The sequence below is a fragment of the Prionailurus bengalensis genome, chromosome D3, assembly GCF_016509475.1.
Source record: "Prionailurus bengalensis isolate Pbe53 chromosome D3, Fcat_Pben_1.1_paternal_pri, whole genome shotgun sequence".
NCBI classification, from domain to species: domain Eukaryota; kingdom Metazoa; phylum Chordata; class Mammalia; order Carnivora; family Felidae; genus Prionailurus; species Prionailurus bengalensis.
Window position 1 is genome coordinate 89,766,313 of NC_057356.1, and position 144,179 is coordinate 89,910,491.

General features: G+C 43.4%; 2 protein-coding genes, 1 long non-coding RNA gene and 1 other non-coding gene across 4 annotated transcripts; 2 read left to right on the forward strand and 2 right to left on the reverse strand.

The window, feature by feature from the left end:
• Positions 1–33,337: 33,337 nt before the first annotated feature.
• LOC122470866 (cytochrome b5) lies at positions 33,338–71,866 on the reverse strand. Its single transcript, XM_043559088.1, has 5 exons — positions 71,589–71,866; positions 42,191–42,319; positions 40,041–40,070; positions 35,441–35,475; positions 33,338–33,711 (listed from the first exon to the last, which is right to left on the reverse strand). The coding sequence occupies exons 1-5, from the start codon at positions 71,715–71,717 to the stop codon at positions 33,630–33,632; spliced, it is 405 nt and encodes a 134-aa protein (XP_043415023.1). The 5' UTR covers positions 71,718–71,866; the 3' UTR covers positions 33,338–33,629.
• Positions 60,290–60,471, forward strand: LOC122471101. Its single transcript, XR_006294113.1, has one exon. It is a non-coding gene; the product is annotated as a U2 spliceosomal RNA (small nuclear RNA).
• An 11,463-nt stretch (positions 71,867–83,329) lies between the features above and the next one.
• Positions 83,330–85,472, reverse strand: LOC122470067. Its single transcript, XR_006293813.1, has 2 exons — positions 85,170–85,472; positions 83,330–83,865 (listed from the first exon to the last, which is right to left on the reverse strand). It is a non-coding gene; the product is annotated as an uncharacterized LOC122470067 (long non-coding RNA).
• Positions 85,473–86,895: 1,423 nt separating this feature from the next.
• On the forward strand, positions 86,896–115,984 carry CD3H18orf63 (chromosome D3 C18orf63 homolog). The gene is made up of 13 exons (XM_043559089.1): positions 86,896–87,567; positions 89,602–89,680; positions 91,463–91,519; positions 93,622–93,733; positions 94,293–94,334; positions 95,897–95,973; positions 101,165–101,274; positions 102,095–102,191; positions 102,304–102,407; positions 103,596–103,767; positions 112,889–113,911; positions 114,099–114,188; positions 115,518–115,984. The coding sequence occupies exons 1-12, from the start codon at positions 87,269–87,271 to the stop codon at positions 114,153–114,155; spliced, it is 2,229 nt and encodes a 742-aa protein (XP_043415024.1). The 5' UTR covers positions 86,896–87,268; the 3' UTR covers positions 114,156–114,188; positions 115,518–115,984.
• Positions 115,985–144,179: the final 28,195 nt, after the last annotated feature.

The window sequence follows — 144,179 nt, forward strand, 5'->3', positions numbered from 1 at the left end:
CTAATTAAATTAGTCAATAGTTTATCAAAAATACCATGCCTCGGGGCACCTGGGTGGCTCAGTCGGTTGAGCATCCGACTTCGACTCAGGTCATGATCTTGCAGTTCAAGGGGTCAAGCCCCATGTTGGGCTCTGTGCTGACAGCTCAGAGCCTGGACCCTGCTTCAGATTCTGTGTCTCCTCTCCCTCTCTCTGCCCCTCCCCAGCTCATGTTCTCTCTCTCTCTCTCTCTCTCTCTCTCTCTCTCTCTCTCTCTCTCAAAAGTAAATAAACATTTAAAAAAAATACCATGCCTCAATCATTTTGAATAATTAGAGACTTCCAGTAAAAATAGCAGGACAAGGAAAAGTAGCCTTTGGAAACGAAGTCTAAGAAAAGAGGGTTTTAAATGAGATTTAAAATCTTTTCCAGTTTTTTTTAATGTGAATAATGTCATTCAAGCATAAGAAACTCCACATGAGGTGCAAAGAGGTAGACTTTGACAAGCTGATATGTTATTTTTTTTAGTCAAAACTTGAGAAGTCATTGGTCACGGTTGTCAGGTTTTAAGAGCATTTTTGAACTTCTGTGAGATGAAAAGCCGACACACTTGTGTGACCTGGAATGAGCAACTCACTTTGTCTCAGAGCCATGAAATTAGTAGGAATTTTGTCTTTCATTGACTATGCCTTAGCAACTCAGGAATCCCTTCTAGAAAATTCGACTGCATATAGGGCAGCAGTGATGGGGGGTGGTGGGAGAGAATGTAGTAGACAGTCGTGTTTCGTGCAGATTTTCCCCCAAGGCATATCAGCAGGGGTCAGGTTGAGACATTCACCTTCTCTTTTCCAAAGAGTAGATGCTAGAAGATCTTGAGTGTTGTCACCCAAAAACAAATCAGTACGAAGAAGGAAAAGTTTTCTACTAGAAAAACTATACTATTTGCGTGATACGGAAATACTATTTCCAAGCCCACGACACATCATCAAAAGAGAGGACCACGTCATTCCAACAGGAGGAATTTAAAACCCTGAAAGAGACGATGCCCATTTGTTTGATTCAGTGACCAGGGGACACTGGAATTGCTCTGTTCATGCCTGCTCAATTCAAGTCAGGGCTTAGACGCCAGAGCAGCTTAGGAAAACAAACACCCACATCTGATAATAAAAATGCTGGATACTTCACAATAATTTTGACTTAGTTCCTTGTAAACACTCATCAGTAAGGTGATAGAATTGTATTAGGCTCAGAATGAAACATCTGCATAGAAGAGACTTGAGTCGAAATAATAGAATTATTACATAATGTTTAATTTGAACTAGTGCTTGCTGTGCAATTCACATTACTTTTGAAAATGCAATTCTAGACATATCTCTAATTCTAGGCATATCTCTAACTGTGGGAAATAATCTATAAAAGAAATCTTATTTTTAGGTTTATGTGTCCAATAATGGTCATATCATTTCAGTTTTGGTCCAAATTCCAAATTTAGAATACTTTCCACTCTCGAAATAGAGCATGTACTGGTATGTGAACTATATCTCAATAAAGCTGTTGAACAACAACATGAGGCGTGACCAATTGCAGATACAGCATGGATACCTTCAAAGAATGTTCCTGAAACTATGGCTCACTCTTTAGGCTTTGCCAGTATAAATATGTTAAAATTCCAGCACAGAACATGTGCCTAAGACAAAAATTACCTTACTACCAAATCCCCGAGAATGGCTAGCATTTATCGAACATTTACTAAGTACCATGAAACGCCCCAAACACTTTTCATAAACTCACTGATTTCTCACAATGATCTTAAAATGTGGGTGCCATTACTTTATTACATGAAGGAGGAAGGTAAGACACAATTTGTGCAAATTGCGGACGTTCGCCCAGGTGGTGGGGGACAGAGCCAGCATCCGAGCTCAAGCAGTATGGTTGCCAAGAGCAGACACCGAACAGTGGTGTAGGCTAGGACAGAACCAGATGCCAGTGCCTGAGTGGGCTCTGTCACCAATCAGAGCCCACATGGAGGCCCCTCAGTGGGCCTCTGGCCACATCTCTCTATCGCCATTCTCCCTTTCAAACCTCCATGAAAATGCCATGGAAAGACATTGAACTGGATGGAAGTCAGAATAAGAGGCCCCGGAATGGAGCAGCTGTGAAATGCTGGGGTCGTCCCACAGGACCACGAGGATACCGCCCAGCATGACCATCACAACATCTATAGCCCCTGGGGACTCCAAGAACTTCCCTCCTTCCAGGGTCGATGTGGGTCAGAGCCATCTGAAGGGGTGAATTCAGACCAGGGATTCTGAAGACAACATGGAAACAAGGCAGGACAGACTGATGGCAGGTGCCAGACTGGCCCCACCACAGGCTGCCTGGATCAGAGGGTCCTCCATTTGTCGCTGTCAACACTCCCCCGGGGCCTGTTCCCCCCCCTTTTCTGGCCCCCAGAGAGTGATTCAAGAGGTTAACTCTCTGCTTTCTTCTCTGTTGGCACTCCTACTATGTTGGGTAATTCACAGGGTCCTGTCATGTGTCTCTGTGATGGGTGAAAACTTTTTCTAGAGAGGTTACTGGGCTGGGCCCCAAAAGATCCACAGATCTTTGCCGGGTAGAGACAGCCCTATCTAGCCCTGAACCTCTTGCAAAATCATAATGTAAAACAACAAAAATCGGGGCGCATGGGTGGCTCAGTCGGTTGAGCGTCCCACTTGGGCTCAGGTCATGATCTCACAGTCTGTGAGTTCGAGCCCCGCATCGGGCTCTGTGCTGATGGCTCAGAGCCTGGAGCCTGCTTCTGATTCTGTGTCTCCCTCTCTCTCTGCTCCTTCCCTGCTCATGCTCTGTCTCTCTCTGTCTCAAAAATAAATAAAAACATTAAGAAAAAAAAATTTTTTTAAAAAACAACAAAAATCAGTTAAAACAAAACAAAACTCCTCCTTCCCCACTTCTGCTCAAGTCCTGCTGCTGCACTGAATTCTCGTTTTCTCCTTTACATTCAAATCTTTTCACACTAAGATTTATTAACAGTTTACCCAATTTCAACATTTCCCCATAAGTGGTCAAAATGTAGCATTACCCCAACTTCAAAGCTTCTAGGTCGCCAAAAACAAAATCTGAAATGCTGCCATATAAAATAAAAGGTTTGTAAAGATAACAGTGAAATGAACTTCTAAGACCTGAATTCTGGAACACATGGGAGGCTTCTGTAATCTTATCCACCCACACAGAAACTATTTCATTGCCAATAAAGAAGGCCGCAAATACCACAAAGACAGAGCACAAAGTCAACTTTCTTGCCAGTAGACTTTAACAAGACACAGGCCTTTTAGCTACATCTATAGACTGTATTTAAAATACATGCATACAGGCACCCACGCACAGAGACACACACATCCCGCACACAACACATACACACACATCAACAAGGAAACATCTTCTTTTCTTCTGGATCTACTCTCCATCTCTTGCTCTGGAACTTTAATTTAGCAAAGCTCTTTTCTCTTGTATAAAGTGATATGATTGTTAATACTTAACCTACAAATACTTTTGGCCATTACATTGATCTCTAGTATCTTAACCAAACGGTGAGCAAAAAGGATTGAAAAACTTAAAAGGAGCATCATGGTTCTCACTAGTGGTATTATTGAAAGTCCTGGTCAGTGAAGAAATGATCATTTTAGAAACCACTGGCCACCCACTGTGGGACAGCCCAGCCCTGGACAGGAAGCTGCCAGGGTAGGGTTGGGGGCAACCATGACCTTGCCCCAGAATGAAGGATGGGACGAGATGAAATGTTCAAAAGTTACACTTCTACGTCAGGAAGTGATTATATCTCACAGCCTGTGTGCATTTCATCATCCCCTGCGACCTTTTCAGAAATATGCTTTCAAAGCTAGCTTTCATTGATAATGAGGGATATGTGTCAAAAATATATCTAAAACAATTTACTTTCTGCATTCCTTTCAACTTGACTTTAAAAAAAATCACTCTATGTGTCTAAACCAATACATCGGTAGTTCTAATATTATGGGACAATGTGAACATTGAATGGTTCCCGTCCAACTTGTAATTCTATTGGGCTTGAGGTGGTCTGGTCTACAGGATATCTCTGACATTGGGGTCTGAAGCCTGGATTTGACTTTCCATGCAACTTAATCAACTATGCGATCCCTGCCTTTGTTTCTTCAGCTGTAGAATAAGGCTGTAATCCTACCCACCCCCGACCCGCCACCCCCCCGACCCCACCATCTTCCTCCTCTCTCCAGCATCAGTCAAGTTCCAGCCAGGAGAGCAGAAACCAGGCAAAATATCTGAGAACAAAATCAGTGCTGGTGAATTTGCTAAGCTGTTGATTAAAGAACCAAAAAGCCATGCAGGGGTGAGGGAGGCAAGACAGAGCACACAAGCTGACAGAGGGAAGAACGGAAGGACACAGGAAAAGGTGGGGGAGGTACAGGCCTAACCGGAACTGGAATCACTATCGGCCTTGCCAGAAGAGTTAGAGCCACCCCAATGCCGCCCCGAGGCAGAGCAAAGATCACAGGTCCTGCCCCTGCCCTGCTCTCCTGCCTGATGCCCCTGCCCCTCCCCTGCTCTCTTGCCTGGTGCCGAGCCAACCGAGCTCAACCGGAGCTGGTGTGTCCAGAACCAGGAAAGCACACGCGGTACGGGTGCTCTTGTCAAACAGGTGATGGGGAGGGCAGGGGACAGGTGAGGAATCGATCCAAGTGTAAAACCTGCCAAGGACCAGCAGCGACCTGCATCGCAGACTTGGAAAAATCAAACAGGCACATACTTCTGTCTGCTAAGGAGTTCGTCATTCCCAACGCAATGTTGTGGGCACAGTGGGTCCCTTTACTACAGAATGGAGACACCGATCACTTACGCTGTGTTGTCGGAATGGGGGCCAGGACAATGGCCCACCCACCCTCACACCCGAGACATCTCCAAGTTCACAGGCATATTCAGAACTATACGAAGGTAAACGCGGGTCACAGATTTAAAACACCTCTTTGGCAACCCTGTACATATCATTTTCAAGACATACCAAGTACCTCAAAAGATGTCAAACTGAACCCTAGCCACTCCATGATAGTGATCGCTAAGCCCGTAAAGCCACGAGAGGTCTTCGAGGCCACCCACGCGAAACACACGATCTAATTTCAGGAGAAAGAAATCACAGATACCAGGCAGACCCAAGACTGCAACTCCTGATTTTGGAAGTTACCACTGCTCTCCTTGTTTAAAATAGAATTGTCAACCATGCTCTTCTTGAGCTGGCTTCTGCGTGACAAAATGCTGCTCACCACTGGCCCATTCTTTCACACTTGAAGAAATCTGGGCTCAAAGAAGCAGCATGACTTGTCGCTCAAGGTCACAGTCAGCCAAAGGCAACACCCAAACTTAAGACCCGCTTCTGCCACGCCCTAACTCAGGGCTCCTTCCATTTCAACCGGTGGCGGCGGCCAAGAACAAGGGATGCGCTCTCAGTGTTGGCCCGGGGAACTGGAGGCAGCAATAGGGCACTGCCTTCCCAAACGGCCCCTGAGGGTCTGCTCCCGCTGTGCCAATCCAGCCTGGGTTGCAACACAGCCTGAAATAACGATCGAAATTGCAACAGGACGTACTGCAAACGAAAATTTTGTTTGAGGGAAAGCCAGACTGCACAGCTCTGATGCTCATTTGGAAAGAAAGCATGTTCTATTGCTAATACTACCCGTCCAGTACACTTTCTTTATGTTTTGTCTGCCTGTCACTCCAGGCTCTCTGAGAAGGTCACAGCGCTTGCCCCACCCCATTGTTTCCTCCTGACGACTGCCGTCCATGTGCTACGTGCTTGCAGCCCTGTATCTCTACTCACTGTTCCAGCACCTGGTAGCACTCGATAAATATTTGCTCAAAAAATGAACGCATAAATGAGTAAGATGCAATGACCAATCATCACACTGTCTGGAAACAGGAGTTCCTATAGCTATAAAGATGATGTACGTATTCTGCGGACGTGTTCCATCAACCAGGCAATCTACGTGAAGCAGTAACACATTAGATCAACAGTCCTCAACAAAGACACCTAGCAAACCAAGAGCTGACGAGTAATTCCTAAAATGCCTGTTGGAAGAATATTTACGGGTAGTTTATTATCATGTAATAATATTATGTACCATTAGTATTATATATTAGTATTATACAAAGTGCTGATATGAACGTTCTTGCGTCTGAGAAATTTTTTGTATGTTAACATGCCCTTTTGATATCTTTTTTAATTTAAGATTTTATTGAAAGATTTATACAAAAAATGGTTTCTTTTTTTTTAATGTTTATTTATTGGGGGCGGGGGGCAGAGAGAGAGAGGGAGAGAGAGATTCCCAAGCAGGCTCCACGATGTCAGCGCAGAGCCCCACGCAGGGCTCGAACTCACAAACCGTGAGATCATGCCCAGAGTTGATGTCAAGAGTCAGGTGACTGAGCCACCCAGGCACCCCTACAGAAAATGATTTCTAAGTAGGAAAGGGAAATATAAACTGTGTGCAATACAGATTTGATGGGACCTAGGCTAGTGAGGTTGAGTTATTATCAGAAAAGTCTGTGTGTCTCAGATGGGGTGTCCCCTGAAAGTCGACCCTGGGACATTACCTCCCTGACACATCACGCCTGCCCACGAGCAGGTCAGCCACGGTCCCAGGCAGAGCCAGAGAGTGCCCCAGGCAGACAGACACAGGAAGGCATTGGCTCCCATGAGAGCTGCCCCACAGCTACTTCCTGGGCAGGCTGGAAGGACACGGGTGGGGCCGTGACAAGGTCCGCTCTGCCTGAGCGACCTATATGAACTTAGGTACCACTGAGCCCTCCCAACAGGTGAATGTCCCCTGCAGCGCTGGGTTCTTCTCTAGAACCTGAAGAAGATAACCTCCCAGGGACGGCTCATCAAGGTGAGGTGTGGTGTGTGACCATAGTCCCATTATGGGACAATGATTTCGAAATACCATGTGTTTACTAGTGTGTTCCAATTATGTATCCTTCTTTATCAGAAATGTCATTGCAGAAATAAATATACGGAGAACCCAAGACACCAAAAGAAGAGGCTCACTCTTAAAAAAAAAAAAAAAGAAGCTATTCCTTAACTATTTGCTAAAATAATGTCAAACATACCGCAAAACAAATAGGTTTTAGATTATGAATTGGTAGCCCACCTACAAAGTTAGAATGAGCTGTTTGCACCTTCTGGCACTTCCGGGAAACCTAGGAGGAGGAGAGAAGGCCTGGCCTGTGCTTGGGTGACAGGAGGAGGGGTCGGGAGCAGCAGGGCAGGAGCGCCCTGGTTCCCGAGGGGCAGCTCCCAGAACCGTGTGCAGCAGACGCGGTGAACTGGGTCCAGCCCACACTGCACTGGCCGGGGCTCCCAGGACACGCCATAGCCATCGGGGGAGCATCCCAGCCACTTCCAGTCATCGTCCCCGGCGAGGGGACCGTCTGTATTCCAGTCCTGCCAACTGCCCCTGATAGTCCTTGTAGCACGTGTTCCTCCAGTACAGGGTCTGACCCTCCGTCCATTTGTCTCATCTCTGTAGTCACCTTCAGTGCAGAATACTCACACAGCTTTTCTTCATCTCCTGTGACATCACATTTCTGAAGAGTAATCTCCTCTCCCCTTCCGTGGAACAGTCCTCAGTGAGGGTTTGACGCGGGCCTGGCCAGTGAACCACGCGAGCGAGGCCGCGTCCCTCTCAGGGCACCCGGCGTGGACGCAGGCAGTTCGTCAGCCCCTCACTGCTAATGCTAATTTTGAGCACCCCATCAAGGCATTACCCGCTTTCCCCACTGCAAAGTTACCGTCGCTTCCCTTGCAATGAGTAAGCAGTCTAAGCAGACAAACACGATGACCAACACATACGTTGATCCTCGTGAAATACCCCACTTACACTCGGCATCCATAGTGATTCTTGCCAGAGCCAGTGTTCGCTTCGAGGACTGCAGATCTTTCGCCCCCAGCACTCAAGAAGTGGATCTTTCTCTACCATTTATTTATCCTTTACTTAGCATTACGGATGCAAGGATTCCTATTTTTTCTAATGGTTTGTAGGTCATTACTGTACTTAGTTGTCTGCCTGCTCAGGGTGGGCTAGATTTGCCCCGCGGGAGCCCAGCCAAGTTGGCTTCAGTTTCCTGACAAGCCCCATCTTTTTTTAATGTTTAAGAGAGAGATAGAGTGTGAGCAGAGGAGGGGCAGAGAGGCAGACACAGAATCGGAAGCGGGCTCCAGGCTCCGAGCTGTGAGCACAGAGCCCGACGCGGGGCTCAAACTCACAGATCGCGAGATGACGACCTGAGCCGAAGTCGGACGCTCAACCGACTGAGCCACCCAGGCGCCCCTTGATGGGTCTAGTTCTTAAGAGTAGTTTAACCAATAATTCCTCCTCCATTTTTTTTTTAATTTTTTTTTTCAACATTTATTTATTTTGGGGACAGAGAGAGACAGAGCATGAACGGGGGAGGGGCAGAGAGAGAGGGAGACACAGAATCGGAAACAGGCTCCAGGCTCCGAACCATCAGCCCAGAGCCCGACGCGGGGCTCGAACTCCCGGACCGCGAGATCGTGACCTGGCTGAAGTCGGACGCTTAACCGACTGCGCCACCCAGGCGCCCCCCTCCTCCATTTTTAATGCCACTTACTTGTTGAAGACCCTGAGTCCTGATAGGATTTCTCATCCTGCATGTGGCTGGTGGTCAAATCAGCCCTTAATATATGAGGAGAAAAATTCCAGACCCAGGGAGACAGAAACCTGGTGGATGACGTGGTGACGAGAATAAGAGAGAAAGGGTACAGGCCCGGGTGCCATCTAGTGGGTGACAAAAATCCAGAGAGACATTTCTGACTAAGGGCACCCCTCAGGAATTATGACACAGCTTGGCCAAAAGAGCTTGGCCCTCAGAGGTAGTTGGTGCTCCGGTAACAACAGGCTGGGACACACTGATCACAGGACAAGCAAAGTCCTCTTTTTCAAAGCTGTGGAAGCAAGCCATCAAGTCTCTCCAAGGCATCCACTGTGTGCAGCCAGCATTGATTTCTGACAAACCACTCTCTCCACAGTGGTTCAGATCCCCAGAAAGCATCACGTTAGCCTCGAAAATTTTAAACACGTCTCAGTTCATCTTACAGCTTTCCAAACAAAACAAAACACTCCTCAAAATCGCTGTCCTTTTATTTTTATTTCACTGACACCTTTACCTTAATCTTTTGTTTGCGTCAATATCTGGCTATGTTATGAGGCCAAGATCCAGGGGTACAGAGAGACCCCTGACTGGTTATCATACAGGAATATGCGGGCTGCTTGGAGCTCCCTGACCCGCTGCCTTGAATAGGACACTTCCCAGTTTCTTCCCGGATTATTTCCTGGGGCTGCCAGAGCAACACCATAGACCAGGCGGCTTAAAACGACAGAAATGTATTCTCGCATAGTTCTGGAGGCCAAAGGTCCAAACTCAAGGTGTGAGACGTGCAGGGGTGGATCCCTCCTGCCTCTTCCAGCTTGTGGTGGCTGCTGGCAGTCCTTGCCGTCCTTGGCTTCTGGCTGGGTCACTTGTACCTCATCCCTCATCAGCACGAGGCATTCTCCACGTGTGTCCCTGTCTTCACACAGCCATCTGCTCATGACGACATGCTGAATTACGGGTCCACCCTTCTCCACTTGACCTCATCGTAACTCATTACATATGCAGCCGCCCTATTTCCAAATAATCCCATCCTCAGGTGCCAGGGGTTTGTATTCCTTCATGTCTCTTGGGGGGAGACGTAATTCAACCCTCAACATCGTCTTCCACGTATGAATTCAGTATAACTGAAGCATACATATGTAGCTCCAAATAAAGTACAGACTATCAACCTCCCCTCAACTTAAGGTAACATGTCTGCCTTGGGGAGCTTGGGTGGGTCAGTCAGTTAAGCATCTGACTCTTGATCATGGCTCAGGTCATGATCTCACATTTCGGTTCCTGAGTTCGAGACCCACGTCCAGCCCTGTGCTGACAGCGCAGAACCTGTTTAGGATTCTCTCTCTCTCTCTCTCTCTCTCTCTCTCTCCCTCTCTCTGCCCCTCCCCCATTCGCTCTAAATAAATAAATAAATAAATAAATAAATAAATAAATAAAATGTCTGCTTTATCCGGACTGATCCAGGAAATTCTACAGGCCATCATTATCTTGAGGTCGTATCCGATGCCACTAATCTAGAAAGTAGCACATTGACTTTCAATTGTCAGATCCCCAGGATCTGTACAATTGTCTGTACAGGATAAACGTATGAGCTCCTCTCAGCTGGGCTGGATTGGCAGTTGTGAGGAAGCATAAGATGCTGGCACTAGATGGGGGAAACAGTTCAAAGAGCAGGGCCAAGACCCCAGGGCACAGACTCGTGGACTCAGAGACTCAGACTTGTGGACCCACTGCGCGGGCCTGCACTGCTGAGCGGTCTTCTCGAGTGTGGCCGGGTTTCTGCCTCCTCTGTGGGTGATGGAGCTCAGCTGCCAGGGCGGTGGAGAGGGTAAGGTTTGATGATGGGGTGCTGCTCAGAGAGTGGTAGGTATTGACGCCCTCCCCCAAATTCTGTAGGTTTGTAAAAAGTTAGGGGTCACATCAGAAACATGAGAAAAGATGCAATCATTCTTTGGAAGAAAGTAACTCATATTCATATTATGAGACATGGCATTTACAGGTTCTTGACCTATCAGAGCCCCCACCAACCCACTTAAAACCAGTATTTTGTAATGCTATCTTTATCTGACGACTCTAGGTGATACAACTTACACATATTTTCAGAAAGAATGATCATAATGACCTAAGTCTAACATAAAGAAAAAAATAAAGTGAAAGCCATTCGTAATGAATAATATTTATTTCAACATGTAAATGCTTGGGTACAGTTACGACAGAAGACAAAGGTTCCCACACATTTACACACTACCCCGAAAGTACCATCCCCACGGAGAAGCACTGGGGCCACGGACTGGACCACAGAGATCCCCAGACCCAAGGGGACGCATCCATGGGGTGCAGAAGGCTTTGGCAAAACTTAGCCGACTCAGAAAGCTAGCTCCTCCCAGCACGTGCACCACGAGATGCAGAGAACACTGGCCAGCTAGAAGAAAAGAAAAGGAAGGGGGAAAGAGCGAACTCACTGGGAAAGTACCGCTACAAGAAAGAGAACATGACAGAGAAACAGGGAGACACGCGTCTCTGGAGGTGGCTCAGACCCTGCTGGTTTCCAGGTTCAGTCTCATCCCTGAGAACCTTATGCCGTCCTACCTTTCCTCTAAGATGTCCTAATCAACTTCCGTGCCTGAAAATCAACACAGTCCTAATACTGCAGTGAAAAGGAAGTTTGGATGAGGTGTATTTTTGTTAAGCTAAAGAAGTCTACTCCTTTGCTGGCATGAGAAGTGATGTTAACGGGAAGGTGAGAACTAGGTGGTGAGGAGGTGTAACTTTTAGTGTTTCCTCACTCACGAACTCAACAAAGAGCTTTAGGCAAAAATAGAGAACACCGCATCATGGCAAATGTCCCTTCCTCCCCAGTTAAGGACTGAAAATCTTAGTCAACCACTAGTGACCTTAGGGATGGAGCCCCTTGACACCCCCCTACGCGTGCACCGGGGAAAAAGCACCCCGGTAAGCCCAGCTTGATTCTGCGCATTAGCCTCGCGTCAACTTTTGGCCAAACTCTGCTCCTGGCAAGGTGCTGAGTCATTGGCATGGGTACTGCCAGTCAGGTCATGTTTTCAACTTAGAAGGAACAGCAGAGCCTGGTAAAACCACCTGTTGCCCAAACCGCCTGTGATGATCAGCTTTGTCAACACAGGCATGTGGAACTCTGTTCTGTGTTCCGCTCCGTCCAGCCCAGCAGCTCTCCGATTTGTAGAGCACGCACGGCAGCTGTGTTCTTCACCACAGCAAGGTCTGTTTTACTTGCTTCTCCTTTCTGCCAGTCTTGCCCTCGCTCACCGAGGTTTGTGAGGACAGACAGAGCCCAAGGAGCTCCACAGATGACGTCCAGGCCAGCCAAGCTTCAGGCAGCACTCCCCGCATGGGCAGCCACCAGATTGTTGTCACGATGCCATTTTTTCATGTCATTCTGGATCCAGTGGTCGTTTCATTGTCGCATTCCTACCCTCCCCCACCCCCAAGATAGTATCACCAATTGCTGGTGCAGTATTTTTCTGCTTTAAAAGATCACGAATCGGGGCGCCTGGGTGGCTCAGTCGGTTAAGCGGCCGACTTCGGCTCAGGTCATGATCTTGCGGTCCGTGGGTTCGAGCCCCGCGTCGGGCTCTGTGCTGACAGCTCAGAGCCTGGAGCCCGTTTCAGATTCTGTGTCTCCCTCTCTCTGACCCTCCCCCGTTCATGCTCTGTCTCTCTCTGTCTCAAAAATAAATAAACATTAAAAAAAAATTAAAAAAAAAAAAAGATCATGAATTAAGGAGTGCCTGGGTGGCTCAGTCGGTTAAGCATCTGACTCCGCCTCAGGTCATGATCTCGTGGTTTATGGGTTCCAGCCCTGCACTGGGCTCTGTGCTGACGGCTTGGAGCCTGGAGCCTGCTTCGGATTCCGTGTCTCCCTCTCTCTCTCTGCCCCTCCCCCCCGCTCCTGCTCTGTCTCTGTCTCTCAAAACTGAATAAATGTTTTAAAAAAAATTTAAGTTAATTAAAAAATGGGTCCTGGGCCACATTCGCCCTAAAACCAGTATGAGGTTTCCTGACTATTAGGGGTTGAATTTTTCCTCCCAAATTCATATGTGGGAAGTCCTGAACCCCAGCGCCTCAGAGCAGAGCCTTATTTGGAAACAGGGTCATTGCAGATGTAATGCGTCAAGAGGAAGTCACACTGGAGTGGGGTGGACCCTAATCCAATATGACCAGGGTCCTTACAAAATGTGAAGACAGAGACACAGAAGGGGAACAAAGGCAAAGATTGGTGGCACAGAGCAGCAGCCAAGGGACACCACAGATGGCCAGCAAAGCACCAGAAGCTAGGAGACAGGCCTGAAGCACATTCTCCCTCCCAGCCTCAGGCGAAGCCAGTCCTGCTGACTCCTTGATCTTGGCCTTCCAGCTCCAGAACGGAGACAAATTCCTATCTAAGCTGCCCACCTGTGGTATTTTGTTAAGGCAGCCCTAGCACACGAACACGTTTATTCACATTGGTTTTTTAATGTAAATACCGGCCATCTAACAAATTAGAACCAATTATTCGTATGTAACATGTAAAATCCATAAGGAGAGTCATTTCTCATCACCATAGTTAACTGTTTTTACTTAAAAGGACTAGAAATGTTGGGGCGCCTGGGTGGCGCAGTCGGTTAAGCGTTCGACTTCAGCCAGGTCACGATCTCGCGGTCTGTGAGTTCGAGCCCCGCGTCAGGCTCTGGGCTGATGGCTCAGAGCCTGGAGCCTGTTTCCGATTCTGTGTCTCCCTCTCTCTCTGCCCCTCCCCCGTTCATGCTCTGTCTCTCTCTGTCCCAAAAATAAATAAACGTTGAAAAAAAAAATTAAAAAAAAAAAAAAAAAAAAAGGACTAGAAATGCTTTGTCTCTCAGAAACTGCACCTATGGGCCCGGCTCATCCAAACTTGACTCTTTCTCAGGAATATCCCTGGCATTCCCAGTGGGCCCATCTGGTGTGTTTTGAGCAGAAATGATGAACACGTGGCCAGTAGAAGTCACACTGGAAGTCACATGGACCTCCAACTCTGAACCGGTCAAACCAATGGAACAGAATATTTGCAACTAACTGGTGTCCAAATCAAACAGGTACAATGTCAGGTGCTTCCCTCCCACTCCTCCTCATTTCTTGGCCTCTTCCATAAAAGTTGACTATAAGGTGGGTCAGCCTTGAATCTGCCCCAGAATAACCTGCCTCTGAACTTCTGGTTTGTAGCAGAGGTTTTGTTATCTACTAGTTGTTGGATTATTGTATGTTTTATTGTACTAGTGACTCATGGTGATTAGGAAATTCGCTTCCACTTTGCCCTTCTCGCTTGCATGATCTTAGAAAAGGTTTCCAGAAAAGACCTTCCTGGCCTGTTTCCTCAAAAGAGAGCGCAATTATTTCCTGGAAAGTAAAAGCTGAAAGGTTTATGTCTCCTGAAATTATATAATTATAATTCAATGGTATCATATGCAAAACTGTAATATAAATCCTATTTATCAATTGTTTGGCTATACTTAAGACCCACTCTTAATGGCAGGCATACATACAAGATATGAAATATCATCTTTGTTCTTTTCTCCTGCCCACACAAGAGTTAAAGGCAGCTAGAACAGTGCAAGGCAGGGCACTGGTTCAGACTTTAGCCTCTAAGGGGAAGTGGTTACAATGAGAATACTTTCCTCATCCAAATATCGAACACTGCCACAATTCTGGGGACTCAAATCCCCATATCAGAAGGGCAAATGACAAGAGATGCTTGGAATCTGATTCTCACTATTCAAATCTCATGCATGGGGCACCTAGGTGGCTCAGTCAGTTGAGCATCTGACTTGATTCAGCTCAGGTCATGATCCCAGGCTCATGGGATCAAGGCCTGCATCAGGCTCCATGCTGAGCATGGAGTCTGCTTCAGATTCTCTCCCTTCCTCCCTCTCTCCCTCTGCCCTTCTCCCCTGCTCATGCTCTCTCTCTAAAATCAAATAAATAAACTACTTAATTAATTAAAATAAAATCTCATGCAATTCTTCATTTCAACCCCTTAGAAAGAAGGTGTATGGATTGTAATAGCTGCTTGAACTTCAGCCCTGGCAGCGGACATGATGACCTCACTGGGTGTACCAACGGTTGAGCTGTCCTGCATACACTTGGGCTCAATAAGGAGCGTGTCCTCCTCTCCCTGGGGACAGGGTTTGAAAATGACAAATCGGGGGGACCGTGTTTCACGAATAAACAAAGCTCAGTTAAATCTCCCTGCCTTAAGAGAAGAACTGGGCCTTTGATTTGACAGGTTTGGGCAATGTGTGCCTCCAGATCGCAGTGCTGAACTTCTCTGATGGCTGGGAAACCAGGACGTGCCGGACGCATTTCCTTTGATGAGCTGGGAAAAGCCAGCTCTGCCTTCTTTGGCTTATGAAGCAAGTATTGTCCCTCCTGGGGACCAGCTCCTATCCTAGTAGGGGCCACCAGGGTGGCGGTGAGATGGGGGGCGGGGGGCAAAGGGCCCCTCCCCAAGCACATCCCCAAATGCCCAGGAGCTCCTGGGGCTCTGTCCCCCATTCCGCACAATAAAGGAGCAGTTAGACACATTTTGTAGAGGACAAGCTCACATACCATCTGACTTAGGGTTTGTCTTCTCCCAAATAAGGAAATGCCCATTAGCTGATGAAACATAATGACTGTATGCCAATTAATTATGGCTTTTCATTAAGCCTGCAGTTCATCAGAGCAACATCAACATTAGCAGGAAACTCTCTGGTCTACAGAGGACACAGTCTAACCTAGAAACTCTTCCTTCTGCTGCCAAAGGGCTTGGGTCTGACTTAACCCCACCTCACACAAATCCCTCCAGCTATTCCCGGATATTCACTCAAAGTTAAAAAACTCAAGCATCTTTGTGCACCTTGAGAACCCCTTGTTTTGGGCCATACTAATGTTTGAGGGACCATCCACGACAGAGACAGCAGATGCCCCCCAAAGAAATGTGTCCACCCCCACCCCCTGAATGTGGATGGTCCCCACATGAAGGGGGATCCTGAGTGCTAACCTGAGCTGCGATTTGCTCCGAATGGTAACTCTTCCAGGCTGGGACTGACAGATGTGAGGTTCAGTGAAGCCAAGAGCGCCTACACCTGTCTCCTGTGGGCTCGCCACCACAGGTGCAAACCTTTGCATCACTGGCACCACCCAGGCACCAGCAGCAGCAGCACAGAGAGGGTTTTGAGCAATCAGCTTAGTGGGGAGCCTCCCCTTCCTTAGGCCACAGTTCTAAGCTCCATACATGTCTTTTGAGTAGCAAGTGATAAAAAACTCAGCTAAAACTAACTTAGAAAATCAAGGGGATTTATGAATTTCAACTCTCAGGTTGACTCGAAAGAAACTGCCATTCTTGTAGGTCAACATTTGTCAAATTACCAGCAGTATTACATGCTTCCAAGCTTTATAAAAAGCCCCATGATCAATCATGGTAGCTTCAGGAAAGGCATGATCCAGCAGCTTAGCAAGAGCCTTCAAGGGCACAGATTTCCCATTCTTTCCAGTCTGCCTTCTACAGGGATAGGCTTGTCTCAGACCTCATGAGTCCTCACCCCAGCAGGACCCAAGGTACCTCACGGTGTCAAAAGGGCTGCAACACTCCAAACACACAACATCTTTACACCCTATCATCCAGGAGGGGACAAATGGTCTCTTTGGAAGCACACACAGAAGGAAGGAGTCCATCTTCCCACAAACACCTTCCCACTTGATTCTCACAAAGTGAAATATTTTTTCGCTACGGCCAGGAGACAGGAATTTTTTTTAGCTCAAGCTAATCAGGGCTCATCCTGGGGTTAGGAGTAAGGTCAATCCACCCATATCACAGAGCTGAGAGTAAGGGAGGCTGGTCTCCTGTCAGTCAAATCTGGGTGCTGTGACCAGATGGGAATGGACATTTGGTGGCAGAGGACATGTCCAGAGCAGGTGGCTAGCACTTTGGTGAGCGTGACCAGAACAGGCCCTTATGCTGAGTAAGCACCCCAGGGCGTCAGCAGCCACCTCAGGGGAGAAAGGCTGTGGGGTCAGACGAACTTCCTTCCTGCCAATGGAGGCATGCGGGGCCTCAAGCAGATGTCTGAGCGGACCCTGGACAGTGGTGTTTGTTCCTCGCTGGGGACACCAAGCCCTCCACATGCACGGTCCAGCAGGCATCTTGCCACTGCCCAGGCACCTCTCCTCCCCTACCTTCCCCTCACACAAGACTTGTGGATTCCACTTTCCCTTTCTCCTCTTTCCGGCTCCTCGGGAACATTCTGGCTTCCTTGGTCCTTTCAGCCCAGGGACCTGTGGTCCCCAGTCAGCCCCTTCTGCCAAGCCCTCCAGCCCCTGCCCACCGCTAACCTAGGGGAAGTTTCCAGTCTCAACCCGAGCACATGAGTTCGGAGCACAGACTTCAGAGCCAGCCCGATGGGAGTCGAGCCCCAGCTGTCATTGTTGGTGACCTTGGATGGGTTCTCTGTGCCGCTCTCTGCGTTTGTTGTTTCATCTTTAACACGGAGATTATAGCACGTTCCCACCTCCTGTCTGTGAGGAGGATTAGATGAGGTCATAAATGTAACACCCATCAAAGCGTGCCTGGTGCCCGCAAACCCCGCCAGTGCTCCTGAGGCAGCACCTGCTGCTATCCGTGACCGCCCCCCACCCACCCAGGAACACTGCTCCCTGTGGCTCCGAGCCCTGCACGCCCCTGGCCTCACCCCTACCTCAATGCTCAGCCTCCCTCCCAGGTTTCCCCGTCCAGGGGGCTGATGCCTCCACGCCTGTGTCTCCAACCCGGATGGCAGGGCATCGCCACTTCCCAGATGCCCAAGCCAGCCTCCCGGAACTTCTCCCACTTGCTCTATGCCTTGACTGGCTTTTCCTCCAGGGCTTTCTACAAAAACTGATCTATGGAAGCTTCTCAGTAGGCTGAATGGATGGATGGAAGGTCTCTGGTTAGGGGAGTCAGAGTCACAAGGTGATGCTTGAGGTCGTAACGACTGACTTTCTCCAAGTGGCATCAGTAGGGGAGAGCAGATGGCACAGGATGGAGCCTGAGGGACAAGCGCGGGAGGGCTGCTCTTCCAAGGGCCCCTGAGGGACACGGCCAAGGCCAGGGCTTCAAAATCTTCGGGGTGGGGCCTGAGACCCTTCACCGTGTAATAAACTCTCGGACACTGCTGGTCTGAGGACACACGTTGAGTAGCCAGGGTGCAGGCCTCGCCAGTTTCCTTTGAAAGTGATTTCACGAATATTTTACTACAATAAAAACCGAAAGAGTTCCTAATGGATTACATTCAGCAGTGACGCAACCGTGTGTTTTTTGATAGAGACAGATCTCTGCTATTTATTGTGACGTGAAACCCAATCTCTCCATGTGATTGCACTTTTCTAAAGGAATACGAGACTTCTGGAAGGATATATATTGAAATGCTAATTGTAGTTATTTTTAAGTGGCCACCACTGTAAATTTTCTTTTCATAGATTACTGATTTTATATGTCTCGTTTCCTTTTTTCTATAAATATGTGTAAAATAAGAACTCTATAGTAATTTAAAAGTTGCCACTTTGAAAAGTCTTAATATAGAAAAACATATTTATAAATACATGTATTATTTCTAGGCCTAGGCACCTGCTCTTGGGCACCCATAGTCTATAATCTGAAAATAGATCCCTCAAAATGCAAATCAGATCACGGCTGTGAGGCCAGGCTGGCCTCCTGGTTCTTCTTCAGATATGCCAGGCACACGGCTGCCGGAGGGCCTTTGCACTTGCTGTCCTGCTCGGAAAATGCTTTCTAACAGACACCTGCATGACTCATTCCCTCACTTCACGCACATCTGCACCCAGATGTCTCCAACTCACAGCAGATTTCCCGATCCCCTTAGAATCACACCCCTCTTCCCTCCACACTGCCTACCCCACTTGATCCTTTTCAGAACACTGTTCATTGACTGGTGCTCCACACAGGTCTCTTATTTACCCATGGGTGCAACTTCCTGAGCGTGGAGACTGTGGCTTCGTGTTCAGGGCTGTGTCTCCAGGCCAAGAGGGCTCCTGGCTCAAAGCAGGCACTCAATGCACAGTTGGAGGATAAATTCTAGGGACAGTTGTGACCTGAAAAGGGATGACTTTTCCTTCATTCTTACACTTAGAGCTACACTTGATCTTCAGGGAAGAACAGGCCCCCTAAGAATTTAAGGACAGTTACTAATACCTTTCTGAGAAAAATATGCATATGAGCCAAACATTTCATGTAATTTCTGGGCTTCTAATGACCTCCTGGAGCTACTTTCTAATCTGGGATCTGCTGCCCAAGCTATAGGTGTCACTCATTTAAGCCCAATTTGCTACTCAGCTGTAGAGAAAGTTACCAGAAAGATCTTTCTTTGGGGTTTCTCCTACTGGGAGAGAGGTCACGACTGCTGTCAGAGAGAGCCCAAACACCAGCATGAATTGTAGGTTTCCATTTACAATCTGAAAAGCTTGAGACGGGTGAGAACACATCAGTCGAGTCAGCAGAATAAATTATAGCAGCTCTACGGTCCATCTCCACCTGGTCTAATCACCGGATTAGCTGTCTCTCTCCATGTCCCCTGAAATATATCACACCCAATGCCCACGACACACTGATATGCTCAATTAAGAGCCGGCCTTCCTGAGTGCCTACACGCCTCCCTCTAACTAGCAGGGTGTTTCTCGGCTGTATCTGTTTCTAGTCTATTTATATTAGTGTATCTGTATCTGCAATCACACTATTTAATTCAATACAAAGTAACTTGAAAAAAAAATACAGTAAAAAAAGAAGAGATGTTCCTATAAAGACTTCAAAGACTAAGTTGAATGCATTGGAAAGCTTTTTTTTTTTAATGTTTATTTATTTTTGAGGGGGGAGGGGCAGAGAGAGAGGGAGACACAGAATCCGAGGCAGGCTCCAGGTTCTGAACTGTCAGCACAGAGCCCTATGAGGGTCTCAAACTCACCAACTGCAAGGTCGTGACCTGAGCCAAAGTCGGAGGCTTAACCAACTCAGCCACCCACGTGCCCCTTTGACTGAGGGATTGTTAAAAGGGCTGGTTAGGGGTGGACAAGACACTATAAAGACCAGGTAGAAAATTCTAAAACTCTAAGGAATGCTATGGTACCACAAGAGTGATGGAAGCTGCCTTGGCAAGGTAAGGGAAATTTAAATGATGCATTGATACAATTAGTAGACCCACACTCAAAGAAAAGCTCTTGACAAATAAATAAACCACTCGAATAAACTTAAAGTAAGTTAAAATAAAATGATTTTCCACTTTACCTGACTTTGAGTAATCAACCACCCAAATGTAGTTAAAGGGGCTTCAACTATGTTCTAACAATAGGGAGGTGGCCAACCTGAAATCCTTCAGAAACCCTATAAGCATAATGGAATTAATTTCTACAAAGATGCAATGCATCGGAACAGTTTTGTTCTTCCCCTGGCCTGACTCCACAAACTGACAAAGAATAGGTCTTCAGGAACATTTGAGGAGAGCGAGTATGACACTGAAGAGGGCCCTAGATGAGAGCCACAGGCTAAGCATTTGCTCTGGTGACAAGAGCTTCCAGAGGACGCGGAGGAAAGGGCTGTGGAATCCAGTTTGAACTTGAAAAATGCAGGAACCAGGCAAGAATGGGCATAGTGCTCAGCAGGGATGATTCTGGAAAATAATTAACAGTGACAAGCAGTGGAGACAAGAGCAAAGATCTAGTCCATGATTTCCCTAAAAGGATTTTGTTTTCTCTAACTTATGAAGACTTCAACCAAAAACAGAGAGTTGTTTTAAATCCTATCCACTGAATTATTCAGTATGTCCTTCGAGTTATTCAGTGTCTGGGGATAAACCAGTGACCAGGCTCACACCCAGAGGAAAGAGAAACAGTAGTAAGTCTTGAATGCTGAAATAATCAGTTCTCCGAGAGGAGAGCGTCACTCAAAGCCCTGCAAACCAACAGGTTTTAATTAAAAGGAAGGCTTTTAGGTACTGGGTTTGCCATCAAGTAAACTTTACCAGCCTGGAAGAGTCCACAGACTCAGGTCTGGGGCAGGTTTGCTGAAGTCATGAGATACTGCAGCTGGCAGCGATAAGTGTACTTTAGCATAAGCTAATCAAATTCAGGTCCAGGAGCACTGAACTTCCCTGACCCTTGGGTACACAGGCAGCCTTGCCCTCGCTCCTGTTTGCGACTGATAACCTTCTGCCCTCCCTCGTCCTCCATCTTTTGGACAGGCTCCAAGATCTAGGCCATCTGTTGGGTTTCACCAGCCAACAGGATCCGTCCAGCAAGTTAAGGATATCAGAGCTTTGTTGGCTGACATCTTTCTCTGCCCCATGCCATGCTGAGAAACTACTGGAGTCTAAATGCACCTGTGCTCCAATAGACAACATTCAGCCTTCTGGCTGCAGTTCTGAAAAATCACTACCTTTAAAGGCTGAGGAGGAGTTGGTCAAGTGCCTTCTGCACTGCCTTGGACTTGGTGACATTGCCAAGGCTTTGGGGCAAGAGTGGTTATCAAAGTAGTGTCTTTGTAAGAACCATCTGATGGGGACGGGGACAAGAGATGAGAAAGAGAGAGGGGGATGGGGTAGCAGCCAAGGGACTTCACTCATTAACTCAGTCATTCAGTCAACACCTCCTTTGTTCCAGGAATTGGAAGAGGCTCTAAGGACACAGCATGGAACAAAATAACAGCATGTGATAGCAAGGTCAGACCCGTGTGGGAGAAGCCAGGGAGCACGTACAGCAACAAATCGGAAGAGCTGAAGGCCGAAACTAAGGTGGTGACATGTGAGGTAGAGAAGGGAAATGCGTTATTCGAACAGATCAATCATGGCAGCTATTTCTTACCATCAATTGCAAAAGTCAAGCATTTTCTTTCTTATTTATTTATTTTGGAAGAGAGAGAGCACATGCACATCAGTGGAGGGGCAGAGAGGCAGAGAGAGAGAATCCTAAGCAGGCTCTGTGCAGAGCCCAACGCAGGGCTTGAACTCAGAAACCGTGAGATCATGACCCGAGCCAAAACCAAGAGTCGGTCGCTTAACTGACTGAGCTACGCAGGTGCCCCCCAAAGTCAAACATTTTCATTCAAACTGTGTAACAGGACAAAATATAATGAGCCCCTCCTGTAGGTTCACATCCCATAGGTCACAGGAGGCCACTTTTAACAGATGGCTGGTTTTAGGAAGCAACACTGAGGGGGAGCAGGATGTGACTTCCCATTTAGGACATGACCTGGATAGATGCTTCTGAGATAACAAACGAGAGGACAACTACTTCTTAAGAGAATGAGTCTACTGGGACCATGGTGAATTTCTTACATAACAGCTTTACTGAAATGTAATTCCCATACCATATAGTTCACCCATTTAAACTGGATTACAACTCCACGGTTTTTTAGGGCATTCATGGATACATACCATCACCGCAATCAACTTTAGGACATTTTCATCGCCCCAAAGAGAAACGCTGCACAAAGTGGCTGCCTCTCCCCATTTCCCCCTAACCCTCTTCCTCAGACCTAGGCAACCACGTTCTGTCTCTATAGATTTGTAACACTGCCTATAAATGGGATTGTACAATATGTGGTCTTTTGTGACTGGCTTCTTTCACTTACCGTCCTGTTTTCAAGGGTCAGCCACGTTGTAATGTATGTCACACTTTTGGTGGTTAAACAATATTCCATCGCATGGATACAACACACCTTGTTTATCCATTCATTTGGTAATGGATGTCTGGGTTGTTTCCACTTTTTGGCTATTATAAATATTGCTATGAACATTCATACACAAGTTTTTGAGCGCCTGTTTTCAATTTTCTTAAGCACGTATCTATCCATGGAATTGTTGGGTCAAGTGTAATTCCATGTTTAACTTTTTAAGGACCCGCCATGCTGTTTTCCATAGTAGCTACACCATCTTGCATTCCCACCAGGAGTGCAGCTTCTCTACGTCTTTGTAAACAATTATCTTCTGACTTTTTGACCACAGCCTTCCTAGTGGATGTGAACTGGTCTCTAATTGTGATTTTGATTTGCATTTCCCTGACCACCAGTGATACTGAACATCAACTCATGTGCTCAATGGACATTTGTATACCTTCTTTGGAGAATGTATATAATCACATCTTTTACCCATTTTTCAATTGAGTTATACTCTATTGAGCTGTAAGAGTTCTTTAAGGATCCCTTATTAAATTTATCATTTGCAAGTATTTTCTCCCATTCTGTGTCACTGTTCACTTACTCAATGGTGTCCTTTGAAGTACTAAAGTGGTTAATTTGGGGAAGATCAATTTACCTATTCTTTTGTAGCTTGGGTTTTGGGAAACCACTGCCTAATCCAAAATGAAACATTTAGGTCTATGTTTTCTTCCATTACGGATCTCTGACTGTGTTCTTGAACCAGTGAACTAAGAAATGAATGGGAAGGTAATGCTACTTTCCTTTGAAACAATATTTATTTTTTCTGACAATTCTCACCTGAGATCTTCCTGAAGAGCTACTGACATGACAAGCACTATCATGAACCGAAATTCGGTTCAGAGAAGTATTAGGATGATGAAACAAGAGCTTTCAAAATTACTGAGTGTTCACCACAGGACAAACATCACTCAAAATTAGGTGAATGTCATATTCTTTCTTCTAGAACTTCTAACTATTCAGTTATTTCCAGAATTCTCCATGGATCCAAGAACATGAAAATAAACCAGATTTCCTCACCTAAAAGCGACAGTATACGATTCGCATGGTTCCTTACGTTACTTGGTCTGGAGGGAAAACGTTTGCAATCACGCACTTTGGTTTCTCTGGGGGGGGCCTCAGCTGTGGGCACAAGCACACTTGTTTCACTTGCTTCTTTAAGGAGAACAGTGCTGATGGGGTGCACAGCACCCTCACCCCAGGATGTACAAGTGCTTCTAGCAAACTTCAGCCTGGTCCTAGAGACTCCCAATACCACCCGATGCAGAGGCCACCCATGGAATTGGGAAGACCAACTGCCCTTGATTGTCAATTCTACTTCTAAACCTCACGTAGACTTGGGTTCATTCCAAATTTCATGACTGAGCAGGTTCTTTGGGTCATCAGCCTCAGCAGGAAAAAGGACGTGGCCAGGAAGACACCTGGCCAAGGCAAGAGTAGAGAGAAGCAGGGAAAGAAGCAGTGCCTGGTTCTCCATTTGTAGACTTTCCTGGACAGATGCATCATCCCCACCCACGAGCAGGGATCTGTTTTTGATCTCGATGGAAATACTCACATTTGACAAACATAAGACTCACTTATGTTTCAGAATTTATGTAATGATTTAATCGCTCTCAAATTCTTAAACATTTGTCCATTGCAGAACATGCCTCCTGATTCCTCTTCATCCATCACGATGGAAATACCTAGTATCCCTGCCTACAGTTCCGGGGACTGACATCCATGTTTCCTGTGTGAAACGCCATCCTCGCTTGTTGCGCCTCCCCCAGGGTGTCCCTGCTAAACACTGAGGGACTGAACACAGCTGATACAGAAGCCTAGCTTTGTCTGCCCCCATGTCTTCACTCCTCCCAGGAAGACCGCAGGGCTTGCTGAGGCCCAAGGACCATCTCGCTGCCCCTTCAGCTTATAGGAAAGCTCGTGTTGCAAATGCTGATGGCACAGGAGTGGACCCAGATCTCTCCAGGGGGGCCCTGTGCTATCCCAAGTCCCAGAGCTCCCCACGCTGATGTGGGGCCAGACCAAACTGTACCTCCAGATAAGGTAACAGTGAACACAGTGTCGTCAGAGAGGAACAGAAAGAGAAGTTTAGAGCCTGGGTCGGTCGGCCCAGCCTCACAGATTCTGTACATGGACACGATGTGGCTGTTGGCCGTGAACATCACAATTACGATTTGTTTTGCTCAGGTTTCATACAGCAAATGCCTCATCCTAATTTAAAGTGATCATTTCTCTAAGAGATCCAGACGGGGAAGTGCAAACATTCACTGCGCGCGTGCACCAGGGAGAGGAGTGCAAACGTGGTCATTTCATCGCGATCCTCACAATATCAGAGGGTCTGCTCACATCCGTGGGGCAGGGGAAGTAGGTCTGAGTGTTTTCATGTTACAAATTCTAACATCTGCCAATGGCCTAAAAGGCTAGGTTTGAATTTAGGATTTTCAGAGTCCTCAAAGTTCTATGGCAGAAGGTGGCAGCCCCAGGAGAACCAGATCCAGCCCTGGTTATGCGCCTGCCACGTCCACATTCACAGGCCCAAGGAGAATGATGGTCACCCCAGAGATAAATCCAGCTGGGGCACAAGCTGTTACCACAAAGGTGGCACCGATAATGGATTCAGTCACAAAGATCGTCACATTTGCCCATTCAAACCAGGGGGCATTTCAGCACAGCTGCAAAGCATATCTCCTAGCCTGAAATGAAGAGTCGTTCTAAATTCCTTGCAAAGATGGACACTGCTGGTGAGATCTTTTCCTGACTGGAGGCAGATCAGATGAGATAATCATAAGAACGTGGGATGCATGGGTATTTGGCGAGTAGAGTTACAACTGGAGAAAGGCAAAAACAAGGCACTGGATGTTCTGGCCATAAAAGTCAGAGTCTGTGACTTCTAAGGCAGCAGGGGTGGGGGGGGGGGGGGGGGGGGGGAGGGCAACTGTAGTTTATGGAGGCATTGGGAACAGAAGAGAGACTGGTCCAGGGAAGACCAGGGGTCTCCAGCATCACGACAGATCAGAGTTTTTGATGACAAAGGTCACCTTCCCCACTCCCACCCCCGCCGTGGCAACGGCCTGAGGGACACAGATGGTGGGTATTACCTTTCCAAGCCAATGCCAGAGTGAAGGAAAGAAAGGGGAGAGGCCTTCATGTTTAGGTGAAGTATGAAGTCTCGATCTGGCATCTGGTGTGGAAGCAGCCCACGTCAATGTCGACTATTTCTTCTGTCAATTTGACTTTGCGGTCTCTGGATTCACATAGGACCAGGGGTCTGGTGGAGCCTTCTTCAGCTGTGACATACTCACCCAAGTATCACACTCGGTCGTTTGGCAGCAGTGACGGTGACCAAAGAGTCCTGAGGGGGTCCTCTCCATCCGTCTCATTTTTGTAAAAGCAACAGAACAAAACAGTAACTGTGCGTACATGACAAGACTGTAAGATCCCCATTGTTAAATCTGATGAGAGTTCACTTAAAAGGGAAATGTAGTTTTTCTGTGATATACAACGTTTTAAGATCATAACTGAAATGATGACTGACAACATAGCAGGACATACCAGATTTCTAGGAATCTTATACAATTTTCTAGAATACGTACAACATACGCCTACAGAACACAAAGAACACCCAGTATTACTTTCTGACAGAACTACTTCCTATGTAACTAACATATCAAATAAGACTAATTCGTGTAACACCTCTCTAAGAATGTATGGAGAAAGAACAAAACTTCGGAGATGCTACAGGGACTCTAGAAAATCCCGAAGTTATCTCCAGGTCAAAAAGACATCAATTACAATTTGGCTTGGGGGAAGGTTGTCGAAAGTATCAAAAGGCCTTAAAACACTTGGTCAAAAAGGTTCACAGGTCACCATGAAACGCTGCTTAGTTACCCATTTAATCATAATGACAAAGACTGCAGGCAAATACGGAAAGTTAAACATTTGTGTACAAAAACCTTAGCTCTTTGAACAGACAAGATTCAGTTCTCTTTAGTAATCAAAGACCTGATAAACACATCAAGAAACACAGGAAATTATTTTGATAAAATATAATCTTTTGTTTTCTAGGCAGATTACTTAAAAAGATAAAAAAAACTCTTTTACACCTCTTATCAAGAGTAGACCAAAAGTCTAAGCAAACTTTGTCCTTTTAACAGAAAGAACACCAAACATTAATTTTGCAGATTAATTTTGATATTAAACCCATTTATTTAAAAACTTAAATCTATTCGAATCTTAGCCAGCTTGACCACACATAAAATTGTTCTGCAAAGATTCCTTTTCCACAAACTTCTACAACTTTTTAAACACCCCTTCAGATGTTGTCCTGTTTTTCCTCTCCCATTCCGAAATAACCAGCCTCACTTTAGGAAAAAATCATGCTCTTTTGCCTCAAAAAAATAATTAACTTCTCTTACCAAAAACACACATCTTACTTTCCTTGCATACAGAAATGTGTCCCTTATTACTTCTAGTACCTTACATATGTTAAAAATTTTAATGCTTAATATATTTTAATTTCTAAATGATTTTTTATAAGTTTATTATTGGAGAGAGTACGTGTGTGAGCACGGGGGAGGGGCAGAAAGAATGTGTGAGAGAGAGAGAGAGAGAGAGAGAGAAATTCCAAGCAGGCTCCACCCTGTCAACGCAGAGCCCGATGAGGGGCTTGATCTCACGAACTGTTGAGATCATGACCTGAGCCAAGATCAAGAGTCAGACGCTTATGCGACTGAGCCACCCAGGCGTCCCTAAAATGCCTTAATTTCTGATGAAAATAAGAAGTTGACAATTGTGAGCTGTTTTTTACTTTAGCATTCTACGGCTTGGCAAATGTATAAATACATTTTATATTTTCTAGAAACACATGCTTTCTCCATGTGGCACAAACACGTTCACTCATAGCCTCAAATAGCTTTAACTGCTCTGTAAAAATAAGTCAGAAAGTAGATAAACCTATCCATCTTCAGTAATTAACGTTTTGGTATTTTAGAGAAGATCTAGACAGTCAAGTACTAATTTAACTTAATAAAACTTTAAGTGTTCAGGTTACCAAAAAGATTTGGGGTAACTATTTAAAAAGCTCACCGAGGGGCACCTGGGTGGCGCAGTCGGTTAAGCGTCCGACTTCAGCCAGGTCACGATCTCGCGGTCCGTGAGTTCGAGCCCCGCGTCGGGCTCTGGGCTGATGGCTCAGAGCCTGGAGCCTGTTTCTGATTCTGTGTCTCCCTCTCTCTCTGCCCCTCCCCCGTTCATGCTCTGTCTCTCTCTGTCCCAAAAATAAATAAACGTTGAAAAAAAAAAAATTTTTAAAAAGCTCACCGAGGGGCGACTGGGTGGCTCAGTCGGTTAAGCATCCGACTTCGGCTGAGGTCATGATATCGCAGTTTGTGGGTTTGAGCCCCGTTGGGCTCTGTGCTGACAGCTCAGAGCCTGGAGCCTGCTTCAGATTTTGTGTCTCCCCCTCTCTCTGCCCCTCCCCTGTTCATGCTCTCTCACTGTCTCTCAATAATAAACATTTTTAAAAAAAATTTTTTTTAAAGTTCACCGAAAAATTTCTGTCCCCACTTACATGTATTCAGTTCACTTGTTCCCAGCATGTGGGATGAAAATTTCATCAAACCAAGTTATTTTCTGTGCTGACAAATTTTGTAACAGTGATAACATGAATTTATTTGATTAATAAATCCAGGTAGAATAAAGGACGTATGTGTGCATTATATTTAATGTTGATAATTCTATAGACATGTCTGTCTTGACTAAACCAACGAACTTTCATCAGCTTTAATATGAATATTTTCCCAGATCACGTGAACCTAAAAAGCATTTAGGTCTCTATTACATTTCTGAGAATTTTATGAACACTTTATTCATATAAGTGCTTTTCCTTAAGCCAAATGAATAGAGCTCTTTAAAAAAATTAATTTTGGCAATACAATCTGGAGGTGGAAAATCCCACACATGTACAATACACATATATAAACATACATATAGACAGAAGTAAACAGAGACCTTACAGCTTTTGTTTCAAAATTTTAGCGATGCGACGGTAGGATAATGCAAAACTCACTGGTTTGTGAAAGATGCTGGATCCAAATCATGTGTCTGGAAGATGAAATAAGTAAAGGTCACCTGCTCAGGTGACTAAAACTTTTTACTAATATTTGTTTATTTGCCTAAGTTTCAAATAACCTTTTCCCCTTTTGTTTTCCTTCTGGTAAGAATTACCTCCCTGAAGTTTTTATTTCAAAGACATGGCCTAGCTAAGTCTTGGGAGACCAGGTAGAACATTTACATGCCAAAGGCACAGGGGAAAAAATGCAAGTTCCTCCCGGAAGAAACTTCATGTTCTAAGGTCAGAAGTTTTACAATACTGGGACATCTGGGTGGCTCAGTTGGTTAAGCATCCAACTTCGGCTCAGGTCATGATCTTGTGGTCCATGAGTTCGAGCCCCGCATCCAGCTCTGTGCTGACAGCTCAGAGCCTGGAGCCTGCTTCGGATTCTGTGTCTCCCTCTCCCTCTTTGCCCCTTTCCGCTCACACTCTGTCTCTCTCTCTCAAAAATAAATAAACATTTAAAAAAGAATAATTTTTACAATACTTACACATCTTTTGAGATAAATAGAGGTGGTTTTAGGATTGCTAACTATAGGTGAACTGTGACTTGTGACTTGTTCCTAGAGCCACATTTCTAGTTTTGCTAAGATGTGTAAGATAAAAACAGTTGTTTTTAATTCCTCAAAGAATTAGATTACAGCCTAATGATACCAAGGGGCTGATCTGTCCATCTAACCAAATTACCTTCAATTTACATCAGGGAGTGGATTTCCAACTAAGATGAAAATCCAAGATTTCTATGTTCTGGATTTAGACCTGTTTGTCTTTGGGATGTTTTACAAAATCCTTTCACAGACATCAGAAGGTTGTTCTTTCCTTCTGGATGTGTGGTTTTATTTTAGCTTAGGGAAAAATGTCTATGTCAAGCACTGAATATCAGCTTCCAGTTTCACCAACTTTTGACCACCGAGCTACTTTACAAAAATCCTTTAAATATTTTGCCCGTTTTCAGCTGAGATGAACAATAAATTATTTTTGGTGGTATTGAACAACCCTTGTTGCGTTTAAGAGGAGGCAAAGAATACTACTTTCTCAAGATTCAGAGTCACTCTGAAATATGGCCAAAAGGAAGAACTGACAACTTTTGTGTTCAAGGCAGGCAGAAAGCCAAGCCAAGTTCTTAGGACACAAAACAAGACAAGCAAGAAGGCAAGAACTCTCCCTGGAGGAGACAGAAAGAGTCGAGAATCAGTGGGTTGGGTTTGGAAAGGAAGAGACAACTCAAGAAATTTTATTTTCTCCTCTTGACTGGGCATGCAGAGATCCAGGAGAGCTGACTCTGGTAGGAACCCTCACCTTTCACCGACTTCTGTCAGTCTTCCCCAAACCCCATCTGTAGGTTCCAAGAGGGCTTAAAGAGTGTAGCTTCAGTATCTACCAGAATCTGGCAAAGTGTTTCATTCATTTGTAGTTTCCCTTGTTTGTTTAAGGGAGTGACAGCCGTTTACCAGAAAATTCCTCAGAGTCTCAACAACTCTGGAAGGGGCCCATATGGGAGCTCTCCTTTAAGGGTAGATATGGAGGCATCTATAAGGCCACTCAGTTGGCAAATTTTGTTTTCAGTCTTATTCCAAAGTCCTTTCAAAGTACTTGGCTGCAGTCATGAGTTCCATCAGACTGATGGGGGCTCAGTTCCAACCTGTTTTTGTGGTTGTTTTTGTTGGTGTTGTTGTTGTTGAATTTTTAATCAGTCTACTAATCTCAGGGACTGATCCATTTACAAACAGCGCAGCTAGAGCAGGTTGGGTGACCTCATTTTTTGCATGGAACCTGAATGCCACAGGAAGAGTGCTTCCACACAGGCTTTAATGTCTGCCACAGATTCATCTTTTTTGTCTGCATGTTTCACTAATAAACCAAATGGTGCGTCAGGGAAAACTCCTCCAAAGGATGGCTTTTAAGAGATCAATCACTATTTTATGAACTTTTTCTGGTCCACGAGGGAAGTGTGTTTAAGATCGAGGATCCTGAGCATCTTTGGGTTTACACTGATCTGTTTCCTGACTCCATGTTTGGGCTTCCTCAGGGCCAACCTGCATGTGCATAAGCTCATAGAGATCTGGAAGCCTGTCCTTGGCCCTGGTAATGATGAAATTCTTCAGGAAACTTCTGGGGATCCTCCCTAGGTTTAGGAAATTCTGTTACTATGGTAGTTCACTCTTTGACCAAGGAGTTTAAGATATCTTTAAAAAATTTTTTTCATGTTTATTTTTGAGAGAGCGAGCGAGCACAAGCAGGGGAGGGGCAGAGAGAGAGAGGGGGACACCGAATCCGAAGCAGGCTCCAGGCTCTGAGCTGTCAGCACAGAACCCGACGCGGGGCTCGAACTCACAAACCATGCGATCATGACGTGAGCCAAAGTTGGACACTTAACTGACCTACCCCGGTGCCTCAGGAGTTTAAGGCATCTGAGGAGGATCTCCTGCAACCTGGGGTGACCCATTCTCTCTGGTTTGGGAGCCCTTGCTTTCAAAATCTTGTCTAACAGGAATGTTTCTCATAATGGCCATTGTAATTCTAGGTTGTTTTTAGTAAGACTTTGTCATTGTAAATATCTACAGCTTCTGGGACCCCAGTTCTTAGACACCAGATAAGTAGTTGTGCCGAAAGGTGGTATGTTCAACTCTCTGAGCTAAGACTTTGGGTCTTTTGGAGCCGAACTAACACCTAAGGGGATGTGTGGCTGGGCTGGGGATCGTGTGACGTTTGGACCTCACCACACGGAGACTTTCTTGAGGTTGGCAGGTGATCTAGCATCGGTGTAACCTGTTCTGTGACCAGCTTATGGATAAAGTTAGGTGGCAAGCATTCTAACAGTTTTTAAGTGCTCAACGCATGCAAGTCAATTATGCAGCTTTGGCTTCCAAGATCTCCACTGCCTTTACCTACACGAAACACACTGGATCCAGGCCAGCTTAAGCCACACCTAGTTTGACTCCAGTTGGCAACTGCCAGCAATGAGACTGGGGACAGGACTAAGCCAGCAGACCCCAAACAAATGGAGAACTCTGGAATGAACCACCACCAACATGGAATCTGAGATTCAAGCAAGAGTAAGGATTCTGACCAGATGGGGAACTGCAGTCCCGACTGCCAGCACTTCTCAACATGGAATCAGGGACCGGAAGCAAGCGACAGCTTAGAGAGCCAACAAGGTCAGGAGCTTGACACAGAGAGAGCAGAGCTCAGAACCAAGAGGAACTTACCCACGGCCCTCTGAAAGGGCTAGAAAGACAGAGGGTTTGTGGGTACCCTGCCTGTGTTTCTCGCCCCCAAAGCCGTGAGAGGCTTCCTTCAGATCCCATCCTTGCCACCAAATCTGTTAAAAGCCAAAATTCATCTGAATAAAATTTAAAGATCTTATTAGTTTTATTCAACAATTCACGAATGGGGTGGTACCCCACCTGGCACATAGAAAGAAGCGCCCAGGAGCTGCAGAAAACGTTAGAGTTACGGGCAGAAAGAGGTGGGACAAGGAAGTTATTTTAGCAGAGCCATCTTCCTTTGAGGGGACCGGGGAGGAGGGATCCATCTCGGATTATCTCACTAGTGCTGGCCAGGTAATTCCAGACTGCCCAGCTTAAGATTCTACTCCTGGGAGAGGGTGAAACTGCAATCCGTTTAGGTATTAAGCCTCTGTTTGGTGATGTGGGCTTAGCACAATTTGGGGCCTGTTGCCTCTTTTTAAATAATACTCTGTAATTTACAAAGTCCTTTCCAATGTGTTTTAGTTATTTCTGAAGAACTCCATTGCTTTTCAGTTGGCCAGCATGCCAATGGAAACTTGCAGTCACACATAACTAAGTCACACTTAGAATCTAATTCGTCCTTCTAGTTTCCACATTCGGGAGAAAAATAGCATGGGGCCGAGGATAATAAACAAAGACGACAGAATTAGTCTCCTGGAACTCCAATGAGAAAATGAACAGAGCCATACCAGAATTCCTCACGGCTCATCAGCACCAGCTAACTTTCTTCAAAACTCAGGTTCCAAATGTCCCGTATCTCTTTCAAATTTTGTTTTTGCAAAGGAGGGAATGAACATTTTCTTACGTGAGCACATTAACATTTTTGGCCTCTGAATGAGTAGTTTTTTTGAACTTTAGAACCTATACGACTGTGAACCTCTTCGGAATATTTTCAGTCTGTGAGAAGGGAGGGCTAAAATGTCCTCTCATGGTTCACAGGTTTTATTCTTTATAGTTCACAGGTTTCTTTCTTTTAATCAAAGACGAGATGGTCTCTTTTTTATAGGTCCTATAGGCTACCTTCTCTTTATCATCTGTTTCAAGTAGAATCATTAGAAATCTTACATTTTGGGAGTGCCTGGGTGGTTCAGTCGCTCAGTCAGTTAGGCGTCTGGCTTCAGCTCAGGTCACGATCTCACAGTCCCTGAGTTCAAGCCCCGCATGGGGCTCTGTGCTGAGAGCTCAGAGGTTAGAGCCTGCTTTGAATTCTATGTCTCCCTCTGTCTGCCCCTCCCCCGCTTGCACTCTCTCCTCTCTCTCTCTCTCTCTCTCACTCTCAAAAATAAACATTAAAAAAATTAAAAAAAAAAGAAATCTTTCATTTTTTAGACCTTCCTAATTCCCTCGAAAGGGAAACTCTGCTGGAAGAGGCAGAACTGGTTGTTCAGTGAGATGAGGAGGAGCACAAGGAGAGATCCAAGGACATTCCCTTCCTCACACCATAGGGACAACTTGGGTCTGAATGACCAGTGCATTAAATGACTCTGCTGAATAATCAGATTCTAAACGTTAAAGACAATTATGTACCAAATAGACAGACAAACGTGGTGGTATATTTTAAAAGCCAGATATATTTTTAAACGATCATGCCTACAATAAGTAAATTATGTAGTGATGGAACATCAAAAAAAAGTTGATGAACAAAAAGACACATTCTAAGAGTTCAAGAGTAGAAAGAACAGAAGAGTTCCTTTTGGTTTGGTTCTAAGGTAAGAGAAAAGAGAAACAGGTGTACTAAAATTATATCTCAGGTGAAGGTTTCTGTCAGCTGAAGCAGTTAACATTGGCGTCTTTCTCCCTGATCCAAAGCAGTCTTTTCTTTCATTGACTTCTGAGAGTGTGTTTAATCTTCCTTTGTGTAGAGATGATACATCAGGGCTACCACCAGGGCTGAGATGGCGGGGATCACCCAGTTGGTCCACCAGCTGGAAAGAAATGGCAATGATGCTTGTATGGTGCTCGATACACAGGACTCAAAACCTCTGCTCTTCTGATTACCATGAAAACCACTGTGGCATGTTTTTATTACCTCTCTAACGTACCTGGATGAAAAGCCAACTAACTCGTTAAAAGTGACATGAGCACATCACATGCCCTAATATACCAGCACCTGCTCGGCTTTATAAGAAAATGAACGGCCCCACCCCTGTGCCACTTAAATCTAGTTCTATAAACTTATACAAAGAGCTATGAACCACTCACTCCCCCAATAGATGCTACCGACAACTAGTGACTTATCTAAGGACACGAACTCTGAGTTACGGATCACAAGTTCATAAAAGCAAATATTCCTTACAGGTTTTATTCTACTCACATACACTAAGAATTTAAAATAGTACTAAACTGAGAACCAGAAAATCAAGTTTCTCATTTTGGCAGAGGCATCAACAGGTCTATAACCAGGAGAACAGCACATCTCCTCGACTGTGAAGTTAAGGACTTTGAAGCACAGGATGATTAAGGTTGCTATGTCCATCACAACTTTCCATTCTCCGACTCTGTTCTGAAAATCTAATCTGTACAAATGCACAATAGATTTAATGCGGGAAGAAACAGCATGCCCAAACGACTTCATCTGTGGTCCACAGGTGTAAACCCAGAAAACTCCCTAACTTACACACTGTTTCAGTCCTGGTGCAAAGAACTTCTGATCTACTATAAATGGCAGATGACAGATCAAATCAGGGACAAAGCTAGGATGATCTTCAATTTAGATAGGAACCTTTAATTACTTAGAAAACAAAATATACAGCTTGTAGAATGTGAATTAAGCCAGACAATCACCCATGAAGACATACATTTTCTGGCATAAACTTTCGACCCTGTAAAACTTCACACATCAACCCATACAAAGATGGAGTTCATTAACAAGATTTAACCTGCACAAGGGTTACAAATGCAATTTTCATCTTGGTGGGCTTTTCAGTTTTCATTTAGAAGGAAACTGACCTGCCCATGAAACATAGGATGAAGTGAGTACTAACCACTGCCTGAAGGCAGGTAATGTACTAGAACACCGACAGAGACTGGGGCAGTTACATTTGACAGGGTGAAAGAATAAATAAGCATAAATGTGTGGCTTTGAGCTTGGGGCCAAATATCTCTAGCTACCAGATACACAGATACATATAGTCCCAATTACACAAGTCAATATGCTAGAACTGCCAAAAATGTCAATACAACGTTGGACTATACCACAGAAATCCAGTCCCTAGAACAAGGGACTCATGTTACACTTAGAAGAACACTGAACCATGCCTAGAGAGACCTATTATGCTAAAACCGGATCATATACTGAATGAGAAAGGAAAGAGATGTTTGCCTGGAGAGTAAAAAACTGTGCTGGCCACAGGACTACCGTGGAGAAAAGGAGACCCATTTGTTCAGTCTGTCCTATAGGGTAGATATGGCCAGAGGGTGAGATTCGGGGTTGTTCTGAAGAGGGTCCCGAGTCTGAGCTGACAGCTGAGGAGAGAGTGTCCTGAGTCATGTGGGTGCCAAGTGGGGACAATCCTGGGATGTCCGCTGACGGGGGGGGGGGGGGCACAGTGGACGCCTGCACCTCAAATGGGGGAGGGTCCCATAATCCCACTCTGACTCTATGAGCCTTCTGATCACAATTACTTTAAAAGAAAACTACCACGTATCACGTACCTGGAATTAGAATCAACAGTAGTAATGAGAGTCTCCTGAAACACGAGAGAAAAAGTAAATGTAAAGGGAACATCTAAACATTTATTCAGTTGACTAAGAACTTCTTTTATAAGTAGGTCACAGTATTTTACTCAGTACATTCTTCCAAACACATTGAAAGGGAAAATTAACATCATAAACTTTTCACTAAAATGCCCAATTTCACCATTTTTTCAGAAGGAAAAAAATTTTAAGAATCATCTGTATGTAAATTACTTACAAACATAACCTAGATAATTTGAAAGAAAATGTTAAAAATAGCCTATATAGAAAATATCCTGTACACAGTACACATCTGAATACTTTAATGGAGAAACTGAAAACAGATTATCATGTACACATACATATAACCCCACCACTACCTTCAGGAAGAACAGTTTAATTTTTTAAAAGCACTGATGAAACATTCCATAAAAAACATTAGTTATTTCATTCAAATTTTATATGAAGTAAAGTCACCCAAACTGTATTAAAAGACATGTCAAGCAAAAAGAGAGAAGTAAAAACAGTCATTTAAATTATAACACTCTGGGGGCACCTGGCTGGCGCAGTTAAGTGTCTGACTTGATTTCAGCTCAAGTCAAGATCTCAGGGTCATGAGATCAAGCCCCCAGTCAGGCTCTGCGCTGACAGTACAGAGCCTGCTTGGGATTTTCTGTCTCTCCCTCTCTCTCTGCCCCTCCCCAACTTGTGTGTGCACACTCTCTCTCAAAATACATAAGTAAACTTCAGAAAATAATTAAATTAATTAATTGTAACACTGTGGACCACCACCTTTCCTGGACTCCAACTCTGACAAGACGGCTCTAAAAAGATACCGGAGGCCTTAGGGACTGGTCTCTCACACCGTCACTAGCCAAGAGCCCTCTGAAAATAAGGACACCCTGTGCGTGTGCTGGGGTCTTTCACAGTTGCAGCCTAATTTACCTTCCAGAACTTTCTGAGAGAAGTTCTTCTTGTCGGTACCATGAAAGTGAACTAATTTTGGCTCTGGAACAATACATACTTCCCCAAACAGCTGAATAACTAAGGCCTAAGAAAAAATAAACTGTTCTGGGCTTGAAAACTTAAGAAGCATTCTTTTGAAATTTCACACCAGCAGAAGTATTAGTGCCTCAAAGGAAGGTAAGTAAGGCAGCTTCCTCAGAGAGTTCATCTCGGCAGTTTCCCCAAGCACAAGACAAGCCAGCAGCAAAACAATCAGCAGTCTGCAGTGAGGCAAAGCGACACACAGCAGGGCGCATTAGAGAAACCCCATGAAAAGGCAGAGAACTTTTAGGGAAGGGCAAGCAAAACAGTTAGGAGACCCACAAACCTGGAAACATGGCCTTTAAGATTCCTGACACAATAGGAGGGAAAAAAATAAGTCATTTAAAAAGGAAACGTCACACATCTATTATCTCTTTAAGCAATGTTAAATCTTAGCGACTACACAAAGTATTCATAACGACGGCAAGGCTTTTCAAATTTGTATCTATGAATAAAATTAACAAGCATTACCAGAAGTCAGTGGACTATGCGAAATTATTATTCAGCGATTAGAAGACACAATGAGTTGTGAAAACCAGAGTGCGACGGTTCATTAAAGGTAAAATATTATTGTCACAATAGAAAGTTAAGCCCGGAAGAGTAAAACAGAACGCGAGCACAGATCTGTTATTTGCTTATACCAAGTACACGCGTTTTACCAAACATGCTGACCACCCTATGGAAACTAGGCTCGCCTGTCCTCACTCTCCGAACACTACCCTGAGCGCTCATGCTAAAACAAAAACTCTTAGGGTGTTTGATCCTCTGAAGAGCTGTACTTTGGGGCGCCTGGGTGGCTCAAGTTGGTTGAGCGTCCGACTTCGGCTCAGGTCATGATCTCACGGTCTGTGGGTTCGAGCCCCGCATCGGGCTCTGTGCTGACAGCTCAGAGCCTGGAGCCTGTTTCAGATTCTGTGTCTCCCTCTTTCTCTGACCCTCCCCGTTGATGCTCTCTCTCTGTCTCAAAAATAAATAAATGTTAAAAAAAAAAATTAAAAAAAAAAAAGAGCTGTACTTTAAGAGATTATATATATTTCCAAGTGTTTATTTTCTGTTAGGCTCTTAACCCAGAGGTGCCTGGGAGTTACAGCAAAAGTCTGAATTATCACTTACCACCGTGCTGGAAAAGGAAACTGAAACAGTCTTGTCGATCCAGTGGTCTGAGGGGCCTAAGCTGGGTTTCTATGTGTAACTAACAAATACATCAAGACCAACAGGCAGAAAAGACTATGGCTTTTATTATAGGCTCTGCCACCTGCTCACTCCATGACCTTGAGGAGTTCAACTTCACATAGAAAGGTCAATAATTCAACCAGTGCAAGAGAAGCTCTATGTAAAATAATGCAAAGCGCCTCGGGTCTTTGTAAATCAAAGTCCTCTCATTTATACATTCATCTTCCTTAGCCTAGTCCCTAACTGGAAGGCTTTCCTAACCCATGCCTTTCCCGTGCAGAGCCCACACAAGAAGCTTCAAGAAACCGCACCTGCCAAGCTGGAGATGGGTGCTAGCCATGGTTCTGCAGCGTGTGACCTTAGACAAGGCCAACGCTCGGAACAAGGTCTGAGCTTCACTGTTCTCACCCTCCCTGGAAGGTCTCTGGGTCCCACAGGGTCATCACAAGAACCAAATAAGGTCATTTAAACAGCAACGATTTGAAAACCACAACCAAGAAAAGGTATTGACACTCCTGACATCCTCCGTGTAAGCAAATGTGATAGGTACAAATTTGTTCAGAAACATGTCATTTCTGTCTACCAATATCTTACTTTGGCAACTAAACACCACGTTTTCCTCTGGGCGGGTTCAAACTAGTCAACTTTGTTGCATCTTATTTTACAATTCAACTAGATATTTTAAACAGGCAACGCTGAAAAAATTCAGAGCACAGCTTACATTGATCAGCCTGCAGAGACAGACAGATGGTTACACAGAGACACAACAACAGAAATATCTAAGGACTCTCGCCTGGCAAACTAGAAGCCCCAGAAAGAAAAATCCAGAAATGTGGTCACAAATTTTCCTTCACTGCATCTGCCTGTGGCCTCTAAGGAAGAGGGCAAGTTCTCGGCCGCTTCCTCCACTCCTGCTGATAGAGGCACTGTCATGTGTGTTCTCAGAGAGGAAAGAGTCTGTCTTCCAGAAATGCGGCAGCGCAGTAGGGGACCCGCTGACCACCTCAGCCCTGATTTCTGTCTCTGGGCGTCATGGTTTGGGATACGGCTGGATCTACATTAAATCTAACTTGATATAATGAGCCTCATCAAACCTTTGTTTTATTATAGCTGAATGATTTGCCCCGAGATTATTAACATACTGAACACCTAACAGGAAAAAAAAAATGTATTTGCTCCCTGAGAGACTGTGGAGAAAAAGCAAAAACCACATGCATCACAGGATTTCACCTGCCCCCAACAAAAGTAGCCCCCCAAAAGCCGCTAATGTCGTATGAATGAACAGCAGGGACCGTTACAGAGGCAGCAACTGTTACAGAGGCAATTCAAATTCTCAAGTCCATTTCTTATCTTCCCAAGGTATTCAGATCACCAACATTGAACTTAAGCCTTTGGAATAGGGAAAGAAGAGAATATAAATGAAGGTGCTGTGTAGGAAACAGCACGATGCAAGACTTTTATTGTACTACCGGGGGTATAAAGGTAAGCATGGCCTTCATGCTCTATTGGATTCACTGCTTGGATTTTGCTATAGATTAAAGACAACATCTTGTCAACAGCAGCTGGTTCTTCACACAAGCCCCATGGAGTCCCACTGTTGTCCTCCAGTAAAAGCAAGAGCAGAAACCAAAATGGAAAAACTATCCTTTGTTTCTGTGGCTTAAGCAAAACTTTCCTCCAGATCCTTGAATTACAGGCCAGCAACCATCCTGTCTGCTCGTACTTGTCAGGGATTCTGGTTGTTGGCATCAGTTCTTACTATGGGTTTACCTTCAGAGGTGTGAGATCATCAGCTCAGAGAGAAGGGCTAGTGAACCAGGACATAAAACTAGTGTCCCTAGAACTGTTTTCCTTTCCTAAGGAAAAATGCCCCCAAAAGTTATTATTTAATTTGACTAACATTAAATCCATGCAACCAATGTTTATTTTACACCTACTATGTGTCCCGGGGACACAGAGATGACGACGACACAGGTAGTGTTCTGCAAGGTTCAAGTACTAAGATCTGTCCTCAATCAGACTTTACGCTCTCTGAAAATCAGGTTTGTGTCAAATCTTTCAGATTAGAAGCACAGTGCTACTTATAAAAGAAGCTCTTGAAGAGGTAGCTACTGACGTTCATGAGGAAAAAATTACATATTGAGGGTCTTACGAGGAGAACACACAAGCTGTTCTAATGAAACACAATGGCCGATCCACACGTGAAGTATTTTCCTGAGCCAACAGGTTACATATTCATCTAACCTAGAGAGACCTATGCTGGCCTCCAATATGTAAAAGACCTCTGTCCTCCAGTTTGACAGACATTAAATACAGTGGAGACACATATGGTCCTGAGACGCTGAGATGATACACTTACCGAAGGTTTGATTATCTTTGATCTGTCATCCTGCAAAGGAGAAAAAAAGCACATGATGGAATGAAAGAAAGTTTACGAAAGCACCATGTCCAAAGCACTCACTTTTACTGAGATGTTTTAAAAAACCTTACTCTTCAGTAATTATTAGCAATTTATGTTCATCTACCTAGGTTGTTATTCACATAGTTTGATCCATCTGAGTTGACTGCTAAAATTAACAACTGATTAAGTGATTAATTTTCAATCTAGAGTTCCAAGGTTTAGAATATCATCCATGATAATCCTATTTCTATGTTGATGCGCATATATATTAGACTTGGATTTTGATCTTCAATTCAGAGAGCAGCTGGGATCTAATTAGATTCTTCTCTTCTATCCTCTGAAATGAGTCTGTGTGTGTGTGTGTGTGTGTGTGTGTGTGTGTGTGTGTGTAATTCTGTGTGATATCCTTAGTGAATTCCTGCAATCTCCCAGTTGCAGGGCCGTAATTTTCTTAAACCTCTGGTTGAGGGAGTCCAAATTAAGGGGCATCTAAAGGTGACCACAGAGGAGCCCAGTAGGCAGGTGAGGCAGAAATGCTGTAGTCACAGCCTGAAAACCCACCTGCTCTAAACCCACAAGTTTCGGAAAGGAAAGAATCAAACATTTTAAGGGAAGTCCTCTCCAGTTACCAGGAAAGTACCGCACTTTGATGAAGTGTGAAGATGAAGATGATAAAAACAGGTGGATGAATAAACTCCCCGGATAAGTGAGGGACACTTTCAGAGCACCACCTCCTGCCACCAAACAGCAAACAAAAAACCCCACCTCTCCCTTCAACTGAAATTGCTCTACAGCACATTTCTGATCTTCAGGCTTTCCATAAAAAGCCTACTTTAAACTTTCCTTCATCCCTGATCGTCGTAAGAAACGTCAATCAACAAAACTTTTTCATATGGGTTTTCATCTGTCGGGGTCTCTCAGAGTGCCTGCTTGGGCTAGGGCCACACGCCCATGCTGCTTCTTGTTAGCCTGCTTCTCACAGCGCCTCAGCCCCCTCTGGATGGCTCCTGGTGAGGCAGCATGAGCTGAGAAGAAGACTGGGGACCGTGCTGAGAGACCCCAGTGCTCTCCAGAGGTGAGAACAGCTGAACGCAGCGTGTAGGATCCGCTGCCTGCTTGGAGAACGACACTGCTTCTTGCCAAGTGTTCAGCCGCATTCAGATTAGCCGAGTTTCACATGCTCATTTGAAACTGCCACAGAAGGGCCTAAACTCATATTACCCCTTTAGGTTTATATAAAAGCTGAAGTAGGCCAACATTTTGCCAAAGTCAGTCCATGGACTGACACCAAAGGTAACATTCTCAAAGTTCTGGGGTAAAGTGAGAAAAAAAGAGGAGAACGTGTTGGTTTTATACAAGGTAGAGTGCACTCATTTAACAGAGGTGGGTTAAAAATTTTTTTTAATTTTTTTAGAATTAAAATATCCTCAGACTAATGAAAGTAGAAGGGAGTTTGTTAAGTAAAATATTTTACTCAAAAAAACAAAACTAAAACAAAAAAACCCATGGTGGATCAATGACCCCCACTTGCTAAAATCTGCTGCTCCATGGGGCGCCTGGGTGGCTCAGTCGGTTGGGCATCCAACTACGGCTCAGGTCATGATCTCACAGTTCGTGAGTTCGAGCCCCGCGTCGGGCTCTGTGCTGACAGCTCGGAGGCTGGAGCCTGCTTCAGATTCTGTGTCTCCCTTACTCTCTGCCCCTGCCCTACTAACGCTCTGTCTCTGTCTCTCAAAAACCAATAGACATTAAATAAATAAATAGATAGATAGTAGATAGGTAGGTGGGTGGGTAGGTAGGTAGATAGGTAGGTAAATCAATCAATCAATCAATCAATCAATCAATCAATCAATCTGCTGCTCTGAGAGACACTTCATAGTCTGAGAGGCACCATGGCCTTGGGGTAGAGAGTCCTGACTCCAAGTGAGAACTAAGCCAGGGAAATACAAAGAAATTTCCGGCTGATTTACGACAAGACTGGTGTTCTAAAATCAGGAGGAACTGTTTTTGCTTTACTCCTTTGATTTCGTAGTATGCAAGTCTACCGTTTTGAGCAAGGTCAACTCACAACCTTAAAGAAAAGGAAAGGCCCCCAAGAAGGTACTTACCGGATGAAGCTCTCCAATGATGTACGTTTTGGACAATTCTCTAGCATCTGTAGAGTGCCCGACATCCTCAAAGTTTTCAGTAGCATCCCCTCCAGCTTGTTCCCTTAGCACTTCTTCTCCACCAGGATGCTGTTTGAAGGAGATACAAAAAAAAATACGTTTTTTCCAAGCAAATGAGTTAAAAGGAAGTGGTCAGTTTATTTAACCAAATAGGCTACTTTAGAAGTCATAGATGACAATGTGTGAGTACAACTCATCCATGATGTGGGTGAAAACAGTATACTCTTTTGTATTCAATTTCCTTCTTGGAAATACAGAAAAATCTTCCTCCAATAGTCAAGATGTCCATTTCCCCAGGTATTCATATGGCAATACACACATTAGACACATATTTTTAATCCTTTGGGAATGTCTTCTTTGCTTTTCCAGAAAGCTCGCAAAATTGTTCTTCTTAATCTTTACCCAACCTAATTTTAATTCAGTCCTATATCCTGACCTTTGATTTCTTCGGTCTAAGTGTAGACTTATGCTACTACTCCTTAGATGATTAACTGTGTGATAATTCATCTTCAAAAAGCACCCCGTCTGCCCACCAAGCACAGGCAGAGGATAGCCTGTTGGACAGGCAAGCACATCCCCTGCCTCTCGCAGAACTTTCTAGGAGAAAGTTAAAGGAAAGCAAGCAGGTGCACCAGTGACTTGCTCAAGCTGCTGCCAGAGGGACAGATTACTTTTGGGGACTGCGGAGACAAGGAAGAAAGAGTAGCACTCTACGTGGGGGTCAGGAAGAAGACCTCCGTGGAACGGAAGCATTTCAGTGCTCTTAGTTAGGTGCTTCAAATGGTAAAACAAAGAAAGGATGGTCACAAAGCAGCAAGGGGACTGACAAGAGCGGCCAAGGCGCAAACACAGATGAAGTCCAGAGATCTTCAGGCAAGGAAAGGAGTTCTCATTCAAGTCAAAAGAAAGAGCTTGGTTATTAGCATCCTAAATACTTCCATCGGGAAAAAAGTCTTCTTAAATTGAGCCTCAGTATTACCTTAGTTCAAATTTACCCCACCCTCAAGCAACTCATCTATAAGTACGTGTCCAATAACTAAACAACTCTCCTTTGCATAACTGACTGCACTCTGTTCTTAATTTCTCCCAGTGATGGAAAACATAGAGGTACATGACAAAGAAGGGTAGATGATTGCTCTGTTCTCAAATCCATTTCCCCTCCTACTTTGTGTAAATATATCTACTGCTATAGAAATCTACCAGTTTTCTTCTCCTTTCCTATTGTAAAAGTTATCCATCTACCTTATAGAAAAACTGAAAGCACAAAGAAATAAATAAAAATCGCCCAATCACGTATGCTCTTGCCATCTCAATAGGGCTGGATATACATATAAGTATATGTGTGAATAATTTTTACAAGAAAACTGTGATCATTACCTTATACATACTGTTTTGTTAGGTAAAAAGCAGATTACAATACATGGTACTGAGAGCATTGCCTAGTGGTTACTCACTACTGCTATGTAAACTTAGGAAAATAATGGTATTTATCTCATAGTTTTTGAAGATTAAACATGTTGATATATGTGCCTAGCACGTAACATACAACCAATGAGCATTACCCAGCATTTTTATGAAATATTTTCCCAATGTCATCAAGCATCTTTCCTCAACATGACTTTTCCAACAGCTACGTAATACTACATACCGCAGGAATTTCCAAACTTATTTAAATGTCTTCTACTGGGGGCACAGATCAGAAGTCCACTTTAAACAAACATGAGGGGCGCCTGGGTGGCTCAGTCGGTTAAGCGGCCGACTTCGGCTCAGGTCACGATCTCGCGGTCCGTGAGTTCGAGCCCCACGTCGGGCTCTGGGCTGACCGCTCGGAGCCTGGAGCCTGTTTCGGATTCTGTGTCTCCCTCTCTCTCTGCCCCTCCCCCGTTCATGCTCTGTCTCTGTCTCAAAAATAAATAAATGTTAAAAAAATAATAATAATAATAATAATAAGCAAACATGAGAAGCCACACCAGGGGTACAGGCAGCTGACTGGCTCACTCTGAGAGCCAATCCAAAGCTTCCTGATGTACCTCCAAGGCTGTGGCAATGGAAACCATGGTCTGTTGATTCTGTAACAATCTGTTTAATACTGGACATGGACTGAGGAGTACAGAAGCAAAACACGAGAGATATAAAATGACTAATTTAGCTCAGCACCCAGAAATTATGTAAGTTCACACAGTATTCTTTCCATGTGGGTGGCTGAACTCATGAGTTCCTTAACTTTTGGTTCCTGTTAAGGGTGTGTGAATACAGACAAATCTCCCAGAACGGACCCACTACTTTCTGGTTATGACCTATTATCTTCAAAGGAAATTTGCACATGAGACTGAAAACACAGACTGGCCTTTAATAAAGCATCATAAAACTAAACAAGTTTTTAAAATAGAGAATCCTGGGGCATCTGGGTGGCTCTTGACTTCAGCTCAGGTCATGATCCTGAGGTCGTGGGATCAAGCCCCACATCAGATTCCACGCTGAGCATTGGAGCCTGCTTAAGATTCTCTCTCTCTCTCTCTCTCTCTCTCTCTCTCTCTCTCTCTGTCTCTCTCTCACTCTCTCTTCGCACCCTCACCCCTCCCCGGCTCACTCACACAAACTCTTAGAGCAACACAACAGTCCTCACCCAAAAAAAAAGGGCAAGTTCTCAACTTAATTTCTGACCAAGCAAGGAAACAGGAGAGTATGTCTCTCCGTGTACATAAGCGTGCATCTAGCTATGATTTAAGCAAGCTCTGCCTAAACCATCTCTGTGAGGTAGTTTTTTCAGGGGGAAAAAAAAAAGTAAAACATCTTGGGTTCCACTGGTTCCACTGACCACTATTTAAGAAAAATTATAGCATCAACAAACTGACACTAAAATACCTTTGGCCTTACTCTTAAGGATTTTTTAAACAATAAACAAATACAAAAAACAAACTGGGTGACTCAGTCAGTTAAGCATCCACCTCTTGGTTTCAGCTCAGGTCGTAAGCTCAGCGTTCATGAGTTCGAGCCCCACATCAGGCTCTGCACTGAAAGCATGAAGTCTGCTTGGGGTTCTGTCTCCCTCTCTCTGTCCCTCCCCTACTTGCTCGCTCTCTCTCTCTCAAAATAAATAAACCTTAAAAAAAGTTTAAAAGTTGATTTTTTTTAATGTTTATTTTTGAGAGAGAAACAGAGCACAAGCAGGGGAGGGAGAGAGAGAGAAGAGGGAGACAAACAATCTGAAACAGGCTCCAGACTCCCAGCTGTCAGCACAGAGCCCGACCCCGGGCTCAAACCCACAAACCCATGGGATCATGACCTGAGCCGAAGTCAGAGGCTTAACCGACTGAGCCACCCAGATGCCCCAAAAGTTGATTTTTTTTTAAACAAAATAACTCAAGTCTTGACAAGACAGCAAAAGATACAGGACTGGCTCATTATAATATCAAATATTTTCCTTAAAACGTATTTATGATGTGGGGAAGAGACACAGAGACACACACTTTGTAAAGTAAATCAAGTCTAATCACGACGGTTTGAAACTTGGTGACTCACTGTGTCACTCTCTTCACTCGTGAGCAGATTCACGCTGCAGTCTTTTTTTTTTTAATTTTTTTTAATGTCTATTTATTTCTGAGACAGAGAGAAACGGAACATGAGTGGGGGAGGGGCAGAGAGAGAGGGAGACACAGAATCCGAAGCAGGCTCCAGGCTCTGAGCCATCAGCACAGAGCCCGACGCGGGGCTCGAACTCACAGACTGTGAGATCATGAACTGAGCCGAAGTCGGACGCTCAACTGACTGAGCCACCCAGGTGCCCCCATGCTGCAGTCTTAATATACACACATCTCACTGCACACATCTCATTTTAAGACTGTCAGCATTCTTAAGAGACAGACCTGGGGACACTGGCATTGGTGCCATCTTGGTTACTCCCAGGGATGGTGTACAACTATAGTTTCTGCCCAGAAACCCTGAGAAAACTTACTGCTATCTGTTAGGCAGCTTCTAGAACTGGAGAGTGACTCAAAGAAAAGGCAAGGCTTCAAAAGAGGTAAACAGTAGAATTAACAGGTGATGAAAATTATCTGAAGATTTTCTGAAAGATTTACGGAAAAGACCGAAGTACCTAGTCATACACACAGGCAAGATTAGAGGTAACAAAAGAGGTGAGGCTCTCCTGAAGACTGAGCCAAGCACTGGTGAATTCTGTAACAAAAGTCTGTCCTCAGAAAGCAGCACTCACTGGGGCTCCCACTCATCCCACCATGTGGTGGCAGTCAGCAGCCCAAAGAGAGAGCGATGGGAGGGAACACCAGGGGTGACAGTAAGGAGGACACAGGCAGGACAGAACTGGGTGCGGCTATGGAAAAGTCAGCCATTTCCACCGGAGCTGTGTCCTTCTGACATAAAGTCTCCCATTTTTCCAGACGAAGATTTCTTTTTCCACTTGCAATATTACGTGCCAAAGTCAATTCACTCAACAAACACACAACAAATGTCTCTATGCGACAGACACCAGACATGGGGAGCAGAGAAGGTCCCAGCTCCTGCCTGGGGAATTTATAAACTAATAGGGACCTCACAGGAATAATCCGCAACTGTACCACTGCGGGTGAAAATCAATGTTCTGAAACAAAACAGCACACCGCCATGAAGGATACAGCAGGGACTCAGGAGTGGCTCCGCTGAGCTAAGATACAAAGCAGGAGTCAGGGTCAAGGAGGGGCAGAGACAGAGGGGTGAAGTGTCCCATGGGGGAGGGAACACAGTGAGCTCTGCGGCAGGGAGAGGCTGGCTCCGGGGAGGGCAGGCCACACAGGGCTCTAGATCTTTCTCCTGCAAGTGATGAGAAGCCATTGAGAAGATCTAAGAAGGGAAGGTGACAAAAGCAGAATTTTTTTAAAAAAAATATAACCATAGTTTTAAAAATATAACCTAGTCTTCAGAGTGAACAACAGGTGGAAGGGCAGGAGAGGATTCAGGAAGGCAATTCGCCAAGGCCAATACCGTAATCTAGCGAGAGACAGCCTACAGAAGGCTGGTAGCAGCCAGGGACACGAACAGGTGTAGAAGACACAGAACGCGAGAGAGGAAGGGCGTCTCGGTGGAATGAAGACGGTGGATGAGACACAAGATGCAACGCGAGGACACAGATTTGGGGCTTGCAAAATCGAACGAATGGACGTCGATGCCAACCACCGGGAACGGGAATCCTGGAGGCAGACCAGCTTCGGTGGGCAGGCTGGTTCCATCAGTGCCTCTGCGCACTCACCGTGTCCACATGCCTGGTGAGCCAGTCACCCCCTTGCCTGCCTCTGCAAAATCTCCACCACACAAATTATCCAAATACACATTGCTCTCACGGCATATGAAACCCCAGGTACAAACCAGGGAATACCCATAAAATAACTGGAACTAGCTTTTGCTCTTGGCATCCATAGTTGAAGGGTTATTTATAGGAAAATAGATTTGAAAAGATAAAAGACTGGCACAGCCATAATTCAGAAGACATTAACAGCCAGAGTCCCACCCCACTCCCAAGGACACTTCCCAGGAAGTCAAGGTGAACTTCCGTGGCGTCGACAGTAACACTGGCAACCAGGGCCTGAAATTACAGGACCCTCTACGGCTCACGGCATACAAGGCCTCAGCAAACGTGGCACGGTGGATCTCTTCATGAAATGCTGGCTTCTCGTGGCTGCTGGGACAGCAGGACCCCTGGCTTCACCCTCACTGGCCACTACTTTCTAATCTCTTCGTCTCCAAGTCTCAACACGGGAGCACTCCAGGGCTCAAGGCCGTGGTCCCCACCCACTCTCTACCTGTACCAGCCCTCCCAGTGATTTCATCTGGTCTCCAACCCAGAAAATCACCGTTCCCTAGTGAGTGCAGTGGAACAACACCCGACTTCCCGAGCTCCGGAGTCCTCCCCCCTGCAGTCGCCCCCGCCTCACACGTGCACTCAGCATCTGATGCACGTCCCAAACACAACGTAAAAACCAATGCGCTGCTTTACAGAATTTCCGTTCTCAGGAAACAGTGCCACCATGCACCCAATTGCTACAGTCAAACTTTATTCCTCTTTCGTTCCCACTCCAATCCACCAGCAAATCCAGGTGACTCTCTTCAAAGCAGACTCAGGATCCAACCACACCAACACCAAGCGTGGATATCTACAACGGTCTCCTAACTGGTCTGCTTCCTTTTGCACCTTCTACAATCAGCTCCCTCACACTGTCACGCCATGAGGGTTTTTAGAAGAAGATTAAGATAGTCCAGGGAGGTTGGTCATGGCAGAAGTGGGGAGAGTTAAGAGGGAAGTAGAAAACAGACACGCTTCAGTGACACACTGAAGGCAGTGAGTGGATTCTGCCCACACTTGCAAATATCCCAAGTCCTTCCATCTTCCTCCAGACAGGGTGAGGGTGAAGTGAGTCCTCCCTCACTCAGTTCCAGCCAGACTTGGGGCAGGTCCTCAGACTTGCCAAACTCGTTCTCCATGTCAGATCCCTCCCAACTGCCTCTGCTTGGAATGTTCCTCTCCCAACTTCTATGTGATTCCATCTACCCTCATTCATACTCAAGTCGGTTCTTCAGATCCTTCCAGGATTTCCCTATCTAAAGAGCCCCCCCCACACACCCTGTTCTCTACCCGCCTCCTGTTTTGCCTTCACACCATTTATTACTATCTATATTTCTATCAATTTCCTCGTAAGATTCAACGAGTACAGAGACTTTAATTGATCTTGCTCACCCCTACTGCCCCAAACCCTTGTCCAGTGCCTGGCACGTGGCAGACACAAAGAAATATTTATAAGTAATTGTTGGATAACTAGAGGAGATGAACACAGGTCATTACACGGACACACTAGTTTTGGAACCGTTACATATAACCAGTTATGTGGTTGATGACAACTTTTCATTTCAACTATTCTCTCTCCTTTTCCTGAACTATACTAGCTCTTCCCATTCAGAAACCATATAAGTTCATATTTAATTGTGGTCTAATTTACTTGATCAAAATATTTACTGTCTACTCTGAGCAAGACATTGTATGGGACACCAAAAGTACAAGAAAAATCAATGTGACTTGATCCTGAAGAATCATGCACTTAAGTTGAAGTTAAAGAAATAAAATAACAGAGAAAAAACCCTTGGCCTCCATTGATACAGCCTCATGGTTCTGACTAATCATGAATGATCCACCAGGTCCTAAACATGCAGTAATATGCAACACTGCTAACCATGGACTTGAGTCACTCTCCTTGAGGGTCAGGAGCAAATGAGGCACTTAGCTACTGCCCAGCATCCATAGCACAGTGATTCTGCAGCTCAGTGATTCTCAACTTCTTTTCAAGGCTGTGATTTGTGTCACGTGATAAAAGCCTTCTTCATAACAAGTAGCTCTGAAAAAAATTCACCGGTTAATAATGGCGATGGAAGTGAAGAGAACATCAAGAGGAGTATGATAAAGCAATGGTTTTGTTGCCAGGTTTCACAAACGGCTACTGAACACTTGAAATGGGGGTGAGAAACTGAAGGGAAATTTCATTTATTTAAGTGTAAATAGCCACATATGCCCAGTAACTACCACACTGGACGCTGTAGCTACAGACAACACGAACCTTTTCCAAGACATAGAGACAACCTGGGTGAAAACTGCAAAGGCGTTTCATTTGCAGCGAAGGATATGTTTTTATTATATATGTGCGTGGTAGTACACCTCCTCTCAAGGTGAGAAGGCTCACAGGCAAGAGCCTCTGGACAAGAACAAGGGCTCAGCACAAACCAAACAGCTTTGGAAGAAAAAGCTTTTGTCAACTGATTCATCCAAGAAGGAGAGGCCAAGATAAAAGCTGATAATGACCAAGGACCCAACAACTCTTCTCTGTGGTTTTGGCAGGTTGTAGGATCAAGCCTGACTTGTTTTACCAACCCCAGGGCACCACAGGGTAAGGATACTGAAGTTCTTGTCTGTATAATGACAATGCGATAAAGACTAGGCTCACACAGACTACTTTATTGATTTATGTTAATTTCACACAAATTACTAGTTTATTGGCTTTAGTCCTTTTACAATCACTAAGGGTCTCAGTCCTTTCAGGCACATTCTATTTAACATGAGAAATACAGTTGTAATTATACTTGTGAATTTGAGGATTTATAAGGGACTCACAAATATATACAAAAATGAGAGGAATAAGGCAGAAAACAGTGTTAAATAAGTATCAAAATGCAAGGAAAGGGTAGGTCATTCCAGAGGAAGGACAGGCAACAACAGAACCTTCCACGTGCCGAATGGGGATGGTGAGGTCACCCCTCCCTCATTAACGGCATTTGCTGAGCCTGTATGGTACTCAGTGATCTAATAGGTATACTACCTGTTTTCTTAAAAATTTAAGAGCTCAAAAAGGGAGAAAATATTACAAACTTGATCAATATTTCTTCCCTGGGCACCAAGTATCAATAATAGGTTAATGAGTATTTACAGTCCTTTGGACAATACTAATAAATAGAAATAAACTCAGATTTTCGTTTCATCTTAAATGAATAGTACCATGCTAGTATTATTATCAGGTAAACACTGCTGAGTCACGTGCTGTGAAAAATCCACACACTTTGGGGCACCTGGCTGGCTCAGTCCACAGAGCATGTAACTCTTGATCTTGGGATTCTTGTGTTCGAGACCCATGTTGGGGGTAGAGTTTATTTTTAAAAAGAGGGGGCGGGGGCACCTGGGTGATTCAGTCCAATGAGCATCCGACTCTTGATTTTGGTTCAGGTAATGATCTTATGGTAGTACTATCAGGTAAACACTGATGAGTCATGTGCTGTGAAAAATCCACACACTTTGGGGCACCTGGCTGGCTCAGTCCATACAGCATGTGACTCTTGATCTCGGGATTCTTGTGTTGGAGCCTCATGTTGTGACTAGAGTTTATTTAAAAACAGAGGGGGTGGGGGTGCCTGGGTGGTTCAGTCTGACGAGCATCTGACTCTTGATTTTGGCCCAGATCATGATCTCATGGTTCTTGAGATCAAGCCTTGCATCAGGTTCCACACCTGCTTGGGATTCTTTCTCTCTCAAAATAAATAAACAGAAAGAAGAAAAAAAAGAAAGAAAGAAAGGGTAGATCCATATACTTAAAACCAATGACTGGGGCGCCTGGGTGGCTCAGTCGGTTGAGCGTCCGACTTCGCTCAGGTCACGATCTCACGGTCTGTGAGTTCGAGCCCCGCATCAGGCTCTGTGCTGACAGCTCAGAGCCTGGAGCCTGCTTCAGATTCTGTGTCTCCCTCTCTCTCTGGCCCTCCCCCCGTTCATGCTCTGTCTCTCTCTGTCTCAAAAATAAATAAATGTTAAAAAAAAAAAAATTAAAAAAAAAAAAACAAAAAACCAATGACCAACTTGTCACTCTTCATCTACAGAGCCAACCTAGCCATGACCCCACCCACCCACTCCTTTTTCCAAATATCTCCTACTGGTAAGAATTTGCTCTAATCTGAAAAACACTCAGGGCGGGCGGAGCTCAAGTACTCTTTCGACTGCTTTGCTCAGGAGGGACACCAAGGTTATCAGGGCTAACCCCACACTCACAGCCTCCCTTCAGAAAATGTGATAAGCTTCATTCATAACCAAAGTCTAAATAATCTCACTGAGAAGACATGTGGTCTATTTAACACTAAGCAGCTCAATGGTCTCCACCCCAGGTCATTACAAAAAAGAACGTGACCCAAACCCGATGGCAAGACTCCCATGGTCCACTGATGTCACAGCAGGACTGTTCAAGGGGTGAAGGCCGGTCCTAGAACAGCTTCTTTCTTGCACCTCATCCCCTAACCCCTGGATCTTCTACACTTCAGTAACAACTTCAGTCACTTCAGTCACTAGAGATACCACATACAACGTGTAACTTTGTTCAAATGAGAATAAGTCTAATTTCCCCACACACAGGGGGGAAAAAAAAGTATCAGAGCAAACTACAAGGTGCTTCCCCAGAGCCCAACAGGACACACATATCCGTGGTCAGGTACAGAATAAGTGCAGTCAATGAAGGCCAAGTCTCAGATTATTTGTGTTAAGAGGCCAAGAATTCTAGTACTGACATAATGAGAGTGAGGCCTCAAATCCTTTTTAGAATGAGGCCAAAGAGAAATGCTAAACAAAGGAATACATGCATAATTACAGCATTTTTTAAATTGCAGTAAAATTCTATTTCCTATTTAGTAATACACTAAATAATAATAGTAATACTATGCTAAGAAAAGGACCTATAAAAAATGGCAAGATAAAAAAGATAAACTTGGGTGCCTCTCCTGATGCAGATGTTTTCAATAAGTAATAAATTCTCATTGGGAAGGCAATAATCTTTTTTTTAAGGAATTCTTTTTCTACTTTTTTTCTCAAGAGTACTTTTTTAAAATTTGAATTTCCACTTTTATCACAGGCAATAGCAACACTTTTAGAAATAGCTTAATATTCTTCAAATGATTATTGTCATTAGTTTTTCTTTTGTTGTTATTTAAACTCCATTAAGGTGCAAAGATCTGTTATATCCTTACTATGCCATAGTGTGATTTGCAAATTTTTTTTAGTTTTTATTTAAATTTTACTTAGTTAACATACGGTGTGATAGTAGTTTCAGGAGCACAGAACAGTGATTCAGCATTTTCCTACAACATCACAAGTGCGCTCATCACAAGTGCCCTCCTTAATCCCCACCACCTATTTAACTCACGCCCCCCATCCATCTCCCCTGGGAAGGCAATAACCTGAATGAGAAAGAAAGCATAAAGTCGAAATCATTCTAGATTCAAATATGCAGCCTGCGACTACTATTAATTCTTAAACTAATTAGTGGTGAAAATACTCTCCGGGTCCATTTTACGTGCCTACTATTTGTTTCTGCAGCCGTTTTTACAGTTCCTTGGATTCTCCTCCCAGAAAATTAAGATGGGTACAAATTATATTTTTGGGATTATTTTTGCTAGTGCTATCCCCCCCTTAATAAAAACAATTTCAGGGGCGCCTGGGTGGCGCAGTTGGTTAAGCGTCCGACTTCAGCCAGGTAACGATCTCGCGGTCAGTGAGTTCGAGCCCCGCGTCAGGCTCCGGGCTGATGGCTCGGAGCCTGGAGCGTGTTTCCGATTCTGTGTCTCCCTCTCTCTCTGCCCCTCCCCCGTTCATGCTCTGTCTCTCTCTGCCCCAAAAATAAATAAACGTTGAAAAAAAAAAAATTTAAAAAAAAAAAAAAAAAAAAACAATTTCATAAATGAGACAGTCTTAGGCTTGATACAAAATAACATTTTTGCTTAGTCTTTGACCTTAACTCCTAGAATTCCTACTTGTTAGTCAGTCTGGAAAAAGAAACCGTAAAATTTTGTGCTCAAAAGTTAGGTCTTGTTCACAGGACAGGAAAACCTTGTGTTCTTGTAAATAAAACCAGGGATGGCTTCTCATCAAGTTCATGGCTCCAGCCACCAAACTGGTCCTCCTCTCCCCAACCCCTCCCCATTCTTACCCATCTTCTGTACCACTGCTAGAATGTTCATCCTCAAATACCAACCGTTTCGTGTATCCCGCTCCAAAGTCTACAGTGGTGAATTTCTGCAGGCAAATCAAATGCCTTTTGAATATCTCAACAAAGAAAGCCTCAACACCTGCCCAGCACAGGGGTGTCCTCAGCTACATGAGCACGCGTGGGGCCAAAGCGGCTCACTGTGTCTCTCTCTTCCCCCCACTACATTTAAACTTTTCACTGGGAGACAGCCACCCAGAATAGAGATTTCGCCCAGCCTCCCCTGCAGTTAGTTGTGTTATGCCATGTGATTAAATTCTGGCTGATGGAGTAGAAGTGGAAGTGTCAGCACCACCTTCTAGAGGTCTTCTCTTTAGAATAGTGTGTCGCTTTGCCCTTTCTCTTCATCCTGCTGTCTGGAATGGGAATGCTACCTTTGAACTGGCAGATGAGAACCAGACCCCTATGGACGGCCCAGAAATACACTAGAGGTATAGTGCTGAGGGCTTGATGGAACACAGCCAGCCCACTAGGCCTGGACTGCAAAGCTTGCTTCTTTATGACAGATGAATAAATTTCTTATTTAAGCACAGTTATTTGGAGTTCTTTTTTTTTTTTAACTTTTTTTAATGTTCATTATTTTGAGAGAGAGAGAGAGAGAGAGAGAGAGACAGATGTGAGTGGGGGAGGGACAGAGAGAGAGGGAGACACAGAATCTGAAGCAGGCTCCAGCCACTGAGCCGTCAGCACAGAGCCCGATGCAGGGCTCGAACTCATGGACTGCGAGATCATGACCTGAGCAGAAGTCTGATGCTTAACTGACTGAGTCACCCAGGGGCCCCTGGAGATCATCTGAGATTAATTCTAACCACTACATCCATCATTTTGTCAATACCACGTGCCAGGCACTAAAGTCCTAAAGCATATAAAAGATGTGAATAAACATTATTCCCAGTGTCTAGAAACGTAAAACCAAGTTAGGACAATGATCTTCACATACGGTAAACAATTAGAGCAATATTAAGAGATTAACAATATTAACTGTTGACTGAACAAAGAAGTCTGGAAAAGCAGGGGTTGTTAAAAAATAATCTAGGCAAGAGTTAGAATTTGGATAAACGGTGGATAAAGATGAATAAGTTTAACAAGAGTATGATTCCCAATGAACGCTTACTGGCTGAAATGTGCATGGCAGGCTTGGGTCTGTGAAGAGATCATTGTGAATAAAGCAAAACGTGTAAGGCCGTGTGATGGCTCATTTTGTGTGTCAGCCTGACTCGGTCAAGGGATGCCCGGAGTAAACGGTATTTCTGGGTGTGTCTGAGAGGGTGTTTCTGGAGGAGATGAGCATTCATATCAGCGGACTAGAGTAGGCTGCCCTCCTAATATGGGGGTGGATCATCCATCCACGGAGGGCTTGAACAAAACAAAAAACGGGAAGGAGGAATCTGCCCCTTTCTTCCACCTCACGGATTGGGCTGAGCCAGGTCATCTCATCTTGGGCCGTCAGACGTGGGCCTTTCCAGCCTCCCGCTCCCCTCAATCCGTTATAGCTCCAGCGTTCATAATAAAGCTCTCTCAGCTCCCTGAAAGTCCTGCCTTCCTCCACCCTATCGGTGAGCCTGGCATCAAAAGCATAAAACTGAGCTGAAGATCTGGACTCAAAAAAGTAGACTGAAGGTTAAAATCTCAGAAGTGCAAGTCGGAAAGAACCTTCAGAGACTCCACATCTTGAGATTCACAGATGAGGACACCAGAACCCAGAGAAAGGAAGCCCAGCATTACACTGACAGATCGTGGAGGAGGCGGGACCAGGACCCTGGTGTCTGACTTGTAGTTCAGTCTTCCCCCGCTCTTTTTTGAACATGCCAATTAAATGACCGTCTTTATGTTTCTGATCAGAGTGACCTTAGGTAAGATACCCTTAAAAATAAAGTTTCTCCATAAATTTCTGTTTAGGGAAGTTAGGGGAAAATCTCTCTCACTTTTTCTAGACCCCAAGAGATTCTGTTACCTGCTCCGACTTCTTGGGTTACCAACTAAGAAAGATTCACCAGACACAAACACCCTTCTATCACGGGGTTCTACCCGGTGTGAGGTTATCCCCTATTAAAAAAAACTCAGGAGGGTACACGGATCTGCACTACCGAACCACAACGTGTCAGGTCAAAGTCATTCCCTCTGAGAGCTTGCTTAAACAAGCAAAACAAAGGCCATCAACAAAAAAACCCTTTCCACTTAAATGTAATGTTATGTGGCCCCAAAGTCCACCAGTTCTAAAGTTTCAAATAGGATCTTCCAATGCAAACACTCAACACTGCCAAAAAAAAAAAAAAAAAAAGGTCAAATAAACATATTGTCCATAAACAATGACTAGGCAAAAATATTTATTTAAAGAGGTTATCTTTAATAATCTTAAAGCTCTTAATAGTTAAGTCAAAAATGAAAACAATTCAAAGGAGTTTGGAACATAAACAATTTATACAAGATTTAGAAAAAAGAGCCCAACCATATGTTTTCTATAATTTCTGGACAGTTTTTCTGCACCGCCTAGGGGCTCTCACTGAATTCTCAAAGCCCAGGGACCAGAGGCTTACAGCATCATCTGAATTATTTCTCCTGGTTTCCCTCAAAGATCATGGGATGGAACTTAAAACCAGGCCTATCCCTGTGTTCTCCCGCTAGCCTGAGACCCATCCTACTCACTCAAACATCTGCCAAGTGTCATGCCAAGTTCTGTCGCTTCCAAGATGGGTAAACGATGGCCCCCATCCTCAGGGAGCTACAGTCTAAGTGAGCAAACAGACATGTCAACAAATAGTAGCTAAGCACAGTAAGCACCTGCTACCGTTGCTAACGGCACAGCAGGTGGTGGGATCCCCTCCCAGGAGCTGGAGGCCAACAAGGGTGCTAGGTAAGGAGGGATGCGGGAAGGTGGCCTGCGAAGAAGGTTCAGGAGCTGTTCTGCAAGGGCCCCACGGAGGGACGCTCTATGCAAAGGAAACACAAGGGCATCCTGGAGGGACTGCAGGCACTAAAATAACCCGATTTCACCTGTACAAAGATGCCCCGTTTGATAGTTTTTTCACTTGTTTTTGTTATTGGATTGGGGGAGGCAATTAGAAGAATTAAGCACATATCACCTCCCATATTACTTATCAAAATGCAAAATGAGACCCCTCTTCAGTCCCTGCAAGCCCCTTAACCTTCGTGACACCTCCCTGACCACCTCCGTGGGCTCCAACATCCACCTTCTTACACTCCTCAGGTCCCCATGTCATGGTCAGTATTCTAGAAGTTGTGATTTGTACCCCAGCTTTCACAGTTTCTGTGTCTGGGCAGTACTGTCACCCGCACAAGGTCCAGCTTTGCCACATCTTAGTGACGTGACCCAGGAAGGTGCCAGATCCTTCTGAGCCTCCATTTCCACATCACACATACCTTCCCAGGAGAGCAAACAATACAAGGAGAAGAATGCCCGGCATGTAACAGGTGGACACAGAGAAGCTTGTCCAGAACGTAGCATGGTACCCGGCCCCCGTAAACTGCTGAAGGCCAGTTTACAAACCCAGAAGACCCCCAGCTCTTTCTACCCAGCCCTTCACCTTCAAGAGATTTCTGCAGATTAAATCACAGATGTGCTAAGCCTCACTGTCCGAAGCCATACAACCAAATGACAAGAGTTAACAGAAGCCACATGTTGCAAGGACAATGAACATTGCCTACATGAAAGCATTCTAAAGGTCGTGAAGATGAGGACAGATAGGTGGTGCAGCTGTGAGCCTGCGATTATCCCACAGAATGCTGGGAAAACTTCCTCTCCTTGAAGAAAGAGAATGCCCTGTGGCCAATACTTTTCATTCTGTCACTAAACTCTCAGCAGTAGAATAAAGCAAGTATGTTAACTACAGACAGAGCTAATCCTTGGATCTCTGAAAGGATCCTAAGTCCCTGATTCTGAGGTGAGACCTCGGGGTAGAGGGAAGGGACAGGTCATGGGGCAAGGGAAAAGAGCAGGGGACACTGAGGCCAGGAGAGGAGTTGGAACCCCATATGGCCCTCATGAGAATAAGCACAGTATGAACCTCGCGCCCCATATGGCCCTCATGAGACTAAGCACAGTCACCAAACTTGAGGGCCCAGGGGCAGGCGGGCTGTGATCTAAGAGGCCGTTACTCAGTCTACGGTCTGTGACCCACCTCGGGTTAGAAGAGCCCAATGATGCGATGACAGGACAGCCTGCATCGAGAATGGGGGGCAGGAGAGGAGAGCTGATGGAGGCACCAGTTAGTTCTGTGTTTTCTCATTTTCTCCCTCAAATCCTTGGCCTGGTTTTCCTTTCACGGCTAGTGTTAAGAATGACTTTGGCTCAAAGCGGTATCTGAGGGCAAGACAAAAATAAAACAAGCTGCCAGGACAGTATCCAAGCCAGCCCCATAGCCGCTCTGCTGTATTTTCTAATATTTTACACTTACAAACTTTTAATTATTCATCCAATAAATACTTGTTGAGTCCTTTCTATTGTTGTCAGCATTGTTCTGGTTGCTGGGAAACATCAGAGAATAAGGCAGAAAAATACATGCTCCTCTGTATGCTGGAAAAACGTGTGCTACTAGACTCACGGAGCCCACATCCTAGCAGAGGGAGGCAGGTAAGCGAGACGTACAGTGAGGAAATTATACAGCTTGTCAGAAGGTGATGCAGCACGATGGGGTTAGGGGGGCAGGGGTGGAGGCGGACTTCCACTTTTAAATGGGGGGCAGGTCAAGACAAGCCTTATTGAGAAGGCAAACGGGTGAGCCGCGCAGGTTATTTGCAGGAGTAAATTCCAGCACAAGGTACTTAAGGTGAGAGGGGTCGCGGCATGTCCACGGAAGAACAGGGGCATCAGTACACCTGGCGTGGGACAGGACGGGAAGAAGACAGCAGCACGAAAGAGCAGAGACAGAACCTGGCACCGAGTGACGTGGGACCTTGTAGCCATCAAGCAGACTCTGGCTTCACCCATGAAAGAGACGGCGAGCCACCGAAGGTATTTTCTAACTGTATCGAAATACTTGTCCACAAGCAGCTGTGAAAACAGCACAGAGAGGTGCCACGAACCCATCCCCCGGACTTCCCCAGCGATGACACCTTAAAGGCCTACAGAGCACTGTCAAAACCTAGGCTTCCTGGCAGAACACAGTCCACCAGACCGACTCCCAGGGAGCCGCTGCGGGCACTCGTGTGGTCCGGTGCACCGGCATCCGGCCTGCAGCGCTGGGCCACGTGTCCATTCACGTAAGGCAGAATGGCTCTATCATCACAAAGGGTCCCCCCTGCCCGTCTGGTCACCCCCATAACTTATCGGTTCCTCGCTCTGTAATCAGGTCATTTTGAGAAGGTCCCGTAAATGGAACTGCCCCATAGGCAATCTTCTGAGACGGTCTTTTTCCACTTAGCGCACTGCCCTTGAGACCTGCTCAGGTTGCTCTGTTCCCTCTCCAGTGCGGAGTCATGTTCTACTCCACGCATGGAGCCTAGCTCACCAAAGAACACTGCAGTTGCTTCCAGCTAGGCGCTATTTCACATAAAGCTACTAGTCAATAGCCATTTTGTATCAATTTTCCAATAGCTGACCGTTGTGAACTGCGAATTATTCACCTCATGAACGCCGAGTCCTCCTACACACGAGCATTGTTCTAGTTGCTGAGACTTGTACACAGGCTTTCATGCACAGGCTTTCATGCGGACACAGTTTTCATCTCTTTAGGACAAATGCCTAGGAGTGTGATCTCTGGGTCACATGATAAGTGTACGTTTAACTATTTGTTTTTTATTATTTTATTATTGAGAGACAGAGAGAGCGAGCGGGGGAAGGGCAGAGAGAGAGAGGGAGAGAGAGAATCCCAAGCAGGCTCTGCACCGTCAGCACAAAGCCCCACGTGGGGCTCAAACTCACAAACCGTGAGATCGCGACCTGGGCCGAAACCAAGCATCAGACACTTAACCGACTGAGCCACCCAGGCGCCCCTACGTTCAACTTCTTGAAAACAAGTTGAGCTCCAGAGTGTGCCAGTGTGCATTTCTCAGAAGCAATTCCCACTGGAGTCAATACTGCCCCATCCTCGCCGGCATTTGGGTCACCAGTATTTTTTTTATCGCAGCCCTTCTAACAGGTTTCTGGTGGTATCTCACCGTGGTTTTAACTCGCATTTTCCTAGGGGCTAATGACGATGGACGACTTTCCGTGTGTTCATTTGCTATCCATCTATCTGTCTTTTTGGAAGAAACGTCTATTCAAGTCTTTTGCCTTGGATTGCTTCCTTATTGTTGAATTTAGAGAATTCTTTATACATTCTGGATCTAAGTCCCTTGTCAGATATGAAATTAGAAAAAATTTTCTGCCAGTCAGTGGCTTGTCATTTCATTCACTTAACAAGGTCTTTTAAAGAACAAATATTCTTCATTTTCATCAAGTCCCATTTATCCATTTGTTCCTGTTTGGACCACACTTGCACCGTCATGTCTAAGAACCGTGCCTAAGTCTCTTCAAAATCTCTTACACTACATCGCTTCTCGGCCTTTTGGCTAAGATCAAGTACAAAATCTTTTACACTTTACATTTAGATCTATGATCTATATTTGGGTTATTTTTTTTTTTAATCAAGTGTGAGATTTAAGGCAGGATTTATTTTTCAACTACTGACGTCCAATTGTTCCAAAACCATTTCTTGAAAAGGCTGTCCTTCCCCCATCAAATTGCTTTTGTATCTTTGTCAAACCTCAGTTGAAAGTATGTGCATGGGTCCCTCTCTGGGTTCTCTACTCTGTTCCACTGATCTACTTATGTATATCTCTTTGCCAGGACCGCACTTTGATGGCTGTAGCCATAACTTCAGTCTTAAATAGGGTGGTATTATTAGCCATGGAAGGGTTTACACAGGAAAGTGACGTGCTCTGACTTAACATTTTAAAAGGTCACTCTAGCAGCACCTGGGTGGCTCGGTCAGTTGAGCACCCGACTTGGGCTCAGGTCATGATCTCTCAGTTCATGAGTTTGAGCCCCGTGTAGGGCTCTGTGCTGACAGCTCAGAGCCTGGAGCCTGCTTCGGATTCTGTGTCTCCCTCTCTCTCTGCCCCTCCCCCACTCACACACTGTTTTTCTCTCTCTCTCTCTCAAAATAATAAAAACATAATCAAATTAATTAATAAACGGTCACTCTACTATCGTGAGAGTAAGTTGTCCCAGCAAGGGACACCAGGCAAGGGGCAGTGGAGACAGACAAGGGAGATAGCAGAAGAGGTGGGAAAAATCGGTCAAAACCTGACTACATCATAAAAGTGGAGCCCACAGAATGTCCTGCTGGACTCACGCAGGGTGTGACATGAGAGGAGGGTCAGACGTGACCTCCAGGCTCTTGACCTGAGCCAATGGACAGAATGGTCATGGAACGAAGTGGCTAAGAGTGACAATGGAGCCAGTTTTAGGAGGGAAGGTCAGCTCAGTTTTCTTTACGTCAGGTGTCAGGAGCCCAGAAGCCTAGTGGGCATCTAAGTGGAGATATGAAGCAGGCCGGGAATAGGAGAATCCCCACGTCTAGGTGAGAGGTCTTTTTGCCCTGGAGGTAAAAATTCACAAGCTGCCAGCACGTTTCAAGTCAGGACACTGAATGAGGAGGCTCAGTTCAACACTGGGCGTGCGGGCACTCCCACCCTGAGGTCAGAGGGGACACAGAGAGCGGGGCGAGGCAGGTGGGAGGAAAACCAGGAGAGAAGGGGCACCGGAGCCACGTGCAAAAAGCGTCTCCAAGAGAGGAGGGCATCTGGTCACGGGGTGCAGGTGAATCGAGCAGAGGAGAGTTGCAAACGGACATCACTGGAGACCTTAGCAAGAACAGTTCTGGAAAACTGTTTAAAAGAGAAAAGCGAAGACGAACTGGGGACAGCAGGCCTAACAACCCTTTCAGAAGGTTCTACTAAGCAAGGGAGCGAAAACAAGGAGGGCCAGGAGGGGAGCAGAGTCAAGACAGGCTGTGGGAATGTGTTTTAGGACAGCAGCAGTATCAGCATGCGTGACGGCCCAGGAGAACCACCCAGTGGGCCGGGGGGTGAGGAGAGGGCTTGTTAAGGCAGAAGAAAGAGCAGCAGGCAGCTGAAGAGGGAAGTGGGGTCATTAGCTCTGGGCAGGACCATGCCGAGAACCCCCGGCTTTGACTCTCCGCTTTCTTCTCCTCACTTCCTAGGCGTGGTGTTCAGGGCCATTCTTACACTCCACGCTCTGAGGCTATGTCATAATCTGAACGGTCTTAATAAAAACTCACCAGTTCCTAAATGTTAAGCTTCCGGGACAGAATTCCAGGCAAACATCTGTGGACCAAGAAAGGTCCACAGCATAATAAAACCAGTATGTACCATTTGTATGGAAAGAGAAAAAAGAAAAAAGAAGATAGTAGAGAGAATGGGTCTGTGTTCCTCCATCAGGCTCTCTTCCTCCACCCACTTAAGGAATATTTACTGAGCACTTACTATGTGCCAGGATGAGATGGACAGGGGCCCTGCTGTCTGCTGGGAAGGGCTGCAAACAAGCAAACAAGAAAAACAGCAGATACCGACTGAAGTATTCACAGAGAAGCACAGCCAGGTGAGAGGACAGAAGATTCCCCATCCTGGGAAAAGATACTGAGCTGCGATCTCAAGAGGGCAGTGATCAAGGGAATACACACCACGCAGAGGGGAAGCCGTACACAGTTTATAGCAGAAACAAGCCTGACTTTTCTGAGACACAGAGAGAGCCTGAGCGAGGGGTGGAGGGCAGGGGGATAGTGTTACCAGCTGAGGTGGGGGCCAGATCATGCAGACCTTATTAAACCAGGACACAGAGATGCAATTTTATTGTAAAGGCCACAGAAAGCCATTGAGAAGAATTCAACAGAGAAACGGCAATCTATTTACACAACACGAAGCTTTTGATTTTCTTGTAGAAATGACATCCTCTAATATAATAACAACATACGTTCCTCAAACGGAAAACTCAAAGCAACCACCAATTTGGTGAAAGCAGTAAAATCCCGGGGCTACATGAGGATGTGCTCTGAGACTCTGGCCAATTCTGCAGCCGTGTGACAGCTGCAACCGTAAAGGCCTAAGACCGAAGGGAAGCGGCAAGAAAGAGGGAGACCTTCCCAGGGCGGGGGGCCTCCTGTGGCTGAGACACTAAGTGGAAGGGTGACACAGGCAGACAAGGCAAGGCAGGGTGTCACCTACAGCTCCAAGGACAAGGACCCATGATCAGCCAGGGGGTCGGAAGGGGCAAGGGGGGATTAGCTGAACCCGTGCAGGGATTTTATCAGAGTAGTAACCTCATCAGATTTCCATTCAGAACAACCCCTCCCAGGGCACTTACTTAAGAGGCCTTTCCAAAACGACCTTTAACCTCTTCACATTCCTAACATAATGTAAACAGCAGTCTCTTCCTTAAACACAAGGACACGGCTGGGGGGGTGGGGGGGGCAGGACATGGATTTGTAAGACCATCCAGGTGTCATGTGTGTTAGGAACAGAGTCACCTCCTGCAAGAAACCGGAACGGCTGCCTGTTTCCTTCACCTTCTGGAAGGCAACATAGTAAAATGCCAAAAGATGGAAAGAAAGGCACATTTTTGCCCTTTGACCTTCCAAGAGTTTTCCTTTTTTGTTCAATATTTCCATTCCCAACTACCCTCTACTTTCTCCCTGGTTCCCACAGATCTCCAGACACCGGGTGGAAATCTCAAAGCAAATACAGCAACTGGGTCCCAAATGGATGCCTCTAGTCTTCTAAAGCTCTCCCAGTTACCTTAGGCCCCACGCCCTGGTCGGGGAGTTAGCTGAAGAACGTGGGCTGGGAAGTCCTGCAACCTGGACTTAAATCCTGGCTTTGTCCTCACTGGCCTTGTGATTGGACCAAGACACTGACTCCGCCAGCCACATTTCTCTAATCTTTAAAAGGAGAGGGGTGCCTGGGTGGCTCAGTGGGTCGAGCGTCTGACCTCGGCTCAGGTCATGATCTCGCAGTTCATCAGTTCGAGCCCCGCATCAGGCTCTGTGCTGACAACTCAGAACCTGGAGCCTGCTTCGGATTCTGTGGCTCCCTCTCTTTCTGCCACTCCCTCGCTTGCACTCTATCTCTTTCTCAAAAATAAACAAACATTAAAAAAATTAAGAAGGAGAATACCACCACCAACCCGGGAGGATCATCTTGAGCATTGTAAGTGCAAATGTGAAGGAGGGCTCTGTGCACAAAAAGCACTCAGGAGACTCTCTAGCACATGCTCCGTGCTAATCAACGTTCAGTAAGTGTCCACGGCTGTCCCTTTTACCTTAGCCCGCTGGGATTTCTACCAGGGGAGGGAGTAGGAAAGACATTTAGGAAACACTTTCTGAAGAAGGAAAGAGAGGAAAGCGCACTGGGTATATTTTGTGTCCAATTTTCGGCAGAGCTGTGCAAGACTCCGCGAACAGCCTGTTCATGATAAGCAACAGCAGGCACCGCGAAAAGAACACTCCCTCGGCCTTTACTGCCAAAGTGCAACAGGTGGCCACCCCTAGAAAGTCAGTACAGAAGACCCCGGACGGAGCCCGAAGCCATTAATGCCGCCCTCCTCCTCCTCCTCCTCCCCCGGCACGCACTGGGCATCCCGCCCCTCCCCATCAGCAGGGCCAGCTCAGCGCCATCCTGGACACAGCTCTGGGCATGCAAAAAAGTGACTTCTTGCTGTCACCCGTGAGATGTCAGCTGCCACTAGCCAGAGGTCGCTTACCAACAGGCTGAGACCAAATTCTACTCACCCTGAGGGAGCAGAGTCCCACATCTTGAACTCACTCTCCTGGTCCCCACACAGGGCTTAGTAAAAGACACAAGCAGCCAGTTAAGAAATACACACGCCAAGTTCAAAGGTAACAGGGAATGGGGCGCCTGGGTGGCTCAGTCGCTTGAGCGTCCGACTCTGGCTCAGGTCATGATCTCGCGGTTTGTGAGTTCGAGCCCCACGTCGGGCTCTGTGCCGACAGCTTGGAGCCTGGAGCCTGCTTGGGATTCTGTGTCTCCCTCTCTCTACCCCTCTTCCGCTTGTGCTCTGTCTCTGTCCCTCAAAGATGAATGAATGTAAAAAAAAAAAAAAATTAAAATCAAAGGTCACGGAAAAGCAGCGCACTTCATAAAGACACAGAGAAGGGCGGTGAGCCACGGCTACTGAAATGCTCCTTTAGCCCGCTGCTACCTCCGGCCACTTTCCTCGGGGCTTCAACATGCACTAGTGCTGGAAACACCAGGAGAAACGAGGTGCTACTCGGAACAGCTGCATTTCTAAGAAAATGCACACGCGAAAGGGGAAAAAAGCATTTCCAGACATGACCCCTTCTGAGAAAAATACACACCCAAATCATACAGGAAAGGAGGAGGGGAATCTTCCCGGGGAAGGAGCAAAGTCTCCCCGGTGTGTAAGCCCTGGTTGTGGCCACGAGGGTGATCACCACGGGCACCTCGGGAAGATGCAACCAGACGTGGAAAGCGTGCAACTCTTCACCCGGCAATCCCACTTATAAACACTTACGTGGACAACAAGATGTACGAGAAGAGAGGATTGCTTACGTGTGTTCTAGGACACGTTTCGGTAAGACGGAAACAACCAGAAAGTAGGACTTGCTGAAGTTGAATGGTGCCCTCCACACGCAGGGGGACGGGGACAGATTACAGAACAGCCTACAGAGTATTCTATCATTCGTGTGAAACAAATCCACGTACAAGGGTGGGTGTGCACACAGCTCGCGGGGACAACGTTCACCAAGACGTTCACAGGGGTCACCCCGGGGACTGGGACTCTGGGCAGTTTTGATTTTTCCCTTGCTCTTTTCCACACTGTCCAATTCCTTTAGTAATCATGTGTTCTTTTCCCCCAAAAGCAATAAAGTCATACTTTTTTTTAATTTTTTTTTTCAACGTTTATTTATTTTTGGGACAGAGAGAGACAGAGCATGAACGGGGGAGGGGCAGAGAGAGAGGGAGACACAGAATCGGAAACAGGCTCCAGGCTCTGAGCCATCAGCCCAGAGCCCGACGCGGGGCTCGAACTCCCGGACCGCGAGATCGTGACCTGGCTGAAGTCGGACGCTCAACTGACTGCGCCACCCAGGCGCCCCGTGCAATAAAGTCATACTTTTAACAGCTCCAGAAAAGAGATGATATCCCACCAGGCCTAGCACATATTTCTAAAAAAATTATAGTTCAAGTGCATTATTTGTACTTTGGCCCATTTTTGCTTTTCACATTACACTTTGATATATGTGCCTACTCCAGAAATATTGGACCTTCCACACAACAAAAAATAATTATAATGCTTAACTTATAAGAAAACTTTATCCTAGTCAAAATACTTACTTTTCCAAGTGTTTTCACACATACTCTAATGTTCACAAACCTGATGCGGAAGACAGAATGTTCCCCATTTAAGAATAAAGAAATGATGTAGTGAATTTACCTGACTCATCCCAAATCAGGTCTAGTTTTCTTAACCCCCATCCAACACTTCCTATGGATGTCTAGTGGGACCTGGGTTGTTCAGACCCCATTATATTAAAAGGTCTTCACCGGTGGTCTTCTATGGTTTGGGAGGACTTTTGGAATACCAGACAGCTGCACTAAGTAGAAAGGAGCATGATTTGCCCCTTGATTTAGCCAAACTGGCCTGCATAATCTAGTCTCCCTTCCTTTGGAATTTCCATCCACCTTAAAGATAAATAAAAAACAAGAATTAACAAGTGTTGTTCTGTTGTTGTTCTGACTGTTCCAAAATAAAGTAACTCACGGGCACTCTTGAAACCTCTTCTCAAAAGTAGCAAAAAGTTATCACAAAAAAATAGAAAACAACAAATGTAGAAATATAAGAGGCTCTGCGCCCAGACTCACATTCCCCAAGTAGCCTTGTGAGATGTGGCTCTCCACCTGTTTCCCCAAGATGCCCGAGCCACCTTCACCCCTAAGGATCCCCTTACGTTTTCCTCCTAAAGACTTCATATTTTCTAAGTTTTATTTACCAAACTATGTATGTGAAATAATAACATTCCCATTTTATATTCATCCAAGACGTATTTGCAACCACAGTACCAGATTTAGAATATTATCAAAGTCCCTTGAAAAAACGAAAGGTACTTAGGATTTTAGCCCTCAATATATATCACCCCATATCAAGGGTGTATCTTCTGTGTTTCTCAGAATTTCAAGCACTTACACTCTCTTCCTGGGTCCAGGAGAACTGAGGTCCCCCAGGCTCAGAACCACTGATTTCTGCAAAGCAGGTAGCCATGTTCAAAGAAAATAACAAAAAGTAAATCCCTACAACAAAACACAAGTCTCTGAGCAAAAATGAGCCGACAGCTCTGTGAAGCAGAATGCTGTTAAGGAACATCCGTGGCACAGACACAGAGCATCAGCATCCAGGATGACCAGAAAATGGTCTGTAGAAACAAGTCTCCGTTTTGATCCCGTCAAAAAGGGGGCAATGTGACACAAAGACGTTATTCTCTACCACATTTTTCAGGAAGAGACGGATTTCACAAATTAAACATCTATTGACTGGAACCAAAAGCAAGTTGACAGAACTTCATCGATTATCAGATACTTTCTTCTTGCCTCCCACAGCTCCTTCAAAAAGGAACGCATACTGCCGCCCAAGTCACAGAAAGGGAAAAGCAAACCATTTTCTTTGCCTGGCACCAAATGCCTACGTTTTCACTGCAAATCACTGCCCCTCAAAGTTCTATAATCGTTAGTCCTGCGACTGATGTAATCAGATGACAAAACCCAACTTCACAAATATAAATTCAAAAACTGGAACTCAGGGCTGAGAAACAAACAAAAAAAAAACCTAGTTCAAATGGAGGCAACAAAGCTCATAATTCTGTAGGTCAGCATCAGACAGTTACCAAACACCTCTGCTGTTTAACTTGCCATTAATAATGAGCCCGTCTTCCCTCTCAGGTGTCTACCCTCCTCTTGAACAACAAACCAGTTTTTTAAGGCCATTATTTCAAGAGATAAAGCTTGTTACACAACTTAGAAACTTCACCTGTGCCCTCGAGACTGGAAGGCTAGAATTTGGATAATCCTCTCTCATTTCAACATCACCTGCCAGATTTACACCTTTACCTAAAATCTCCTATTGACACTCAGCGACACAGGATACTACAGAAGAAAAGCCGCCAGCCCACCCTGCCCCAAACTAGTACAGGAGTCTGCGTTTACCCAGGCATGGCCCATACGTCAGCTACTGTGTTTTGTGTTTAACCAGAATTGCTGTTGAATTCCTACAATAACCCTGTGAAGTAGACACTATCATCATCCTCCCATTTCACCTTAAAATCTGAGGCAGGGGGTGGATAGTAGAGCAGTACCCCCTTCCACCCATCACACTACACATTTTCTCAACATGAATGGAGCTATGCATATAAACGTAGGATATTCCGAAAGGAGAAAATACTCATGAAAAGTCTTGCTATCCATATGGATGTGTAAATTCATAGCACAGGGAGATCTCACCCATAATGATGGAAAGTTCCCTTTAGAGTAGGAAGCCCCCTCCCCTTCCAAAATAGTGAAATACCTTTCATACTTAATACGTAAATTAGGGAAAGCGGAACATTCTTTAATTAGCAAACAAAGGCTTCCTGAAATCCTGGAACTTTTTAAATGATGGAAGAAAGGGGGCAGGGCAAGGAAGGAAGAGACAGATATCCTGGTCTCCTTTCTATGTCAAAAGAAGGTAGGAGAGGGGCGCCTGGGTGGCTCAGTCAGTTGGGTGTCCGACTTTGGCTCAGGTCATGATCCCACAGCTCGTGGGTTCGAGCCCCACGTCGGGCTCTGTGCTGACAGCTCAGAGCCTGGAGCCTGCTTCAGATTCTGTGACTCTCCCTCCCTCCGCCCCTCCCATGCTCATGCTCTGTTTCTCTCTGCCTCTTAGTAGTAAATGAACGTTAAAAAAAATTAAAAAAAAAAAAAAAGAAGAAGGTAGGAGATCAACAGCACTGGCCTAATAAAATGATGGAAACAGGAGGGATCTAGGAAGAATAACACCTGGCAAAGTGTCCTGCGGAAGCTCTCTGAATGAGAGGAATTGTGTTCAAGATGCAGGAAGCTGGGGCGCCTGGGTGGCTCAGTCGGTTGAGAGACTGACTTCGGCTCAGGTCATGATCTCATGGTTTGTGAGTTCGAGCCCCGCGTCGGGCTCTGTGCTGGCCGCTCGGAGCCTGGAGCCTGCTTCTGATTCTGTGTCTCCCTCTCTCTCTGCCCCTCCCTCACTCATGCTCTGTCTCTCTCTGTCTCAGAAAGAAATAAACATTAAAAAAAAAATTAAAAAAAAAAAAAAAAAGACGCAGGAAGCAACAGGCAGGGATCCCAGAATGGGGTATCACCCCAGAGACGCCCGCCATCCTGCCACTGTGTCCAACTTCAAAATGTGAGCCACCTTCCTTGGCTACCTTGATCCAGACCCCGCTCTGTGGGCCTATCTCATCCTTTCCAGCCTGCCACTGTGGACTTCAGGCCCTGTTACAGAGCCTAAGGCCCCCCCGGGGTCCACTCCTTGCTGAACTAGACTCAAGTCACCCCAGCTTTTTCCTGTGCTATTCCTGTTTCTGCCAACGGAAGCTTCTGGAAACAAAATGATGTCTCTTCTTCTCAGGTTGTAGTCTTCTGAGAGAGATGTACCTCTAAGAGTCCAGAAGATATTGAACTTACTGGTCAAAAGCAAGAGCATAACTACCAGAGAGCAGCGGGGCTCCAAACTCAGGTCACAGGCTACAATGGGGAGCATTTTACCAGGTGTCAACTGAGAAAAGAAACCAGAACCACCATATATTCGTTTTCATTTACTGCACCGTAAGTAACTTTTACTTATCTCACTGTGTTAGTTATCCAGTAATAGTGATAAACAGACATTCTCAGGCCACTTCGAGAGAGAGTACTGAAAGCAGAGAAATCATGGAATTGGCCGCCGGCTAACTTACCCACCCAACAGCTTGTGCACGTCTCTTACAAGTTAGAAAATTTTGTGCAATGTCCTCTTTCCTGCCTCACCAGAATGAAATGTAAGTGGTTTAAAGTTTAATACTCTTCACCTTCTTATGACCTCCTAAGAATTTACCCTTAAAGTTATCCAGAATACATTTTATGACAGTGATTCTCCACTGGGACGGATTTGGGAGCATTTGGCAACCATACCGGAGACATTTTGGTGGTCACAACTGGGGCAGGGAGTGCTGACGAGGGCGGGTGGGGAGGAGTGGGCAGGCCAGGGAAGCCACCTGTACAACACAATGTACAGGACCGAGCCGCCCAAAATAGGAAAAAGAAAAACTCCTTCAAAAAATATCCCATTACTCTTTCCGAAATGTTCTTTTTTTTACAGACAGAAACAAAGAAAGCACACGCTGAATCGTAAAACTCTTGAATTACACACATACCATGGGAGAGGAACAAGGAACAGTTGCAAGCAGACCTTTGGCATCAATTAGCCCTGACTTTATGCTGCAGCAAACATGCCCGGGCTCAGTGGAAGGGGCAGATCAGATCTGCCTCCCCACTCTAAACCACTCCTAAATCGGGGCGCTATTTTATCTTCTGGCACGGCACCAAATGGCGATTTAGGAGCAAAATGTCTTATTAATAAATATCAGCTTCAACTCTTTTCAAAAGTTTAAAATATCTTTTCTGCAAAAGTCCTCTGATGTAAATTGTGATCCAGCTAAGACCAGGCCTCTATTTTCATTTTCCCCTCCAACTATATAAAAATGCCCGGCACTCAACATTCTCTGGGCAGGGGGAGAGAAAGGAGGGAGAGTGTTGCGTTCAGATTTATGATTCAAACTCCCGCACAGTGACAAAAACAAATCCAGAGGTAGCAAAGAAAAGCGTCTTAGAATTTGCCGCAAAACTTATAACCTAATGCAAAGCATCTTATCAAAGGAATGTTTTCTTTTACGTTAGGCAAACTTATTTTATAACTTCCAAAGCTGAGGATCAAGTCCCACTGGCAGTTTTCACTACCCTATCCTTCCTTCCTTCTTCACCAAAGCCTCCCACAGGCCGCGGGTTGACTTCCTAGTTCCCGGAGTCCAGCACTACCTCGCTGTAAAGTCCTCTCTGGATGCGGTTAACAATCACCGCGCTCCCTCCTGGGGAACAGGGTGGGCATGGACCGTGGGGGAGGAGGGGCCCGGGGACAGCGGTGCGGACCACACCCCGACCTCTGAATTCAGGGTCCTCTCTTGTGGGATCCCACTGTTCTCAGGATGGGTGCTATCCAACCATCCTCTCTACACTGGAAATCCACTCCCGGAATAACAGAAATAGGACGATCCCTGTCTGCGATGGAGACCCCGTTTATGCAAACTCATAAAAGGGTCCCTTCAAAATCCTTCCGCAGCTGCGCCCTCTCCTAGGGAAACAGCTCCAGACCGATTTCGCTTCCCGCTAAGTGCTAAGTGGTGCTCTCCTCCGCACCCGCGAAGGGAGGCAGTTTCTGCCCGAAGTGGGCACGCCGCGGGCTGCTACAATGGCTCGCCGGCGGCGACGCTGGCCGAAGCGCCGCGGAACGCTCCAGAGTGTGCGCGCACAGGTGCGCAGACTCCGGGGGCGCGCTCCCAGGTGTGGACGCACAAGTATGCACACGCAGATGTGCAGAAGCGAGGAACGCTCAGGTGTGCAGAGCCGGGTGCACACACCGGCGAGCACACTCCACACTGCCGCCCGCGTCAACCCCGCCGCGCCGCGAACGACAGACCGGTCGCCGCACGGAAACCCCAAACCCCAGGCGGCGTCACGCCTCACCAACTCACCTCCTCCAAAAACTTGGTCAAATCGTACACCTTGTGGTGCAGGATCAACCAGGTGCTCTTGCTGTGGTTGTGCTTCTGGATCTCTTCCAGGGTGTAGTACTTGACGGTCTGGTCCGACTGCTCGGCCATTTCGGAACGCGGTGGGCCTCAGGCCGTGCAGACACCAGCCGAGCCGGGCGAAGTGGGGCGCGCGTCTCAGCTAGCTGGGCCCGGGACATTCCCGGAGCCCCGGCCCAGCGCCCAGAGCGGGGCGGCCCGCGCCGCGGAGGGGGCGGTGGCGCACGGCCTCCGATGACTGGACAGAATTCCCGTCACTCAATGGGCCCGCCCTCGGCCGACAACCTCCGCCAACCCGAGAGCGCCCCCGCCCAGCGCGCGGGTGTTGACTGGCTGCAGAAGGTTCCCTTCCCAAACCCTGTAGCTGGAGCGCGCTGAGGGCGTGGCCAGTGAGGCGGGCCGCGCGGCGGGGTGGGGCGGGGCTTCCCGTGCGTTTGCGCAGAAGGCAGCGGGACGAGGGGCGGACAGCGCGAGAGAGAGAGAGTAGGAGGCGCCCGGCGGGAGCGGGGACGGGGGCAGCAGTGCGCGGGAAGAACCGGCCCCGCTGGGTGGCCGTCGGAGGAGGGTCAGCCAGGACCAGCGCACTGCGCATCACTGCGACTTCGCACTCGATCAGGTCAGCCAGTCCTGGCTGTCACTGTGTAACAAAGGCTCTCCGCAGCGAGTCTGTTAACTATTAAACTGTTAACTAGCCTCGGGGACTTAAAAACACACAGTGCCATCACTCCGCCTCAGCAAGCAGTGTGCTGGCCAGAACCGTCGCTCTGTAATTTTGCTTGACACTCTCCGCTCCCCAGGCTTGCCCATTTCTCACAGGGGGAAAAAAAAAGGGGGAAATTATTTGTTCTGTACAAAGCAAACAGTCCTAATTATTCCTAAAGCTCTGAAGCACTTCTCCGCTTCAGGTAGGCGAGTACCTGCATGAATGCCCTGTCTTGTCTCAACAGTATATTGGTTACATAAATCCTAAAGGATCCATAGCACTTGGAATGGACTCTGGAATACCAACTCCCTAGCTGAGCACTCCTAGTAAGATTTACAAACGTTTGATTAAAAAAAAGGGGGGGGGGGGACTTGAAATCCCAGCCTGTGATAAAGTAATCCGACATTTATTAAGGCCCTTTTCAGCATTAATAGTTCATTCCAAAAAGACCTACACAAGTTACACATCCAGGTCATGGTTCTAGGGACTCAACACAGCTCTTCCACATTAGAGCCTCATAAATGTGAGTTCCCTTCCCCCCAGCTTACCTCCTCCATAGGAATGCATGGCCATGGAGAAGGAAACACTTTTCCAAACATTCCAAACATTCTTTAGCCTTTACATATGACAGAATACATTGGATTTCATATATTGAACCATCCTTGCATCTCTGGAATAAACCCCACTTGTTTATTGCTAAATTACACTTTGTTAAAGAGGTTTTGAATCTGTGTTTATGAGAGATATTGGTGTGTAGTTTTCTTTCATGCATTGTATTTGTCTGGTTTGGGTATCAGAGTAATAGTGGCTTCATAGAATGACTTATTCCTTTTTTTCCATTTTTCTGGAAGAGATTGTGTGGAATTGGTCTTATTGTTCTTTAAAAGTTTGGTAGAATTCTCCAGCGAAACCATATGGGCTTGCAAATTTCTTTTTCGGAAGGTTTTAATTCATGAATTTAATTTCCATAACAGTTCCAGGACTATTCAAATGATCTATTTCAGACTGGGTGACTTGTGGTGGTTTATACTTTTTGAGGAATTGATCCATTTCACCTAAATTGTCAAATCTATGTGTGTTGTTGTTCATAATAGTCCCTTACTATCCTTTTAATGTCTGCAGGGTTTATATTGATATCCTGTTTAATTCCTGATACTAGTAATTTGTGACTTCTCTCATTTTTTTGTTGTCAGCCTTACTAGAGGTTTGTCAGTCTTGCTGATCTTTTCAAAGAGCCAGCTTTTTGTCTCTGATTTTCTCTATTTTCCTTTTTTCAATTTCATTAATTTCTGTTCTTTATTATTCCTTCTGCTTGCTTTGTGTTTGTTTTCCCTTTTTTTTTTTCTAGTTGCTCCAGGGCAAGAGTTTAAATTATTGATCTGAGATGTTTTCTCTTTTCAAATGTATACATTTAGTGTTATACCTTTCCTATACACTTTAAAAATAGTAAACCAGATTATACTAACAGATTCCCTAACAGTTCTCAAAACTGCTGATTCTCCCCATGACTTCTAGCAGAGCAATGAGCCTCTTGAGGTCATGGCTACATCTGTAATACAACGTCAATACCGTTCCAGATTTCAGTCCCAGTTCCAACTCCAGAAGTGGTTAAAAACAAAACTTCAGCTATAGTGATCTGGATCCTGCCCCTGGTTGAGTGACTTATCAGATACATAACTGTTCAGTTGATCCATGAGCTAGTCAGTTAACTGTTCTAAGCCACGGCTTGTAAAATGCTTAGCGCAAGGTTTGGCATATAGAAATCAATCAATAGATTTTTAGCTAGTGCTATGATTATTACTCAACAAGCCTTCTTTGTTCTAAAACACAGGTATGAGGAAACATTTTATCTGGCAGGTACTCCAAAGTGAAGTAAATCTAGGCAAATTTGCAAACAAACCTGAGAAACTGAAGGAACACAAACATTCACACACTCCTCCTGACTTCCCCTGGCAAAGACATTTTTGTAAACATTTACAAAAGCCAAATCCACTCCTAAATTTCCTCAGGTAAAAATACACCATAAAAAGCAGTCAGTCTTCTTCCACTGTAGGGCAAAAATAAGCAATCCTGATTATATTTTTAATTTTCTAATTCTTTCTGTCACTCGTGCATAAAATGTGCTTGAACAGCCTTTTCCTACCCATTGATAATTATATTTGTCATTATATAGGTATAACCATAGAGAGCTGGTTCCCTCAAACAAATGGACACTTCAGCAAAGATGGAATCCCAATACAAATACAATATCTACACAGATAATTTGCATTATTTCCAGGTCTTTTTTTTTCTTCAAATTTTTATTTAAATTCTAGTTAGTTAACATATAGTGTAATATTGTTTTCAGGAGTAGGATTTAGTGATTCACCACTTACCTAAAACACCCAGTGCTCATCACAACCAGTAGCCTCCTTAATGCCCATCACCCATTTCGCGCCCCCCCCCCACCTGCTTCCCTTCATCAACCCTCAGGTTGTTCTCTATCGTAAAGAGACTCTTACGGTGTGTTTCCCTCTTTTTCTCCCCCTTCCCATATGTTCATCTGTTTTGTTTCTTAAATTCCACATATGAGTGAAATCATACTATATTTGTATTTCTCTAACTTATTTCGCTCAGCATGATACATTCTAGCTCCATCCACTTTGTTGCAAATGACAAGATTTCATTCCTTTTGATGGCCGAGCAATACTCCATTGTGTATACACATCTTCTTTATCCATTCATCAGTCCATGGACATTTGGGCTCTTTCCATAGTTTGACTATTGTTGATAATGCTGCTATAAACATTGGGGTACATGTTACCCCTCCAAATATGTATTTTTGTATCTTTTGGGTAAATACCTAGTAGTGCAATTGCTGGGTCATAGGGTAGTTCTACTTTTAACTTTTTGAGGAACCTCCATACTGTTTTCCAGAGTGGCTGCACCAGTTTGCATTCCCACCAACAGTGCAAAGAGGGTTCCTCTTTCTCTGCATCCTTGCCAACGCTTGTTTGTGTTGTTAATTTTAGCCATTCTGACAGGTGTGAGGTGGTATCTCATCTTGACTTTGATTTGTATTTCCCTGATGAGTGATGTTGACATTGTTTTCATATGTCTGGTTAGCCATCTAGATGTCTTCTTTGGAAAAATGTCTACTCGTGTTCTTCCCATTTCTTAACTGGATTATTTGTTTTTAGGGTGTTGAGTTTGATAAATTCTTTATAGGTTTTGGATAGTAATCCTTTATCAGATGTGCCATTTACAAATATCTTCTCCCATTCAATACACTGCCTTTCAGTCTTGTTGATGGTTTCTTTCACTGTGCAGAAGCTTTTTCTCTTGAAGTCCCAATAGGTCATTTTTGCTTTTGTTGCCCTTGCCTCCAGTGACATGTCTAGTAAGAAGTTGCTGCAGCCAAGGTCAAAGAGCCCACCTCTGTTATCCTCTAGAATTTTGATAGTTTTCTGTCTCACAGTTAGGTCTTTCACCCATTTTGAATTTATTTTTGTGTATGGTATAAAGAAGTAGTCCAGTTTCCTAGCACCACTTGCTGAAGAGACAGTCTTTTTTTCCATTGGGTATTCTCTTCTGCTTTGTTGAAGATTAGTTGACCATACAGTTATGGGTCCATTTCTGGATTTTCTATTCTGTTCTATTGATCTATGTTTCTGGTTTTTGTGCTAATACTATACTGTCTTGACGATAACAGCTTTGTAATGTAGCTTGAAGTACAGAATTCTGATGCCTCCTGCTTTGCTTTTCTTTTTCAGGATTGCTTTGGCTAGTCAGGGTCTTTCATGGTTCCATACAAATTTTAGGATTGTTTGTTCTAGCTCTGAAAAAAATGCTGGTGTTATTTTGACCGGGACTTCATTAATGTGCAGATTGCTTTGGATAGTATAGACATTTTAACAATGTTTGTTCTTCCAATCCGTGTGCATGGTATGTCTTTCCATTTCCTTGTGTCATCTTCAGTTTCTTTCATAAGTGTTCTATAGTTTTCAGCATACAGATCTTTTACCTCTTTGTTAGGTTTCTTGCTAGGTATCTTATGGGTTTTGGTGCAATTGTAAATGGGATTGATTCCTTGATTTATTTTTCTGCTACTTCATTATTGGTATATAGAAATGCAACAGATTTCCATACATTTATTTTATATCCTGTGACTTTGCTGAATATGTGTATTACTTGTAGCAATATTTTGGTGGCATCTTTCAGGTTTTCTATGTAGTATCATGTTGTCTGCAAGTAGTGAAAGTTTGACTTCTTTCTTGCCCACTTGGATGCCTTTTATTTCTTTTTGTTGTCTGATTGCTGAGGCTAAGACTTCCAGTACTATGTTAAATAATAATGGTGAGAGTTTATTTCCCTATCTTCTTCCTGACTGTAGATAAATCTTAGTTTTTCCGCAAGGAGGATATTAGCTGTGAGTCTTTCGTGTATGGCTTTTATGATGTTGAGGTGTGTTCCATCTATCCCTACTTTGTTGAGGATTTTAATCAAGAATTGATGCTGTATTTTGTCAAATGTTTTTCCTGTATCTATTGACAGGATCATATAGTTCTTATCCTTTATTAATGTAGTGTATCACACTGGTTGATTTGCAAATATTGAACCACCCCTGCAGCCCAAGAATAAATCCCACTGATCATGGTGAATAATTATTTTCATGTATATTGCATTCCATTTGCTAATACCTTGTTGAAATTTTTTGCATCCATGTTCATCAGGGATATTGGCCTATAAGTCTCCCTTTTAGTTGGGTCTTTGTCTGGTTTGGGAATCAAGGTAATGCTGGACTCGTAGAATGAGTTTGTAAGTTTTCCTTCCATTTCTATTTTTTTGGAACAGTTTGAGAAGAATTGATATTAACTCTTCTGTAAATGTCTGGTAGAATTACCCTGGGAAGCCATCTGGGTCTGTACTTCTGTTTGGTGGGAGATTTTTGATTACCAAATCAATTTCTTTGCTGGTTATGGGTTTGTTCGAATTATCTATTTCTTCCTGTTTCAGTTTTGGTGGTTTGTACATTTCTAGGAATTTGTCCATTTCTTCCAGATTGCCCAATTTGTTGGCATATAATTTTTCATAATATCCTTACAATTGTTTGTATTTCTATGGTGTTGGTTGTAATCTCTTCCATTCATGACTTTATTCATTTGGGTTCTTTCCCTTTTCTTTTTGATAAGTCTGGCTGGGGGTTATCAATTTTATTAATTCTTTCAAAGAACCAGCTCTTAGTTTCATTGATCTGTTCTACCATTACCTTTGTTTCTATTGTCATTTAATTTCTGTTCTAATCTTTATTATTTTCCTTCTTCTGCTGGCTTTAGGCTTTATTTGCCATTCCTTTGCTAGCTCCTTTAGGTGTTAGGTTAGGTTGTGTATTTGAGACTTTTCTTCCTTCTTGAGGTAAGCCTGTATTGCATTATACTTCCTTTTTAGATCTGTTTTTGCCTCATTCCTAAGGTTTTGGACAGTTGTGTTTTCATTTCCATTTGCTTTCGTGTACTTTTTAATTCCTTATTTAACTTCCTGGTTAACCCATTCATTCGTTGGTAGGATGTTCTTTAACCTCCATACATTGATGGTCTTTACAAATTTTTTCTTGTGGTTGACTTCAAGTTTCATAGCATTGCGGTCTGAAAGTATGCAAGGTATGATCTCAATCTTTTTGTACTTGTTGAGGGATGATTTATGAACCAATATGTGATATAATCTGGAGAATATTCCATGTGCACTTGAAAAGAATGTGATTCTGCTGCTTGAAGATGAAATACTATGAATATACCTCCTAAGTGCATCTGGTCCAGTGTGTCATTCAAAGCCATTGTTTCCTTGTTGAATTTCTGTCCATTGCTGTAAGCAGGGTGTTAAAGTCCCCTACTATTATTGATTTATTATCAATGAGTTTATGTTTGTGATTAATTGATTTATATATTTGGTTTCTATCAAGTTAGGGGCATAAATATTTACAATTGTTAGATCTTCTTGATAGACCCCTTAATTATGATGTAATGCCCTTCATCTCTTGTTAGTCTTTGGTTTAAAATCTAGTTTGTCTGATATAAGTATTGCTACTCTGGCTTTCTTTTGACATCCATTAGCATGATAGATGGTTCTCCATCCCTTCACTTTCAATCTGTGGGTGTCTCTAGGTCTAAAATGAGTATCTTCTGGGTAGCATATAGATGGGTCTTGTTTTTGTTATCCATTCTGATACCCTATGTCTTTTGATTGGAGCATTCCATTTACATTCAGAGTGATTATTGATAGATATTAATGTAGTGCCTTGTGTAAAGTTGGTGTTTCTGGTGATGTTCTCTGTTACTTTCTAGTTTTTGTTGTTTTTGGTCCTTTTTTCCCCAAAGAGTCCCCTTTAATATTTCTTGTAAGGCTGGTTTAGTGGTCACAAATTCCTTTAGTTTTTCTTTCTGTTTGTCTGGAAAACTATCCAGGTCTTTTAAGTACTATATTAGCATACGTTAACTTTTTCCTTCAAAAATATCTAAATCTCTAATATGTATAGACTATTTGGTTGATCCCTCAATAATTTCCTATCTATTAACAATAATATCTAAAATTTTCTAAATTTTGTATATTTTTATTCACTTTCAAATAAAGCACCTATGACTGAAGTTGTTTTTATCCATGTATATTTATAATACCAAATGTCAATTGAGAATCTCTGATCAATTGGACTGCAGCAGCAGAAATGAAAAGTAGAGAGCAATGGGTATTATCTGACCACAAATCTCATACAAATGTCTGAAGTTCATTGCACAGGTAGGGCAATTTTCCTCACTGACTTCAAACAATGACAAGTTAATTATATGCAGGTTATCTTATTGTAAATACATTCTTAGGCACATTTTCCTTATAAATACATCTTTAGGAGTAGGCAAATAATGAGAGTAAATATTTGATTGTAGAACATGGTTGAAATATTAAACTTATTTTTAAAAATCTCTTTTTGTCTCTAGCACAAGTAAATAGAACAAGAGTAAGATGGTATAGATAAGGAAAATTCCAGATATCCTATTTAACTTTCTAAAGGGTTTAGGGTTCCAGACAGTTCTATGAAATTCAGTTGCTGGTGTTCCCAAGTCAGAAGCTTGTAAATCATCCAGGTCATCCTCAAAATTGATTCTATCACTGCATCCCAGAGATTTTTCCTCGTAAACATCTAATGAGTGCTCTTCTCTTTTATTCCTAGTACCATTTTGCCAGATCTGCCTTTCATGATTAGTTGCCTACTACCTGCTTACAATATCTCAACAGGTTCTTCTTCCTTCTAGTCTCCAATTCCTCAGTCCCATATTCCACAGAACAGTGAGTCTAAAATTAAAATCTGATCACATCACTTCTTGCCTAAGACTTTCCAATGTCGTCCAATAACTAAAGTTCCAATTCCTTACCAGAGCATCCAAAATCATTCAAAATCTGCCTCTCTCCAGCTTTATCATTTGCCATTTCCATCCCAAGCCTACAGCCTAGCAACAGTGAGCTATTTTTAGATCCCTGGAGATAGAACATCCTTTCCTCACTCCCATACCCTTTCTCAAGCCCCCTTCTCTACCAGAGTATCCTTCTTACTCCTTCCTTCCAACTCCTTTTTCTTGGTCTAGGACTCAGGACCCTTTCTGATTCAGCCTAGGGGTCACCAATGGAGGAGGCATGTGCTGATCACACTTTCCCCTCCCACTAGTGCCCTCTCAGTATTCCTTGATTCTCTAATCATCTCTATCACACACTCACTAAGTCATCATTCTACGGGTCTGTCTTTCTCACTGGGCCCAGAGTTCCTCGAGGGAAGGTACAGTTTGGTCATAGCTATGTCTCCAGCACAGGGCCTAGCATTTAGTATGTGCTCCATAAGCATTTTTGAATGAACACAGGTACAAATGTGATATAGAAGATGGCATGTAAGAACTTGGAAATATAATTTTATTACAACCATACAGAAAAACGTGAACTAATTTATCTGTAACTAGCAAGAGAACTAGCCAAGTTTTCTAGATTTTCCTGAGACATCTACTAAAGGTAAAATTGTTTTCTTTCTTTCCCAGCCTAGGAAACAGAGAGAGTCTAACTGCTGCAGCAGCATGGTAACAGTTAAAATGAACAATGTGCACATATAGGACCTACCCAAAGTGCTCAATGCATCCACATAAGTGTACAAGTAATGTGAATGATGAAGAGGGCAATGGAGTTCTTGCAAGCTGGAATCCCCATGTCAGAAAGTTACCTACCTGAACAAAAACACCATTTAGGACCTGTAAGGTTGATGCTAGAGGGAAGTAAATATTAGTCTCTAGGTGTCCTTCTTTTCCTGATTCTATCACTGATTACTGTATCACTCCCTGCCACCTGCCATCACCCTACTCTCTTCCTCGGCACTCTGGCAGAAATATGGATAAATAGCTCTCTCTTTGCTTTCTTATAGCAGGGCCAGAATATTCAAATGAACTTTGCTAAAGGAAGCAAAAAAATAATTTACCACCACGTACTATGATCCTAGAGCCTGATATAGTCTATTCATCTTTAATAAATGAAGCAGCAATGTTAATTCAATAAGTTCGTCAAATTCTCAAATCTCCTTAAGTGATTATGAGGTGCACACCCAGTAAGTCCCAGGCTCCCTCCTTATATTTGAGGACAGCTGATTATGCTCTACCCATAAATACAATCTTAGACATCCAAACTCTTCAAATTCCAGGCAAAGGTGCATGGTAAACACAGCCTCAACCCCCACCTGGGGCTTATCATCATTTGCCAGCTTCCTGACTAAAGACCTGACTCTTCCTCACGTAATCTTTCTTAGAAATGACTTCATTTTCTGGGGTGCCTGGGTGGCTGAGTTGGTTGGGCGTCTAACTTTGGCTCAGGTCATGATCTCACAGTTTGTGAGTTTGAGCCCTGCATTGGGCTCTGTGCTGACAGTTCAGAGCCTGGTGCCTTCTTTGGATTCTGTGTCCCCCTCTCTCTCTGCTCCTCCTCTGCTCACATACTCTCTCTCTCAAAAATAAACATTAAAAAATTGTTTTTTAAAAAATAAATGGCTTTATTTTCATGTGGTACTAGCTTACCCAAAAAAATGGCCTAATTTTTGTATGTCCAGAAAATTTAAATATGATTTAATACAATGCAACAACCTTAATCATCATAAAAGAGATACATTCAGTCAAGCTGGAGGTGGAATCTTTAAGAGGATTCTTTCCCATCTGGAATGCCTGTGAGTGATAAACAGAAACATAAGTAACTCATATACCTGGTAAATTAGCCTGTCCACAAGCTTGTCATCAAAATGTATTCTGTCAGTAAAGTTTTTCCCAGGATAAAAATTCTGGTTGGTCCTATGACATTATGTGCCTTATTAATTAAAAATTATGATTTAATGTTTGGTATAAGTGCAGGTACATATATGTTTTGAAATTTAATACTATAAATGAGCACCAGTGAACCCTTCACTTGACTTGGGGACTACAGTTCCTCCCATATCCCATCCTTCTGCCATCCAAAAATCATTATTATCCTGAATTGTGTTTAACATTTCCTTGCTTGTAGAAAAAAGTTATGCACATATACCAATAATTCATTGTTCAGCTTTAAGTTTATTTATTTTGAGAGAGACAGAGATAGCATGAGTGGGCGAGGGGCAGAGAAAGAGGGAGAAAGAGAATCCCAACCTGGCTCCTCTGTGCTGCCAACACAGAGCCCGACATGGGGTTTGAACTCATGAAACCATGAGATCATGACCTAAGCCAAAACCTGGAGTCAGACACTTAACCGACTGAGTCATCCAGGAGCCCCCATTGTTTAGCTTTGCTTGGAGAACTACTGAGCTTTACAAAAATGGGATTACAATGTATGTAGCCTTCTAGGACATTTTTCTTTTTAATGTTTTATTTTATTTTTGAGAGACAGAGAGAGAGAAAGGCAGAACGTGAGCAGGGGAGGGGCAGAGAGGGAGACACAGAATCCGAAGCAGGCTCCAGGTTCTGAGCTGTCAGCACACAGCCTGACATGGGGCTCGAACCCACAGACCATGAGATCATGACCTGAGCCGAAGTCAGACGCCCGACTGGGCCACCCAGGTGCCCCAGACTTTTTTTCTTAATAATTCTCTTCACAACATTCTTCATAATAATCCCAAACTGGCAGCAATCTAATTGCCCATTTAACCTCAGAAAGGATAAAATGAAGCATATACACACACAATGGAACATTATCCATTATGTAATGGAAATGAAATGTAAGTAATGAAAATAAGACACTCCTACTCTCAACAATATGGATCTCATGGACATGTTTATGAGCGAAGCTAGACATAAAAGAATTCATGTTGTATGCTTCCATTAATAGAAATGTTCAAAATTAACAAGATTAACTTACAATTTTCGCAGTTGGGACAGTGATTACTTCTGGAAGAAGTGGGTAAATGGCTGGGAGAAGGCATGAAGGGGAATGTTGGAGATGCATGAAGGTAATGTTCTATTTTTAGATATGACTGGTGGGTAAACAAGGATGGGCATTTTCAAAAAACCATAAAACTGTCTACTTATGACTTACTCACATTTTGAAAGATTTGTCCATGTTTTCACAAAAAGCAGTATTTCACCTTCATGGAATAGAACTGGATATTTAGTACTTGGGTGTTACGTGATTTCAAGTATTTTTAATTCTGCCGTGTTAAAATTGTTGAAATCAGAGGCTGTAAGTTCAATAGCAGAGATATTAAGAACAGGAAGTGTTGACAGGTGTGCTTTTCAGAATGAGGAACACTAGGTTTATCTTTATTTAAATATATAAGAAAGACCAGGGAGAAATATGCATTTATTGTTAGATGTAAGCTGAATCTATATTTATTTTTGACATTGTCTTCATGCAGTTGTTTTTTTCCCTATGTGTATATCCCAGGTAGGATAAAGAGCTTTTCTGTAATCTCCAGCGGTTTAATAATTCCAATGATTGCTGACATAAAACCAGAGTATAAAAGTTTAGGACAAAAAGTTTATTTGTTGGAATGTTTGTTACAGAAGATTTTATTTTGTTCACTTAATGTTGCAAACTACATTTGTCATAGGGCGCTGATTTTGCTCATCAATCTCGTGATAATTAATTACTTACTATGATCTCCCAGCTGGTGATAAGTAACCAAACAATTAAGTATTGAGCACTTTCTCAATGAGTTAGGAATATACCTAAAAGGACTCCTCTTTGCCAAAGCTTATTTTGCAAATACAAAATAAGTAATGATTCCAACAGATCAAACATCAATCACGAAACGAAATCTCATCCTTTTACGATAGAACTTCCGGAACCTGGTAAGATGTGAAGTTGAAAAATGGCTCTTTGCTTAATAAAAAATATGCTGGCATTCCACACAAGAGGTTCCTCCTCTTCTCCAGGAACTTCTATTGGAGTCTACCAGGATTCAGTGTAAGGGCTTCTTTTCTTCCTACACTCTCTCGGTGATCTGGTCTTGTGGCTCTATTTTATTTTATTCTTTTAAGATTAGCTTTTTTTTTAATGCTGATTTTTGAGAGAGAAAAGAGACAGAGCGTGAGCAGGGGAGGGGCAGAGAGAGACAGAGACACAGAATCGGAAGCAGGCTCCAGGCTCTGAGCTGTCAGCACAGAGCCCGACGCGGGGCTTGGACTCAGGAGCTGTGAGATCATGACCTGAGCCGAATTTGGAGGCTTAACGGACGGAGCCCCCCAGGCGGCCCTCGGGGTTTTAAATACCATCTATTACACACACATCTTTCCCGGGACCTCCTCCTCTTCACTTCTCAAGGTCAACATGTCCAGAACGGAACTCGTGTTGATCTTCATCCCCAAACTTGCTCCTCCCACGGTCATCCCCCTCTCAGATGATGGCAACCCTATCCTCCCAAGTCATTAGTACAAAAGCCTTGGAGTGAAGCTTGACTCCTCTCTCTCAGACCTCACATCATACCATGTCCAAAATGTATTAGATTTAACTTCAAGTATCTTGGGGCGCCTGGATGGCTCAGTCGGTTACGTGTCGGACCCTTGATTCCCACCCAGGTCATGATCTCAGCGTTTGTTGAGTTCAAGGCCCGCCTCAGCCCTGCGCACTGACAGTTTGGACCCTGCCAGCATTCTTTCCCTCTCTGTCCCTGCCCCTCCCCCCGCCGATTCTGTCTCTGTGTCTCCAGATCAACCTAAAAAAACCCAAAAAGAATTAGGTATAACTTCAAGTAGCTTCACAGCCCAATCCAACCTCGTCGGCCCTCTCCTGAACCTAGCACATCCCCTCTCTCTCCCGGATTACTGCCATTGCCTCCTGACCACTCTCCTCCCTGTCCCTGTGTCCCCAGCAGCCCCCTCTGAGCACAGCAGCCCGGTGCGCCTATTACAACATGCACAGCTTAGGCCTGATACCCGCTGTCCGGCTTCGGCTTCAACCTCTCCGGACCCGCTGCACCCCTGGTCACCTCCTGCCTCAGGCCCTTGCACTCGCTCTCCTCTGCCCCACAACCTTGTCCCCTAACATCCGAGTCGCCACCCACTCCAACCGCCTTCATGTCTTACTCCCGTGTCGCCTTCTCCACGAGGCCTCCTGGCCTCTGTCACCGCCTCTCCCCACACTCCGTCTTCCCGGCCCCGCGTTATGTTTCTCCCATGCGCCTAGCACCATCTCCCATCCTCGTATGTTGCTCATTTATCCCATTTCCTGTCCCTCGAGGAACAGGATCTTGTGAGACGCAAGCAACGTGTGAGGTCCACGACGCCACAGAATGCTGTTTGCTTAACGCCCCGTCGCTAACTCCTGGAAAAGCTCCAGGCACACAGCAGGCGCTTAATAAATACCTGCCAAACGGACGGGAGGCACGCCTAAGGCGCCTGCGCCCTGCTGCCTCTCCGCGGCACGCGGCAGAACGTTCCGGCCAGGGCCGATTCGGCCACCGCGGGCCTTGCGGGCGACACAAAAGGCTCGCTTGCCTCTGTGAGGGCCGGGAAAGCGGCCCGCACGGCGTCGGCGCCTGCGGCTCCCCCACGGCCGCACTCCGCCCACACGGCCGTGCGCTTCCTCCGGGGCCGCCGGGCCTCGCGCTTGAGCCCCGCGGACGTCAACCCCGGCCCGTCCCGGACGCCGGGCGGGCGCAGGCGTCAGCAACGTAGGCGGGAAACGCTGGGCGCCCGGGGCACGCCGGGAGCACCCGATAGGTGGGGCGGGCTGCGCACGTGACACGCGGCAGGCCGGGACGCTCGGGGCACGCCGGGAGCGTGTGGGGCGCGGGGCACGCTGGGAGGGCAGAGAGGGGAGCGCGGGAGAGGCGGCTGAGGAGCGCGGGCCCTGAGGCCGGGAGGCGAACGGCCCTCGAAGGCGAACCCGGGCCGACCGGGAGACAGAGGGGTGAGGGAGCCGGGCAGGGAGCGGGGAGGCCGCTGCAGGCCCTGCCGTCTCCCCTCCCGCGAGAAGGGAGAAGGCTCGTGCTTCTCCCTCGGGAGGCCGTGGCTTCCACGGGTTTTAAAAACGTGCTCCCGGACGTGGTTCCCCGCCAGGAAGCGATACGGGGCGGCTGGGGGAAGGGGGGACCCCGTGCCAGCGCCCGGAGCAGCGCGAGCAGACCGTGTGGGCCAGTGGTGATGGCGGAGGTGGGGGTGGGCGGGAGGACGGACCCCAGGTCCCAATCTTCAGGGCACCTTTTTTGACGGGTTAGTCCCAGGGTCGGCGCTTACACCCTGGATTTCAGCCGAACGAAGACCTTGGCCGTGTTTCCACCGCGGTCCTCTAGCCTCCGGGCCGCAGTTTGGCCCGCGGGCCCCACAGGCCGCGGGCTGCTCAGACCCCGGCCCCGGGGCCAGGCTTGCTTGCCAGTGGGCTCTGCGAGCCGTCGAGGGCGGGCCCCTGCTGCTGGGTGATCGCCCCGAGGGAGGGCAGTGTGGTACCGCGGTTCCCGAACGACACGTGAGCGCCGGCGGCAGGGGATCCGGGAAAGAGAAGACGCTCTCTATCTGCGACTTGTCCTGGTCGCGAACTCGAAAAGCAGATTTTTGCGCGCTCCTGAACAGAGCAGTGCGGTTTGCGTGCTTTTTTCTGGCTAGTCTTTGAAGGCAGGCGGAAGAGGAGGGGGACTGCTCGAGGGGCGGAGAGATGGGGACAGAGGATCTGAAGCCCACAGGCTGACAGCAAAGAGCCCCGTGGAACTCAGAAACCCGGAGATCGTGACCTGAGTGGAACCCAAGAGTCAGAGGCTTGACTGACTGAGCCACCCAGGCGCCCCATCTGCCAGAAGATATTTAAAGGAAGAACGACAAAGTCATTTTCGTGGGAAATGCGTTTTAGAAATAAAAGTAGCGAATCACAAATTTTCGCCTATGTCTTTGACTGAACTTCTTTAAAATATGCACAACACAGGGGCGCCTGGGTGGCTCAGTCGGTTCAGCATCTGACTTCGGCTCAGGTCATGGTCTCACGGCTCGTGAGTTCGAGCCCCGCATCAGGCTCTGTGCTGACAGCTCGGAGCCTGGAGCCTGCCTTGGATTCTGTGCCTCCCTCTCTCCCTGCCCCTCACCTGTTCATGCTCTGTTTTTCTCTCTGTCAAATAAATGTTAAAAAAATAGGAACATTAGAGAAGTTTATTAAATAAAGACAATGTGATAGAAATAGATCTAGTACCTAGATTAGAGGAGGCATTTAAATAGCTGCTTTTCGTATTACTATATTCAAATTATTTAGGATATAAAACTTCGGGCTTAAAATTCTAGATCATCTTTTTGAAATGATGAAAATTTTCTAATGTGTACTGTGATGGTTGCATAATGGCAAACATAGTAAAAACCATTGAATTGTATAATATAAATAGGTGAGTTGGAGGTTATTTGCATTACATCTTAATAAAACTTGTACCAAAAAGTTCTAGCAGGTAAAAAATTCTTAAAGATAAAATGTTAGTGATATTTAAATGCTGAAGTCTGCTCATTTGTTTTTACTGACTTATTCCAACACAATAGCAAATATTCTGTGGTGGGTTGGTATTAAATCCGTATTGGTAAGAGCATTTATCACCGCTTTATTGTTGTTTATCTTTAAAGGCCTGATAGCTGAGACATTCAGTCGACAGGAAAATATGAATGATTCGAGGCAGCCATCATTGTTCTTCATCACATCTCCAGATTTACACAAACTCTGTGCTGTCAGGATAATACTGAGTAATGGGGTGGCGGATACTGAGATTAGGAGTACGCAAATGAAGATGTGCAGGTAAAAAGTACACTTTATGACTGAGGCTTTCTAAATTTTTTGAGACTTATACGCGCTGTTTTAGAAGTATCTCCTTTTGGGGCGCCTGGGTGGCGCAGTCGGTTAAGCGTCCGACTTCAGCCAGGTCACGATCTCGCGGTCCGTGAGTTCGAGCCCCGCGTCGGGCTCTGGGCTGATGGCTCAGAGCCTGGAGCCTGCTTCTGATTCTGTGTCTCCCTCTCTCTCTCTGCCCCTCCCCCGTTCATGCTGTGTCTCTCTCTGTCTCAAAAATAAATAAACGTTAAAGTACCACACACACACACAAAAAAGAAGTATCCCCTTTAAAGCAAACTACTCTTCTACTCAATCTGTGTATATAGTTTTAAATAAAGGAATTCAGTTTTCTTCTGACCAGGTATATCGGATTACATTTGGGGAAGGACTTAAAATACTTGAGATGGGATATCACACTATTGAGTTTTTATAGTTGTGACTTCTTGTGTGATGTTCTTAATTTAAATTTTTTACAGACATTGATGAATTAGATCAGACTCCCCAAAACTTAGAGATAGAAATTAATAAATATTTATTGAGTGCCTACTGTTTATGGACACTTTAGGAGATACTGTAAACACTTCAGATGACAGTTTCTCTTAATTTTCGGGTCAGCATAAGATCACTTCTGAAGACTGTTTCTCCAAGAACTATCTTGAAATATCTGACCCAAGGTAGTCTGAAAAACAGTTTGGTTGAAGCCTAAAGTATAACTCCATGATTGCTGAGGACCCAGCATGTATTAGTCCCTTAAATTGTTTGAGGTGCTCAAAGAAGGACTCTTAGAATACATGACAAGATTACATGTGTAGCTGCCTTTCTTGCAGAGGAGCAGACAGAATATTGCTAGGAGCCAGAAATAAAGAAGACACTCTCGAGTTGTCCTCCCCATTTTGTTCTTAATTACAAAACTTTCCTTCTTCCCTTTGTATATTCTCCCACTCAAGTGCATCCAGGAGCCTGTACCCTTCCTGCTAAGGTGTAATTTGAAACCTATTGAACATTTACCTGCGACTCCTTTTGGAAACAAATAGGTGGAAAACCAGAGATTTTCTGCTGTTTACTCTCAAACCATGCCCACAGAGTGGGATGTCTTGACTCAGTCCCAGTAGCTGACAAAGAGGCTGGGACAGATTGAGAGGAGACTTCACTATGTCAGACAAAGGCAGGCACTGCAAAAATCAAGTGCTTGCTGCACTTGGTTCTGCACCAGCGTTCTGAGGAGAAACAGGTTGGCCCATCTTACTTTTTGAGGAAACCCCTCCCCGCTCCCCACACACACACCCATGTCTTTTAAAGTTTGTTTTCCTGATGATGAATTTTGAAATTTTTCATATTTCCGTTTCTAGTCCCTTTCATGTTTTATCCACCTTTTCCTTGATCTTTGAAACAAAATTGATGGTAATTTCAATTGTGATGATTGTTGTTATGAGTTCATTTGGCTGTTGAATGCTAAACTGAAACAACCACCCTCTTCAATTTGGCTTGGAAAAAATTTTCTTTTTAAAGGAAAAGCATTCAGTCGATAGTTGTAACGGTGAAGTATTTGATAACTTCACTGATAGATGAATCCTTACAGTCTTGTCTCTAATGCCTCCTGATCACCACTTAAAAAAAGGAAAACAGAAGAAACAGAAGTTAAAAGAGCTGGATTCTTAACAATGTTTAGACATCTTCAAATCTATACTTGGACAGAAATGGAGTTTTAAATGAGGAATCTAAGTTCACAGATAAAAGAGATTGGGAAACTCAGATGCAGGGACATGTTTTCATATTAATATCAATATTTGGAACCTAACATTCTTAAATCTTGGATGAATACCTAAATATTCAAGTTACCATGTTAAGTGTGGGGAGAGATACAGAAGTCTATAACACAGTCCTTCCCTAGAAGAAATGTAAACTTTTGAATAGAACTAAGCAACTTTCTAAATGTTCTGGTAAAGTGAAACCAGACAGTGGGCAAATCCACTTTACAATTAATACATTTCATCTCCACAGGCAATTGCTGTTTTTGCACCAAGATATTCTTACATCACCTGTGCCTGGAATATTAAACCAAATTTGGGTAGTGATGGCGGTTAGTATTTTAAAATTTTATGAAGTGTTATTACTAATTATTGGGAGCAATATTGATAAGAGAATTAATTATAGCTCAAATTGAATGTGGTTTATGAAGCCAAATTACCTGTATTATAGTTTGAGTGAATCAATTATAGACTTTAACTTTGATATACCTGATATTTAAAATTCATTTTCATGGTTCTAATTTAATATTTTTTTCTGTCATAAATACTAAGATAAAGACTATGAATGAGTAAAATAATATAGCATAATTTTTTAAAAATAGCATGGGCTTAATATTTTTCTTATATTTTTTTTCCTTAGAATTCCATTAAAGTAAAGGAAGAAGTTTCCCATTCCAACATATGTCCAATTGTTTTTAAAGGACTTAGATCGACAGTGTTTTTAATTTGGAAACTGTATTTAAAAATTTTTTTTTACACTTAATAAAATTAGAATGAATTTTCCCAGTGCTGTATGTTACTGGGAATGATAATGAAATGCCAAAAATCTTTATAAAAATTATATTATTCTGTGATTTTTGTCAAAAATCTTTGAGAAAAGATCCTCTTACTCTCAGATTTCATTTCCTCAGAATCCAGTGAAATGAACATTTATTAATATTAATAAGCTATCAATAAACTTTTAGTTCCTTTATTTTTTCTTCTATGTTATATGGTTATATAGTCATCTTGTCTTTTCATTCTTGATATCATTTTTAAGAAGGATAAGCTGTTCGTAGACAAGTAAACACTAATAACTCTTATTTGTGTTCTTTTCTGCCTGAAAATCTTTATGGAACAAGGAGGACATTGTTTCAGAGTTCTCATAAATTCAAATATCCTAATTTTGGCAAGAATACTAAGAGGAAAGCAGGCATATAAAAATATGTTTTGCTTTCTTACAAAGATATTACGTAATTTTTTTATATTTAAAGTAGAAAATGGAATTATTACACATACTATTTTAAACTTGCCATCCATTTCCCCTTGAACAGCCTCTCCTGGATGTTATTCTGTTTCATGGTTGAGGCTGTGAAATATTTTATTGTATTGGTGTATAATAATTTAGTTAATATTTTCTAATGCACGTCTGAATTTCTAGTTGTACTACCATAGTGCTTCAGAAAGCATCATTGAAATTATATCATTTTTATTGGTCTGGAAGTTTCTATGGGTTAAATTCCTAGAAGAGGGATTGCAGTGCATTTTATACTATATATATTTATACATTTTATACTATAATCTAGATAATGCTAAATTACTCTCTGAAAAGCTTGTGCTGGATGGCATTTTCATAAAGAGTATATTGAGAGAACCGTATTTCCATATCCTCATAAACACTAGATATTAGCAGCCTTTACATATCTGCCAATCTGTTAGGTTAAAAATAGTATCTTCTTTGAATTTCTGTGTCTTTCATTGGTTAGTTAAAGCACTTTGGCCTTTTGAACTTTCTCTTGATCTTACCGTTGTGTCCATTTTCTTTATTCATGCCTAGAAATTTACTGTGTGTTAAGAGAGATGTTAAATATTATAGAAATGTATTAGCCTTTTCTTTTTCTAGGTTTGTATCACTCCCAAAAAGGCTTTCTTAACTTTGAGAATGTACCTACAGATTCTGTTTTAGGGAGAGAACGATTATCACTTGCTTCTCCAACACATAGGAACTGTTAGGATGATGGCCTGATGATGTGTCCTCTGCTGTATAATGTTTAAATTCTTTTTGTATTTCTTTATTTAATAGTATATTTAAGTAATTTTTATAAATGTGGATTTTTGTTGTTTTCTTGTTGTAGATACCATTTTATAAAGCTGGAAAACTTAATGCCTATATTGAAAAACACGGAGCTAAAGTAAGTTCTTAAGAGAATAATAATTCCAAATACTATTTATAATGATTTTGTATTCAACTTCTTTTTGTCATCAAACAAAACTTAAACTATCTTTCTCATAAGTTATTGCCATGCATGTGAAAGAACCTGCCTTTTTGGCTTTTGAAGTTTGTGTCGAATTTTTATTATTTCTTCCATAAATTCTTGATAAAATTCATCAATCAAATTATCAGGGTCAGGCATTTTCCTTGTGGGAAGGTTTTTAACTATAATTTCAATATCATTAATAGATAATAGAACTATTCAAGTTATCTAATTCAAGGAATGTGTTCATTTCCTCTAACTTGTCACTTGTACTGACATAAAGTTGCTTCTAATACTCCCTTAATTTCCTTTGCTGTAGAATCTGTAGTGATGTTACCTCTCTCATCCTGATACTGGTAACATGTGTCTTTTTTTCCCCCCTCCCTAATCAGTCTTCCTAGAGGCTTAGCAAGCTTATTGATTGCAAAAAACAAGCTTTTGGTTTTGCAGATTTTCTCAGTTGTTTTGCTGTTTTGTATGTCATTGATATTCATTTTGGTCTTCATTATTTGTTTTCTTATGCTTATTTTGGGTTTAGTTTACTCTTCATGTTTTAGTTGCTTCAGGTGGAAGCTGAGGTCATTGATTTGAGAACATTCTTTTCTAATATAGAGACATTTAGTGCTACAGATTTTCTGTAAAATATATGTTTTGTTTTTATTTTTTCTCTAATTCTCCTTTGATTTCTTCTTTGAACTATGGGTTAGAAATGTGTTATGTAGTTTCCATATATTTGGGGATTTTCCAAGGCTACTTCTATTATTGTTTTCTAATTTAATTGTAGTTAGAGAGCGTGTTTTGTATAACTTGAACCTTTTTTTAATTTATTGAGGCTTATTTTATGGCCCCAAATATGGTCTTTCTCTGGGTTCATGTTTGAGTTTAATGTTGCAAGTTGGCCTCATCCTGCTGCTTGAAGTCCTATTGATAGTATCCTTAATTAAAATATCTGTGAAACAAATTGAACAGATTTGGTCTTCTTCCTTGCCAGCAAATTAGTTACTTATATTCTGGGAAAATTCACCAGACCAAAAGGTCACAAAAATGAGGGGTGAATAATCTTTGGGAGACAATTCTCCTTGGCATGTCTTGCTAAGAGAAGCAATGGCAGCATCTTCTTCTAGGCTATATTTGCAAGGATATTTGTATAGAAAACAACCTTGGTTCTTTCCTCAGCCCTGGGTATTTTCCTTACATGTACGTGCTAATCCGTACTTAGCTGATGACTCAAGACAGACTCTGCTGATCTCAGAGTTTGCTCTCTGTTCAGTTCTCTCCCTCTAATGCTTTGCCCTCAACACCAGCTCACTTGGCTTCTTGGACTCTCAGCTGGCTCCTCAATGAAGGGAACCCATGGCTCTTCCAGGGTTCTCCTTCCCTGCACCACAGCCTAGAAACCCTCCTTAATCAATACACAGGAGGTAATTGTAGGTTTCCCGTCTCTTAAGGATTGCTTGTCTTTATTGCTAGATGTCCAGTGTCTGGTGAACCATTGTTTCATATAACTTGCCCAGTTTTTTAGTTATTCCAGGGGGAGGATAAATCTGAGCCTATTACTTCTTACTACTCAGAGGTAAAAGTTGTGATTTTTCAAAATTCTCTACAAGTAGAGACAGGGTGCTGGTTTCATGTGTGCCTATGTAAGTATTTAATTGTTTTCTGATGTTGAATTAAAGTGAACAACAAGGAAAATTATTATAGTATAGTTCTGGGCTGGTTTCCTCTGTGCAAAGCAACATACAAAGTAAAGTGTAAGGTCCTACCTAGCACAGGAGTTCAAAAGTTTAGGTTTATTGGGCCAGGATAAGGAGGGAGAATTTGGGCATTGTAGCATGATAGTCTTCCTGGTTTCAAAGCAAATATGTTTTAACACTTCTTTAACTTTAGAACAAGATAGGATTACCTATAGTGATGACTATAACTCATATCCCAAATAACCCAGTTTGTTTGGTGGTGATCTAAACAAACATTTTCTTTGAGTTTACAGGGGCATGCCAATTGCTGTGAATTTGCCCATGTTTTTTCTTTAATATGTTTAGGTGGAGGCTCCACAGAGAGTAATCCCTGTAATTCTTCAAAACTGCCTTTCATACTCACTCATGGCTAGGCTTGCTCCAGCCTGGAATAAAACTGGCCATCTCTTGGTGCAAGGTGACTTTATCTCTTTCAGTCATCAGGGGTTTCTGAACTAGATTATTTCTATTATGGGCATCTATTTTAAATTTCAAGATATATCATTTTGAGGGAATAGTTTTTAAAGTTTCACCCCAACTAAGCCTTCTTAGGCAAGTCCACAACAATATAAATGTCCTCTCCTTACTTAGGATGGTATCCAGAGGCCTACTGATGTTTTTTCAAATAATTTTTAAAAATTATATAATACTTGGTGTTTGGAAAGGAATAACTATAAGTTATGGAGAATTATGATAAAATGAACACAAATTACCAACATTGTTGGAATCAAAAGGCTCTTCTGGATTTTGTGTTGAGGTCTGTCCATTTTCTAAGTATTTTATGCCAGGAAATAAATATTAGAAAGAAGAATTTCTGAACTTGGATACTTTTTGAGTGATTGTATTTTTTTCCGAACTGTCTTTGGATATTCCTTTGTGTAAAACTGCATTTTAAAATATTTTGCTTAGCTTTGATAATTTATCAAGCATGATTTATAAGTTATAATAATAAAGCATGTCCTATGAATTTTTTTAAGGACGAGAATTTCTTTCTCAGATGGGAAAGCAAAGTGCTGTTGGTAAGTAAAAATGTAGAAGTCAATAGATAAAACATTAATATGGTCAACAGTTGTTAAATAAAACAATGTTACCGATTGTTGGGTTTACAATCAATGATTAGGTTATGTCATGATTGAATCGGTTGTTAATATAATCACAATTTACCCAGGACATCACCTCTGGGTCAAAATATATGTTCTTACCTATAAGAGAAAAAGTTAACTTCTCTTAATTGGAATAAAATCTATATTTTTAATTTCTCTACTTAGTTAAAATTATGACCCTGAAGGAATTTAATTCTACAGGCATTTGTAATGTATAGTTTCCAGAATCATAGAATTAAAAATTGTTACTATCGTTGTAAGTAAAAGATTTATTGCTTATGAGAACACAATTCTTCTCCTTAAAAGAGTAAAGAAAGATTGTCTAAAGAGACAAAGATGATCTAAAATACACAGTTTACAGTACAGTCTAATTTGTTATTGATAAGCATGGCTGTTTGGCAGGTAGACCTGTTCCTAAACAGTAGTCTAGAGAGAGCAGAGAGGTGGAAATCCTAAATCCAAGGAGACATTGATCAATCATGGTAGCTTTCACCACAATTTGTTCATCGCCTTAAATCCTGAGCTAGCACCTCTAATCCAAAACTATTCGCTTTGAGTTAACTTTCAGGCTGAAGCCTATTTGCCTTCCTTACACTGGTTTTATTTTTAAGTTGGACAGTGGCAGTCACTGTGCTCTAGCTCTGGATAAATGGGTTCATTACAGAATTCAGTTTCATCCCCACTGTCAAGACACTATAGCTGCCAGAGATTAAAGAGAAAAGTTTAAGAGAGCAAAATCCCTCACTCTTGTATTACGGTTTTTCTTTTAGTTTTACCAAATGTAATATTCTACAGCAAAACTGACAAATTGTTAAGTGTATTTAGCTCATCGGATTTTCACAGACTACACATATCCTCATAACCAGTTCTCAGATCAAGAAACAGAACATAACCAGTTCCCTGGAAATCCCCTCATGCTTTCATCCAGGTACTACCCCTTCCCAAGATAACCACTCTCTGACTTCCAGAAGTAATTTTAATTATAGAAAGCAAGGTAGAAGCTTTGGGTCTCTATGAAATCTGTATTTTATCTGCTGGTATATTGATAAGCATTTGTTGGGAAAAGACTATGAAGTCAGGAGCTCGGCATGGTACCTCTCCTGATTTAAGAAGACAGTGTCCATTTTTCACATATAATATATAATAATAGACATGAGGCTTGTAAAAGGTATTTATTGAATTTTTCACTCAACTGTAGGATGACTCGCTGTTTTATTGTAACCCTGCCCTATGACCCCTCAACACATACATGCCCATATATCAGTGTTGTTTCAGGCCTCTGTCTCATCTGCAGACTCTCAAATATTATATGGTGATTTTTAAAAATTTTACCACATGAGGAAAAAATACATATTCTTAACTGAGTTTCTAACGTGGATAAATTAAGTTAAAGTCCTTTCTTTCATTACTAAAATAGTTAACTTGATAAAATGGGGTAATAGTTCCATAAAATTCACAGTTAAATATTTTATTTTCAGTATTAGACATCAATGTAACTGAAACTCAAGTTTGTCTAAGTATAGAAGCTTACACAATCAGACTGCCACCACCTGAGGTACCACATATTTTGATTTCTATAATTTACTAGATTTATTATATACTTAATGTACTATTATTATTACCAACATGCTAGTAGATTTTAGTTTTTAATAAGAAGAGTGATAAGAGCTTTTTATTATCAATATCCATAGTATTATATGCTTAATATATTGATATTGTTCTAAGTCTTTTACTCAAAGAAAACAACATACTGTCAGCTTAACACAGATTTAATCATATTTTCTTGTTCAAAAAATCTCTTTAGATGACTTTCAAGACAACCCTCCCTTGCCTCAGCATTCACTACTTGCCTCTGTTTTCACCTCCAAATACTAAAGCACTGTTTCAGTTCATACTAAATATCATATCCCCTCATTAGCATTCTAGTAGCATTTTTTTTGCATCTATTTTCTTATAATGGTTTTTGCCTTCCTAGTAGAAGGATATGTCTTTTGTTTTTACTAATTCTCATAACACCCAACATAGACACTTACAGATTAATAGTAGCTCAATAAATATTATTTTCTTTCTTCTGTTTCAGTGGTTCTCGGTAGAGGGGGGGTAGAGAAGGAAATGAATGATTTTTCTCCCCAGGAGATATTTGGTAATGTCTGGAGAAAAATTTGATTATGACATAGGGGGAGGGTTATGTTGCTACTGGCGTTTAGTGGTTTGAGGTCAGGGATGCTGCTAAAAAATCCTATAGTGCGTGGGATATCACTATAACTCCACCCTAACAAAGAGTTATCCAGCCCAAAGTGTCAGTAGTGTCCAAGTTGAGACAGATGACTCCTCCTTTGCTTAGAGTGACCCTCTGATTAGTTATAGATCATACTCATATTTTAAGAGCCAGCTCCAATGCTACTCCATTCATATTTCTCTTTAATTTTTTGATTACCTGTTATATTGAGGCACTAGGCAAGTCAAAAGTAAATAAGATCTAGTTTCTGGCCCTTAAGAATTGTGTAAGCAAATAGGGAAACTGACCTGCATAAAAATAAATGGAATGGGCAGCATGACATGAATATCTTGTACTGAGAGGAAACGTCCCAAAGCTTGGAGCCATGGTGACCTCCCAGCCTCTTTTAAACCTTCATGCTATTATGCAGCATACTCACATACTTATTTGTGTGTTTATTATAATTATACTCATTTTTCATATTGCCAATTTACTTTATAATAAGCTTCTTAAGGACTAATATCATGCTTTACTGCCCTTTGAATTTTCTATAGATTATACTTGTGTTTTATATACCCGAGTTTTGAATCAATTAGAGATTGACAAAGAAGAATAAGACATATAGAAATCAGAATACCACCTTTATTATTAGGATGAGAATATAATTTATGGTCCAAAATGGATACTTTTGAGAGTGAAAGGGGCACTAACCTAATGGAATACTGGCCTAACCTGTATGAACTGGAGTCTGTTAAAAGTAAAATCAGATCAGTTAAAGTTGTATTTATTGTATTTATTGCATTTATTGCACATAAAAGAATAATTTGTGAACCAGGAGTCTTCAAGCCAACAGTGGAATGAAGCCCAGAAGGGTGTTGTGACAGGACAGCTTATATAATGAACATGTGGAAACTATTTTATCTTTATAATGATTGGTTATAGTAATGGAGTTTTCAAAATGACAGGTAACTGGTTAAACGTTATTATCTTACTCTGTTTTGGAAAACAATTTAAGTTTTATGATTTTTAGAGTATTTACAAGAAATAATTGAAATTAAATTTCGCTTCTTATACAGTGAGCTAAATTAGGTTTTACTTGCATGGCTTAACTGGTTTTGTCTGCTTAAGGAATTTTCAAGTTTGGTCTCCATTTTATTTAATTCATATATGGTCACACTGTTTATTATTGAAAAAAAAACAGTTGTTAAAGAATGTAGCCTATCTGAACCCTAGAATTAAGTAGATTCCCCACCTACGTATGAGAGTAGTGGAAACCCAGAGCTCCCTTGGGAGATCAGGCACCAACCCCAATATGACAGAATGCAGTACACTACTCTTTGCCAGCAGGCCAGCTCCCAAGAGGAGGAAGAAGGAACTGTCCCAATTTTATCAACCAGGTAAGTCACCCCATCTGCCCTAGGGAGGAATGAATGAAAGGGCAGGGAGATATCAGGAATATGTGTTAGAGCTTTCTCAACATGGAAGCAAACACCAGAAATGGGGAAGATGTACTTCTGTCTTCTACTCAACATTATGTATTCAACGCACACTTGTTCTATTGATTCCCTAAATTATAATTGACCATTAGCTCCTCTAAATCTCACTGTACCTAAATTTTTGATATGGCATTTTTCACATTCCTTTATAAAAATTGGTTTCATACATGTCTGTGTTCCTACTAAGTTGTAATCCCTTTGAGAGTGTTGGTTTTGCCTTATTTGTCTTTGTTCGCCATGTAGACTAAAAGATAATTACATTGAATTTTCCTTTTATCAAAATCTAGTATTGGTTATAGGTCAGGTGAGGGGAATAAAAGTGAGGAGGAGGATGTTCATCATCTCACCCCTTTCTAGTTTATTTTCTATACTTTCATTCCCCTTACGGAAGCGAATTGGGACAGAGGTCAAGTAACTTGCTCTGGGTCATGAAAGGTAGTAAGAAAGAGATTCAGGATTTACAGTTTTTCCTTTGACTCTGTTCATTCTTCTACACTGCATCATACTTCCTTCACCTAGCCTTAGGTTTCTTGACTCAGATTTGTACGTCCAATAGAGCCTGACAGGAGTGGATACTTAAAATGTATTGAAAAAAAAATACAACAATTAAATAACCATGTTTGACAATATAGTATCAAACTAAGTGTCGTAGGAACTACATGACTTTAGAGTTCAGAGAAAAAGGAGATGTTTGAGGGAATTCATATTTGAAACCTTTGGAACTTAGACAGTGTTTTCTACGCTTTCCTTCTTGAAATCATCTGAAATTTGATTTCCCTGAAATTACTTTATCCAGAATTTCGTACCATTCATTCGTGGTACTTATCACACTTTAAGTGTTACTATTTCCTAGGGTTCCATTTTCAGCATGCCTGTCTTTTCCTTAGCAGGTTCAACTAGTTCAGTGGTGAGCTGGTGCACTGGTACCTCCCTAATACTCTCGTATAGTTGCAGCTTGCCCTCTCAGAAACTGTCACAGGAGTGTACTCATGATGTGCAGTCTTGGTTATGTGTAACACTGAATTATTTATTTGTAACCCTCCCTCGCCTCAACTGTGTTCTTCCTTTGTACTTATTCTTGGTTACTGGCATCAACAGCCAATAAGTTACCCAGCTACAGACTTCAGAGTTATCCTTGGCTCTTGCTTCCTGTATCCAGTCAGCCATTAAAGCCTCCCTTGATCTCTGAAATCTCTTCCTCTCTCTCCATTTCCATTGCTCTAATTTAGGCCCTCTTGTTTGCCCAAACTATTAAAATTGGTCTCCATATTGGCCTTTTTTCTAGGCTTTCCTCTTATTTACTCTCTAATTCTTCACAGTGTCGGCAGAGTTCTCTTCCTAAAACAGACAGCCCCAACCTAAATATCTCTAGTATCTCAACATTGCTTAGAGAAAATAAAGTCCAAATTCTTTAGATTGGTGTTATAAGGCAGAAGTGATATTTACCGAGTACTTTCTTGTTAGTGAAGGTCTGTTCACATAAGGACATGTTATAAATATTTGTTAAGTAAATACATATAAGAGGGTAAATGTCTTTGGGGGGGTGTGTATGGTGAACACTTGGGTAGTTTTCCAGTCTTCAGAAAGATCTGTGTTGAGAAAATCCAATATAGACCTTAGGTGCTGGTACCGTGGAGATCTCTGCAGCCATTTTCTTGGGTCTCTGAATAGTGTTGAGATAGGCAGAAGAATATAAACTCAAGCTAATGTAAGTGGGTGTATATGAGAACCCATAAACTGTGAACATTTGGACATATCTATCCTCTCTGGGTTCAGTTTTAGGTTCTGTTTTCCCTCAAATAATCTACTTATTCACCTGTAGTCAGTCTTTCCTGATGTTCGTAGCCATCCCAGTACTGACCATCCTTTCTTTTGTCACAGATTAGACAACTCACCTCTTAAGCACAGTATGTCACAGTGCAAGATTTATCTCCAGTGCACAGGACAATATTCATTCTTAGTGTCTTTGCTCTCTTACCTCACAACATAACCAGCACATCTTATCTTCCTGTTCCTACATTCATGTTTTCCTGCTCTGCCCTGTTCCCTCATTTCCATTAGTCTTAATAAATGCTGTCAGAATTCAGAGAAGGATCACTCACTGAACATAGAGGAGATGGGTCTAGCTCTAGGCCTATAAGGCTTTTACTGGTAGAACTCAGATAAATCAGAGTAAGGGCAATGCTTTCAGCAAGTGTATTGTTATGACCTGTCTAGGCAACAACAAAAAAATTGGCCTGTTTAGTTGAAGTTTAGTGAAAAGCAGTAGAGAATGAAGTTAGGCCATTATTTCCCAAAAGCTGTATGATGATATGTTAAAAAGGGGATGAGGGATTATGAAATTATGAACCATTCTCTCTGACCCTAATACAGTGTCCTCTTAGGAGGACATTAATACTTTATTCTTCACTTCAACGAAGTCCCTCCTTATCTTTGACTCACTGTATTAAAATGTCCCAGAGGGTGAGGAAATGTAAATGAAGAATTCTTGGCAAACTATAACCTTAAATACCCTGCAGATAGGGCACCTGAGGACCAGAGGAAAAGCATTCCAGGAGATAAAGGATACAGAAGGAGAGTTGAGTATTGGCTCTCCCTCCCAAAGACCAAATAGAGGAACAACTCTCTGACTCATTCTCCAGTTAAAACAATTTTTTAAAGTAAAGAAAAAATTAGTAAAGATGCTATTCTGATAAAATGTAAATACCTTCCTTTAGAAAGAATTCAACTTCCTATAAACTAACATCATCAAAACATTGAAAACCACTTGAAATAAGTACAAGATAGGCATTGGGGTTGGAAAGTGAGAGAAAGCATAAAATACGTGATATGTTGTATAGAGAGAAGCAGGGTGAACTGAAACACTGATTGCATTATGTGAGGTGCCATGCACCTCCAATGTAACCAAGCCTTTAACACGACTTTGTAATTGACTGTGTGCACATGTGTGTGAGATATGTGTTTTTTAATGTTCCTTTTGTTTCACAAAATCTTTTGAGGACTAATACATTAAATCTTATTTCTATTAAAAGCTAAGAGAATTTGATATTTCTCAGAGTGTTATAAAGGATTTTGATACTAACAAGAATGCCATCATTGAAGGACATTCAATTTTAAGCAACTGGTGCTACGTTTTGCCAAGGTGAGATTTCAATTTGTAGCATCTGGGGTGGGTCCAAGGTGTAGTGGTTCTCTCTCATTTTGCTTCGACATCAATGTGTACGAAAGTATAAAGGAATTTTTGAAACTGACTTGTAACTTGAAAAGTGTTGTCATACTTACAGAAGTCATCAATTTCCTTTATCAAATTAGTAAAATAATTTTATTATACACTTAAATTTTTGTTAAATATAATTTTTACAAAAGTAAAATTTCTAGATAGCTCATTATGAAATTACAACTATTATAATATCAGTAAAACCTTATAAACTTTACGTATAATTAACAGTTCATTATCATTTGACATGAGCTGTTTTTTAAGATTGTACCATCTGTAGGGGAAAATGGCTTATTATTTATATAAATAGGACTATTGGGATGAAATTTTAACCTGCTTAGGAAAAAGAACTTTAATTAACTAAGAGAATATGCATGATAATTTAATCATCAAAGCAGGGAAGAGGTAGATAGGGAACACGGGTTTGACTCTGATTCATTCAACTCTTAATAGACTTTTCCCTAATGTCTAACAGTTATAGGCATGCTTCTGTGTGGCAACATTTTATTAGTCATTATTTTGTGTTTATAACTGGCATGTTGTTTGTATCAATTCAATTTCACTTTTTCCTAACAATTCTGGTTGTTGAGATTTACTACAGTGTGTGTTAGGAACTAGGAGCAAATGATTAGTTTTTACTTATGTAAAGAGAGTTGCTAAATCTTTTTGAATACTTCCTAAATTAAGTTACATAGTTAAATAAAATGATATCCAAGAATATTTTATCAACTCTTATTTTTCATAGTATGAAAAGGGGACAAATAATAAGTATTCTTCACACCATACCCCCTGACTGTCCTTTTCATTCATATGAAGATTTCCAGATGCACTGGGATGACCTGGTAAGGAATAGAAACGTATATTATGTTAGAAGCTATTTGATTTTGCTTCTTATGATTTAACCCAAGTTTAGCTTTCTCTTGAGAGAATTTCAGCTTGGTTTTTAATTTTCAGTATGGCTATAAACTTCCAGAAGATTGTGGAAATGTTAAAATATACTGCAGCATCTACTTCAAAATGATAGGAGAAAGGATCTTCACATATCCTTTACACATCACGTATAACAGAAGCCCCCTGCCAGCCTCATGATCCAGTCTCGCTTCTGGCCCTGATGTACATCATCCTTTTCAATCTTCTCTGCATCTAAATGAAACTGCTTTCCCCTCTAACTTCTTTTTCTTCTGCTTGAGTGTTTCTTGTTTTCCTTAGTTTTTTTAAATTAAGGATGAGCTTGATAATGATATTTTTTCTCTTAAACGCCATTGCAACATTTTAGGCAACAAAAGGAACTTCAGAGTGCCTAGAAAAATGTTTACATGATTGCTAGTAGACAGTAAATAATCCTAGAAAATAACCCTAGAATTCTCCTTAGTCAGGGGCTCCCTCCAGTGGCATTTTGGATATTACTGAAAGGGTGGAATTAAAAGAATTTGTCTTTTAACAGAGATTTTTCTTTTTGGAAGATTATTTCATCTCACAAGCAAAATTTAGAGGATCTCACTTGCACTTAATGCAACTGAATGATTTAAGAAAATGTATTTCTTAACATTATTTTAAATTTAATAATAATTACATGTGTTCAGGTGAAACTCTTCAATTGTAATTGATACTGATGTCACATTCCTGTCTCTGTATTCCGACCTGCTAGAGTTTCAGACTGGAAGAAGGAAGCGCCATAATGTTCTCTTTCTGCATTCTACACTTCCTAACCCAAATCTTAATGTAAAATTGAGGCTGACAGAGATAAACTGCTCCCTTTCATTAGATGCAAAGACATTGTTCCAAGTCCTCAGAATATTTTTCATTAGAAAAGTAACCACTTTTCTCAAAGATCTGCTTTTGGAGCTTGAATACAATCTGTATGTGTTGTTTCTCTGTACCGAATTTTTACGGCATTTGGAGATGCAACCTGTTTATTGTTTATTATAAATACTTATTTTTGTAATCTATAAAGGTCATAGTGTCTTTGTTATAAATCATTTTTGGAATATCTTAGTCTGCCAGCTCTGTAATAAGGACACAGTGAGCAGTCTGGAGTGTTAAAATAGAAGGAATCAAGATCCCTGTGATAAAACATACTTTTAGCTTTGGAAAATATGAAATAAGAAATGTATAAAATAGGATTTAGTTATGTGTGCCTTTTAACAGTTACTATTGTAATTACCTTTTAATTCCATAGAAATTGCTCTCTCTTAAGCACAAAAACTGTTCTATTATTCGTTAACATTGTTCAGATACCCTCTCAGCTGCATCAGAAGTCAGCCTCTACAGTTCTTTCCAAGAGTAGATTTGGAAGGTGTGTTGCAAAGTTTCCTTTCAGATTTAAAATCTAAACTGCCTCATATATGTGGCTTTCCCATAAAGATGACAACGAAACCATGCTACTACACACAAGAACTAATGAAGCCTCATGTACAGGTAAGAGATTTCATATCCTACTGAGTTTTCCAGGACTTAGTATGCACCTGTCTTACTTGGATCTCTTGCTCTCTGTGAGGGACTACCTAGCCCATTGTGCTAGAATTCTTTTCTCTCAGGTCAGTGTTTCCCTAATGCTATTTGATGTGATTGTACTTGATCATTTGTCACTGACATTTATTGTTATTACTGTATTTAACATAGCAATATAGTAATAGTTGCTTACTGATCTATTCTAATTTAGCATGAACTCCTGGAGGACAAATATCATATTCATTTTCTTATACCAAGTACCTGGTACAAAATAGATGTTCATTAAAAGTTTTTTTTTCAATAAATAAATGATCTTATAGTATAGTTTGGAAACATTCACCTCATACAAATCCAAGTTTACTTTGAATTGCCACTTCATTTGAGTCTGGTTGATGAAAAAAGCCTTTGTATAATTCTGTTTACAGAAATTGAATTAATTCAATAACGTTTTCATTGTAAGAGGATACGGGAAGTGAAATCTTGTGAAGAAGTACCAGCGATTAAGTAATACTGATGAAGAAAGTATTCTGGGCTATCTTTACACTCACCAGAATATGATTTCTTTGTCAACAGATAACAAAATTGAAAGGGAAGTTTTTGAGAAACAAATATAAGGAAACTTAATTAAAAAAATTTCAACAATGATCTTTCTTACAGATGATAATTGTGTTTTCATAAAAGGGAAAGAAGAAAGTTTGAACAATTTGAGTAGTCTGAATTGTAATATGAATTATATGAATATTTGTATTGTCTGCTTAATCTCTTTTCTTGGTTCACTGTGTCCTCTGTTTATTGTAGTTTCCACTGCTCCAATGATTTCAGGTTTCACATGGCATTGACTTGCTGTGGCTCATGGCATTTTTTCAGTTTTTGTTTCTATTGTCATTCTCTTATAATCCTCAACTAAAATTTGCCAGCGCTAGTATCTGATAGTCCCCATTTATCTTTTCAGACCAGGCTGCACTTTCTGTCCCTGGTGAGCATGGGGATTTGGTATCCTTGAGTCAGGGACACCTCATGTAAATGGTGTAAAACCATGGCAGCCCATTTAGATATCAGGGCCAATAGACAAGGCCATTTTCGAAGAAAAGAATGTGAGTGAACAAATTCCAATTGACATCCTTATGATAATGAATCTTAAGTTTTGCCCAGACATAACATTTTTAGAAGTTTAGTTGCTGGCCAAGTCCGTATCTGTGGAATTAAGAAGAAAACACGTCATTACATAATGCGTTTTTATTGGATATATTTATTGAATACTTAATTATTTCCAGTCCATGTCTGTTTTGGAAATAGTGAATCTGGACAGTATACTTGTTCAAATTTGCTTTTTCAATGTAAAACAACACTTAATTGGAAACCCTGGTCTTTATATTCCTCTTGACAGTAAGAATTTATCATTCTCAGTTTTATTGAGTGCCTTCTGTGTGCCAGCTGCTTTTATGTGTATTATTTCATCTTAATCATAAAAACACAGTCTTGGAATAAAGAATTGTTTTCCAAGTTTTACAGAAGAACCTGAAGCTCAGAGCATCCAAGTAATTTAACCAAAGCCACACAGTTAAATACATTGCAGAATTAGAACTGAAACCCCAGAGGCAGATTCTTAGTCACAAAACCGGGAAAAGTTTACATCTGTGGTTAAGAGCTCTGGCTCTAGGAACCCTTACTAGGTGCATAAGCTTAGGCAAGTTATTTGATCTCCTTGTGCCTCAGTTGCCTTGTAAAACAAGGCATGGTAGTGGTGGTGATAATAACATTTGTTGCAAATTGGGCTCTCTAGGAAGCTGACTCTGGAGTCTAGTGCATGTGATGTTTACTGGGGCTGAACCTGGAACACTTGCAGAAAGTGAGGATGGAAGAACATGGGGTCAAGGGAGAAGTCAAAAGCAAAGCAGGTAGCAGGTAGCCTTGGCCAATCTTCTGAGGAGCTCTAAGGCTAAAACAGCTCATCATGGTGGTTTTTTATCATCCAAATAGCCAGACCTTTGTGCCCCCTCCTCCATCTGCCATTGGATTTGCACCACACGGGGATATAGGCATGTCCTAAGATGAGGTAGGTTGGCCCATGCAGGGGCCAACTCCCAGGAGTGGGGGCAGCAGCCCTTCTGTGGAGGGGATCTGAGCAACATGTCACCATGTCCTTCACAGTGCTTTGTGGTATTTTGTTTTTTGCTTTAGGATCAGATAATACTTAGAACTGTTCCTTGTACTCAGTGAGCTCTCAGTAAATGTTAGTTCCTGTTATTGCTACACCACATGTTAGCTCTAAGATTCAGGTAGTCTAAAATGCGGAAGTTTAAAAAGTAGAAAATAGCCGTACCTAGGTGGCTCAGTCCCCATGTCGGTTAAGTGTCCGACTTTGGCTTAGGTCATGATCTCACAGTTTATAGGTTTAGGCCCTGCCTTGGACTCTGCTGACAGCTCAGAGCCTGGAGCCTGCTTTTGATTCTGTGTCTCCCTCTCTCCCTGCCCCTCCCCACATCCACAACTTTGTGTCTCTGTCTCTCAAAAATGAATAAACATTAAATTTTTTTTTAATTTTTTTTAATGTTTATTTTCGAGAGAGAGAGAGAGAGAGAGTGAGCATGAGTGGGGGAGGGGTAGAGAGACAGGGAGACACAGAATCGGAAGCAGGCTTCAGGCTCCGAGCTGTCAGCACAGAGCCTGACATGGAGCTCGAACCCACGAACTGTGAGATGATGACCTGAGCCGAAGTCGGACACTCAACCGACTGAGCCACCCAGGCACCCCTAAAAAATTTTTTTGAAGTAAAAAATAAATTGATCAGACTATTTGATAAAACTCAGCTGACTTTTTAAAACATTAAATTAACAGGAGTGCTTTACCAGACTAGATTTTTTTAATAAACTGATTGGAATTCTCAAAGGTAGGTAAAAGAAATTACTATAACAAACTCTCATATGTCTAGCATCTAGCTCTTCTTTGATATATTTTTGGGTGGGGAGTAAACTGAAGTATTATTTTAAAAGAAACCCAAGATGTGGGACTTCTGGATGACTCAGTCAGTTCAGCATCCAACTTCAGCTCACGTCATGATCTCACAGTTTGTGGGTTCAAGCTCTGCATCAGGCTCCATGCTGACGGGGTGGAGACTACTTGGGACTCTCTCCCCCTCCCCAACTCACACTTTCTCTCTCTCTCTCTCTCTCTCTCTCTCTCTCTCTCTCTCTCTCTTTCTATCTCTCAAAATAAATAAATAAATCAACTTAAAAAAAAAAAAAAAGAAACCCAACATGTGATGTTGTTTCATCTGTGAAGACTTTAGTATGCATTTCTATCTGACAGGAGCTTTTAAAAAATTATCCAATAATTCTTTAGCATCATGTAGTATCAGCCCATATTACAATTCCCTATTAATCTTGAAGATTAATTTTAGAGGTTTTGTTTAAATCATAATCCAATCAAGGTCCACGTAATTTCATTTGGTTGTTATCTCTTAAGTCTCTTTTATTCTATAATATTCCAGCCCCCTTCCCCACTTTCCTTTTATTTATGTCAGTTATTTGCTGGAAGAACTGGACAATTTGCCCTGGAGAATGTACCATATTCTGGAACTGACTGTTGCTTTCTTAGGTCATGTCATTTGAAGTTAACATATTCTTCTAAACCTCATATTTCCTACAAGCCTGTGGTTAGATCTAAGCTTAACTGAATTCTGGTTCAACTTTTTTTTTTTTTAATTTTTTTTAACTTACATCCAAATTAGTTAACCTATAGTACAACAATGATTTCAGGAATAGATTCCTTAATGCCCCTTCCCATTTAAGCCCATCCCCACTCCCACAACCCCTCTGTTCTCCATATTTAAGAGTCTCTTATGTTTTGTCCCCCTCCCTGTTTTTATATTACTTTTGTTTCCCTTCCCTTATGTTCATCTGTTTTGTCTCTTAAAGCAAAATTAGTCAGTCAGAGAAAGACAAGTATCATATGACTTCACTCATATGGTTCAACTTTAATCAAGAAACACTCAGGTGGTGTATTACACAGAAACAGATTTTAATAAAACACATTTGATCAGTCATTTCGGTCAGTCCTCAAGTTTCATTTAATCATGACCTTAAATCTAGGACTCCATTAAATGATATCTATTCATATCTAAATAATATAGGTTAAGGCTTTTGGTTTTCCTCTACACTTTATGTTAATACGTCAAGTTATGTAAATTGTATGTAGAGTTCTAGAAGTTAAAAGTCAACTTAGCCACATTTGCCAGTGATACCTGGCAGAATAATGATAATAATGTAGTAAAGCATATGATTTTTTTTAAGCTATGACCTCCTAAAGCTTTGGTTTTTGACCATTTAAGTATTTTAAGTTCTATGAATTATTTATGATCTCATCTGCTATTTACATAGTACTTTTTTTGTAGTCTTTTTATAAATTTTGAATATAAACCTAGAGGTTTCACCCTTTGGGCTATTTATTTTAGAAGTTGAAAGAATGAGGAAATAATACATTGACAAGCTAGGGGGCAAAACAAGTCCTTGGAAGTTATTTTCATCAGATGTATGTTCCTAACACAGGTGAAAACAAAACAGGGTGTGAATATAAGCATATTTCAGACACATATTCTATGTAAGTTTTATGTCAGAATACAAGTAATCTATTCTCATATGAATCTGCTTAGAACAAGTTTTTCTTTTGGAATCTCAAGTAGTAGGTATGTTGTTTAAAAGTTACTATAGTTTATGAAACCCAAGGGTCAAAAAATGGCTTAGTTCTTCAACCCTTTTTTCATCAAATAGAGATATATACATATTGAAACATTTTAAGATGATCCAGTCACTTCTGATAAAAGCTCTCTTTGAGGCAGAATTTCATTGAAATTTAAGAATTCTTATTTTCCTCATGGTAGTATCTATACAAGAAAAGGCTGTGTAGGCTGAGGACATTTGGTGTATTTGCTTAATATGGTCCATGAGAATGATGCCCCAAGCTCTGTTTCTGGACACCTACAAAAATGATGCGTGGATACTTAACTTCTGCTAACTCTGCAACTAAAATAGCAAAGGCATTCATAATTGAACTTTCCAGCAGAAACTGCAGAAGTGTGGTTTTATCTCACTTCTTCCTTCCAAGTAATGTATGATTGTGTCTGATTAGTTGATCCTAAATTGTATTCTGAACCCTAGCTGCAAAGGAGAAAATGTCCATTTTAGATTTCCAGGCACTGGTTTAGGAAGGAACACTAGACAGAGGATAGGATGGATGATGAACTTCAGTCCACCATACCCATCCCACAGTCACAGCTGGGTAATGCAGGGGTGAGGGAGGCATTCACTTCTTGACCTAGATTGGTCTGATGTTTGTGGTCTCTGCTCATGAAGTATCTTGACGAAGATAGTGTGCAGGTTTTTCTCCTAGCTCCCTTGTACAGAGGGCCTTCAGAAGGACACATCACACCCTGTTATGGGTTGAATTGTGTCCTCCTTGCCCCATATTCATGTGTTGAAGTCCTAACCCCAGTATCTCAGGATTTTATCTTGTTCAAAATAGCATCACTGCAGATATAATTAGTTAAGATCAGGTCATATTGGAATAGAATGGGCCTCTAATCCAATATGACTGGTAATGTTATATAAAAGAGAAATTTGGAGACAGGCACATGTACAGGGAGACCTCCATGTGAACATGAAGATGACCATCTACAAGTCAAGAGGAGAGGCTTGGAACAGATACTTTCTTCATGGCCCCAATCCTAACAACACCTTGATTTCAGACTTCTAGCCTCCTTAACTTTGAGTCCATACATTTCTGTTGCTTAAGCCACTCAGTCATGGTAGTGGCATCCCCATCCATAGGAACAGCATTGCTATCAAACTACTACAAACCCCTTTGTGATGCATGCTTTTTCATTCAAGGTAGCAATCTGCAGGGGTTATAAGCCAGCTCTTATTCCTTGGTCAGCCTCTGTATCCCTTCACTCAGGGTCATGAAACCTGTCTGGGTCTTTGGTGCCCTCTGAAAATTATGGGGAAGTAAAGTGTATTCTTGCCCTACTGACATGGATAAGCCTCCAACTTGAGAAATACACAGACAAACAAGAAGTGAGCCCTCCTCATCTGTTTTTAGCATCAACTCAAACCTCACCCCAAATTTTTCTTAGAGTCTTCCCACTTCTCCCAAGAATAACCAGGGTAGGAGAATGAATATTGTTCTCCATGTAGACTTTGTGTTATGTCAACTTAAGTATGCTAGAAGTCTATGTTTCTGAATTCCTGTCTCTACGTAGTTCTGGCTTAGGGTAACATGTGATGAGAAAGGTGGAAGTGAAGCAAGAACCATATTTACACTTGGAATTTCCATCTCTGTGAGGCCTGTATGGCAACTCAGCCCCTTGGGGGATATCCTGTGGCACCTTGTTGGTGTGGAGACATGATTGGGCCATGGTTCCTTCATCTCCCACCATATCTCCTCTTTAAGCCTCTCTAAAGCCTGCATCGGATTTTTGTGCAACTTCATTGCAAAGTGCACCAGTCCTTTGGTACTGTGACATTGGAGGCTTGAAGTCGGTAAGGGATGACATAGGTTCTGGCCAGAGACAGAATGCTTTTTGACATGGCCATGAGATTGTCCATTCACACGCCCTTATGACCAATGACAACACTCAGGCTATTGCAGGGTGGAGTCTATGTTCCCTCCTCCTGGGTCTGGGCAGGACTGTGGCAGAGGTGATGCTGTGTGGCTTCCAAGGCTAGGTCAGGTAGAAACTGTCTCTCTCAGGACACTTGCTCTGGGATCTCAGGCAAAATGAGGGGCTGCTTGAAGTTAATCCAGTTTACAGCCAGGACCCACCATCACACGCAAGTGAAGAAGTGACGCCAGCCCTAGGGTCATCTCACTGCAGCTCCGTGAGAGACTCCAAACTAAGCCAAGTCAGCTCCCAGAATCATGAGAGAGAAGACAAGTATTGTTTTGAGCCACTAAGGTTTAGTGTGATTTATTCTGCCTAATCAATAAATGGATTGCTGTCTTACGTTTTCTTTGCCTATTTCCAATGCTTATCTCCAGTAGTGGAGAGAGGTAAGTCAGTTGCACTGGGTTTGCACATTATTTCTAGCAGTTTTTAAAATTTTATTTTAAGTTGTGACTTTATGGGTTTTTGATGCCAGAGAGTGAGAAAAGAACTGCCATTCCATGTTTCAGATTATTGTCACACGTCACTTTTTTACAGACACTAGGACTCGATAGATACATATTTTAAAAGACTATAGGGGCACCTGGGTGGCTCAGTTGGTTGAGCTTCCAACTTTGGCTCAGGTCATTATTTTACATTCATGGGTTCGAGCCCTATGCCAGGCTCTGTGCTGATAGCTCAGAGCCTGGAGCCTGCTTTGGATTCTGTGTTTCCCTCTCTCTCTGCCCCTCCTCTGCTTGTGCTCTCTGTTTCTCAAAAAATAAAGTAAAATGTTTAAAAAAATAAAAGACTGTGAACACTTCCCATTAACAGGTGGCTAGATAAACAAAATGTGGGATTTCCATGCAGTGGAATATCATTCAGCCATAGAAAGAAAGGAAATTCTGACACCTGCTACAACACGGATGAACCTTGAAAACATGCAGAGTGAAATAAGCCAGACATAAAAAAGTCATCAAATATTGTATGATTCCACTTATACAGGATACCTGGAGTGGGCCAATTCATAGACATAGAGAGAGAATAGAGGTTCCTAGGAGCTGCAAGGAGAGAGAACAGGAATTGCTGCCGAAGACCACACAGTTTCTGTTTGGAATGAAGAAAAAGTTGTGGAAACAGATAGTGGTGATGGTTACACAACTTAAGTTCAATGAAGAATGCACTCAGGGCCACTGAATTGTATACTTAAAAATGGTTAAAATGGTAAACTTTATGTTTTATCTATATTACCATAATTTCTTTAAAATTTTTTTTAATGTTTATTTTTGAGACAGAGACAGACCATGAACGGGGGAGGGAGGGAGACACAGAATCTGAAGCAGGCTCCAGGCTCTGAGCTGTCCGCACAGAGCCTGACGCGGGGCTCGAACTCATGGACCATGAGATCATGACCTGAGCCGAAGTCGGACGTTTAACTGACTGAGCCACCCAGGCGCCCCCATAATTTCTTTTAAAAGACTATAAATACTTGGCTCTCTTTGGGGTATCTGACAAGTCAGTTTGACAGATCCTTGTTGAATTGCTACCAGGTACCAGCACTTTTTAGACAATGAAAATACAAATGATCAAGACACAGACAGCCACTGCCCTACAGTCAAAATCCTACTAAAGGCCTGGTATAGATGCAGCCACCTCTTCCATTCATTTAATTTCTTGGAACAAGTATTTTGTAGTAACTGTGTGAAGGGTTTAAGAATGTGAAGTATAGGGGCACCTGCATGGCTTAGTCGGTTAAGCTCCAACTTCACTCAGGTCGTGATCTCACAGCTCGTGAGTTTGAGTCCCTAGTCGGGCTCCGTGCTCACAGCTCAGAGCCTGGGGCCTGCTTTGGATTCTGTGTCTCCCTCTCTCACTCTGCACCTCCTCCGCTCATGCTCTGTCTCTGATTCATTAAAAAAACTTTTTTATAAAAGAATGTAAAGTATATAAGAATAAATAAATAATGGTTCCTACCCTCAAAGGGTGATGGAACATGCACGCTGACAGTTACGAACACCACCTTTTACTGGTGGGTGTGTGTGTGTGTGTGTGTGTGTGTGTGTGTGCGCCTAATACTGATAGTAGAAACATGGGAAGTTGAAAAGGAAAAAAGTGTACACGAGAAAGAAAGACATTCTGAGTGAGAACAGCGTGGACATACTTGGAGGGCAATGGGCAGCTAATTGTAGTTTTCATAGTCAATTTGTATAGAATGTAGAGCCTATTTTCATCTTAAAATATCTTGAAAGGTTGGCATGTAAAAAAGGATGCAGACCGTAAGAAGTGTAAGTGTTTCCTCAAGAAGGCTCATTTGTTTTTTTGTTTTTCTTTTCTATTTTATATATTGTAGTGTTATTCGGTATTCTTATTTTGATGATATTTTATATATTATTTCTTTTCCGTTAACATTTTTACATTTTAAATTTTTCCCAATCTCTATCCTTTTAGGAAAACAAAGTCAAGGCGCCTAATCTGACCACGAAACAAGTGTTTAGGTCCTCTCTGACTCGGGCCCCTTCCACCAGACCTGTCCTGGCTCAGTGTCTTGTACCAGGTTCAGGAGCCATGAACCACAGGATGGAGATTCCAGGAAGCCAGCTGAAGAAAACCTGGGTGTCCTCAGCACTGCATCTCCAGCACCAGTCTGTTCAGAGCGGAAAGAAATCCCTGTCTGACAAGGCACCACAAGTACATTTGGAAGCACCAAAGCCCAACACAGGAAACCTTCAAGTTCAAGGCACAGACTTAAGCTCCCAGAATAATACTGCCCCTACATTCATACCAGTTTTCAAAAATCGATCCTTGCAGATGAATAAAAAGATCTTAGAACCTGGCAACCTGAAAAGGGAACAGCATGTTGTTACAGAATCTAAATTCTTTTCACTTAAAACTAGTGTGATCCAAAATGACAAGCTGAATTTAGATCCAGCTATTAAAAAAAGATCTAATCATAACATTCAGATGAATGCTAGAAATTTAAAACAGAAGATTTCCAGACTTCTGCAAGGAAAAAATACTGAGTCCTGTGAAAATATGACAAAATATCCCCCTTCTAATGGAGAATCACCAACTGTGAGTTTAAATGAAAGTAAACACCTCTCTAATAGTTCAGTATCTCATATATCAAATAACAGCTTAGGTGTAATAAAAAGTGCGGTTGACTTCCAAGTGAATAGAAAAGAAAATTTAACAAGGAAATATATAACACAAATTTTGGGGAAAGGCCGCGAATCACTAAAAATGAAAAAACCATACATTTTTGAATCAGACACAGAAACACAAGATCCCCAACTACTGCAGCCACAATCAATAAATCAGACTATAAAAGCTGATGTAAGCGACCACAAATTGATGATAAGCAAAACATCCCAGAGATCTAAAAGAAGATTGTGTCAAGAATCTTCAAAAGCTTCAAAGAGACCTCATTCCAATACTATCCATTATGGACAGTCCAGTTTTCCTAGGAGCAAGGTAAAAAAAATTTTTTTAATCTGGGTTATTTGCCATATGGTGGGCCCCTAAAATCCCTAAATAAAGATTTAAGTGATTTGCCCAAGATCATCTAGAAACATAATGAGAAATAGAATATCTGCTCTAACACAACTGCAAGTATATACAGTTCATTTTCATCAAGTGTGATTCTTCAATCTGATTACAGATACATGATGTGGACAAATCAAAAGTTCAGAAATCTCTCATCATTCCTAAAACTTAGAACATGGATGTGAAGGAAGGACATGACTACCCGGTAACTTAAGTGACCTATTTTCCTTTATTTTTCATTACATTATCTGAAGTGGAATTGCCACGTTTAGGGAATCCTCAACCTCTTGGTAAGAAGGAGCTACTTTTAAATTCTTTGAAGCTTTATAATCAACAAGGAAATAGGAAATGTTGGGAACAGTGCAGTCCGTTAATAAGGGCCATACACAGGGTCTGTTGCAAATCGTAAATGACCCCACAGAGGGATGAGGTGGATAGAGGTCCCACTGTGGCTGCCTCCCACTCTGCTCCATGGTCTTTGCAGACTAAGAGGTCATAGCAGTAGCAGATGGCCCAAAGATCCAAGATTCCACAACCACTGGAACATGTACCTTTGGGACTTTTACCCAAGATAATGTTAGTCATTAAAATGTACTCCACAAAATTGCAGCACTGGCTAAAGACAAACTTGAGATTTAACTGATAGTGCTGAGTCCAAGTCACCGAATTCAGAAAACCATGCATCTGGAAATTACATTTTATTCCATTCTGCCATCTGTTTTATTCTAAGAACAAATGTATTACTAAAATATCCACAAATACTTTTTTTGCACAGAACTGTTGGAATATTTTCAATTCAAATTCCTTATGAACAAAATAGAAAACATTTTCTTCTTCTATATATGCTGTTTCTTTCTGTAATTAATAGAATTTCAGCCTGATTTCAATTAACTGAAAGGTACATAATTATGTTCTTTTTTAAAAAAATCATGTAGTTCATGTAGTTTTTGACATCTTACATTTTAATACACTCAGTAGGTGGTTGAGGAAAAAGAGTGTGTTTGTTAAAATGCCTTAAATGTTTTCATTTTCATTTTAAAAATAAATCTATTCCAGATTTCATAACTTTTTACAAGTATAGAACTTCCCCACTTTGAATTACTTAAGAACTAACATAATTTTTAAAACTTTTTTTAATGTTTACTTATTTTTGAAAGAGAGAGAGAGCATGAGGGGGCAAGGAGCAGAGAGAGAGGGAGACACAGAATCCAAAGCAGGCTCCAGGCTCTGAGCTGTCAGCACAGAGCCCGACGCGGGGCTCGAACTCACAAACCGTGAGATCATGACCTGAGCCAAAGTTGGATGCCTAACCGACTGAGCTACCTAGGCGCCCCAAGACCTAAGATAGTTTTTAAGTTAAAAAAAATCATTCCATGACCTAGAAATAATAGCATAATGAGAAAAACTACAGGATATCGTTATAGAAAATAATTTCTGCCCAATATAAAGTTAATGTATACCTTGTAAAAATTTGAATAATACAAAACAGTTTCAAGAGAAAAATTAAAAAATAATCTGTAATTCCTCTTTGCAGACATAACCCTCTGAATGTGGATGGACATTCACACACTCCTATGAACATGAAATCAGGTTCTGTGCACTGCTGTGGAACCTCCTTTATCACCTGACACTCATTATTCTCATGGGCACATAGGCTTCATTCTGTAGCATGGGGGTGTTACTACATTAACTGTCCCTACTGATTGACATTTAAGTTGTTTCCAACTTTTCACTGTGGTTACAATATTGTATAAACTGTTTTGTAAAAGATAGACAAGTATAGAAATGTTTTTGTTAGTTGAAAATGTCTTTATTTTGCCCTTAACCATTTTTGTTGAAATTTCTTTGAATTTATTATTTTTATCATTGAAGATTTCAAGCTATACAAAATATAGGTAATAGTGTAAAGAGCCTCTGGGGCACCTGGGTGACTGGGTCAGTTGAGTGTCCGACTCTTGATTTTGGCTCAGGTCATGATCCTAGGGTCGTGGGATCAAAACCCTGCGTTGGGCTTTGCACTGAGTGGGGAGCCTGCTTAAGACTGTCTCTCGCTCACTCTGTCCTTCTCTCCCACTCACGTGCTCTCTAAATAAATAAACAAATAAATAAGTTTTAAAAAATAGTGTAAAAAGTAGTTATCACCCAGCTTCAATGATTATTAATATTTTGCCACTATATTTCACCTATTTCTCACAGATTCACTTTTCTTACTGAATTATTTTTTATGTTTATTTATTTATTTTGAGAGAGAGAGAGCAAGGGAGAGACAGGGAGAGAGAGGGAAAGAGTGAATCCTAAGCAGGCTCCGCACTGTCTGCGCAGAACCCAACACAGGAATCAGTCTCACAAACCATGAGATCTTGACCTGAGCTGAAATCAAGAGTCGGATGCCTACCTGAGTGAGCCACCCAGGTGTCTCTTTACTGTGCTATTTTAAAACAGATTCAGTACGGCATAAAGTTCACCCATAAACACCTTGATACAGCTCTCTACCCGACGAGGGATAGCATAAAGAAAAAAATATGTGTACGTACTGTGAACCGTCTGCAGTGTCTTCACTGACTCACTAAATTTTACTGTAGTCTAACATGCAAACTGACAGGAAGTCCTCAGTAAACATACGATCTGTTTCACAGAAGAACTAGAGCCTTCAGTCAAACAACCAAAATACTGACGTGAAGATTTATTTGTTCAGTTGTATGTGTGTGCTCTGTGCCAGGCAGTGGACTGAGCACCGTGTCCCCGAAATCACAGAACTGCCGTTGGCTGTGTAGTCTAGTCCCCAACCAACCCACTCTGGGCTCCTGGCAAAGATGTAGGAGCCTGAGAGTAAGGAAGCAAATGCAACAGTGACGTTTTGGTCCACGATACAAAAATTATGGAGCGTATAAAAAATGAGGAACAGAAATAGAGCTTCTCACCTAATTAGTATTTTTCTGGCTTTCAAACATTTTAGATGTTCAATTTACAAAATGTGATACAATAGTTGTGGTAAGATATTTAAAAGAAATAAAAAACCCTCACTAATATTGCACTGAAATAATTCTTCATTAAATTTAAAAAAATAAGCAGAAAACCAAGTATAAGTTGAACTTTGATTTTTTAAAATGAGATTCACTATTTTTGCTCCTTCGCTAAACATTACAATTAAAGGCAAAAGCGAATACGAGCTCTACTTGAAGACTGTAAATATAGTTCTTGCTCTTGGAATTGTGCCTGGCTAATTCATTTACTGTGTGTCTTTTACCATAAGCATGTCTTTTTTCCAGAGTCTATTTTATAATATTATTTTACCATTTTCATAGGGAAACACACCTGGTTTAAAGCCCATTTTGAGTGTGCCTTGCTCATTCTAGAACTGGTATGGTAGATAACGAGTAGACTGCAATAAAAAATAGTATATCATTGTGTTTGTGAGGCTGTGCTGAAAATACCTGTTAATGAAAATACTATGAATAAGGATATATATTCGGTCACTCAGTCATCCACAGAATGTACTTTCTTAAAACCAGTCTTTCCCTCTGCTCCACACATTCCCCGCTGCCTTCCTGCCGCTCTCCTGCTGCTGTCCAGTCTCCATGCCTGAGGTAATAAAGACTTGTTTTATTCTAAGGCTAAGTGGAATAATTAAAAAGATAAATCCACTGCTTAGTGTGTAGTATCTTCCAGTTCTTTATATAAATAATCTTGCTAGCTCCTCCTGCACTCCGTTAGTGTCTAAAACTAATTTATAGGATACTATTTCATTTGGATAAATTTAACCCACATGACAAAGCCTGCTTGTGTTAGGATCGGCCTATTTTCCGGTGTAAAGTAGGTTTATTTTTGCTCTTACAATATTTATCCTAATGAAAACTTACCACAAAAGTATATATGATATATATGTATATAACATATATATGTACAGATGATTTACTATAGAGATACTTGAACAGATTGATTGATTATTTACTATTCCATGTTCAGAGAAGAGGTCCCAGGGAGAATTACTGGCTCAGACTCCCTGAAGAAATTAATGAAGATTTTGTTTCATTTTAAAGATTATAATTTTGAAAGCCAGGATAATTCCAAATCTAATTAGGGAAAACTAAATTGTACTTCCTTGTTTAAATTTTGGTTTATATGCATCATGGCCACCACCCCCACCCTGCCCTCAAATCATTCTTCATATTCCAGCTGTGAGTTTTAGAACCATTACAATTTTAAATAATTTTGTGGTTGCCTATATACAGAAACTTAAAAGATTAGCCATTTCATTTAAAAACCTGTGGCAGTATGCCAAACTAATGCTAAAGAATCATCTTCATAGAAATGTAAATATCCTTTCTTGAACGACTTATAGTTTAAATTTCACAGTATTTTTTGCTTACTATATTTGAATTTTTTCAGTTTATATTTTTTATTATATATTTCTGAAATTACACATTATTATATATCATTTTATTTGTATTTGCTTACCATAGTAAATAGGTAAAAAATACGGGTTTGTCAATGATTATTAACCAGTTCACGAACCAGTTTTGCTCTCTTTTTCAAATTGCACATCATCAGGTGTTACGACGGAACTGACAATATATTGATAGTTATTGATACTTAGGAATGGTTAGTATTTATAAATGTTTAACGATGTCATGGTCATTTATTGGTGCTTAAAATGTCCATTGTTGTTGTATCCTATGTAGTGTCTTAGTTAAAATAAGAAAATAAAGGTATTCAAATAGGCGTATTTTCCATGTGTTGGAGTGACTGCATATAGGAATGGAAAGACTTGGATAAATTCCAAACTATTTTACATTTATGGTTTCCTTTCTTCACATGTATTTGCTACCACATCCATGTAAACTAGTTAGGTCATCAGCACTTCACAGAAGTTTTATTCTCAAAAGTTCTTCATCATTTCATTCAATAGATATTTATTTAGTATCTGCTATGTGCCAAGCACTATTGTAGATGCTTGGGATATATCCATGAACACTGACCTTGGGATATATCAGTGACCACTGAGAGAGATAGATGATAAACATGACAAATAAATAATGTAATGTATTAGAAAGTGACAAGTATATGAAAAATAGAGAAAAGTAAAGGAGATGGTTAAGGTAGGCTTCCTTGAGCAAAGATGTGAAGGAGGTGAACTCTCCAGGCTGTTATGTTCAAGAGACATCAGGGAGCCCAGAGTGGCTAGAGTAAAAAGAGCCAGATGGGGGAGACCAGAAGATAAGATCTGATGGTATTGGCAAGGATAGTTACTTTCACACTAACTGAGATAGGGTTGGGACCAGAGGGGGACAAGGCCTGACCTGGGTTTTAGCAGGCTCATTCTGACTGCTGCATTTAGACGAGACTGAGGCCAGAGGGGAGCGCAAGAGAAGAAATAGGGGGACCAGCCCAGACGCTGTTGACGTCATCCAGGCAAAGATGGAAGCGGTGTGCCACATGGTAGCCAGGGGGGAGATGAGGAGTGGCTAATTCTGGGTGCGTTGTGAAAGCTACCATCCACTGGATTAGGGTTTGAGAGAAAGAGGGGTGCTGAGGATGCCTCACATGTTTGCCTTGGTCACATCTAACTTGAGATGAAAAGGAGCAGGCTTTGGAGTAGGAGGAAGACTGGGGATTGACCATCACATTTCACAATGTGGAGGCCCTTGATGATGAGCAACTCCATGGAGTGACAGAGGCAAACGCCTGACTGGGTTTAAGGGAGAAGAGAGGAGGGAGAATTGGAAATCATGAGTGTAGACGGCTCTTTCAAGTGTCATCAGTGGACTTCTCAGAATCCTTATTTTCTTTTACCTCTAACAATACTGTCCTTTGATTATCCCCTTCTTGAAAGAGTATTCTCCCACAGCCTCTATAATCTTACATCTCTGAACACAAACTTTATGTTTCTCTTACTGATGGGCATTGAGTACCCAAGGACCTGGAAGGATGAACAGTGGTTATGCCAGACACATTTGGGACACAGAAGGAATGGGAAGAAGGGCATTCCAAAGAGAAACCAAATGAGAAAAGGCACGAAGAGGTACACGTGTTTAGGAACGGTGAATATTGGTTCTGGTGTGGTTAGCATGTGCTTTATACAGGGACCAGAATGAGTGCAGACCAGGCTAGGGAGATAAAGGAGACTTTTAGGGCAGGCAGTGAAATCATCTGGAGGCTGTTCCAGAAGCCTAATCCGGGCAGCAGAGAATAGAAAATAAGACACTACTGACAGACCTAGAAGTGGCCACCAGGGAAACTGGCTGTCGATGACAAGTGCTGGAGGTAGGGGTCAGAGGTGAAGCTGGATTTTCAATCCTGAACCACTAAAAGAAGAATGTCACCTTTTAAAAATACGGAAAGTGGAAGAGTGGTGGGGAAAATGTAACAGGAAGATGGTGGGTTCAGTCCATCATGAACCGAGCTGGCAGCGTTAGTAGGAGCCCCAGGTAAAGACAGCCACAGCCAACAGACAACTATATTAAAGCTCAAATAAATGTAGTTGGGGTATCATCCACACAGAACTATCAGCTGAAGGTTTGTGTGAGAGTGTAGGAAGTGAAGAGAAGAGCGTGTGTAAGGAATGGGGGAAGGGAGAAGGTCAGAAAGAGGGGAGGGGCCCCAGAGCCAAGGAAAGGGGAGTGTGGGTGTGACAAGGTCAGCACCCCTGCCTGTCCAGGAGGAGACCTGAGACACAGCAGGTTCTGGTCTCCCAGGTCCCCAGTGTCTGCTACAGTTCCAAGGTGACCCAGAGGGCATGGTCAGGTGCAGAGGAAACAAGTGCTGGGGTCCTCTGCAGAAAGGACACCTGCACCATGTGTCTGATGGCTTGAAGGGATGGCAAGAAGAAAGGGACATTTGTGCACTGAAACAAAAGGATAAAACTCTTCAATACAACCAGGAACAAATAGCTGGTGAGATTATATCAAAGTGATAGGATTTTTCCATCTTAAGCTTTTCCCCTATAATTTTTTTGAAATCCTGGAAACTACAGCCCCTAAATATTAACAGAAAAAATCATAAATAGTTGATCATCTTAGCTTATTAGCTTTTGTTTTTAAGAGGGATGTTCATTAATGATTTTCTTAATATTGCATGTACCTTTCATTCTGTTTTCTGCCAATGTTCCTAGTTCCCACAAAAAAATAAAATGCATCAATATTTTATTGTATTCTACAAAGATCATCTTGGCCACTATCATATAGTCATTATATTATTAAATTTCTGAATTTAAATATTCAAAGAATGTTTTGCGATTGACATTCAGCCATGAAAGAAATTACATATAATATGTGCATAATATTTTTTAACTTTGTTCCACTAGCTTTTTTCCAGAGTACCAATGGGAATTATTTCTAGTTGCTAGCTTATATTCCTACGTAAAAATAGAAATCTGCAGTTGTAATCAAGGAGAAACTTGGGAAAACATAATTGGTTCTATGGTTTATTATATATCTACTTATCTCACCACTAAAATAATTCAGGAATAAAACATTTAAATATCTGAAAAATATGAGTTAAGTTGCCTTAAAATAAAATCTTGGGTCTACACTTAGAAGGAACATATGTCAGGGTGCCCGGGTGGCTCAGTCAGTAAAGCGTCTGACCTCGGCTCAGGTCATGATTTCACGGTTCTTGAGTTCGAGGCCCGCATCGGGCTCTGTACTAACAGCTCGGAGCCTGGAGCCTGATTCCGATTCTGTGTCTCCCTTTCTCTCTCTGCCCCTGTCCCTCTCGCACTCTGTGTCTGTTTGTCTCTCTCAAAAATAAATAAACATTAAAAATTTTTAAAAAGAAGGAACATACATCAGCATAATCATTTAACTAAAGTGAATAGTATAATGGAATTTTATAAACATACTGTTTAAACTATTAAAAGTTTTATTTAAAGTGTTTTTTTTTTTTTTTCAAATCTATTTCGAATGTTGCTCCATACCAATGCTGCCATAGTGAGATAAATAAAGATGGCACTTTTATGAAGCAGAGAGCCTCCCCTACCCTCTTTCTCCTTCAGTTCTGGACTCAGTGAACTTGTTCTGGTCTAAGTCAGAATTTGACATCTAGCTTCCTTGTTGGAGTTCCTGTTTTCAAAAATGGTTACTTAAACCAAACCTGTCACAGAAACCAACCAGTAATGCTGGATAAATTTTTTTGAGTCCATAGAAACATTCAAGAACCAAAATGACGTAAAGAATTACCAGGATAAATACTAGGAGAAGACGAGAAAGGTAAACAGAGAATTCAAAATCACTTTTGTTCTTAAGATATTTGATAACCCAGATGGAAATGGAGCTGTGTTTTGATGATGTGGAGGAGTGAGGGGAACAGAAATGTAAAACACGAGTGCCTGCCAAAGCCCGGAAGCCTAACGGAGATGCCCACCTCACTCGGCAGTGGACGTGTTTCCTGGGACCCTGAAGACGGTGCCCAAGGTTAAGGTGAGCCAATCAGTCACCACCCCCAGGAGACTGTGGGGGTGCACTGCTGTAGTGTGAGAAGAATAGGGGAAACTCATGCCCGTCGTCTCTGCCCAAATTCACCAAGATGATCCAAGAGAACCCAAACCACAAATTTAATTTAAAATAATATCAGAAATATAAAAGTGCCAGAAATACCAAAAACTTTAGGGAGAAAACTAAATGGCATTTGAATGGCATTAAAGAATATCAAAGTAAATGGAGCCCTGTGCTTATGTTCATAGATTGGAAACTTGATAATGGAAAGATTCAGTTGTGATTTTGAGCCAAACTTCAACATGTTTATTTCTAGAACTTGATTGGCTTATTCTAAAATTGTTATGGGCATGCAGAAGTCAAGAATAAACAAAGACTCTTCTAGAAAAACAAGAAGAGAGAGAACTTGCTCTCCAGATAGCAAGATTTCTACAAAGCTAGAATAACTAAAACAATACGGTATTGGTATTCAGGTTGACAAAACCACTGAAGCAAAAGAGCCCAAAAATAGACCATAAATAAATAAGATTTCATACAATTACTGTTCATAATGGCCCACGTGCCACAAATGGCCTTTATGAATCTTACTAACATGGTAAGAAGTGAGATGGGAATGAGCTTCCATTCATATGAAGTTCAAAAACAGGAAAAATCCAACCATATTGTTTAAGGATTTTTTTTGCTATAATTAATATTTTATTCTTCCTTTCAATGCTTCTTAAAAGCTGAAATATATTAGACAAAGAAATCTTTGATAATATAAGTGCTAATTCTCTGCAGACAGCCATATAATCCTTTAAGAAATCACATAAACAAGATAAAGGTTTCTGCAGCCTACAAATGCCTCTTTTGGGAAAAAAGAAAAAGGGGTTTATCGACAACAATTTAATTATAGTTTTAAAAAATGGTTTTCCTACCAAACTTTAATGTGTAGTAAATGAACCCATCATCTGTTAGAGCAGTGAACCCAAGTCAGATCAAGCACAAGAAAAGTAGAACAGTTATGAAGAAAAGCAAGGGAATTATTACTTAAAAATTCAGCATAATGGTGCATTGTGAGAGAGAGTAGTGGGGGCAGGTGGATGGTAGGGCAGTCCTTCTGAAATACTGATAACATCTGTTTTATTTCTTGTCCCGGGTGGTAGTTACACAGGCATTGACTTCATTATTGCTCATTAAACAGTACCTATATGTTTATGTACTTTTCAATGTGTCTGTTATATTACACAGGGTTTTGTTCTTTAAAGAGAAAAATAAAATGGAAACAATAAAAACAACCTTCACCCAGTGCAGAGGACTGAAGGGGCTTTTGTCTGGGACCATAAGACGGTAATACGGAGCTGTGGGTCGTAAGGATTGCTTTCTGACAGTTCTCGGAAGGATGGTGGATGTCCAAGACTCTCAATGTAACTGCGGCTTGATGGCAGAGTGAGCTGCTTTACTGAGGTGTGTGGGATGAGGTAAGGGCAGAGGGCACCCGAAATGCAGCAGGATAGCATGGAACCAAGTGGTGGAATCAGGTCAGACACTTTGCAAAGTTCCAATTAGGCATGGCTAGTGAAATGAGCCGTGAATCAAGCTTCAGTCTACAATGGTCTTATTGCATGGTTTTTACCTTGTGGACCTCAGTTTTAAAGTCAACTCATGTGAGTTCTGAAATTAGAAACTCGTTTAGAATCTCTGCTTCCGACTTAGTTTTATTCAACACACATCCACGTAATGAGGATGCTGAGAGGTGGTCCCGAGGAAAAAAGCAAGGAGGGAAGTTCCGTGACAGCTGTGCGTGACCAGTATGAGCCTAAGGCATTCTTATTTTTATTTCGTGGATTTGCTTCAGGGTTAAGTATAAAGAACAACAGTGCATGAGAAAGCTATTCCTTTATTAACGTGGAAAGCAAGTATAAGTAACAATACTGTGCGGTAGGAAGCGTTATTAAGAAATAGCCATGTCCTAGCATATCACGTAAACTTCAAAGGGAGAGGAAATGCCCCCACCTCTGCCCTCCCCCCCAAAGAAGACCCAGAGAAACAGGAAATACGCAGTTACCAAAAAGCTACGTTGTTTGAGAATGGGGTATGGGGGAACAGAATTCACAGTTACTGTCAGTAGTACAAGTTGGAGGGGGAGAGTCCGTGGGAAATAGACTTCATTCAGCATTTCAGGAGCATTATTACGAACCTCGCTCCCAGGGAGTCTCTCCTGCTACTCGTGGCCTCTGGGATCTCTTCCCACAGCCAAGCCAGTCCGGAAACCCAGACACCCACGCATCACGAGAGAGATTAACGGTGGTTTTAAGCCACTGGGTTTCAGGGTTAGCGTGTCACACAGCAAGAGGTGACCCACAGAGCAGGCCAGTTTGGAGATGAGGACAAAGAACAGGGCTCACAAGCAAAACTGCCAGGCAAGCACCGAGAACATGAACATGACAGATGTAAGCAAACATCCATGCAGAGCCACTGGGCTCTCACTGCAGTGCTCCCCATGTGTGCAAGAGGAGGACATTTCATTGACGCAGAGCTGCGACGCCTGGAGTCAGATGGCCCAGCACGTTGGGACACGTGTTTTTCTCACGCTCTGCTGCACAGTGGGAAACACCGATCTAACTGTGCTGGGGGCGGTGGGGGGGGGGGGGTCAGCGGTGGCAGACCACCAGGTCCTTGTCCTTGGTGATCGCCCGCCAGTATTTCCAACACCAGTCCCTCCGGGGAAGCCTGTGGACCCCCTAAACCAGGGTGGGCAACCCTCCCAGGCACCCCGGGACTTTTCAGTGTTGTGATGGCCCTTTGACTCCCCTCCCTGGCCGTCTGCAGGGGAGGGGGGTACTGACATTCCTTGCCTGTACCTTGGAGCCACGTGGGGGGCGGGTGATGGAAAGGGACCAGATCCACTGGCCTGGACGATCAGAGCACTCGGGGCAGCGATCTCTCTGCTGAACCTCGTTGCTTCACGACGTGCAAGATTTTCTCAACACGCGATATAAAAGAAGGATTTAGAAGACATGCTGATGTGATCCTTTTCTTGAGTATCCGCGATCTGCAAACACATGCAGTGTTTCAAAAGCTTTCTTCAATTAGTAGTTCTCACTCAGTCCTCTGCCTCACCGCCCCCGTGTAAACTCGCTCCCTTTAGAACACGTGTGACTCCTACAGTGAGTCTCTAGATGGAGGGAGGGTTTGGCGGTGGTGCCTGGAGCTTTGACATTTGAAAAGGCCCCTCAAGAGCCGAGGGGTGTAGGAGAGGAATCCTTCCCCTCCCCTCTGTTTCCCTTGAGAATCACTCTTAGTCGGGTGAGGCCGGCACCCCCAAATCCTCCCAGCTTACAGCACTGAGAACTATTTGAGAAACCAGTGTAGGCTTCTCTCAGAAGCAGAAAGGCCTGTGTCCTCAGAGATCATGAGTCCATCTGGTGTTCCCACATTTCCGTGCTAACCTCACCCAGGCCGTGCGAATGCCTTGTGGATGATGAAGATGTCACAGGCCTGGCAGAGTGACTGCGGCCCGCACGATCTACCAGCTCCAGAGGTCCCTGCGAACTCGAGCGAGCTTGCTTCGGGCCCCGGTATAAATGGCAGGTAATGATTATGACCCAGACTTTCATGGCACGTCTATAAAACAAAGAGCTCCTATGTTATAAAATTGAGGAAGCTCCGTGGTTTCCCACAGCAATAAATTCAGCTTGCCTTTTTCCTCCTCAGAATTGGCGTTAGGACTTTGTAAAATAAAGTAAGCCACGCTCTATATGGGGCTGCTAAGATGAAACAAAGGAAAGTATTTTTAGCCCTATTTCTCTTTAACCACATTTGCCACATTTCATTACTTTGCTGCCAACTATTGCTCTGTGGTCCCTAAGGAAATAACCCGATGAAATTGAGAATAAAAACAACATAAAGTAGGATATTCAATACGCCAGGTTGCATGTACCCAGTCGGGTCACACAATGATTAAGTTTAGCTCTAGTTAACCTGATTTCAAGTGCAGTTCAATCCTGGGGGCTATGAGAAACAGAATGCTTCTTCCACATTATCAGAAAATAGTTCTATTGAAACACATGAGTCTGTGTGTCCCTTCCATATAAGAACATTGACGTGCATCAGACAGGTTCTCCTTTGAGAGACTGCTGAACGTTGTATTTGCAGCAGCAACTTGACAGAGATTTTATTTGGCCAAAGAGAGCATTAGCCCCGTGTCCCTCTCCACACACGCATACTACCTGCCACATGTCTGTGCTGTTGTGCTCTAGGAATGGGTATAGGGTTCCATCTGGGTGTTGGGAACCATGACATTTCTGATAGGCAGCTCCATTTAGACTTAGCATCCCCAGACTTTTCAACTTTGAATGTACTGTATCATTGTTTGAAAAGAGGCCCCAGAGTGTAAACCGTCTGTATAGGTCAGAAGGAAGAATTTTCAGATATTTAAAGTTAATTATATAACAAGGCTGTGTAATTTCTTCCTGGGGAGAGGGAGAGTGGGATTTCCAAATCAAACTGGTTCACTTTTGCCTGGACTGGTTTTAATTAACTGGCAATTTTCTGGAAAGTATGGAGATAGACCAGATGTCCTCTCAAGGTCCCTTCAAATCAGCCTGCTCTTTGCTGAATGATAGAATGTAAGAACAGAAGGAGGTCTAGTCCATTCCCTTCACTCAACAGTGAGGGAACCAAGATACACAGAGTGAGCGTAGTTCACATTATTATTATAATTATAAGGAAAAAATAATGCTGTTGCTTTACAGTCCCATCTTGCTTTTTTTTTTTTTTTTTTTTTTTTTTTAAAGAAAGAGCATGCATGCAGGACAGAGAGAGAATCCTAAGCAGGCTCCATGCTCATTGTGGAGTCCCACGTGGCATTCAATCTCACAACCATGAGATCATGACCTGAGTTGAAATCAAGAGTTGGACGCCCAACCAACTGAGCCACTCAGGCGCCTCCCCATCTTAAAAAAACTTAAACTTAAAAAACTTAAAAAAAAAACTTTTTTTCATAAAGAAATACCCTGAACTCAAAAGCATTTATAAAGTATACACATGCAACTTAAAGATTAAAAATAAAGCAAAGACCTTATCCTACCGTCCAAGTTCAGAGACACAGCCTCACTTGTACTCCAGGAAGGCAAGTAACCACCCCCCTGAATACTTTGTTAATCTTTTATTTATAGTTTTTCTTTGTAGTTTTACCACATATGTGGCTATATCCCCATACAATATATTTGTAGGTTGTGTGGGTTGATTCAACACCAAGTGCATCCTCTGTGACTTCTTTCTCACATTCATCATTACGATTTGAGGTCCAACCAGGCTGATGCCCTGTTCTTGTCTATTCCTTTTCCTTTTGCTGTACTATCCCATTGCATGAATATACCACAATCTATCCATTCCACCATTGATGGACTTTGGATTCTTTCCAGTTGGCATTTTTCTTTGTTGTTGTTTTTTTTTATTTGTTTTGTGTATGATTTGCATATGTGCAAGTTTCTCAGGCTCTGGAGTTGACACGTGAAAGGAGAGCCAACTTTAAATTGGAAAATGACATTTGAGTTGAGTCTCGGGTGGTGGGAAGGAGGCGGTCATGTGAAGCTTGGGAGCAGAATGTCCTGAGGGGGAGAAACAACAAACACAAAGGCTCTAGGGTGAGAGATCGTGGAGTGGTAGAGGAAGGGCAAGACGGCCCAGGTGGCGGGAGTATGAGAGCCATGGGTGAGCGGTAGGAGATGAGATCTAAGAGAGAGCAGAAGCCACATGGTTTAGACACCATGGCAAGGTAGATGTGTGGGAGGCTGGCAAACAGGCCACTCAGGGTGATGTGTGGAGAATGGGTCATACATGGACAAGACATCAGGTCATTCTGATGTCATCTAGGTCACCCAAGTGAGACCTGGCGAAGGCTTAGATAAGAAAAGGAGTGGAGATGGAGAGACAGACTGAACTCAGGAATATTTTGGACATAGACACATGAACTTCTTAGTAGGTTGGATGTGAAGGTGAGAAACAGAGAAGTCAGCTTGAGTCCTACATTTTTTCCTTAAAAAAGCAGCAACTCATGGGATTTACTGAGATGCAGAAGGCCAGAGGAAGGACAGACGTATTTTCAAGACATGGAGAAAATAAATGTTTTTGTTTTAGCAGCATTAGGCTAGAGATGCCTAAAAGACGTCTGGGGGAAAGTATCAGGTAGGCAGTTCATCTGCGAATCTGGAGAAAGGTCTGACCTAGGGAGGTATGTCTGCAGTCACCAGCATTATCGCTGGTAGTTAAAATCCTGGTAGAAAATAAGATTACCCACACAAGGTGTTGAAGGGAAGAGGTCTGAGTTCTGGCCCTAGGGTACCCCCAACATTCTTGCACAAACTGAAGGAGAAGAGCCACCAAAGAATGTGGAAGTAAGGGAACCAAAAAGGTTGGTATTGTGGGAGCCAGGAGATGGGACTGTTTCTCGAAGGAAGGTATGCTCGACTGAATGGTGCCAAAAGGTGAAGTACAATTGAGGACAGAGAAATGCACAGACGCGCACAGACATGTGGTCACCTTCAAAAATCCCTTTTCCCTGAGGGGTGGGGCCACACCCTCCCAGAGCAGATGCAAGTAAAAATGAGATAAGGAAGTGGAGGCCAAATCTAGGACCAGATAAAGGGGAATCGGTCAGCAACGGGTACAGAGAGGGCAGCTGGGGAGGGTATGGGGTGAGAAGGGCTTTTCTTTGTGCAAGATGGAGGGTACTAGAGAGTGTCTGCACCTTGATGGCATGGGTTCTCCAGTGGGGACCTCTGAGGTAGCAGGAGTGTCCTTGAGAAAGTGAGAGGGGCTCCAAACACAAGAGGAGAAGCTGACCTGTGATTTGAGCAGAGGGGCTCGTGAAGATTAATATTCAGGGTGCTCACCACCAAATAACTTATAACAGTAAATACTTAGAAACCAACATGTCCAGCAGTAGGAGAAGAGTTTCCTAGAAGTTATAGCAGATCTGCAAAATGGAAGGTTACGCAAATCGCTCTTGGGGGTCCTGTGTGCACACAAGTGATCTACAGAAACATACATTCGAATTTTGAAAGGGAAAATACACATCGGTATTACATGTGTGAAAACTTCTGAAAGGAAAATGCATCGGAACATGACCAGTGGCTACTTTGCGTACTGTTTTGGGTGATCTTTCTCTTTCATATACCTTTTTAAAATGTCCCCAGTGTTTATAATGAACATGAATTACTTGTATTTTCAGGAAAAAGACAAATCACGTTAGTATTTTGATGTAGCAACTCACAGCATTTTCTCTTTTGGCCAGACAGCCATTTCCTTTTGCTTGAAATGTGCAAAAATATCACAGGACTGATACTGTTTAAATTTAGGTTAATTCTACGTTGGTTTTCCTTTTTCACTCTTATCTGTTGCATCTCCTCATGGTGTTAGGCATGTTTCACTCTGACATGTGCCAAGTTGTTGTCTATGCTCTTTCTAGAGCACTGGGCAATTGCCCAGATACTTCTAAATAGTCCTGCCAGGAAACATAACAGGAATATTGCCAGTGAAGTCACCCGGCACGTTAGTGATATGAAGATGGAGAAATAGGAGGGCCCCGGAGCCTTTTAGGAAACCCCAATAACTCATTTAATCGAGAAATCGCAGCTTCGAGCAGTTGAAACCACAAGAGCAGATCAGTTTTCTCAATGGAGAATATTTCAGTAACTGCTGGAGCCAGGCTAAGTATATGCTTCCCAGGAACCACGCAGATTCCCAAATAGAATTCAGAGCTGTCGTCAAGCTGGAAGCACAAGTGGATGCCAGGAAACAACTGATGTTGACCACAAGCCGTAATCCAAAAATCCTGACCTCATCAACATGGAACCACAAATGTAGTGGTATATTTCCACTAAAATAGGAGTTCATTCATTTGCCACATATTTATTCAGCACCTACCATGTGCAGGAGCTACACTAGGGGACTGATACGCAATATCACATGTAAAAGCCACAGTTGCTCCTTCCCCGTCCAGTGGGGAAGAGACACAAATTCAACACGCTGTGAGAATGCGTCAAATGCTACCACAAAGGAAGCACAATGAACTTTCATGGAAGCAACAGCAGGGGTGTGGCTTCCAGAAAGAAGGGAAGTTTAAGCTAGGATATTTCTATGGGTGAGAATTAGTGGTGTGAACTGGAGGTGTGTGGGCAGAGGAACTGTGTTAGTGTGTGTGTGTGTGTGTGTGTGTGTGTGTGTGTGTGTGACCCAGAGGAAGGCAGGAGAACCCCAAGGAGCCAGAAGGTTGGCAGTCCTGGAATGCAAGGCAGGAGGAGCAGTGAGAGCAGCTGGGAAGGAGGGACTGGAGATTTAGGTGGGAGGAACACAAGACTGGAGGCGGGGGATCATGTAGGGACTCAGTGGCCTGATGCAGAGAAATACACTGGTTAAGAAACATCCAGGAAGTACAGCTGCCAGGACTTAGTGGCTAACTGATATAATGGAAGCTTAGATCACGGGCATCCAATCTTTCTCTTTTCTGATATAAGCATTCAGTGCTATTCCTGTCCCTCTAAGCACTGCTTTAGCTGCATCCCACAATTTTCACATGTTGTGTTTTTATCTTCATTCAGCTTAAAATACTTTCAAATTCTATTTAGAAGCTTGCTCCCTAATTTTCAAATATTTGTGGCTTTGGCAGGTATCTTTCTGTCATTGTTTTCTAATTCAATGCTACTGTTGTCATTCATTTTAAATGTATTTACCAAGACTTGTTTTGTAGCCCAGTATATGGTCTGTGTACTGGGCCCCAAACCCAGTTGATTCCCTTCCCTTTTTTATCTGACTTTACCTTGCCTTACATGACTTATTCTTTGCCTTTTTCTTTTTCAATCCTTCAGTGCATAGGAGTGAAGAGAAGGTCAGGCCTGCATGCATTTCCTGCCGTCTGCGGATTTTTTTTCTCAACACTGCCTGTGAGGAATTATGCACCAACTCCACAAAAGTAAGCAATAAAATATTGGCACGTTGTAGTGCAAATCTATATTTGGGAAAGAAAATTACTCTAAAGCATCACAGTCTGCAGAAATAAGACGTTGGCCACAATAATTACAGCCTTTACATTATTATGCAGAGGAAGTTTAGCCTCCCTAGAGCCAGAGCCACATGGTTTCAAACATCTCCTTCCTGGAAGAGGGTCTCTCCCCACTGGGGTGGCTTCCCAGAAGAAAAAAACATTCAGCTTCAAAGACCAATTCAACCTCCCATCTCTTAAGACATTGCAGGAGCTTGAGGATTACAATTGCCATTCTCTCTTCTTTAAGGATAAGTACATATAACTCGGTATCTACCAGGCCTCACCCAGGGCATCACCTTTTATTACTATTGTTCAGTGAGGAAGAGAATCACGTATCGAGCTGGGAACATGAGCTGGGAATTGTGGGTTCTGCCTTGTCTGCCGTGAGTAGCTAGAACATAAGCACAGCCTCTGAATCCACGTGGGTTCTTATTGATATCTAAAGCCATCTCCTAACCCCTCTACCTTTTGCCCTTCTCTAACCAGAATAGCGTCTGGAAAGTGGTTGTTCAACTTCTTTCTCACAGCACTGTAGTCCTGCTAAGTTTTGAGACACTGGTCATTTCTCTCATTACAGAGATGGAATCCTCTTTAATGGGATCAAAGCCATCCTCAGGAAGCCCTGTACAAAGAAGCAACTGATAAAATAAGTGAGGAAATTCTGGAGTTGGTAGTTTGAATTCCTCACATTCCTTAAAGTCACGAATTCTAGGGAATTTAGTAGTATATAGAGGGAAGAAAGCAAGGAGGATTTTCTTGTCATTCAGAGCATTGCACTTTGAAAGAGGGCGTGGAATAGAACAGGGTCTAAACAGAGGGTTAAGAAGTTGTGTGGTAGCCTGAAGCAACTTTAATTGAGACCAGCTTGAGGGCACTTTTTATTCTCTGTGGAGGGTTATTTCTTCTTGTGGGACTTAAAAACCATGATGTCCACCCACACTCCTTAACTGGAAACTTCTAGCCACATCTGTCCCACATCTGAGAAGATCACGTGTGCCTCTGTGGGCATCTTGAGTGCTGTGCTAACCCTCGCGTTTCATTTTAGTTCCCCCATCAGGCTCCGGTTTTGAATTCCACAAGCCCTGCCTTAACCACAGCCTAATGAGAGAAGATGTCATACATTCTCGAGTGGCAATGTGGGAACCCCCCACATCCCATGAGGCTCCCAAGCCAGGGCGACAAGTCAGCTTCTCTGCAAGTGACTATCTGTCCCTGTCCTTAGGCCACCGGCCCTGCTCCTGTAACATCACCACCCAGGAGCCACCAGCTGCCAACGGCTGCCAGGGCCCCAGCCATCATCACGGAGGACTTCGGCAGTAAGATCGTTCTCTAAATGTCACTGTCTACCCCCTCACCGTGCAAGTTCTTTAGTCTGTGCTGGTGCCTTAAAAGCTTCTGCTGGCTTTGTGTTGAGCAAGCCTCGTCTCTACTCCAGGTGGATCTGGTAGTTTGATCGGCACAAGGTAAGACGCGGGAGCCTGGACCGTTTATTCTGGAAGAAATCCAGAAAAGACAATGTGTTTTTGGGAAAGAGCGGTGGAAATTACTGCAGAGGAACTGGCATCCACGGGGCCGGCCCCGGCGGCCGCTTCCTCAGCCCTTGAGAGCAGAGTTGTCACCCCAAATGTGGACAGTGTGGAGGCTGGGAGACCCCGAGCCAGCCAAGCTACGGGGGGCTTCCTGACCATGGGCTCCGGGCGGTGACGGCGCTGCAAGACCTGTGTTTTCTGTAACCCAGAGTCACAAGAGCCCGGGGCCTCTTTCACAGGGTGTGTTCACACGGGGAAAAGGCTTGAACTCTCAGCACACCCAGTGAAGCCTAGTGAGTGGCCCAGCCAGCAGTGCTGGACCAGTGCAGGCGTTCCCCCTGGGGTGGTTGAGGGGACCGAGGGAAGCCTCCGGAAACGGACAGGATGCCGGAAGGTTACAGGTGTATCCGGTCGCTGACCCGAGTGGGGGTGGTGAGGAGACGCTGCAGGGCAGAGGGTGTAAAGGCGGGCTGGGGTCCAAATAGGGGGGCCCTGAAGGGGCTCCAGACTTTATGGGTACCTGGTAACCTTGTAAAGTCAAGGGCAAAGGGAAGGAAGACGTGGGTCTCAACTTCCCCTCCACCCCAGTCATGTGGCCGCTACCGCTTCTATTTCACAGGCTGCTGCTTTCCCTGTAGACACCGAAAAGTAGACTTTCTCACTCTCCCGGCAAGAGACCGCAGTGCAGGAAAATAAAGATGTTTTCCACAGTGGGAGCTGCCAGCGAGGGACTGCTGTCCCCAGAACCCCACATTCCATCCTCCAACAAATACTGACTGGGGGTCTACCGTGTTCCAGGGGCTTCCAACGCTAGCTCCTTAGGGAATCAAATCTCTGGTGCCAGGTGAAAACGAACCTGACCTGCAATCCGGGACCTCGAGAAACCTGACAACAAAGACACCTGTGGCTTGGGGAGCTCCCGGAGCCACCACAAGAGCAGGTGAGTCTGGCGTCCCTGCCTGTGGCTGGAGAACACAGGCGAGCCGTGGGCCCGTGGGGGCCGAGCTTGGGAGCCAAGCCCCGGCCACAGGGGGTTGTTACTGGGACATTGTCGCTAGGCTGCGCCACCGGCTTCTTGCGAGCTTGCAGACCACAGACGCGGCACAGGCCGGAGCTGTTGGCGCATCAGACCCTGGATACGAGTAACCCCGAACCCCGAGTCCAGCCCCGGGTCGCGCGCCCACTGGTCAGTGCAGGCGGCCGTGTGGCGGGAAAATCAGAGCCGAGCGGATCGCGCTCCCGACGGAGGCGCAAAGGACGCACATGGCCACGTCCACGGCGCCCACGCAAGGACCGGCTGCTGGTGTGAGGTCACCGTACAAACCGAGGAGCGGCGCCTTCCTTACATGCGGGGGATCAAACCCAGGGAACAAGGAGGAGGGAAGAAACGTCGCCCCAGGACTCATGCAGCTAACTGCAGGTGCAGCTGCCGCCCGGCTTCCAGGGACTCGGTAAGAGGAGGTGCAAACGCCGCCACGCATCGTCCGCTGGGGCCGGGGGTGGGGTGAGGCGGGTCCCGCTGGTGGGGGGGGGGCGGGGGCGCGGGGGAGAGGCGGTCCCCCCCGCAGCGTGCCGCCTGGGAGCGCTGGTGATGGGACACACCAGCTTCTCCCTCCACTTCTGGAGCCATGTTCGAATTGTTGCTTTCTTCACAAATGGCGCCTCAAATCTGCCGCCCACCGTGCGGTCAGCTCCTCTGGGCGCCGCTCGGGAGGCTCCTTCCTGCCGCCTAGTCCACTGCCCGGCTTTCAGGCCTGCACTCGTGCGGGCAAGTTTCTTTCGGGTCCTTTAAGTTGCAGCCGTGTCCATTTGGAGACGTCAGTCTCACGGTTGACCCGCGGCCCTACTCGCCCACAGTGCAGGCCAGATTCGTGGCCCCAGCGGGGTTGCGGGGTGCGTGTGTGTGCACGTGCGCGTGTACGTGTGCGCGTGTGCATGCGTGAGTGTGGCGAGCGTGTGCTCGTCTGCATGCGTGTGCGCGCGGATGCATGTATGTGTGTGATTGCGTGTGCGTGCGGATGCATGTGTGCCCGTGTGCATGGCTGTGTGTGTGCTTGCGTGTGTGTGCGTGCGTGCAGATATATGCATGTGTGTACACGTGCGGATGCATGTGCGCGTGTGTGTGCTTGCATGTGTGTGCATGTGTGCACATGCATGTGTGTAAGTGTGCATGCTTTGTGTGGTGAGCAAGGGTGAGGAGGAAAGTGGGGGCAGCTTCTGCTCTTCCCCCCATTGCTCCTTCGTGGCTTACTCTCTGAGACAGGGTCAGGGACAAAGAGGGAACGGGACAAAGCCACAAAGCCGGGTCCTCACGCGGGGCTGGCAGGCTAGCATCCCGCCCACCTTGGCGGACCTACCTGCAGGTGCAGCCTCTCCGGAGAGCTGATGCGCCAGCTACTGGCCAGCCACCCTGTGTGTCCAGCAAAGCCTGGTGAAACCCTGCAGCCTTACTTACACCGTCAGCCCCTCTGATGCCTGGTGTAGCAGGGTCAGGGAAGCCTGGAGCTTTCTCTAGCCCCATTGTCCCTGCCTTTAGGAACTAGGACCTCAGGGAAGGTATTACATATGTGATCATATCTGATGTATATTGCATATAGTATAATACACATATAGTTATGTAACTAGATGTCATATGTACCTGCCTCTTCACTCCTGTACCTTTGAGAATCTATCTCTTTGGTCAGAAGTGTGTGTCTCTATGTGGCACCACTAAAACCCAGCCCCTGCACCCCCTCTTTCCCTCCCACATGTCCGCTCACTTCCCTGGAACAGGATACACTGTCCCTCCCAGGCCATCAGCTCCTGGAGGGCTGGCCCTGCTCTTAATAGATTGTTTTTGCCCCCAGCACCTGAGGACATATCAAAAGAGCTTCAGAAATCTTGTAACCATTATGTTTAGATATATCATGCACTGTTTGTGTTAATTCCACTGGCTGTATGACTGGCCAGATGGTCTCCCTGTACCGTTAGCTATGCAGCCAGCACAGGCGCGTTCGCAGAATGGAGGAACATTTACTGATTTACTGATCTACTCCAGTAGTAATGTGATTTTAAAAATCTGGAAAGCATCTGGGCAGGTGACATATGACTTTGCATGCCTAGGATGGAGTGGGGGCAAAGTGAGGCAATAAAAAAGAGGTTTGTCTACCAGCAAACCCACTTCCTTTCCGATTCTGCCTTCCAGAGGTCCTGACTCTCCACTCCCCAGTGAGTCTGACCTCCTGTGCTCTGCAGGGTGCAAACAGGCTGTCCTGCGGGGCACCACTCACAGCTGAGAGCAGATTCTTCTTCATACCGAAGAGAAGATTAAAGGCCAAGACAATAGACTGGCGACTCAACAAATATTTATTGAATTAATTATTATTTATTGATGAATTAATTATAACTTTATCAGATAAGAAGACTGATGGTTATGGGTCAGCGTGGCTAAGCCACAGTCCCTGGTCAAACACTGTGTTGCTGTGAACATGCTGTGTAGATGTGGTTATAACACCTACAAGCAGTTGACGTTCAGTAAAGCAGATTAGAATGTGGATGGGCCACACCCAATCAGCTGGAGGCCTTAAGAGCAAAACTGAGGTTTCTAGGAAAAAAAGAAATCCTGCTTCAAGCTGCCTGAGTGTGCAGCCTGCCAGCCTGCCCTGTGGACTTCAGACCTGTGGACTGCCAGCCCCACAACCACAGAAGCCAATTCCTTGGAATAAATCTCTGAACATTTATAGGTTAATCCTACCGGTTACTGCTTCCCTGGAGAACCCTGATGGGCACAGAGATCCTCAGCTCTTCTCCTCCACCTTGTCCATAGAACTAAGTCCCCGGGAAAGAGATTGAAAAGCACATTTCTGGGGAAGCTGACCAGCTCAAGAGGAAGTTCCTAAACACGAATACTGGCGTCACTGACTCCCCCAGTTACAGAGCTTAGCAGGTCTCCCCACGGCGAACCCTACACCCACAAAAGCCACCCAGATCCTCAGAGCTCACCACCAGCTTCGCAGCCCCAACCCTTAAATCTGAAGATACCAGACATCTGCCCTCTGACAGGAAAGAGAGACCAACACAGGAGACAACCAAGGAAGAAGAAAACTTCAGAAATACTATCTTTGGTATTCTCAGGGAGACAAGGGAAAATACTTTAACTGTGAACAAGATACCATTTTGCAAAAAAAGGAAAACTGAGAGAACAACAACAACAAAAGAACGCTTGACATTAAAATGCCCTAGCAAGATGGAAAACTCAGTAGAAGTATTAGGAAGTAAAATTCAGGAAATCGAGCAAAAAGAGAAATATGGGAAAAAGGAGAGAAAAGGTAAGAAAAGAGAGAATAAGTTCAGAAGACTAATATCTGAAAAGAAAATGCAAACAATGTGTTTAAGAGAGAAAATCATCAAAGAAATAATTCAAGAAAATTTCCTGGAAATACAAGATATGAGTTTCCTGATGAGAAGGATCCACTGATGGACCCAACTGAGAAGGACCCAACATGATGACTGACATTTCACAATATTGGAGGCAAAAAAAAAAAAGCGGGGGGTGGGGGGGTGGGGAATCCTACAAATGTCCAGAGAGAAAAAATAGGTAACATTCACACAAGCAGGAATCAGAAAAGCTTCATAACTCAACAGCAGAAGCTAAAAGGCAATGAAGTCAATTCTCCAGTGTTCTGAAGGAAAATTAAATTTCCAATTTAGACGTCTGTGTGCAGCCAAACTGTCAACCAGGCTTCAGAGAGATCAAGACATTTCAGACATGCAAGGGGGACATAGATTAACTCCCATGCTCCCTTTCTTGGAAAGCTACCAGAAAATGTGTTCCCCCCCCAGATGAGAAAGCAGAAGATGTGGGCTACAGGAAGTAAGACACCCCGGACAGAAAGGAGATGAGAGTCTGCCATGCACCAGCAAAGGGCGGTCCCTGGTTCGAGCCCGGAGGTGACCACAAGGCCCAGGCTGAGTAGAGGGATCTCAGACAGGCTCAGAAAAATGAAATCAGTGCTCCCACATGTCTTGAGAGGAGATTTGGACAAATGGAGAACAGTTTGAGGGTGAATTCATAATGAAAACGTGAAAACCAAACAAATGAAAAAAGATAATTACAAAGTTCAGGGAAAACAAAACTTTGTACATCAAATTGCTCATGGCTCATCTGTGAGTATTCTTTAGTCATAGCAACATAAATAGTAAACCCTGACCTAAACACATCACAGTAGGCCAGAATTGGGTGCTCAGGTGCACAGTTAAATCCCAGGGCACTACGCACTCACCTCTAGACCAACCTGGGGCTCCAAACCCCCTGGGAAAGAATGAGGGAGAGATCCCAACACCATGAGAAAATGAAGGAAAGAAAAATGCTTCAAACTTCTAATGCAAACCATATTCTCTTGTTAGACTTGGAGAACATTTGCCCAGCTCCAGATCTCTGGGCATATTCTCAAGAAACATCACTACTTACGTCTATTAGAAGAGCTCCCAGGGAGAGCATGGTTGAGTACTTAGGATTCCAATTTATATATTATGGTCTCGTGTTTCCCAGCTCAAAATACCACGGTTAATGTATCAACGTGGAAAATGCAGCACTCAAGGTATTTGCTAATGTTTAATTTAATCTTGCATTTCTCTGGCACCTGGAGAAATTAAGAGCCTGGGGAAAATAATGATTAGCAAGCATTTGTGAGTTAGAGTGCCCTGCACTTGCAAAAAACCAATTTTAAGTGCTTTTAAGATATTTGTTCTTCAGCACCTCTCAGTGAGAAGTTGGTTCTGCCCCAGACAAGTTTAGCTATGTGATTCCCACAAACCCCATGGACTATGTGAGGGAGATTGGAACTTTCGCGGTCTTCTGGTTTGTCTGTGTGTGTGAAACTTGGGGAGCACTTCCTCAGCACAAAACTGTGTATAACCCAGTATCAGGTGGTGACTGCAGCCATCCACCCAATTAGCAACAAAAGAGGAAACCCTTCACCCCGGTGGACTTTCCAGACAGAACGTGCAAAATACTTGTATTATTTTCCTCTGACATGTAAATCCTGTCTTCTTCATACTTCTACATCTCATCCGTAACATTTAAATAGTATTGTGTAGAAACCCATATCCTTTTATTTATTTTTTAAACTTTTTTTTTTTTTTTTTGAGAGAGAGGGAGGGAGGGAGGTGCAGAGAGAGGGACAGAGAGAATCCTGATGTGGGGCTCGAACTCACAAAACAGAGATCATGACCTGAGCCCAAATCAAAATTCAGACACTTAACCAACTGAGCCCCCAGGCACCCGGAAAGCGCCTGTGACCCTTTCTCTTCAAAGTAGCTGCTGGTGTGACGGATGCCCTGGCAGGTCCCCAAAAGACCACAGCATATGTGACGGTGTTTCTCAATCTCTTCTATTTTGAAAAGAGGAGGTAATGCTTAATATAAAAGGAACCCATTGCTGATTGTGGAACTTGATGTGTCCACGTGGTTGGGGAAAGGCAAGAAGAAGGATCCTGCTGTTGCATCTCCCAACTGAGGCGTGGAAGGTGGCCCTGAAGGCGACACTGGCTTCTGCAGACCAGATTCCCTGAATGTCAGTTGGGGTCCCGACCGGCATCTCTCTCCAGGTCCCAGGTGACACTGCATGGTGGGTGCAGGGACCAGGGCGCTCAGAGCCTCGGGGCGGACAGCACCTTTCCCAGGTAACCTCAAGCAGGTGTAGAAGCATCTAAGCCTGACTTCCGTCCTTAACCGCTGTTGTCAAGTGCGGGGTTTGATCCATGGTGTGTGTGGCAATTCCCACCCCCACCCCCATATTTCAATTCGCTGTATTTAAAGTGTCTAAGCAGAATCATTTGGGAGAAAGAAAAGCTTTGAAGGTAAAAAAAAAAAAGAGAGAGAGAGCCTATGAACCGCTTTGGATTTTGTTTTTAAATTGTTTTTTTTAAGTTTATCTGTTTTTGAGACAGAGAGAGACAGAGCATGAACGGGGGAGGGTCACAGAGAGAGAGACACAGAATCCGAAACAGGCTCCAGGCTCCGAGCTGTCAGCACAGAGCCCGACGCGGGGCTCGAACCCACAGACCGCGAGATCATGACCTGAGACGAAGTCGGATGCCTAACCGACTGAGTCACCCAGGTGCCCCGGATTTTGTTTTTAAAGAAAATTCCTAGGCTTTGAAACTGTCACCTTTAAGACAGAATAGTGCCCATATATTCCTGTTGAGAATCTCCAGCTACCCAAGCAACATGTTCTTTTTTTTTTTTTGCATCCTAATCTTAAAATTCACATTTCTTAAACAACCAGTGGGCTTATTTTCTTTCCAGCCACAGAGTTATGTAAAGGCTATTATTTTTCAAGAGAAGAGCACAGGACGATTAAAGAAGCCAGGCTAAAAGAGGAAGAAGCCAGCAGAGGTAGCAATAATTTGAAGTTCTAGCGCATTTCTGTGCTTAGAATAATCCACTTCCAGACTGCCCCACTTGCCACAGAACTACGTCCTCACTGCCTGCCCACAGCTGCAGTTGGGGAACAGAACCAGAAGGAACCGTGCTCCTCGGCAAGTAGCCCTTCCCGTCTGTTTCCTCTGCCAACACTGCAGGTTTCTCACGCAACCAAAAAAACGTAAAAGTGAGGTGGAAGGTTGATAATAGAGAAACCAAGATAAAAACCAAAGAAGGTGGGGGGAAGGATGTGGGCTTTCTGCAGATAGTGCAGCCATCATTCCAGAAGCGGAAAATCAATGGCCAAGAGAAGTTTTTTATTGGACTTAGGCAACCAACACCTGACCAGTCATGTGGCCACTGGATGTAGTTCCTGTGTGGGGTTGGGATGTGAAATTAGAGGAAGCAGCATGGGACTCGCCTCCAGGATCTCACAGTGCACAAGGGGGGATGGTAGATACAACGCTGGCCCGCCCGCCCTACTTTCCAGAACCTGTGACATGTTGCCTTATGTGGCATAAAGCACTTTGCAGATGTGATTAAGTTAAGGATCTTAGGTGCAGACACCACCTTGGAATATTTGGGTGGGTCCAATGTGATCACAAGGGTCCTTCTAAGGGAAAGAGGGAGGAAGGAGTGTGAGAGAAGACGTGATGATCAGGCAGAGGGAAGAGAAAGAGAGATTTGGAGATGGTACATTTCTGGCTCAAGAAAGAGGAAGGAGCCATCAGCCAAGGAACTGAAGGGCCTCTAGATGCTGGAAAAAGCACGGAAATGAATTCCCCCCTAGAGCTCTTGGCTGGAACACGATCCTGTCGACATCTTGATTTTAGCCCACTGGGCCCATATCAGACTTCTCCACAACTGTAGGACAATTAATCTAGGTTGTCTTAAGCCACTACAGTGTGGTTATTTGCTACAGAGCAGTAGGAAATTATACAGAAGGAGAAGAAATTAGAGATAGTATGTGCCCCAGCCTGAGTCCCCCCCCAACCCAGCCCCCGAACAGGGCACCAGCCTGAGTGCCCCCATAGTCACAACCTGATCAGGGCCTGGAAATAATAGTCTCTCCTTACCTGTCGCAGGGTGGTCACTGACCTCTGTTCCCACTTGCTGTGGGAGTGCCCTGCCCAAGGGTTTTCTTCACTCCAAAAACATGTGGTTGGCCCCTTCACCTCCATTGTTGACCACAAATCTTAAAAGACTCAAAAGGCCTTATGCTAGTCTGGAGAGATTGAATATTGTGGAAATCCTACTAGAGTATTTTTCAGTACCTTCCCCTTCTGTGGAAATAGGCGTGAGATTCAGCTCCTCCGGTGGAGAACCCACTTAGAATTCTCCGTCAGGCTAGGCACGTAGTGTTTATGCTGCACCCACATGGCAGCAACTGATTAGAGACAGAAAGATTTACTCACAAGAGACACTTTCCAATAATACTACGAAAAATACATGTGGACAAGCCCTATATTAAGCATTTGGAACAGAAAAAGTTGATTTAAAGCCATTCACTGCAGGAGCCAAAAATAATTGCCCAAGAGGCTTGGGATAAAGCCAAAGAAAGCACAGAGCAAAGCCCACAAGAAACACACAAAGCCTAGATGTACATTAACTTCAAAATGTGTAGCTTACAGACCAATTGAAGTTGGTCTTCCTGTCCTGCACCCTATTTAGAAAGAAACCAAAAAGCAGGTAATATACAGCCCCCCAAGTGCAAGTCAAGAGGTGTGAAGAACCCCCAGTGGCTCAGGGTGTAATCTGTACAGCAGGTTCTTTATGTGGCAAAGACAGAGCAGACTTCATTTACTCTGCAGGCTTTGGTGGCAGGTGTGGCCACAAGAAAGATGGCCAGGTGGTACCGGATGGAGCTCTGCCCATCGTTTGTGCCCCAGGGTGCCAAGTGCCGTGCTGAGCAGTGGGGACCCGCGGGTGCACACGGCCATCCTGCACACCGCAGACGCAGACCCCCACCAAGTGAGTAGGGGATCGCAAGTGGAGCAGCTGCAGAGATGTAAGTAATTAGTTACAATCTCGAATGTGGAAGAATGACTTGAGGCCCCACGGGACACACTTGGTGCACAATTGGTGGTCTTGTTGTACTCAGCAGATGGCTAAGCTAGAGTGTTTAGGTTGACGAAACTTTGAGGGTGGGCTGGGGAAGAGAGGGGCTGATTAAGCTTAAAGGATTTGGAGGGAGTGAGAGAATAAATAGGGATGAAACAGCAGCTGTAGGGAAAAGAATCTTGAAGAAGGAACAGAAATTTTTTTTTTCAACGTTTATTTATTTTTGGGACAGAGAGAGACAGAGCATGAACGGGGGAGGGGCAGAGAGAGAGGGAGACACAGAATCGGAAACAGGCTCCAGGCTCTGAGCCGTCAGCCCAGAGCCTGACGCAGGGCTCGAACCCACGGACCGTGAGATCGTGACCTGGCTGAAGTCGGACGCTTAACCGACTGTGCCACCCAGGCGCCCCGAACAGAAATGTTTTAAAGGGGATTTTAGGAATTCATGTGATTTGCAATATAACATCCTTCTCCAGCATTCAGTAAAATGAACATCACTCATCCATCCTTCTGGAATTTGTGGGAGAATTTTGAGGTGCAAAGATGTGCAGGTTAACCACCTAACACTGATTTGGGCAGCGCAGAATGGAAATATCCAAGATAATACTGGCTTAAATGAAATACATATGTATTCTTCTCTCATGTAAAGGAAGTCCGTAAGCTGTCCAAGGCTGGTCCATGATGGTCCATGATGATAAGATCCAAGGACCTTGCAATCTTCTCCATTTTTCAAGTGGTGGCTTCCATACTCAAGAATACTTTGTTATCCAAAATAGCTGCTGGAACTCTGTTCATCACATCAGCCTTCCAGGCAGCTGGAACCTGGAAGGTGCGAAGGGCCAAAAACATGTACCAGTTCTTTTCAATAAAATTAGGATTCTATTATTAAGGAAGAAGAGAATGGCCATTGCACACCAGCGGAGCAGTTTCTCACACACTTACTCTGGCCCGAGATCGGGAGTGGAGTGAAAAGCAAGAATCTCTGTGAGTTCCTAATGTGACAAAGCTGCCGTGAGGAGATACAGAAAGGTCCATGAGCCATAGCGGTAAGTGGGCTGGATTCTGGCTGGGCAAGCGCCGAGGGGTTCCCCAGGGGCTCCCATTGGAACTGAGTCTTGAGGCATAACAAGAGTGTGCAGGCAAGAGGGGGGTGGCACTGCGGCAGGGAAAACGGGACGCCCCCACTGTTCAGACTGGCATCCTTCCGGCTCTGACTCCACCTCTGTCCTCTTCCTCCCGGCACATTTCCGGGAGGGGAGACCCGTGCACCACCGGCCCCTGCCCCAGCGCCCTCAGAAGCGACCATAGCTTTCTCCGTCCAGCTCTGCAGGGGCCAGGGCGCGTGCTGCCCTCCCATCCTCTCCCCACCTCCATCACTGCTGCCTCTCCTTCTGAAGAGGGGCCAACTCCCATTTTTCACTCCCAGACACTTCTGGAAATTCCGCCCCAAGTGATCAAGGATTCGAACCAACCTGCTCAGTGGAACCCACGGACCCTTGGCTACCCAAGAGCTCTCACTTGGAAAATTGGGCTCTACGTGTATGAAATAAAGCTTTGGTTTCTGTTTTGGGGTGGTGGGGGTTGTATTTTTTGTTTGGTTTTGTTTGGCATGAGGCACAGCAGCAGGGTCTCTGCGCTCTGGTCCAGAAGTTGTAGCCGGATTCTGGCACAGGGAGTCGTGACATGAGGCTTTTCTTTCCGGGAAGCGACTTTATTCCTGCCGGTAATGCCCAGATGGGTTC

Excerpts from the sequence above, each read along its gene's own strand:
- LOC122470866 (XM_043559088.1), bottom strand. The coding sequence starts at position 71,717 with ATGGCCGAGCAGTCGGACCAGACCGTCAAGTACTACACCCTGGAAGAG. Across the intron at positions 42,320-71,588 it reads TGACCAAGTTTTTGGAGGAG|CATCCTGGTGGAGAAGAAGT; the intron begins GTGAGTTGGTGA and ends TCCTTCAAACAG. Across the intron at positions 40,071-42,190 it reads TCATTGGAGAGCTTCATCCG|GATGACAGATCAAAGATAAT; the intron begins GTAAGTACCTTC and ends TCTCCTTTGCAG.
- CD3H18orf63 (XM_043559089.1), top strand. The coding sequence starts at position 87,269 with ATGCTGAAGTCTGCTCATTTGTTTTTACTGACTTATTCCAACACAATA. Across the intron at positions 87,568-89,601 it reads ACGCAAATGAAGATGTGCAG|GCAATTGCTGTTTTTGCACC; the intron begins GTAAAAAGTACA and ends TCATCTCCACAG. Across the intron at positions 89,681-91,462 it reads AAATTTGGGTAGTGATGGCG|ATACCATTTTATAAAGCTGG; the intron begins GTTAGTATTTTA and ends TTCTTGTTGTAG.